The 144179-nt window shown below is 35.9% G+C and overlaps 6 protein-coding genes, 2 non-coding genes and 3 pseudogenes across 10 annotated transcripts; 6 read left to right on the top strand and 5 right to left on the bottom strand.

Moving 5' to 3' along the window:
- Nucleotides 1-24168: 24168 nt before the first annotated feature.
- LOC136234264 (fasciclin-like arabinogalactan protein 12) lies at nucleotides 24169-25056 on the bottom strand (annotated as a pseudogene).
- A 7002-nt stretch (nucleotides 25057-32058) lies between these two features.
- On the top strand, nucleotides 32059-32131 carry TRNAA-CGC (transfer RNA alanine (anticodon CGC)). Its single transcript has one exon. It is a non-coding gene; the product is annotated as a tRNA-Ala (tRNA).
- A 438-nt stretch (nucleotides 32132-32569) lies between these two features.
- On the bottom strand, nucleotides 32570-33405 carry LOC136232221 (protein BOBBER 1-like; annotated as a pseudogene).
- A 14764-nt stretch (nucleotides 33406-48169) lies between these two features.
- TRNAA-CGC (transfer RNA alanine (anticodon CGC)) lies at nucleotides 48170-48242 on the top strand. The gene has a single exon. It is a non-coding gene; the product is annotated as a tRNA-Ala (tRNA).
- Nucleotides 48243-48968: 726 nt separating this feature from the next.
- Nucleotides 48969-49793, bottom strand: LOC136233500 (protein BOBBER 1-like; annotated as a pseudogene).
- A 9916-nt stretch (nucleotides 49794-59709) lies between these two features.
- Nucleotides 59710-63837, bottom strand: LOC136233765 (protein BOBBER 1-like). The gene is made up of 3 exons (XM_066023457.1): nucleotides 63778-63837; nucleotides 63222-63338; nucleotides 59710-60539 (listed from the first exon to the last, which is right to left on the bottom strand). The coding sequence occupies exons 1-3, from the start codon at nucleotides 63835-63837 to the stop codon at nucleotides 59907-59909; spliced, it is 810 nt and encodes a 269-aa protein (XP_065879529.1). The 3' UTR covers nucleotides 59710-59906.
- A 2186-nt stretch (nucleotides 63838-66023) lies between these two features.
- On the top strand, nucleotides 66024-72134 carry LOC136232323 (beta-galactosidase 8-like). The gene is made up of 19 exons (XM_066021398.1): nucleotides 66024-66249; nucleotides 66998-67093; nucleotides 67345-67457; nucleotides 67543-67609; nucleotides 67742-67834; nucleotides 67937-68080; nucleotides 68259-68347; nucleotides 68446-68551; nucleotides 68616-68703; nucleotides 68787-68905; nucleotides 68991-69155; nucleotides 69231-69430; nucleotides 69528-69622; nucleotides 69886-69995; nucleotides 70227-70334; nucleotides 70824-70934; nucleotides 71133-71344; nucleotides 71422-71749; nucleotides 71902-72134. Exons 1-19 carry the CDS (start codon nucleotides 66070-66072, stop codon nucleotides 72010-72012), a joined length of 2535 nt encoding a protein of 844 aa, XP_065877470.1. The 5' UTR covers nucleotides 66024-66069; the 3' UTR covers nucleotides 72013-72134.
- A 61-nt stretch (nucleotides 72135-72195) lies between these two features.
- LOC136232324 (uncharacterized) lies at nucleotides 72196-76716 on the bottom strand. Its single transcript, XM_066021399.1, has 6 exons — nucleotides 76409-76716; nucleotides 75434-75613; nucleotides 75124-75205; nucleotides 74934-75041; nucleotides 73929-74087; nucleotides 72196-72608 (listed from the first exon to the last, which is right to left on the bottom strand). Exons 1-6 carry the CDS (start codon nucleotides 76658-76660, stop codon nucleotides 72412-72414), a joined length of 978 nt encoding a protein of 325 aa, XP_065877471.1. The 5' UTR covers nucleotides 76661-76716; the 3' UTR covers nucleotides 72196-72411.
- Nucleotides 76717-87561: 10845 nt separating this feature from the next.
- Nucleotides 87562-95675, top strand: LOC136232424 (endonuclease 4-like). 2 transcript variants are annotated; one of them, XM_066021581.1, is made up of 10 exons: nucleotides 87562-87770; nucleotides 87862-88036; nucleotides 89285-89395; nucleotides 89484-89539; nucleotides 90614-90697; nucleotides 92241-92333; nucleotides 92803-92870; nucleotides 93558-93631; nucleotides 95015-95079; nucleotides 95230-95675. In XM_066021581.1, the coding sequence occupies exons 1-9, from the start codon at nucleotides 87654-87656 to the stop codon at nucleotides 95047-95049; spliced, it is 813 nt and encodes a 270-aa protein (XP_065877653.1). In that variant the 5' UTR covers nucleotides 87562-87653; the 3' UTR covers nucleotides 95050-95079; nucleotides 95230-95675. The 2 variants fall into 2 exon arrangements, with proteins under 2 accessions (XP_065877653.1, XP_065877652.1); XM_066021580.1 differs by lacking the exon at nucleotides 95015-95079.
- On the top strand, nucleotides 95615-103603 carry LOC136232423 (endonuclease 1). Its single transcript, XM_066021579.1, has 9 exons — nucleotides 95615-95926; nucleotides 98136-98316; nucleotides 98589-98681; nucleotides 98874-98929; nucleotides 99985-100068; nucleotides 100823-100918; nucleotides 101390-101454; nucleotides 101887-101960; nucleotides 103318-103603. The coding sequence occupies exons 1-9, from the start codon at nucleotides 95615-95617 to the stop codon at nucleotides 103440-103442; spliced, it is 1086 nt and encodes a 361-aa protein (XP_065877651.1). The 3' UTR covers nucleotides 103443-103603.
- An 8151-nt stretch (nucleotides 103604-111754) lies between these two features.
- LOC136232509 (internal alternative NAD(P)H-ubiquinone oxidoreductase A2, mitochondrial-like) lies at nucleotides 111755-118703 on the top strand. 2 transcript variants are annotated; one of them, XM_066021709.1, is made up of 10 exons: nucleotides 111755-111773; nucleotides 111897-111960; nucleotides 113352-113932; nucleotides 114046-114259; nucleotides 114900-115060; nucleotides 115145-115210; nucleotides 115298-115461; nucleotides 116301-116415; nucleotides 116514-116693; nucleotides 118262-118703. In XM_066021709.1, exons 3-10 carry the CDS (start codon nucleotides 113387-113389, stop codon nucleotides 118415-118417), a joined length of 1602 nt encoding a protein of 533 aa, XP_065877781.1. In that variant the 5' UTR covers nucleotides 111755-111773; nucleotides 111897-111960; nucleotides 113352-113386; the 3' UTR covers nucleotides 118418-118703. The 2 variants fall into 2 exon arrangements, with proteins under 2 accessions (XP_065877781.1, XP_065877782.1); XM_066021710.1 differs by lacking the exon at nucleotides 111755-111773 and having other exon boundaries at nucleotides 111807-111960; nucleotides 113347-113932.
- The last annotated feature ends 25476 nt before the right edge of the window (nucleotides 118704-144179 follow it).

Genomic DNA, 144179 nt, shown 5'->3' with positions numbered 1-144179 from the left:
TATATAATATTTATGTATAATTGTTGCTTGATGTATACTTGTTATAGTGTATATAATAGACTCAGCCCATGTCAGTTTCACTTTTTCGTTCGTGTAGTAAGGATCGACCCACTGATATGCATCCGTTAAATTAAACGTTGCAGCAACCTTACACAAGTGTAGACATGTGTAGACGAAGCCAACCTCACGAGCTTTCATCCGCGGGAGGTCCGCCATGACTACTACGGTGCTGTTTGGACTCGAGGTCCACTAGAGAAAACGACTAGCTCGGCAGGGCCGGTGTCGGAGATAGAGTCGCCACCCGAATTTTAGGTCCGAGAATGTTACTGAGATTCCTTACGGGAAGCAAGTGGGTTCAGGAAGTTAGGTACGCTTGGGGAAGGTTAATATCTCCTCGAAAGGAAATATTAAGCACCCCCAAAATCGCCCGGTGAACCCACTGGCCTCCTACTTAGCATTTCTAAATACAATCAGGCTATTAATAACTCTTTTAAGCTTTTTAAATTCGTTTTGGATGTGATTTGTTTGGAAAAGATCACTTTTTTATGCCATATTGCAGATTTGTGTACAAAAGAAAATAAACAAAACATATTACAACCCCAAAAGCAATGATATAGGTACAAAATTAAATATAATTACATCCGGGCATTCCTGGGTCTTCAATCCGCACCAAAATAATATTCCTCCACGCTCATGTCAACCAAAATAAAAGATTAGAAGCAAATAACATAGTTGTACAATTAGTTATGGTGTAAAAATGGACAAAGGACTAAATTGAATAAACTTAAAAAGTTTATTTAAGGACCTAATTGAAAGAAAGTGGAAAACTTTAAATTAAGGACCAAAGTGAATGAAATATAAAGTTCCAAAATAGGGACTAGAAAGAATAAAAGGAAAAGTTCTAAATTATGAGCTAGAGTGAATAAAATGAAAAGTTATTAGGTTAGGAATCAAAATAAATAGAATATAAAGTTTTATTTATAATTATTGGTACCTAAACGATAGTGAGATGAAATTTATTTCGAGTTGATTCGTTTATCCCAAATCATTGTTACGAACGAAAAGAACCAATTAGATCAATAATATTAACTCGTAATATTATTAATATTAGATTCAAAAATAAAAGTATAAAAAGAGTATATTAATTGAAATAAACAAGAATGCTTAAAACAAATGATTTAACGGGTAAATCATTGCTTTATAGTTAAATCAAATCAATTTAGGGATCAAATATATACAGAAAATATATTTGACAGCTTATTGACAATAAAAATCAACAATGAAAAGTAAAATAAGAAAGGGGAAGAATAATCTATACTTCGGAGCACCAAATATTAAATAATAGACATGATTTGTCCCTCAGAAACATTTACTTAGGTTGTGAAATGATTAGAAAAATCACAAATATTGAAACACGGAATTAATAATGAGACGGCTAGGTTTTACTATCAGCCTAAAAGCTGCTGTTTATAGGCTTGAATTAGGATTCAGAGTTAACCTTAGAATTAACAAGATGAGGTAGGGGTTAAAAGGTATTTATCCAACCCTTTTAAAAAGGTTTCAGCGCAAAAGCAAAAGTGAAAGGAGGAGGGGACAGGGGCTGACGTCAGCCCTGATGCGCGCTGCCACGTGTCAGTGCGCGGACCAGTCGCACGCTGACACGTGGCATCGCTCCTCCAATCGCTTTTAAATGCGTTTTAAGTCCAAATATGCCTCTAACGATCTCTGATTTTGACGATTCTTGTTACGTTGGATTCGTTTTGACGAGACGGACATTTTAATATCCAACAACCTATGGTTAAAAATTACCCGAACTAAGATTGTTGTCCATCTTCATCCCGAGTTTCATTTGAAACTTCATCTGATCATAACTTATTCATTAGACCTCCGAATTGAGCCCGGAAAAGTGCGTTACGGCGCTCTCGGGGGGAACGGCCCACTAAGATATCCTAAAACTCATTTGAGCTCTCTGAAGGCTTTGGTTTTTGGATGGAAAAAGTTTGACTTTGACTTTCTAACGAGGGATTTTTCCGTGATCCATTTCTGATCATATTTCCAATCATCTTTAAAAGGTTTTCATCACAGGGCTACGACTCCAGTGTCTACAGTTCTCCCTACTTTATCATGCATTATGAGTTGTGTGCATTTTTAGAAAACTGAATTTAAAGTAGATGTTTTAGAAGAAAAACAGTTTTTGCCCCTACTTTGAAGATGTAGAAAGAAAATGCATGTAATGGAACAAAGTATGATAAAGTAAATACTCATCTGGAGTTGGAGGATGTTGTGATTGATTCATCGATCCGGTCTCTTAAACGACTGGGAACAAATGGGCATCTGATTTTTTATCTCTTCAGCGATCTCAGATTGTAGGTCTTTTCAACGACCCGTTGTTGTGGATCTCTTGAACGATCTCTGATTTGTAGGTCTCTTCAACGACCTGTTATGGTTGATCTCTTCACCGATCTTGCATTGTAGGTCTCTTAAACAACATGTGGTTGTTGATCTCTTCAGCGATCCTGGATTATAGGTCTCTTAAACGACCCGTTGTGGTTGTGGATCTCTTCAACGATCCTGGATTATTGGTCTCTTCAACGACCGGTTGCGGTTGATCTCTTCAACGATCTCAGATTGTAGGTCTCTTCAAGACCTGTGGTTGTGGATCTCTTCAACGATCCTGGATTATAGGTCTCTTAAACGACCCATTGTGGTTGTGGATCTCTTCAACGATCCTGGATTATTGGTCTCTTCAACGACCGGTTGTGGTTGATCTCTTCAACGATCTCAGATTGTAGGTCTCTTCAAGACCTGTGGTTGTGGATCTCTTTAACGATCCTGGATTATAGGTCTCTTAAACGACCTGTTGTGGTTGTGGATCTCTTCAACGATCCTGGGTTGTAGGTTTCTTCAACGACCTGTAGTTGCGGATGTCTTCAACGATCCTGGGTTGTAGGTGTCTTCAACGACCTGTAGTTGCGGATGTCTTCAACGATCCTGGGTTGTAGGTGTCTTCAATGACTTGTAGTTGCGGATGTCTTCAATGATCCTGGGTTGTAGGTGTCTTCAATGACCTATAGTTGCGGATATCTTCAACGATCCTGGGTTGTAGGTGTCTTCAACAACCTATAGTTGTGGATGTCTTCAATAATCCTGGGTTGTAGGTGTCTTCAACGACCTATAGTTGTGGATGTCTTCAACGATCCTAGATGGTAGGTGTCTTCAACGATCTATAGTTGTGGATGTCTTCAACGATCCTGGGTTGTAGGTGTCTTCAACGGCCTGTAGTTGCAGATGTCTTCAACGATCCTGGGTTGTAGGTGTCTTCAACGACCTGTAGTTGCGGATGTCTTCAACGATCCTAGATTGTAGGGGTCTTCAACGACCTATAGTTGCGGATGTCTTCAACGATCCTGGGTTGTAGGTGTCTTCAACGACCTATAGTTGCGGATGTCTTCAACAATCCTGGGTTGTAGGTGTCTTCAACGACCTGTCCCAAAAGTTGATCATTCTTGTCAAATAATCCACTTGTGAGCTACAAAACCCCACTCTCCCTTCAGGAGCCATCTGGCTTTGATGATAATTTTTTTGTGACCCGACAGAAGCCATCTGATCTGCAGGAGACAAAACCCCACTCTCCTTTCAGGAGCCATCTGGCCTTGTTGAATTGATGATAATTTTTCTGTGTCCCAACTCTTCCTTCGGAAGCCATCTGATCTGCAGAAGACAACACCCCACTCTCCCTTCGGGAGCCATCTGGCTTTGTTGAATTGATGATGATTTTTTCTGTGACCCAACTCTCCCTTCAGAAGCCATCTGATCTACAGAAGACAAAACCCCACTCTCCCTTCAGGAGCCATCTGGCCTTGTTGAATTGATTGGAATTCTTCTTGTGGGCTGACTCTTTCTTCAGGCCGCTACTGAGAAATTTTTTCTGTTTGTTGATAATTCTGTTGTGTTGCTTAGGACTAAATTTTCTCATTCAATGCCCTTGGATTCTCTTGCTTCAGAAGATGTTGTTTTGGTGATGATCCCTAGAGTTTCAGGTATTCCCTGCAATAAAGCAAGATGCCCTTTTTCTCATAGAGTTGACATCAAATCAAATGACGAATGTGTAGTGATGCGTACGTAGCCTAATGTATGCATGTATGAATGTGTGTGTCTGTGAATGAATGTGTGTGCTAGATGTGCATTTTACTCTGTGTTGATACATTGGTACATGTGTGAAGATTATGCATGAATTTCGATGAAATGATTTCATAGATTCTTGTTTCCAGACTCGAGAGGTGGGGCATTTTTAGGATCAATAAATGATGTTTTGACGATATGCCCTAGTTTGTGAGATCTTATACTGTCTGCAAATGATGACGATAGATAAGTCTGATATGAGCAGCTCTAGGGGCAAGGTTTTAGCTTGATGAAGATAGATAGGTCTGACATGAGAAGCTCCGGGGGCAAGGTTTCAGGTTTATGAGGCTCATATCTTTTTTCAGGACATGTTCATTTTTCCCTAATTTTTGCCTGAGTCGCCCTTTTCAGGTTTTCAACTCAGCGGGATCTCTCTGTTGTTCTATATCTCTCCTTTTGCCTGAACTGCCCCTAGGGGTTTTCAATTCAGCTTTTTAATATCCCACAACTTTTTCTCTATCTCTCCTTTTGCCTGGACCGCCTCTTTTGAGATTTTCAATCCAACATTATTTTTCCTTGTTTTCATCGATGCAAGGGAATTGGATCATTCGAAGTGCATGGACCCAAGAGTCGTTTCTTTTATGATCGAAAGTGAGTTGGTGCTCAACCTTTTGACCAATGGAAAAGCCTTATGAATTGGCTGACAAGTGATCAGATCATGTGGATGTACCCCTTGATGGAGATATCTTGGGTGCTAAACAGCGTTTGGGTGGATGCCTATGAAAAAACTTGAGGTGAGGCTTCATTTGCATTTATATTGTGGAACACCACCGTTGGGAGTGAACCGTTGACACTCACTATGCAGATTGGTCTGTGTATACAGATGAGGGGTGAAGAACCCGATATATTCCTCAGTTTGGACCGGAGTTCACTACTTTGGATGGTTGCAAGATGCTTTTGTCAAAGTCGGCTCTTGAGAGGACAACAGAGGAGCAGAGAGACCAAGCTTCAGGGAGCATAGAGATGGAGGAGTAGTCTTTTTTACTCAAATCTTATTCATTTGATTTTTTTTTTTTTTTTTGGAAATGGGGTTCATCCCCCCTTCCTTGATAGCATATTGAATGTTCTAGAGGAACTTGAGATATGCACTACACAATTGTCACCCAATGGCTAGCTAGATCTTCTAGATTGAGTCAAAGTATATTACCGTTAAGGATGACTTTTGTATATTTTTATACTTCCCACCAATCTTCCATTTTTTTTTGTTTCCAACAAACCCTCCATGAACAAAAAAAAATTTCAAACCATGTTGGTCTTGGATATGTCTACCTAATGAATTATTTTGTTGAAGTAAAAATTTATTTTAAAAAATGAAATTAAATAACATTTTTAAGACTACAAACTTCAATAATTTACCTTTAGTAGCGTTTAAAATGAACACTTTAGCTTTCTTTTTTCTAACAGAATACTCACGTTATCATTAGTTGTAAAATAAAGTAAAAATATATTAATATTTTTGGAAATTTTTATTTTATTTTTATTCTTTTGGTAAATTTATTTTTTTTATTTAAAACACTAAACTATATTTTATAGAATTTATCTTAATTTTCTCCCTGAGAATTTCCTAGTGATGCCTCATTTCTTCACCAAATTCATCAATCGATTTTCCTATTGATTGAGTTTTCTCCCTTTTCAAGTTACGGTTTTGTATTGGAAAAGAAAAAAGGAAGTATGTCTTTTTTTTCCTCCTTGCACCGTTTCGATATTTTAATTTTTCTTCTTTTCTTTTTTTGTTCAATAAATTTATTTTAATTGGATTTCCTATATTTATAAAAATAGCACGGACTAGTTCAGTCCGGTCTGTCTATTAATATTAATTAATAAATTTATATTTATTTTTAAGTATAAATTTAACTTTTTATTATTTAAAATTATACATATATATTTAGGTGACTTATATGAGATGAGCTTGAGATTTGATTTTTGAGTCCGAGTCTAGCCCAGTGAATCAGCGTAAATTAAAAGTGGACTGGACTGGAATTGGGCTAGCATTTTTAGACAAAAGCCTATTGAGGCCGGTTCCAGCCCAGCCATGAACAGGTCTAGGCATAATCAGTATTTTTTTGTAAAGTTTTATTTTTATTTTTTTATCAATGAAATGATGTAAACATTTTTATATAGATAATATATATATATATATTTAGAAAATAGTTTTGAAAAAAGTAAATTCATTCATTGTTAGCCATTTATGTTTAGTTCCTAAAATTTTGAAAAATCTCAAACCCTTGCAAGTTAGAACAGCACTCCCTCTCTTCTCTACCTTCCTAAATCTTCACCATTTTCCGATCAAATTCTGAGATTCATATTCGTGTTTCTTCTGTTTCCGAAATGGCCAATAATTTAGTAAAACACTTCTTTTCTCATATGCAAAAACGTTTTCTGCAATCATCTGCAGCACTTTCTTCCCCCTCTGCATTGCGCACCAACGGAGCTTCTTCTTCACATGTCGTTTACGTTCATATTCTGAAAGATGAAGCAAAATCTTATCTTCTTCCTTTGAATATCTCAAAAGCTCTGCACTCGCAAACAAATGCAAGGGTTCTCTGACAAAAAATAACTTTGTCCAAGTAAATTCATCAACTCTAGCCTTCTTCCTCATGTAAAAATAAGCATGAAGTGGCTGATGTTGGATGAAGAAGCTAATGCAAAGAGAGCCTTCTAAAACATGCAATTCCGTTACAACTCCCCTCATTGAACTGATTGGGCAAACAGGTCCAGGCACTAAGTAGAACCTCTCTTTTCTCATATCAAATGCTACAATCTCATTCAATTTTTTAAAAGATAACCAGTGCAAACTACCATCTGCAAAGTAACCCATACTGTAAGTGGGACAACCACCGAAATAACCTATATGCATTTTGTAATTGAGATAAGGGAAATCAGGACCTTTTCTCCAAATATTTGATTTCAAACTGTAACTCCAAACTTGAACTTCTTCCTCCGGTTGAAGTTTTCGTTCAATAATAATAATAAAAAAAGCCTTGTAGTCATCAATAGAGTCATCATAACCCAAACCCAATCCAAGTACTGTTCTAAATTTAAGATCAACTATTACTTTTAAAGGACAATCAAGGACCTCCTTATATTGGCGGATGGATGGATTCCACAAAGCAAATCCTAATTCACCCTTTCGAATTGAGAGAAGGAACAAACCATTGCAGTAACCATATACACGCCCCCATAAGGATGATACTCCTTTTTCGAGGAGTAGAATCTCTTTTTAGAAATCAACATTCACATCACAAACATAAAAATTCCACATATCAGTGAAAATTAGCTTGCTCATATTGAAATTTTGAGAAGATGTGGAGATATGTGAATTGATAAAATAACTGCACATAAAGATTTAGAAAGACATTTGAAACGTAAAATAGACTTCACAGGCAGCCGTAGCAACATTTCAACAATTAACTCTTGGGGGATTTTTGCCATTGCTGGTGATTTGTGAAAGACTTGAATCTGAATTAATGATAAAGTATGTTTAAATATAGGATTTAATTTGAAATATAAAAGAGGAGCAATAGACTAATTCAAAGTAGAGATATTTTATAAAATCAGTTTGATGAGACTTAACAAACCGTATTCCTATCCATTTGAACAGGAAGAAAGACGGGATATTTTTAGGAATTAACGCATTGATCATTGATTTTGTTATATATTCAATTCTTATTTAACTTTTCCATCGAGTTTGGATGACAAGCGTGTTAAAGGAAGGTATGGACATTTTTACTTCCATGTGGGCAAATATAAAAATAAGTTTCTTGAATAGGGGAGAGGGTAAAAAGTAAAAAAAAAATTACGGAAAGCGATTTCCAAGTAGTTTTTTTAGGCTGACAATCGAGCTTAGAAGAATCAGTTGGAAATAGATTTTGGTGTTAGTGGAGAAGATCGATTTGGTGATTATGATACTGGAAATCACGAAATTGGAGTGGAAAAGATGAGTTTCGAAGAACCTACTAGTCAATAAACTCTTATTTTTATTTGTTCGTGTCAACATGTCAAATTGTCCTAACGATATATGCAGTCCAAACTCGACCGAAAAGTTAAATAAAAGTTTGATCCATAACAGAATCAATGAACAAATGCTCAATATAGGAAAATAATTGATTGACTTGATCCTTAAAACAGGTAAAGTTTAGGACCTTAATTATGTTTTTTTTTTCAATAAACAAATAAAGAATGTTAGGCCTAATATTTAAAAGATCTTTAACTATCTGTCCAGTTGAGGCTTATTAAATATTTGTTTTTTAAAACTAAAATTGAATAAAAAAGTAGGTAGATTAAAATCGAGAAACTAAGAATAAATTTTTATTTTAAATTTTGGGAATGAATATATATAGTAGTAAAAAAGAAAAAAAAAAGATAAATTTGACCTTAATAAAATGTAGGTTTGGTCTAACCTATAAAATGGTGTGTTTTCAAGCAAGATGAATTTTAAGGGTATTTGTTTTAGCTTTTCGGATTAAGATTTAGCATTTCATTCCAAACCGCAAAAATTATAACGTTTGGTTATGTTTATACAACAACAACATTTAGCATTTTTTATGCAAACAATAGCTTTTTAGAGTTTTCCACGAAAAGCTTCATAGCTATTTGTACTTATTTGATATTGACAAAAGTATTTTTTTATTTTCACAAAATATATTTCTCATTGGGATAAGGTGCAAAAATACCTTTAACATCTGCCAGGAGCAATTTTACTCCTAACGTTTAAAACGATGCAATTTTACCTTAACGTTGGTAGCTTAGAGCAATTTTACTCATAATGTTGGTAAAGTGGGTCAATTTCAGATATTGTTATAAAATACAAATATTTTATTCTTTATATTTTGCACCAATTGCATATCAGTTCGTTTAAAAAAATTCTTATTTTATATGATTAATAATATAATTGAAGATTAATATTTATAAATTCGGTGAAATATCATAAAAAAAAAATTTGTTTATGATCGGTTACTAATAAAAAAAAAGGGCAGCCTGGTCGCATTACACGTCCCCGCTGAGCGAGGGTCCGGGGAGGGGTCCCACCACAAGGGTGTATTGGGGGCAAGCCTTCCCTTGCCAATTTAATTGGCAAGAGGCCGCTCCTAAGACTCAAACCCGTGACATCTGGTCACACGACAACAACGTTTTACCGTTGCGCCAAGGCTCGCCCTCTTATGATCGGTTACTAATGACTGATAAAAATGACTTGCATAGATGTAAATAACAAGATTTATGACCGAGAAGACAGTTTGATGAATTATTTCTTAAATTAACCCAACTTAACAACGTTAACGTAAAAATTGCTCTTTGTTACCAACGTTATGGGTAAAATTGAATCATTTTAGACGTTAGGGGTAAAATTGTCATTGGCGTATTTTTGCATTTATCCCTTTCTCTTTTAATTTTATTTCTATTTCTACAATATTATTACCAAAACAATAAGGGTTTATTTCGTTGAATAAATGGTTATTTTTCATTTTTATATAGTTATTTAAATCATTTTTATTAATTTTTATATTATAATTTTTATTTTTATACTTCGTTTGTTGATTAATTTAAAATATATCCATATTTAATATTTAGATAAATAATTTTATTAGCCCCTACATTTGTACCTAACACACATTTGAATTATTAAACAGTTTAATACTTTAACTAAAGGGTTAATTACAACCATGGCCACTGAACTATGCTCATTTTCACATTGTGGCCACTGAACTTTACATTTTGTTACACCAGTAGCTATTGTGACCGTTGACCATCATTTATAACCTTTACTATAATTTATGACTCTCTCTCTCTCTCTCTGTTGGGACTTGTCCACAAGTTTATAATAGTATTCTGAATTTTGCTTCTAATATACTACTGAGCACTTTTAACTATCTGTCCAGTTGAAGTTTATTAATGCATTCCTCTTTCAATAAAAACATGAAGGGTAATTAATTTATTAGTCTCTATATTTTGACAAAATACACTGTTTAGTCATTGTAGTTTAAAAAAAACACGGTAAGGTTCCTAACCTTTTTCTTAATGAACTGTTTAGTCCTTAACGTTTTGCTCGGTAAACTGTTTAGTCCCTGCCGTTATACTCTCATGAAGATTCTGTTAGTCAATTTGGATTTGAGTCAAATTAAACTCACTATTGAGAGTAAGAGGATTTTCACCTTCAATTCTAACAGGAAGAGTAAGCGAGAGAAATTTGAGTCGAATTCTACCTTCAATTCAAACAGGAAGATTGAGCATGAGTGATTCGATTATTGGTTAGAGATTCAATCCGTGAGCGCAAGTTGTGAGAGAAAGACGTAGAGGTGTGAATTGCTTTTTACTGATAAATAGTAAAGGGTAATTTAGTCATTTCTGAATTTATAAACGATAAAAATTCTAACAAACAGACAGAATGACTAAACAATTCACTGACAAAAAGGTTAGGGACCTTACCGTGTGTTTTTAAAAATACAGGGACTAAACAGTGTGTTTTGTCAAAATACATGGACTAATAAATTAATTATCCAAACATGAAATACACTAAACTAATTTTAAATATTTGTTTTTCGAAACTCAAATTGAATAAAAAAATAGCTTCATCAGCCATGAAACAGATGTTTGCTGACTTTGTGGCATCATCTTCTGATGAGGTTGACTCATCACTGTCACTCCACGTGGCCATCATTGCCTTTCTACTACTCTTTTTTTCTTTCTTCAGAGTAGGACAGCTTGATTTGATGTGCCCAGTTTGATGGCATTCGAAACAAGTAACAGGCTTGGAGCTGTCCTTCTTATGTCTGCTAACGCTAGACTCGGCTCTGTATTTATCACTTCTTTTGAATGACCTTTTGTTGTTCTTGTCGCTTTTCCTAAACAGCTTCTTCATCTTTCTGGTAAACATGGCCATCTCCTCATCATCTGATGAGTCAGCTTTCATGACAAGAGATTTTTGCTTCTTGTCCTCAGTTTTCTCTTTAGCCTCAAAGTTTTTCATGGAGATCTCATGGGTCAGCAGAGATCCAATGAGTTCATCATATTTGTATGTGGTCAGGTCCTGAGCTTCTTCCACAGCTGTCTTCTTAGCTTGCCAGCTCTTGGGGAGACTTCTCAAGATTTTCTTCACCTGTTCTTCTTCTGTGAAGTTCTTGCCGAGTCTCTTAAGCTCATTTATGATATTGGTGAACCTTCAGTTCATCTCAGAGATGTCTTCATTTTCGTTCATCTCAAACAGCTCGTATAGTCTCATGTGTTGATTCACCTTGGACTCATTGACCTTGCTGGTTCCTTCATAGGTCACTTCCAGCTTCTTCCAGATTTCCTGTGCTGACTCACAACCTGAAATTTTGTTGTACTCTGCAGCATCTAATGCACAGTGAAGCATATTGATAGCCGAAGCATTATTTTGTAATTTTTTAAGGTATGACGAAGAAGGTTATTAAAGGGAGAGCCGTAGCAGAATTTTTAGCCAATCAGCCTCTAACTGCGGAAGAAGAAGAGATAAACTATGACTTCCCCGATGAGCACTTGAACGCAGTAGAAGTTATACCGTGGAAAATGTTCTTCGATGGAGCAGTTAACTCGAATGGAGCCGGGGTACGACTGCTACTCATCTCACCGGAAGGAGAAAGGATCCCAATGGCGAAGAAGTTATCATTCCCTCTTACTAACAATATGGCCGAGTATGAAGCGTGCATCTACGGGTTAGAGTCGCTAGCAGTATTGGGAGCATCGTATGTCGAAATCTGGGGCGACTCAAAGCTGATCATCGAACAGGCACAAGGAAATTGGGAAGTAAGGGAGGAAAGGTTGCGCCCGTACCTGGACCAATTAGAAGGGTTGGCACAGAGATTCAACGAGTGTCGCTTTTATCACATCCTTCGAGCACAGAACCAAGCGGCGGATGCTTTGGCCACTCTAGTGTCAGTTTGGGATAATCCACGGAATCTGGCCACAAAGCCTTTGGTGCTAAAGAGGTCTCACAAACCGTGCTATGAAGACGTAATGTTGCTGGGAGTGGATGAAAAGCCTTGGTATTTCGACATCGTGAACTTCATGAAAAACGGGATGTATCCGGCGGGATCAGAACTTAGGGATCAGGCTGTGATCAGAAGGCTAGCTCAGCAATTTGTTATCCACAATGATCTGCTTTACAAAAGGACATATAGAGCCCGCTGAGTAATTTGTTGTTCAATGAGTTCTTATCAGAATGTTTCATAAGTACATAGGTTAATGTCAAACATGTTATCAGCATATCATTTAGTCAATAAATATTATACAAATGAAGATACATAATAACTCAGTACTTAATAGCATATATCATAACTCAGTATTGGAATAAGAAAAATAAGTATGATATATATTGAAAGAAGTCAGCAAGTACACAGTAGAATAAATAAACTAGACAAATAGATTACACTGATACTGCCTAAGTTATGCTAGCCTATCTATTTCTTCTTCTTGCCCTGTGACTGACTTTGCTCGTACTGACGTCGCTCATGCTGAGCTCTGGCAGCTTGCGCTTTCTCCCCCATTTTGTCAACTTCAGGGAGCTTGAACGCATCGGTTAAGACAGCACGAGAAAGTTCTTGGGAAAGCTCTTTTAGTTTGTCAGCACTTTCATTGACGCCATCAAAGATGGCAACTCCATCAGCTGATACTTCGACTGGTACGCGAAGATCAGCAGCACTGAGCATATTTACCCTAAAAGCTTGAGCTTTTGCTTGCCAGATGAGAGCTTCAGAGAGGCCAGCAAAGATTTGGTGGAAAGTTTTCAAGAGGGCTTAGTCATAATGATGACACTGGATATTATTATGACGGATGTGATTGAAGGATTGCTGTGCGAGAGACAACAACTCATTCTGCTTCAAGGCGTCAGTATCCATCTCTTGCTTGTTGAGATTAAGTAGCCTGATGGCCTCACCGATTTGCTCGACTGAGCACTGCCTATAGGACACCATTTGCTCATTTGTCTTAAGCTGCTCAGTATGAAGCTGAGCAAAAAGCATCTTGAGTTCTGAGGAAGTGGCGTAGTCAGTGTTTACAGCAGACAACTTCTGAACTTGCTGATGGAGAGAGTTCAGATATTGAATTGTTGACAGCTATATCTCTGCTAACTTGGCAAGTGTATCCTGCTTAGCTTGCTGGGCTTGGAATGATAAGACGACATTCAGCAGATCCTTGAGTCCTTTGACTTCGTTGAGAAGTAGAGTGACCTAGGAGAGCTGAGTTGTCTCAGGAATTGAAGATCCAGCAGCAGGCGAAGCGGAATGTTGAAGATCATGGATGAGTGCTTGCACTGAGTCAATGAGCTTTTTACCGGACTCAGTGGCATCCCGATGTACATCAGTATGACCAGAAGAAAGTGGAGTGAAAGGAGTACCCTGGTCAGTGACTGGATGAGTTGGCTCAATCTGCACTTGAGTTGAAGGAATTGTTGATTGATCAGCAGAGAGGTTGTTGAAGGAAGACATAACCCGAACACTATCTGTGCTGACAGTAGAAAGATGGGGAGTCAGCACCATGCTTGAGGAGACAGCATGGACAGTGGTTGGTTCAACGTGACTTGTTGAAGTGGTTGAAGTGGTATGGTCGGCATGTTCCTGTTGAGAAGAAACAGAGGCTTGTTTTTCCAACGGTGTTGTAGTAGAGGAAGTTGATGGCCGTTTGAAAAACTTTAGTTGAACAGTAGAAGGGTCCTTTGTTATCTTAGAGAGGACAAGTTCAGGAATAGATGGTGATTGCACAGGAAGTTCACTGACCATCACTTCACTGGCCTTAACCAGCTTTCGCCTTCTACATGGTGGAGTGGTATGATGAGCAGGTTCTTCTGAGTGAGTAGGAGTAGGTTCCTTTTCCTCAGTATGGGTCTGGTCAGCTTCATCAACTTGCTCAACTTGCTCAACTCCAGCAGCTAACTCAGTGTCAGTTTGCACATTTCCGCCAGCTAACCCAGTGTTAGCATCCTCAGCTTCAATTTCTCTAGCAGTTTCTTCTGAATCCTCAGCGTCATCCTGACCGTTGGTTTCTTCTTCTTCTTCCTCTTCCTCCTCAGAACTATCTCCGTCAAGTTCTTCCTCAACTTAGGAGATGAAGTGGTCATCTAACTAGACCTTAGTTTCCGTAGCATCAGTACCTTGGCATTGAGTGAAATGAGAATCATCCGGTACAATGAAGTCGGTCGGTATAACGTCCAGAGGTGCCAGTGTTGAAGTCTTTTGCTTCTTCCGAGGTAGTTCAGCAGCTTCCTCAGTTCCAGGCTCATCTTGCCTGGTTCTCTTTTCAGCTGACTTTCCAGCTGACCTCTGCCTCTTTGCAGGAGACTCAACATTTGATGACTCAGTAGATTTTCTCTTGCGAGAAGCTGGAGCCTTAGTTCTTCTCCCTTTCTTAGGCTCAGCAACAGTTTCCTCAGTTTGGCCAGCTTGGCCAGCAGCAGCAGCAGCTTTTCCTTTCTTCAAGGGTTGCCCAAATTTCAGTGCCCTCAGCGAGGCAGCTGTGATCTCAGTTCCTTTGAAGGATTCCTCGCCTTCGAGATCAATCTTGTGGTCAAGAAGAATTCGAGTTATGAGTGACCCAAGCCTCAGCGTACCCGTGCTGCGTAGGAACCTAGCAACTAAGAAGACCGACATGTTGATAGGGGTGTACGTCAGCATGTGCCATATAAAGCACTGTTCAAAGTTTGTTGCTGATGTAGTGCAGTTGATCTTTGGGTAAATAAAATAGCTCAGCAGGTAGTGAGCCATCTTCTGGTGCTGTCCCATTGAAGATGTTGAGATCTCTCCTGAGTGACCCTCAGGTTTGCAGAAGGTATGGACGTAGTTGGTTTTGTCCTGATCTCCTGACTTCCTCAGCCTTACTCCCTCAGTTTTGAGCTGGAGGAGATTTCCTATGTACAGAGGGTTGATGAAGATGGTTTTTCCTCTTACTTCAGTGCTTAGGTAGTCGGCAGAGTCACTAGCAACCTTGAGGTTGTGGTAAAACTCCCTTACCAGGTCAGGATATGTCTCATCTCTGACCAGAACAGCCCAGTCCATTCGTTTTTGGAGATCCATTCGGCAAATGGTTGTTCATGTTGTACGAAATGCTCAGAGACCCATCTGGAGGGCTCAACCTTCCATTCGCGGACATTTTCGAAGACCTTGGAGTAGGTCCTGATCTTAACAGCTTTCCCTTTTCCAGAAGTTTGGCCAGTTTTACCCTTGCTCGGTGTAGAGGGGTTTTGTGAAGGTTCATCGGAGCTGGACTTTTGGTGGCCGGCACCGGAGACGTTGAAAGATAACTTAGTCATTCTTCGAAGATGGAGGAATTAGAGGAATTTGAGAGAAAAGAAGTTATAAGTGATTTCTTTGCCTTAAGAATTGATTAAGCGTAAAGAGTAAAAGATGGGGAAATACCCATAATTTATAGACGAAATGAACGGTGTGGATCTTAATCGAATCCATGTGTCAGTTTTGCCTTGGGATCATGTACCGACAATGATCCTGGCATTTATGACACATTACGGCGAATACGTCATTCTAGGCTATACGCGTGCTTTGCATTTATGCTAACGGATTAATCACTCATTATTTAGAATGTCAAGCGTTTGATATTCTGAGTGGTCAGTGCATTATTTAAGGATGATTTTAAGTTCAAGTTCTAAACTAATTTACTCAGTGTGCAAGTTTACTCAGTATTGTATATTCAGTCAGTTTCAATGAGGTACTCAGCAAACAATAAATCATTCAGCATGTAATTCACCCAGCATTCATATTCATTTAGCATAGGAATTTAGTGAAGAGGATTAAACATACCAATTGCTTCTCTCAGTATGCTGAACTGCTCACGGGCCAGTGGCTTCATGAAGATATCTGCAAGCTGTTCGTCCGTTGGGACAAAGGTCAGCTTGATCTCACCCTTGAGTATATGGTCTCTAATGAAGTGATGTCTGATGCTGACATGCTTCATTCTGCTGTGTTGAATTGGGTTCTTGGAAAGATCAATTGCACTTTTGTTGTCACATTTGACTTCAATTGTCTTCGTTTGAACACCATAATCTTCAAGTTGTTGCTTGATCCATAGGACTTGAGCAACACAATGACCAGCAGCAATGTACTCAGCTTCAGTGGTGGACAAGGCTACTGACGCCTGCTTTTTGCTGAACCAGGATACAAGACAGCTTCCTAAGAAGTGGCATCCTCCAGAGGTGCTTTTTCGTTCCAGCTTATCTCGTCCATAGTCAGCGTCCATGTATCCGATGAGTGTAAAATCATGAGTATTTGGATACCACAAACCTGCGTTCACTGAGCTTTGCAAATATCTAAGGATTCTTTTTACAGCAATGTAATGAGATTCCTTAGGGTTAGATTGATATCTAGCACAGTAGCATACTGAAAACTGAATGTCCGGTCTGCTGGCTATTAAGTAAAGTAGAGAGCCTATCATACCTCGATATAACTTGCTGTCTACTGACTTACCATTCTCATCAGCGCAGAGGACAGTGTCAGTGCCCATAGGAGTGGATATTGGCTTGCAATTTTCCAAGTCATATTTCTTTAAGATCTCCTTGGCATATTTGGCTTGACTGATGAAGATGCCATTATTTCCTTGTTTAATTTGAAGACCAAGGAAGAAGTTGAGTTCTCTCATCATAGACATTTCAAACTCAGTCTGCATTTGTTTGCTAAACTCTTTGCACATTGATTCGTTAGTTGCACCAAATATTATATCATCAACATAAATTTGGGCCAGCAGGGTATCTTTACCCTTTTTCTTAATGAATAAGGTTTTATCAGCTTTGCCCCTGACGTAGTTTCTAGTCAGCAGGAAACTGGTCAGCCTCTCATACCAAGCACGTGGTGCTTGCTTGAGGCCGTACAGAGCCTTTTTGAGTTTGTAAACATGGTTTGGGAACTTAGGGTCCTCAAAACCTGGAGGTTGATTTACATAAACCTCCTCGTTTATAACTCCATTAAGAAATGCACTTTTGACATCCATTTGGAATAATTTAAAATTCATGTAAGATGCATATACACATAATATTCTAATTGCCTCTAGCCTTGCCACTGGGGCAAAGGTCTCACCGTAGTCTATACCTTCTTGCTGACTGTAGCCCTGAGCTACAAGCCTTGCTTTGTTCCTGACTACGTTTCCTTGTTCGTCCATCTTGTTCCTGAAAACCCATCTTGTTCCGATGGTCTTTTGACTCTTTGGATGAGGCACTAACTCCCATACATCATTTCTTCGAAATTGATCGAGCTCCTCTTGCATTGCGTTCATCCAGAATTCATCGTACTCAGCTTCAGCGAAATTCTTCGGTTCTTGTACTGAGACGAAAGCAACATTGCTGAGGTACTTCCTGAGTTGATTCCTCGTCATCAGGGTATTCCCAGCAGAATCAAGGATTGCACTTTCGGAGTGCCCTCTTGGAATCCTTATTTCTTTGGGTAGATTTATGTCTTGTGCTGTTCCTGTTTCAACAATCTCTGCAGAAGTAGATGGGTCAGTAAAAGTAATCTTAGGTTCACTCTTACTCTTGGTCAGCCTTTTCGTGAATGACTCAGTAGCTGGTTCTGGGTCAGCGATGGTTACTGAGTTTGGATCATCTTCGGTCAGCGGCTGATATCTACCTGCAGGGTCAGTTTCATCGAACTCTACATGTATTGACTCTTCTAAAACTTGAGTTCGCTTATTAAAAACTCTGTATGCTTTGCTGTTTGTTGAGTAGCCCAAAAAGATAGCCTCATCAGCTTTTGAATCAAACTTTGCTAAGCTATCTTTGGTATTTAAAATAAAACATCTACAGCCAAAGGCACGAAAGTATCTAATATTGGGCTTTCGTCCTTTTCAAAGTTCATAGGGGGTTTTCTTGAGTATAGGTCTAACTAGAGCCCTATTAAGAATGTAGCATGCTGTGTTAATAGCCTCTCCCCAAAAATACTTTGGAAGCCTATGCTCATCCAGCATTGTCCTGGCTATTTCAACCAGAGTTCTGTTCTTCCTTTCTACAACCCCATTTTGCTGAGGTGTTCTAGGAGCAGAAAAATTGTGGTCAATGCCGCTGGCTTCACAGAATTCAACAAACTTTTGGTTTTTGAACTCTCCACCGTTATCACTACGGATATGAGATAATTTTAGGTCTTTTTCATTTTCAATTTTTCTAACCAAATTTGAAAATATCTCAAAAGTCTCATCCTTGCTGGTCAGCAAGATGACCCACGTATACCGAGAGAAGTCATCTACAATGACCAAGGAAAATCTTCTTCCACCCAGACTCAGCGGCTGGACTGGACCAAAGAGATCCAAGTATAGCAACTCTAACGGACGTTTAGTTGAGACAATGTTTTTACTGTGAAAGGATTGTTTGGTTTGTTTTCCAGCTTGGCAAGCGTGGCATAATTGATCTTTTTGAAATTTAAGTTCAGGCAGTCCCTCAACCAATTGCTTTCTTGCTAGTTTGGCCAGGAGATCCATGCTTACATGACCAAGTCTCATGTGCCATAGCCAGGAATTTTCTTCCTTTGTTACTAAGCACACAGTTTTTGAAAACTTTTTCTCTAGGTCTAGCATAAAGACATTATCTATCCGAGGGGCAGTTAAAATTAACTCATTTGATTTACCCTCGTATATTTTACATCCAGTAGCATCAAATATAACTTTTCTCCCATTGTCACATAGCTGAGCTACGCTGAGTAAGTTATATTTGAGTCCGCTGACTAGGGAGACAGATTCAATAGTAGGATTACCTCCGATGGTTCCTGAGCCTACTATCTTACCCTTCTTGTTGTCTCCAAAACTTACGCTCCCTCCTCGTTTACGTTCAAACGTGATGAACTGAGTTTCATCACCCGTCATATGCCTTGAGCATGCGCTGTCAATATACCACATCTTTGACTTCTTGGCACATCTCAGGCTTACCTGCAATGTAACTAGTTACTTTTAGGTACCCAATTCTTTTTGGGTCCTGACTTGTTAGGTGCAACAGGTATAGCATCATACTTTATTTTATGGCGGCATACATGGACAGTATGGCCATTCTTTCCACAGAAGTCACAACTGACCTTCTGTTTAGGATTTTTTACTGACTTGTCAGCACCCCAGTGCTGAGCGTGCCAGCACACCTTAGTGGTGTGTCCTAACTTCCACAAAAGTCACACTGGACTTTTCGCTGGGGATTCCATCTCTGCCGAGTACCTTGGTACTGAGTTCTCAGAGGAATGTTATTTTTATTTGGAACCTTTAGTTGGTTCTGGATGGTTGTGACGTCCTTCCTCAGTTTCTTTGAAACTATCTGGACTTCAGAGACATACTCATGCATGATCTTCATGTTATCATGCAGAGTCGAATTGTCCTGAAGAAGGTATCTGAGGTCACTCAGTTTGACCTCTTCCACTTCGTCACAGCGCCTACTGAGTGCTCTAACTTTCTTATTACACTTCTTGACAAGTGTATAGAGATCACTCAGGGCATTAACCATATCGTTTATGAGCTGGGGAAGAGAAATTACCTCATTTGATTGTTCCTCATCATCTGATGCGACGGATGGGTCAGCATGCTCAGAGACGCATGGCTCAGCAAGTTCGTCAGCCATGAAGCATATCTTCGCTGACTCGGTGGCCTCAGTTTCTGTGGATGAAGACTCATCGCTGTCGCTCCAAGTAGCCACCATTGCTTTCTTCCCATTTTCTTGTCTTTCCTCAGCGTGGGGCAGTTTGACTTAATGTGGCCAGTTTGATGGCACTCAAAGCATGTAATGGGCTTTGAGCTGTCCTTTCTGTATTTGCTGTCACTTGAGTCAGCCTTATACTTATCAAACTTTCTGTAAGGTTTTTTAGAGTATTTGTCACTCTTCTTGAATAGCCTTTTCATCTTCCTTGTGAACATAGCCATCTCCTCATCATCAGTTGAACTCCCGTCAGTGGAGTCAGCTTTCATGACAAGTGACTTCTGCTTCTTGTCTTTAGATTTTTCCTTCACCTCAAAGTTTTTCATGGATATCTCATGGGTCAGCAATGAACCGATGAGTTCGTCATATTTGTAGGTGGTTAAATCCTGAGCTTCCTCAACTGCTGTCTTCTTTGCTTGCCAGTCCTTCGGAAGACTCCTGAGTATCTTTTTGACTTGTTCTTCCTCAGTGAAGATTTTCCCAAGTCTCTTGAGCTCATTTATGATGTTGGTGAACCTTGCGTTCATGTCTGAAATGCCCTCATCATTGTTCATCTCGAACAGCTCGTACAGTCTCATCTGCTGATTCACCTTGGATTCTTTCACTTTATTTGTTCCCTCGTAGGTGACTTCCAGCTTTTTCCAGATCTCTTGTGCCGACTCGCAACCTGAGATTTTGTTATATTCTGCAGCATCGAGCGCACAGTGAAGCATATTGATAGCCGAAGCATGGTTTTGAAGCTTTTTAAGATCATCCTCTGTCCATTTGGCCTCAGCTTTTATAACTGTTTGGCCAGCCACAACCTCGACAGGTACAAATGGGCCTTGGACTATAGATAGCCAAGCACTCATGTTTGTAGCCTGAATGAAGTTCTTCATCCTATTCTTCCAGAAGGTATAGTTTGACCCGAAGAATAGGGGAGGCCTTGTAATGGACAGCCCCTCAGGCAGTATTTGAGTTGTTTGGTTTCCAGGGAGAAACTGAGTGCTGTTTTCGCCCATGGTAGGGATCAGCTCAAGGTTGTTAGACCTTTTAAAGTGAGCTTTTAAGCTCTGATACCACTTGTTGGTCCCTTGTTTAGTTGCAAGTATAGTTCCAGGGGGGGTTAGGAACTATTTGAACTTTTTGCAATTTAGGCAGACTTCTTTTTTAAAAAAAAGTTTGAACAGCGGCGCTGAGTAAACAGTAAGGTACTGGCTTAGTCAACAGGTGACTAGGTCAGTTTCTTAGCTTGAGTCAGGAGATAGCACTTAGAGTCTATTCCTGAGCTCAGACGTTCAACGCGCACAACTCAACTTGACCTCTTTACTTGGTCAGTTTTGATTATTTAAAGCAAGCAATATAAATACGGAGTTAAGGTAAGAAATACTTCACTCAGCAGATTTATCCAGGTTCGGCTTCTTCTAAGCCTACGTCCTGTCCCCGGAACACGTTCCGAGATTTCAAATACTCTACTGAGCTTTTTAAAGGTAGAGCCTCAAACCTTTTACAATATCAGCAATTGAGTATGACAAGAGTACCTTCCTCTATACTTCTACTCAATCCTAATCTCTCCGCTGAGTACTTAAAACCGAGTACTCAGCCTCTCCTTTCTATCTCTAGAAATGATAAGTGTTTTGTCCTAATACAAAGATGTGCTAAGACACTTTAGACGATTTACAATCACTCTAGACTTTTACACAGATATGAGAAATGTAGTGTAAGAATTTTGCTTTGCTTCTTGCTTGCAGAACTTGTAGAGATTTGGTCAGCGTAATGGCTTGATCAAGTTCTGCATGTTGTGAAGCTTGTGATGGCACTATTTATAGAGATGTCTGGGCGTCGGTCATTTCGAATTTCGAAATAACCGTTGGAGGGAAACGCCTATGTGTCGTTGTCATCCTGACTTGCTCAGAGCTGTCGGCCAATCACAATCGTGTATCTTCTGTCCTCGGTCAGCTCAGCAAATGGTCTCTCCTTTTATGGTAAAGTCAACTGGACAGTATACTGTATCGTCTGAACTTTGCCAAAAGAGGAAACACTTTCTTTGGAAGTTTTCCTTTGCCAGCTGCTGTCTTGTACGCTTTGTCGAGATGACTCAGCAGCTTCATTGTGAAGTTGTTCCCGAAGGTCTTCTAGATCCTTCCGTTTGCTGAGTTGCGTTTTTGTTCAAAAATGGCAACGTCTTGACATATGCGGGCCGAGTGTACTGAGTTGTTTGACTTGGGCCTTGGCTTCCGTATTGGGCTTGGGCCTTTCGATTCTTATGTCTTATAGTATTTTAACTCAATATTGAACAAACACATTAGTAGAATTAAATCAAAGCATTTAAACTTAGTGTTTAGAATATGTATATATATTATACTTAACCAATTTTGTCAAATCAAAATTATGTGGAAAGGTGTTTCAACACGGTCTTCTAACGTCATTCATTGGTCAGCTTCCAGAAATGCAGGCCAATCCTGTCGTTTGATTTTGGCAGGCATCAGGCTTGCCAGTTTCGTCTTCTTCCGCCAGGTTCGTCTTCTAACGCCAGTTTTGTCTTCTTGCCAAATGCCAGTTGATCCATGCATCTCGAAAAGGTCTTTAGGCGGATTTTCGAGGTTCTGAATTGTTGCAAACCTGTGTCGGACTTTGTCTTTTAGTCAACGGATCATTGGTGCTGTCCTGACGACTACTCGGCTTGATTTGATCGGCTTTGCTTTCAATCTATTTCTTTATCTATGATGAGTTACATTCTACTCAATTACATTCTACTCAGCTTCTTCAGTCGGCTTCGCCTTCAAGCGTTATTCTGAAGAAGACTTTTCTTTTAACAGAGCTGAGTTACATTCTACTCAGCTTCTGCTGTGTGTCTTTGCTCCTGCTGATTTTTTTCTGTCTTTCTTTTTATTGAACACTTAGTTCCTGTTCTCCTTAGTAAGCTTACTCAACATTGAACAAACTCATTAGTACAATTAAATCAAAGCACTTAAATTTAATTATCTTAATCATGGGATTAACTTAAATAATTTTGTCAAATCAAAATCATGTAGAAAGGTGTTTCAACACAAACCTCTTACAATAGATTTATAGAGTACCTTCCTCTACAAACCTATATTCAGTACCAAGAGTAGTTATATAGTACCTTCCTCTATATCTACCTACACTTAGCATTATCTACCTCTGAATGCTACCTTCTCAGCAACTCAGAGTCTCCTCACAAATTAAGAATTGATAATTTTTTTCTATAAACAAAGAACACTCGTAAGATCTAGTTTAAACGTTTATACAAAGATTGGAATTGGTGTAAGATTTGCTTTGCTTTTTGCACAGAAACTTCAAATGAGAATTTGCTCAGCGGTTTGACTTTCTGAAGATCTGCATGGAATGAAGAAAATGAAGGGCCTATTTATAGTGACACCTGAGCCTTTGGTGATTTCGAATTTTGAAATAACCGTTGGAGGGAAATGGCTCTGTTGTCCCTTTCGCTCCTCAGTGTTCAGAGTCTTTGGCCAATAAGAATGCTGCCTTTTCTGCATTGATCAGTGCTCAGATGCTTTTGGTCAGTAAGCGCCAGACTGTTTCTCCATTTATGGCAAAGTCTCCTCGACAGCTTTCTGTTGCGTTTGGACTTTTCCTTAATTGGATTAACTTTGTCTACAAGTTGGATGAGTCAACTTCTCTTTGTCTTTTGTCCGTTCAACTCAGCAGCTTCATTGTGAAGCAATTAACAAGCCTTCTGGATCATTCTACTTGATGGGCTAAGTTGATCCATAAGCTTGGATTTGTTGCTTGGGCTTTAACTTGTCTTCATGGGCTTTGGGCCTTGGTCTTAATGTCTTTCAATACTTGTGAATTAAATACTCAACACTTAAACAAACACATTAGTAACAAATAAATCAAAGCATTTAAATTTAAGGAAAAAGTACAAAAATAAACCTTGTGGTTACACATGTTTTCGATTGCAGTCCTATGGTTTAAAAATTTACAAAATGGTAAATTAAGGTTTACTCTGTTAGCAAACACATGCCAAATTGACTAACGGTGTTAAAAGTCAAAGGAAAAAGAGTTAATTTGGTCCTTATATTTATTTATTTTATAAATTAACACCCTTTATTATCTAATTATCACAAACAAATCCTAAAATTAAAAATAAAAATAAAATACACATTCTTCTTCATCTCTCTCTAATTTCTTTTTTTTCTCTCTATTCTCTCTCTAAGAATACAAAATCGATAAGAAACAAAGAAAAGGAAAAAAAAACATAGTTAAATATACAAAAATATATTTATTAATGCAGAGTAACATATTGATGAAACAAAAAAAAACCTCAAACTCTAATTAATCCACAGGAAAAATGAAAATTATTCAATAAATCGCAATCAAAGGCCGATAAATACTCGAAAACCATATCACAACCGGAAAGCAGCTGCAATGATAGCAACTCCGGTGGTGATGACCACATGACTCTTCACTAAACTTACAACCGCGGCAGAAGTAGAAGCAGTGGTGGTAGAAACAACAGAAGTGTCCGTAGAAGGAGAACTCTTCGTTGTCGTGGGACTTTTCTCTGCTGCTAGTCCTTTTGCTGCTGCTTCTACTGCTACTTTTGTTGCCAGAGCTGGAGCTTTACCACTACTAAAAATGTCCGCAGGAAGCAAAACCTTATCAACCCGATAAATAGTAAGCTGATTATCGGTATAAACAGTGCCAGAAATGCTAGTATTAGTCAATCCATTACTAATGCTCACTGAAGTAGGAGAAGTAGTGAAATTCAGAGCAACTCGGCCGCCATTTCCTGCCTCTATTCCGACGGGATTAGTCACAGTTTGGAACTGTGAAGTCGACAGGAATGAAGGAATGACATGGAATTTCACCAGCTCCGACTTCTGTTCGTCGGTTAAAGAGTTAAGAGTGCCTCATTTGAGACCGGAGAAAGCACCAAACTGATTTGAGACCGGAGAAAGCACCATCTGTTGGTGCAAAGATAGTTAGCCATTGTTTGAGTTGTTAAGGACAACAAGGAAGTGGTTTTCCTCTTGTGTTGATCTCAGGAGGCGGATGTATATCGAAAAATGCCAGGATTTTTCGAGGATTTTATAGTGACGTCGATGGGCGGAGGAATGGAAGAGGCTACACTGGAGAGGCTGTGGTGTTGTTGATATCACCGGTGGAGCGGGAGGGGATGAAGCTGGCGGTCCTTGAGCAACTAGAGCAGAAGTAGGTGACTGGGCTGCAATGTTTGTGCAGTAGAGGAGGATGATTACAAGGGAAGTAGAGAAAAGACATTGTTGGTTCATCTTCATTTTTGTAGTACTAGTTAATGACGATGATGTGAACTTTTCAATTTAGGTGTAATGTGGAATTATAGTTATAAATTAGAGAGATTGAGAAGAAGGTGTATTTGATTTTTATTTTTAATTTTAAGGTTTGTTTGTGATAATTAGATAATAAGGGGTGTTTTATAAAATAAATAAATATAAGGACCAAATTAACTCTTTTTCCTTTGACTTTTAACACCGTTAGTAAATTTGGTATGTCTTTGCTAACGGAATGAACCTCAATGTACCATTTTGTAAATTTTTAAACCACGGGTCTGCAATCGAAAACAGGTGTAATCACAATGTTTATTTTTGTACTTTTTCCTAAATTTAATGTGTTGGAATATTTTATCAAATGGGATTTGATAATTTTATCAAATCAAAATCATTGTGGAAATGTGTTTCAACAAACTCCCCCATTTTGATGTTGGCAAAAATATTAAATTAGGAACTCAGCATAAAGCTCCCCCATAATTGTTGACCTTACTTTTACTTCTGAGTTCTCCCCCATAAGGGTTGGCCTACTGACTTAGCTTTGCTTTTAAACATTTCAAGGTTTAACTAAGCCAGGTTGAGTTCAAGGTCAGAAGCAGGTCAAGATTAAGAACATATTCATTTCACTCAGTTCTGATACTCATTGGAAATATTCTATTAAACATGAGTGCTCAAATATCAGAGTTGAAAGTGATATTGAGTTATCAAGGTTACTGGGTTAGAAATACTCAGTGGCTTATACTTGAATAAATTTTATGTTCTTAAGTTGAGTTATTTGTTCAGTATCTTTTAAGTGTTAGACATTATAAGCAAGTCAAGATTAGTCAGACATAGACAATGGAATTGAAAGACTTAATCAATTTAAACCATAATAGACAAAAATATATAGTCAACAAACGATGTAAGAAGGATACGTTCTTATATAAGTAACACAACAAGCAAGCAACACAGCAGAGATATACTTTAACACAAAGAAGTTTAGAAGATCTAAGACGTTAGACAAGTGTTATCGTTATAATTTATAGCATTTTTAGTATTTAATTACTAGTTATTTTGTACCATTTTAATAAATTTTAAATAATGGTTTTTGTATATTTTCTTCATTTTATGCATTTAAGCCACTTTGTGTGTTTTCTAGGCACTTTCGCAAGGTTTCCGGCACAAATAACCAAGTCGGGGTTTAAGGCGGCAACTCGCGAGTAAAAAGGACCAGAAAAAAAGAGTTTTAGTGACACCCAGCGTGCACTTCGTCGCTGATAGGTGCTGTAAGATAAAGTCCAATTGTTCACACTAGGACAAATTTGACATATTTTCGTATTTTCAACTTATCTCCCTCATACGAACTCGGATTGAGGCGATTAAAAATGCGTTGGAAAGCTAAAAGAAAGATGAACAAGTGACTAATAATAACTTCTCCAAATTTGAAGTGTATCAAGCTCAGAAAATTCCCAAAGTTGATGAACATGTTGAAGCCTATGATTCCTTTCCCACCTTTACACATTTCAACTCCTAAATTGTCAAAGTCTTCCACCATCCTCTCTTAAATGCAAAATTCAGAAGATTAGGGAGTGGAAGGCCATAAGGAGACTTGGTCTTTGAAATTATGTGTGTCATTTTACTATAAAAGGATACCTTGGGTGCCATTTGAAGACACACCAAGCTTAGCCTTAATTCTTCCATCTATAATGTTATTTTGCTGATTTTTCTCCTTACAAATCAGTTGTTTGTGTTGTTGTAATTGTTGTTATTGTTGTTAAAGTGTTGTTTATGCAAAAGTTCATCCAATAAAAGTAAGTTTCAAGTTACCGAAGAAGTTCGTTCGGCAATCGTCATTACGGTTTCTTCTAAACTTTAATCTCTTTTATTAATATGAACGCCATTGTCTATATTTCTAAGGTGTGTTTTAATCTAATAATGGGCTAAAACCCCCTTAACTAAGGCTAAAAGCGGATCTTAATCTTAATTATGTGGTAATTACGTTTAACCTATTTAAGTTATCTTTATCTTTTTTAAGAACTAACTTATGATTCTTAATGCTTGTAGGAGATGGGCCAACTCTCTACTTGAATATAATTAATCGTTTATATTGACCGTAATTAAATTGATTAATCGAAATTCATAAGTTGGACCTAATGACCATTTAGTGTGGCTTATTGGTTTTCCAAGGTTTTTCATGAATCTTATTACAAATCTTAGATTTATTACTTAAGCCGGACCAAGGGAAAGTAATAGATCAAAGGTTTGGGAATAAGAAAACTTAATGCTTCTTTGGATTAATTACTTGAGCCAGACCAAGGGAAAGTAATTAATCGAAAGTTTAGAACTAATTAATCGAGTGGTTTTTCTTGAATCTTAAGTAATTTCTTTAGCCGGACCTAGGGGTGCAATCGAGCCGAACCGAGCCGAACACTAGGTAGGCTCGGTATTGGCTCGTTAATATCTCGAGTCGAGCCCTCTCGAATCGAGCTTTGATGAGCTTTGACCGAGTTGAGCTTTGACCGAATCTGACCGAGCTTTGACCGAGCCAAGCTTTTATCGAGCTTCTAACGAGCTTTAACCAAATTCAACATACATGCATAGAATAAGTAGCGTAAAAAATAGAAAAGCCTTATAACATACTCCATATGAGTTCAAAATATTTATAAAGAAAAACAATCATGTTATTGTCAAGATTCCAAAACAGTATATGGTACTTATGATTGGAAAACACAAGCTCGGAGAAAAATTTCAAACAATGACATATATATTAAACTTTGTAATGTATTTTATTCCTTATCAAAACCTAATTGTCTCGCTAAAGACTCAAATATCTAAGCTTTTTTGTGTCATTTTTTGTATGGGTTAAATCTTATTTGATTTGTGAATTGTGATGAAAACTAATAATAACTAATGAAATATATATAGTAATTAAAAATAATCGAACCTGCTCGCGAGCTTTCGAGCCGAACCTGAGGAAGCTTGAACTCAGCTCGTTAGTGCTCGAGCCGATCCCGAACTCGAGTCGAGCCATATCGAGCCGAGCTTTGATCGAGCTTTCACCGAGCCGAGCTTGAATAGTTTGCGAACTACCAAGGCTCGCTTGCACCCCTAACCGGACCAAGGTAAAGTAGGTTAAAAAGGTTTAGGTTAAATCCTATTACAAATCTTAGATTTATTACTTGAGCCGGACCAATGGAAAGTAACAAATCGAAGGTTTGGAACTAAGAAAACTTAATGCTTCTCTTGATTAATTACTTGAGCCGGACCAAGGGAAAGTAATTAGTCGAGAGTTTAGAACCAATCTCGAGAAATAATAGTTAATAAGAAAAATCGCCATCTTAAGAAGGATAAAACAACTTAAAAGGGGTTAAGTGTTATTACCAACCAAAGAGGTTAAGTGAAGCTAGAAGCCTTAGTTTCTTTTATTATAATTAATCTCTCACTTAATTTGTGTAATTTTCATTTCATTTCTTGCTTAAGTCTTAGCTTGGTTGTCCAACAAACTCTACATTTCGGTTGTTTAAATAATAGATTGTAAGCAAAGAGATTAGTACTTATAATCACCATCCTCGTGGGAACGATACTCTACTTTCACTTTATTACTTGATATATGACTAAGGTACACTTGCCTTCACATGCACGTATACGTAAAACGCGCATCAACAAGCTAACTAAAGAGTCTATCTATTTTGTGTTGTATTGGACATGTTTTTTATTTCCGTGATTGCTGTGAAGTTCCTTGTTGCTGATGTTGTTGCGGTCTTTGGCCAGCGGAAGAGGAGTGAGTTTGTTGTTGAGTTCCTTGCTCAGTGGAACGACTCCTTTGTTCTTCCTTAGCCTTTTCATTGTGTTTCTCCCCCTTTTTGCCAGCATTAGAACTAGGTTGGGAAGAGGAAGGGTGAGACTGGCCAGCAGTAGCAGCACGAGAGTGTTTAGAGGAATACAATTGTAGCGCACTCATACTGTCTCTGAGACTGTTGAAAACAGACAATCTAGCTTCCATATTAGATACTGGCACATTACTAGTTGCACTCAAGTTACTGAGAAGGAATTAGAGTGCTTTTGCGTGCCAGGACAGAGTGTCAGTGAGCTTAGTATAGGATTGCTGATGAAGTCTCAACATCGCGCTGTCTTGAGTTTGGCGCTGCTGGGTTTGTTGTTTGACATGCCCATAGGTTTCCTTCGTGTTATGGAAGATGGCAGAGGTCTTCTTTTGTTCAGTCTCCATCACTGCACGATTTATGTTGAGAAGCCTAACAACCTCAGCAACCTGCTCGATTGTGCATTAAGACGACGAAGTGATCGAATGTTGAGCTTTGGAGATCTCAGTAGTCAGTTGCTGAAAGTGTGAGGTGATCTCAGCAGGAGTGATAGCAGTTGTGTTGACTGTTGAGATAGCCTTAATCTTTCCTTCGAGAGTGTCCATATGTTGGATCATCATTAATTGCAAGGCAGCCATTCGACCAGTGAAGACTTTGTAACGCTGCTGGGAGACAAGAGCAGTCAGAGCGTTGAGCAAGGTTTTGATACTGTTGATTTCGTTCAACAACTGCATTGTCTCACTAAGCTGGGTTGGCTCAGCGAAGGTGGTGGCAAAGTCAGTGGGTTGAGACTTGGCCATATCATTTACTAAGGCCAGGGCAGCTTGAACAAGCTTATGCCTACTCTCAGTGGCGTTGATTACTGATGGGGAATCATTGCCAGGAGTTGTCTCATCAGCTTGATCCTTGTCCTTCCCAAATGATTGATTTGGAGTTGAAGGGTTTTGGATAAGAGTTTGAGAGTCAGTGCGGGCTTGCTCAGTATTGGAAGTATCAGGAGCAGCAGCAGTGGACTCAGGAATTGCGTGCTCAAGATTGGAAGTTGAGGGAGCATTAGTTAAGTCAATCATTTGCTCAGTAGAGGAGGTGTTGGGAGCAGCGGTATTAGTAGGTATAAGCAATCCTCAGACTCAAAAAAAAATATTAATTAGTGATTCTAGATTATGGAGTGTGATGCTTTGACTCTGTTCAAACACGATCCATAACAGGAAGGAACCTAGGGTGTGTGCGGGCAAGCGATGGGTATCACACAAAGTAATTGCAGAATAGTTAATATTAGATTGAGCATTCATCCCTGATCAATGGGAGATGTATCTATGATCGCTTGTGGATAATTGACTGTAAATCCTTACAAGGTGATAGATTAAGAGTCGAAATGGAGATTTCACTTAATCTATCTATTCGGAGTCAACTCTACCTAAACAAGTAAAAATGAACGTCTCGTTATATGTGACTTGGCACTATCCATAGTTACAAGATTCGTTCAAGGATATAGCTGGTGAAGGATCAAATTATACTGGACCTAATGCGGAAAGGTCAACGACGGAATCAACCTATCTTCTTATGGCTCTAGGGGAATGTTTACGGTTCTGCTATTCACAGTCCGCACACTCATTCCGATATACAATAGGTTGAATGTAATTTTGGAAATTAATTCAATAAATGTATACGGCTAGTAGCAATAAGAATCTAATGGTCACACATGAGACTTGGAACCAAAAGAGGGCAAGATAATAATTATTGAATGGAGAGACAGAAATGGATAGGGGGCGAAATATACATATATGTATATTAATTTATTTAATTAATTAATTTAGATAATTATAATTGGATTATAATTATTGATTACATCCCTAACTGAAAAATATTATCCTATCTAAAATATACATATAGTATGTATATTAATTTTGTTTAATTAATTAATTTAGATAATTATAATTAGATTATAATTATGGTTAAATTAATTATAGGATAAAATTAGTTAGGTGATTTAATTTAATTATATCTCTAATTATTATCCTATCACAAATAAATAATATAAATGTTATTTATATTATATTTAGATATAATTATAGATAACTACTTTTTGTGAAAATATACATTAAACTTACATCAACCTCCCTTCAAAAAAAAATTATGCTAAACCACATAATAAGTTAGAAGTGTTTATTAAAATTCTAATTTTATTCATTCAAAATAATCTTATTTTAAGGGTCCTTTTATTTATTTCAATTTATAAAATAGTTTTTATTTAGGGTAATTAATCTATTAGTCCCTATATTTTGACAAAACACACTGTTTAGTCCCTGTATTTTTAAAAACACATGGTAAAGTCCCTAACCTTTTTTCTCAGTGAACTGTTTAGTCATTCTGTCTGTTTGTTAGATTTTTTATCGTTTATAAATTCGGAAAATGACTAAATTACCCTTTACTATTTACCTTCAAATTTCAGAAGAGGAAATCCAATTTAAAAGAAGAAGCTTTTTATATGGAGAACAAGAAAAAGAACAGACCTAATGCTAATGAATTTGAACGATTAAGAAGAAAATTAAGAAAAAGAACATTCAAAGTTGATTTCAGATGCAGTACAGTTTAAAGGAAGGGAAAATAACGGAAAAGAAGAATGCAAATCCAAATTGACTGACAAAATCTTCATGTGAGTTTAACGGCAGAAACTAAACAGTTCACCGAGAAAAACGTTAGGGACTAAACACTTCATCGAAAAAAGGTTAGGGACAAAATCGTGTGTTTTTGAAAATATAGGGACTAAACAGTGTGTTTTATCAAAATATAGGGACTAATAAATTAATTACCATTTTATTTAAATTAAGGAACAAGGGATTTTTTAGTAATATTAAATATTTTTGTCATTTACTTCTTGTAATATTATTTGATATCATTTGCTTCTAAAGTATTAATATTCATATATTATTTAGGTGATTTTGTTGTTAGTTTTTATTTTATTGTTAACATTTGAAAATTCTGTACAAATATATAATAATTATATAAATCAAAATAATATATGAATATTGATAATAACTAAAACAATAAAAATTGAAGCACTATTTTCTTTTTTGGTAAGGATTGAAAAACTATTTATAATTATAACTATATAAATTTCTATACTATTGTTTTAATTAAATGTTTATATTATTTTTTCAAATTAAATATTATAACATGATAATATGGGGGTGTAGCTCATATGGTAGAGCGCTCGTTTCGCATGCGAGAGGCACGGGGTTCGATTCCCCGCACCTCCAACTAATTTTCTCAAAAAAAAAATATTATAACGTGAATTTAAATATATGCTATTATATGAATTATTATTCTTTTTGAAAGAAAAAAAAAACTGAATTCATGATCATAAAAAATTAAGACCCTTCATTATCGTATCGATTTAATTTTTGGAGACAGATTAAGAGTCCGTAATTTCTTCAAACCCGTAACAGTAGACGTTGATTAGCTTCCAATGCCCGATAACCAAATTTAAAAGTATAATCGTGATTATCATATGCAAGCATAATTGCTAGACATCTTTAAAAAGTTTAGAAAACCAACCTATTAAGCATAAACAAAATCTTCAAATTGAATCTTATACTCTTTAAGTGCTACCGAAAACCAAACACATTCAATAATAAACTCAAGCATTGTTAAGTTCAGAATTAATCAACAATTAAAAGGTAAAAACTGAATTAAATAACCTAAAAATCTACATCATCTTCATATTGGGGAAATCATCCATGATTTTAGGATTCTGAGCCATGAATTTCTTGAGAAGGTCCTGTTTTTCAATCTCATGACTAGTAGGAAGTCCCATCTCCTTCTGTCTTTGATCAAACATCATCTTCTCCACAACCGATCTTGTTTCCCCTTCCAATTCCGATAGTCGGCTTGCTTCTGGTTTTGCTTTTTCTGTATCAATTTCAGGCCCGCCTTTCAATAAACTCTTCCACCAATTCTGCCGATCGAATTTCGTCATTAACACAGAAATTAGCTTTTGATCTTCCAAATTCCAAAAGCAATCATCCAATTTGATCGTCTCAAACAGCTCTCCTTCAATTATAGGTGCTTCACCTTTGATCCCAACTTTCAATGACTTCTTCTTTATTTCGCACACGATTTCCCTGGAATTGAAACGGTTAGGTCTTGCAGAGTTTGAGTCCAGGAATGATTCTCCATGTCTAGACCATTGCCTTCGTTTGGGTCTTGTTTCTCCGGCGATGACTTTGGGGACGGAAGCTTCTGGGTTTGGCCTACTTCTTCATAGTCGGATAGGATCGCCATGGTTGAAACGAGAGGATTAAATTGATGAAACTGATCTAGGGTTTTATGTAGAGAGCTTGAACAAGCTTATGCCTACTCTCAGCAGCGTTGATTACTGATGGGGAATCATTGCCAGGAGTTGTCTCAGCACCTTGATCCTTGTCCTTCCCAAATGATTGATTTGGAGTTGAAGGGTTTTGGATAGGAGTTTGAGAGTCAGTGCGGGCTTGCTCAGTATTGGAAGTATCAGGAGCAGCAGCAGTGGACTCAGGAATTGCGTGCTCAAGATTGGAAGTTGAGGGAGCATTAGTTAAGTCAATCATTTGCTCAGTAGAGGAGGTGTTGGGAGTAGCGGTATTAGTAGGTATAAGTAATCCTCAGACTCAAAAAAATATTAATTAGTGATTCTAGATTATGGAGTGTGATGCTTTGACTCTGTTCAAACACGATCCATAACAAGAAGGATCCTAGGGTGTGTGCGGGCAAGCGATGGGTATCACACAAAGTAATTGCAGAATAGTTAATATTAGATTGAACATTCATCACCCCTGATCAATGGAAGATGTATCTATGATCGTTTGTGGAGACTTGACTATAAATCCTTACAATGTGATAGATTAAAAGTCGAAATGGAGATTTCACTTAATCTATCTATTCGGAGTCAACTCTAACTAAACAAGTAAAAATGAACGTCTCGTTATATGTGACTTGACACTATCCATAGTTACAAGATTCGTTCAAGGATATAGCTGATGAAGGATCAAATTATACTGGACCTAATGCGGAAAGGTCAACGACGGAATCAACCTATCTTCTTATGGCTCTAGGGGAATGTTTACGGTTCTGCTATTCACAGTCCGCACACTCATTCCGATATACAATAGGTTGAATGTAATTTTGGAAATTAATTCAATAAATGTATACGGCTAGTAGCAATAAGAATCTAATGGTCACACATGAGACTTGGAACCAAAAGAGGGCAAGATAATAATTATTGAATGGAGAGACAGAAATGGATAGGGGGGCGAAATATATATGTATATTAATTTATTTAATTAATTAATTTAGATAATTATAATTGGGTTATAATTATGGTTAAATTAATTGTAGGATAAATAAGTTAGGAGATTTAATTTGATTACATCCCTAACTGAAAAATATTATCCTATCTAAAATATACATATAGTATGTATATTAATTTTGTTTAATTAATTAATTTAGATAATTATAATTAGATTATAATTATGGTTAAATTAATTATAGGATAAAATTAGTTAGGTGATTTAATTTAATTATATCCCTAATTATTATCCTATTATAAATAAATAATATAAATGCTATTTATATTATATTTAGATATAATTATAGATAATATTAATATTATCTACTATTTGTGAAAATATACATTAAACTTACATCAACCTCCCTTAAAAAAAATTATGCTAAACCACGTAATAAGTTAGAAGTGTGTATTAAATTTCTAATTTTATTCATTCAAAATAATCTTATTTTAAGGGTCCTTTTATTTATTTCAATTTATAAAATAGTTTTTATTTAGGGTAATTAATCTATTAGTCCCTGTATTTTGACAAAACACACTGTTTATGTCACACCCGACCCTAGACGACCTCAATCGGCATCAGACGTGAAATAGAAAGATCATAATATTTACAAAGGACCTCAATATATATTTACCAACTTCAATATATTACAATTGAAATACCAAAGTTCTAACCATAATTCTAACAATAAGCAGCCAACTTCCAAACCTCGCCTAATCGGTTGGTAACCTTCTCTATATCATGTACTTTCTCACCTAAAAACATTAAAAAATTTAAAAACGTGAGACAAAAATCTCAGTAAGAAACTATCAGCTATAAAAACCAACTTTACTTAACATAACTGTATATATACATTTATCAAAGGATTTAATCAAAACCTTATAGAATATACTCAAAACTTAAGTTCATAATATAGTCAAAGTAGTAAAATAAAACCATAAAAATATATAAGCTTGTATCCATTCTTGAGTTCAAAACCTTATAAAATATTGTAATCAAATAAGTGTTTTATCAAACCAACTCGTATTTAATCAAATGTAAAACCTTATATCAAAATCAAACATAACCGAAAACATAATCCAAATGAACTTAAAACATTATATCCATCCTCGAGTTTCTCCCCTTAAGTATCAATCCATAACCACATATATAGTCGACACGTCTCTTAACATTGCCTATCCCATATGGTCTTACCCAACACTTCGCTTCATACCCAATAGGTCTTCAGACTGTGTACACAGGTGATAGGGGTCAAAAACCCCTATCTTTGGGTACGGTTTTAGGACGGGTTTTAGCATTATTTAGTTAATAAGCGAGCATTTCTCGCATTTAAATGCTTTTGTGTGAGTTAATTAGGAATTGGAAACGTTTTATTTATTTTTCGTTGTTTAGGCTCGTTTTATGACCAATCTAGGCAATTATGGCCAAAATAACATGCATAGTATAATTCCATTATCTTTTGAAGCTAATTGGTCCGTCAAAAGTCGCACCAAACGAAGCGTTTGCTCAAAATAAGCGATTGACGGATCAATTTAGCTTTTGGACTAATGTTATCTGAGTTTCTGTACGTGCGCAGGTGTAAGTTCGGGCGAAAAAGGACATCGACGACATTCGGCAAGCATCGAGAACATGCCGGGCGAAAACGCTCGACGAGCGGGCATCCGTGGGCCATTTCTGCTCGCCGAGCAGGCCCCTGGAGGCCTGCTCGTCGAGCAGGCCGCCAGGCGCCTGCTCGGGCGAGCAGGAGCCTGCTCGCCGAGCAGCTCGCCCTGCTCGCCGAGCAGGCCTGCGGGAATTGGTCAAAAAGACCAATTCCGCCCCACGAAGCCACGATGGACCCCACGTCTTCCTACACCAATAAGGACACGAAAATAGGTCAAAAAGAGGGCCGAGCCACGCCTATAAATAGAGTTTTTCCAATGTAATTTAGATATCTTTCAATTTTGTAAATTATCTTAGCTTTCCCCTTGTAATTCCTCTCCATCTCCTCCATCTTCTTCGACTTCCATTGAAGCTCCTTCAAAGCTTTTTTTTCTCGAGAAATTATCAAGGTCCGTCCTTAAGATTAAGTCACCGGCTGCAGAGTAAACAGGTTCCCTGAAAGGGATTTTTGTATCTCCTTTTATCTTTCCTTGATTGTACTCTTTGATACAGTTGCCGAACTTGACTTATTGTATCTTGTGACATTTATCTTCGCCTTTAATAATAATTTAGCTCTTATTTTGTTCTATGATTATTTGTTTAATCTATGTCTTACGCTTTATTCAATTGGTTTAACTCATTCAAAAGCCCCAAAATCTAGTAGGCACATATTGCGAGCTGAATCTGACCTAGTCAGAGCCTAGGAGATTGACGACCTCTTAGTTGATTAAGCGCCAATTTACTGAGCCTTAGACCTAGTTTCGGCCTTAGGGAATCACGCGCTAGGAACTTCAGGAGGGTAAGTAGGGTTAATCGCCTTGAATACAAGTGACTCAGATTAGGTTTTTATTCAATAGACCTAATAATCTATCTTCATTATTATCATTCATACCATGTTCCTTCGGATAATTGCATTAGTGAAAGATCAATTAGGAGTAGTTTAACTTAATTAGGGGTAGAGTAACTTAATTAGGCATAGAATAACTTAGTTAGAATCAGATAATTTAGCTAGGATTAGTATAATTCAACCTAGGAGTAGATTAACTTAAGCAAAACAAACTCAAAACCCCCCTAAGCCTAGATAACACCTGAAACCGATAGCTCGATACTTGCAGAAATAAATCCTGTGGACGATAACCTGGACTTTCCAGAAATTTATTACTTGATAACGACGGGGTACACTTATCCCTTAGTGAGTTCTCATCTTTAACTTAGGTGAGGGCGCATCAAGTTTTTGGTACCGTTGTCGGGGATTTATTTCTTCTGCAATATCGAACCAAAGGTCGATTTGTTAGTTTAGGCATTCTTTGTGAATATATTCTTTGTTAATATCATTTATACTTGTTTATATATATACTTGTTTATATCATACTTGCTTATATTCGACCATAACTTATACTTGTATACATAAATACTTGTTGATATACTATTACTTAAATTCTGTAACATTACTTGTACTTATAAAATCGTTCTTCCAGCAACTATGGACAACAGAGCGTCAAATCCGTCCATGAACGATCTCAACACAAAAATGGATTTCCTTGTGGCTTCATACAGCCGTAATAACCAACCAAGGACACCATTTTGCGAGAGATGTGGCCAGAATCACCCCAGTAGGGTATGCCACATCAACTATTACATACCTAGAGGTGAGAATGTAAGTTTTGTGGGTAATCACCAAAGGTATAATTCTGAACCCTCAACTTACAACTATTATGATCAGGAGCATACACGATATCCACCGGCGCCCTACACGACACCCGTAGATACCTTTCCATATCCCCATTCTGACTCTGATTTTTATGGCAGGCAAACAGAGTGCTCAGAAGGAATAATGATCCTCTTAAGAGAGATATCCGTCCGCTGGCAGCCAACGAGGAGGCATGTAGGACCCTGAGTAACTAGCTTGCCGCAATCAGACAAGAAGAAAGGGAATGCCAAGAGGCGTTCCTCTTACAAGAAGAGGCAATTCAAGCCATCGCCCTAAGGAGCAGCAAGGAAGTGGACACACTCGTGGCACCTCCATCGCAAACGAATCTGTCACCTCAGGTAAGTAGGGAACCGGAAGTGGTAAGCAACCCCGGTCCCGCATCTGAAACTCCAGCTCCTGAAGTAGCTGTAGAAAAAGTAGTTAGGCCTTATACACCAAAACTGCCATTTCCTCAGAAACAGAAAAAGGCCAACCTTGATAAGAAATTTGCTCGGTTTTCGGAAATCCTTAGTAGATTAGAAATAAACATTCCATTAATGGAAGCACTAGAGGAAATGCCGAACTATGCAAAATTTCTTAAAGACATATTGTCAAAAAAGAAAAAGTTTGGGAAAAATGAGATAGTGGCTTTAACAGAGCAATGCTCAGCCATAATCACCCATAAATTACCCCCCAAGCTTAAAGATCAAGGGAGCTTTACCATCCCGTGTAGGATAGGCAACATGCACATAGATAGGGCATTATGCGATTTAGGAGCAAGTATTAATCTTATGCCTTTATCAATTTTCAGGAAATTGGGACTCGGAGAGCCTAAACTAACAAACATGACACTGCAGCTGGCGGATAGGTCGATCGCATGGCCTAGAGGCATAGTTGAAGATGTATTGGTGAAGGTGGACAAACTGATCTTCCCGGTCGATTTTGTGGTCCTCGACATGGAAGAAGATGACTCCATCCCCATTCTTCTTGGGAGACCGTTCTTTGCAACCGGTAGGACACTGATAGACGTCCATGGAGGTAAATTGGTCCTAAGGGTGCAGGACGAAGAGGTAACATTTAACGTTTATGAGTCTATGAAATTTCCTCAAGAACGCTCCAAAAGTTGTAACTTTGTAGATGCACTAATAGATGAATGTATTGAGGAAGTTGACCTTAACATAAGAAATGCCTCTTTAGAACTCGGTCTAGGTGGTGAGGAATGTGAAAACTCGAATGAACCATTTGAAGATCTCCCACCTGAAAAATGTTATTGGGTTAAGGGTAGAAAAGAGGACCTTGATCGTGAGATCAAACCTAAACCCAAAACCTCGTTAGAGGAACCTCTAAAATTGGAGCTTAAGCCCTTGCCCAACAATCTGAAATATGTTTTTCTTCAACCTCCCACAGATTTACCCGTTATTATTTCTTCTTTGTTGACAGTTGAACATGAAGAAAAATTGGTGGAGGTGCTGATGCAACATAAAGGGGCCTTTGGATGGTCAATCCACGACATCAAAGGCATCGACCCTAAAATCTGCACGCATAGAATTTTCCTTGAGGAAGAGATCAAGCCATCCACCCAACCTCAACGACGGCTCAACCCTAACATGAAAGAGGTGGTAAAAGCCGAGGTTATAAAACTCCTCGACGCAGGTATCATCTTTCCAATTTCTGATAGCCAATGGGTAAGCCCGGTTCAATGCGTGCCCAAAAAAGGGGGAACAACGGTAATGGAAAATGAAAAAGGGGAATTAATCCCAACTAGAAAGGTTACGGGTTGGCGTGTATGCATAGATTATAGGAAATTAAACGAGGCCACCCGTAAAGACCACTTTCCTTTACCAGTTATTGATCAAATGTTGGAACGGTTGGCAGGGCACAAATTTTTCTGTACTTTAGATGGGTTTTCCGGCTATATGCAAATTCCTGTGGACCCTTTGGATCAAGAGAAAACCACATTCACTTGCCCCTATGGGACTTTCGCATATAGGCGGATGCCTTTCGGATTATGTAATGCCCCTGCCACATTCCAACGTTGTATGATGGCTACGTTTTCTGACATGGTCGAGGAGTTCATAGAAATTTTCATGGATGATTTTAATGTTGTAGGACCTACTTTCGACCAATGTCTTGAAAACTTGGACCGAGTCTTAGAACGTTGTGAAGACAAGAACTTGGCACTTAATTGGGAAAAGTGCCAGTTCATGGTCCAAAATTGTATAGTATTAGGACACAAGGTGTCGGGAAAAGGGATCGAGGTCGATCCGGCAAAAATTGAGGTAATTGAAAAACTGCCACCTCCTACCAATGTAAAATTAGTTAGGAGCTTTTTAGGACATGCGGGGTTTTATAGACGGTTCATAAAAGACTTTTCAAAAATCACTAAACCCCTCACTCAATTATTACTAAAAGATGCTGATTTTAATTTCAATGAAGAATGTATGTCTGCATTCAAATTACTGAAAAAGAAATTAATCGAAGCACCTATTATGGTAAGCCCGGATTGGTCCCTTCCCTTTGAGTTAATGTGCGATGCCAGTGATCTGGCTGTAGGAGCTTGTCTTGGGCAGAGGGTGGATAAACTTTTTCGCCCAATCTTTTATGCTAGCAAAACCTTAAATGATGCACAGCAAAATTATTCAATAACTGAAAAGGAATTGCTAGCCGTAGTCTTTGCCTTTGACAAATTTAGATCTTATTTGGTGCTAAGGTAATTGTTTTTACTGACCATGCAGCTCTAAGATATTTGATGAGCAAGCAAGATGCAAAACCTAGGCTGATTCGGTGGATCTTACTACTCCAAGAATTTGACATCGAGATCAGAGACAAGAAAGGGGTGGAAAACGTAATAGCAGACCACCTATCCAGGTTAGAGTCAGATCAACAAGCTTTAGAACATGAGGCAATCAAGGAGGTATTCCCGGACGAAACATTGTATTCGGTACGATCTCTCCCCTGGTTTGCAGACATCGCAAACTACAAAGTCGGTAACATTCTTCCCCCTTATTTAGATGCAAGCAAAAAACGTAAGTTTATGTTTGAGAACAAACAATATTTTTGGGAAGAACCATATCTGTTTCGATTCTGTACTGATGGCATGATTAGGAGATGTATACCCGAAGAGGAGGTAGATTCGGTGATTAATATGTGTCATTCTAGGGAACTAGGAGGCCACTTCGGGCCAGATAGGACAGTGGAAAAAATCCTCCAAAGTGGGTTTTGGTGGCCACAAATGCATAAAGATGTTAATAGCTATATTAAATACTGTGATGCATGTCAGAGAGTGGGAAATATCTCTAGGAAAAATGAGATGCTTCAACAAGGTATACTCGTGTGTGAGCTATTCGATGTTTGGGGCATAGACTTCATGGGACCCTTCCCCATGTCACACAACAACCAATACATTCTTGTGGCGGTTGACTATGTTTCCAAATGGGTAGAAGCAGAAGCTCTACCCACAAATGATGCTCGAGTAGTGATGAGATTTCTGAGAAAGAATATTTTTACTAGATTCGGGACCCCCCGGACCATCATTAGTGATGGGGGATCCCATTTTTGCAATAGGCAATTTGACATGTTGCTCCAAAAGTATGGCGTAGCTCATAGGGTTGCAACACCCTACCACCCTCAAACGAGTGGCCAGGTAGAGGTGTCAAATAGAGAGTTGAAACGTATTCTTGAAAAAACAGTAGGGAATGCTAGAAAAGGCTGGAGCCTTAAGCTGGATGATGCTCTTTGGGCATATCGGACAACTTTCAAGACTCCAATAGGAATGTCCCCCTATCGTTTAGTTTTCGGAAAATCTTGTCACTTACCGGTTGAACTAGAGCATAAGGCTTATTGGGCGCTGAAATATTTGAATTTTGACCCAAAACTTTCAGGTGAACTACGGCTAACTCAGCTGCACAAGCTAGATGAGCTCCGGTACAATTCCTATGAAAATGCCAAGCTATACAAAGAACGAACCAAGAGGGTGCATGATAGGAAAGTACAAAAGAAAACCTTTGAAATAGGCGATCAAGTACTACTATACAACTCCCGATTGAGATTCTTTCCGGGCAAACTCAAAAGTAGATGGCACGGGCCATTCTCGGTCATCAACGCACATCCCTCCGGAATGGTTGAAATCAAAGGAAGGGATGGGGCCACCCAGAAGGTAAATGGGCACCGCCTAAAGCTTTATCTTGGCAAAGACGATTCGGACGTACAAGTTCTGCGCCTGCAGACAAGCACAGAATGGGAGGCCGATCAGTAAGTTGTCTTCTCCACCCTAACTCTTTACACTCGTACTTCATGATTTGTGATGCAATGTTGGAACTTATTGCATATTTTAGTGTGAGGAGGAGGGGTAGACAAACTTACAAAAATTGTATAAATTTTAAATTTTTGTTGCGTCGTGTCTAGTTTAGTTTAGCTTTTTTGGGTTTTGTTTATATTTTTGCATGCTTAGGACCTAAAACTGTGAACCTCCTTCGAATCTAAACTTCGTTATCTGTCTTTGAGGGCTGAGAACCGAATCTAAAATTGCATGACAACTAGTTTAGGCGTAGGACACAACTCTTGTATCTGTAAAAGCATGAGCTAAGGTTTGCATTTAGACCCTACTTTTGAAGAAATGCTAAAATCATTACTTAGGTAGATAACTTAAGAATTGAAGGCATGTGACATTAAACTTGAGTTTGGGGAAAACTAGTAAACACAAAATTGAAACCCAAAGAATTGTGAGTTGAATTTGAGTCTAAGAGCGAACATCAAAAAGCTCTTTTTCTTGACATTTTTGTGTGAATGCTTTGACTTGTGGAAGATTACATATTTTGCACCTAATACTGTGTTGAACCTACATGCAATGGTTTGAGATGATAAACGATGAATCATCCTCATTAGAATTAACCATTTTCTTTACCTTATTTTTTCTTTTTCATCCACTCTAGGAAGCCCCTTTGAGCCCATATTTTTGTAGTTTATAGATTTTTCTTTCGTTCTAACCTGTTTTTGCAAACCACAACTTGGTTTGCTACTTAACCCAAATTCTTTTGCAAAGCTCAAATAGAGCCTTTGCTTTCTTCTAGCGCTTTATCTTTGTTTATGGCATTACAGTAGCAAGCCAAAAAGTTAAGAAGTGAATGAGCATCACTATCCCAAAAAGAAAAAGAGAAAAACAGAAAAAGAAAAAGAAAAGAAAAGAGACGAACAAAAGGGAAGAACTTCATTCCCCAGTTCTTAAAAATCAAAAACGTCTCAAGAAAACATCCCAAAAAGAAAATAATAAGGGATGGATAAAAAGCTCAGTCACTTCATATTTGCTAAAGCCATTTAAACTTTGTTTTTATAGCGCTAGAACTATTAACCATTGTTGTACCTTTAACCCTCTAACCACATTACAACCCCGATTAGAGGCTGTTTTTGATATCATTGGAATCATATAGCATAGTAGAGGAACGCGGATGAACGTGCAAAACCAACGTAATCCTAAGCAAGAACATAAGCCGAGAGTAAACACTTTAGCCACCAAAATTGTGTGAAATGAGTGAACTACCTATGGTGAGGTGTTTTACTTAGCGATTCCCTCAAGCTCGTTTAATTGAACATGTGTCCTTTTGCTTAAAACTATGACCTATGATAATCGAAATGCGGCTTTTGGATATCGTGTCTCTACTTTGTATTTTCGAATGCATGTAATTACAGATGCTCGAAATTGTGTCAAGCACCTAGTCAAACCGGGAGGATTTCTAGCTTGCTTGTGATGGCGGGTTTAGTTTTTTTTAGTTTACTTGGGGATAAGTAAAGTTTTAAGTGCGAGGAGGTTTGATAGGAGTCAAAAACCCCTATCTTTGGGTACGGTTTTAGGACGGGTTTTAGCATTATTTAGTTAATAAGCGAGCATTTCTCGCATTTAAATGCTTTTGTGTGAGTTAATTAGGAATTGGAAACGTTTTATTTATTTTTCGTTGTTTAGGCTCGTTTTATGACCAATCTAGGCAATTATGGCCAAAATAGCATGCATAGTATAATTCCATTATCTTTTGAAGCTAATTGGTCCATCAATAGTCGCACCAAACGAAGCAACAACAACAACAACAACAAAGCCTTAGTCCCGAAATGATTCGGGGTCGGCTAACATGAACCATCATATAAAACCGTGAAAATCAAGTCGTGTCAGCGACACAGATTCGCTCCCTCCACTCCGTCCTATCCACTACCATATTTTCCTCAATTCCCAATAAACTCATATCACTCTCGATCACCCTCCTCCAAGTTTGCTTAGGTCTTCCCCTACCCCTCACCACTACATCCCTTTGCCACTCTTCGGTTCTCCTAACCGGCGCATCAAGCGCTCTACGTCTCACATGGCCAAACCACCTTAGTCGGTTTTCTCTCATTTTATTCTCAATAGATGTGACCCCTACTTTTGTCCTAATTATTTCATTACGCACCCGGTCCTTTCTCGTGTGACCACACATCCATCTCAACATACGCATCTCCGCCACCGACATCTTATGGATGTGGCAGTGTTTCACTGCCCAACACTCCGTACCATATAACAATGCTGGTCTAATTGTCGTCCGGTAGAATTTTCCCTTCAATCTATTAGGCATGCCGGGATCACAAAGGAAACCCGTAGCACTCTTCTACTTCGACCAACCAGCTTTAATCCTATGAGCAACATCTCCATCTACTTCTCCATCCGAAGCATTTGCTCAAAATAAGCGATTGACGGATCAATTTAGCTTTTGGACTAATGTTATCTGGAGTTTCTGTACGTGCGCAGGTGTAAGTTCGGGCGAAAAAGGACATCGACGACATTCGGCAAGCATCGAGAACATGCCGGGCAAAAACGCTCGACGAGCGGGCATCCGTGGGCCATTTCTGCTCGCTGAGTAGGCCATGCCTGCTCACCGAGCAGGCCCCTGGAGGCCTGCTCGCCGAGAAGGCCATGCCTGCTCGCCGAGTAGGCCGCCAGGCGCCTGCTCGAGCGAGCAGGAGCCTGCTCGTCGAGCAGGCCGCCAGGCGCCTGCTCGGCGAGCAGGGGGGATGCTCGCCGCGAGTAGCCCTGCTCGCCGAGCAGGTCGCCCTGCTCGGCGAGCAGGCCTGCGGGAATTGGTCAAAAAGACCAATTCCGCCCCCACGAAGCCACGATGGACCCCACGTCTTCCTACACCAATAAGGACACGAAAATAGGTCAAAAAGAGGGCCGAGCCACGCCTATAAATAGAGTTTTTCCAATGTAATTTAGATATCTTTCAATTTTGTAAATTATCTTAGCTTTCCCCTTGTAATTCCTCTCCATCTCGTCCATCTTCTTCGACTTCCATTGAAGCTCCTTCAAAGCTTTTTTTTCTCGAGGAATTATCAAGGTCCGTCCTTAAGATTAAGTCACCGGCTGCAGAGTAAACAGGTTCCCTGAAAGGGATTTTTGTATCTCCTTTTATCTTTCCTTGATTGTACTCTTTGATACAGTTGCCGAACTTGACTTATTGTATCTTGTGACATTTATCTTCGCCTTTAATAATAATTTAGCTCTTATTTTGTTCTATGATTATTTGTTTAATCTCTGTCTTACGCTTTATTCAATTGGTTTAACTTATTCAAAAGCCCCAAAATCTAGTAGGCACATATTGCGAGCTGAATCTGACCTAGTCAGAGCCTAGGAGATTGACGACCTCTTAGTTGATTAAGCGCCAATTTACTGAGCCTTAGACCTAGTTTCGGCCTTAGGGAATCACGCGCTAGGAACTTGAGGAGGGTAAGTAGGGTTAATCACCTTGAATACAAGTGACTCAGATTAGGTTTTTATTCAATAGACCTAATAATCTATCTTCATTATTATCGTTCATACCATATTCCTTCGGATAATTGCATTAGTGAAAGATAACTTAGTTAGAATCAGAGTAGTTTAACTTAATTAGGGGTAGAGTAACTTAATTAGGCATAGAATAACTTAGTTAGAATCAGATAATTTAGCTAGGATTAGTATAATTCAACCTAGGAGTAGATTAACTTAAGCAAAACAAACTCAAAACCCCCCTAAGCCTAGATAACACCTGAAACCGATAGCTCGATACTTGTAGAAATAAATCCTGTGGACGATAACCTGGACTTTCCAGAAATTTATTACTTGATAACGACGGGGTACACTTATCCCTTAGTGAGTTCTCATCTTTAACTTAGGTGAGGGCGCATCAACAGGCCATGTCCCTCACTGAACATGGTCTTCAAATATAAAACCACCGATCCGGATAACTCTCGATGGATATAAAATCATAAAATCATAACGTATTCAAATTTCCTTTCACAATCAAATTCCAAACTATTTCATAACCATAAATCATTTGGCTTCAATTAGCCCTTTTGTATCATAAAAATCATATTTGGACTTCAATCCAAAATAATAACAACAATAACCGCAACAGATTTCTCAATCAAAAAACAATTCGTAAGAAATCATCAAATTCATTTTGTTCAATATAGATATATATTGAAACCAAAAACATATATGTATATATATATATCAACCAAATTAAGCCTTAAATCAACATAATCAAGTAAAAGCTGAAAATCACGTAGAAGCATAATCAATAGCTTCATTTGAACCGTAATTTCACAATAAAAAGCAAAATCGTGAAAAACCCCAATTCTACAAAATACTTGTATAAACCCTAAGATATCAATTTCTGAAAATTCTTTGATATAAATATATCAATATACATAAAACTCAAAATATGGTTGATAGTTACTTACATTGGCTACTAATTAAAGACCACAAACCCGTTCAATTCGCCTCTAAACTATGTCTAAGACATTTATCTCCAAACACTGCCGAAACTCAAAAACTCTTCGGTTAGGACTTAGATCTATGCATAAGGATGCTATGATTCTAATTTCGAGTAATTCGGACGGTCGAATCTCCGTAAAGTGGAGAAACGGCCGAAGAACGATAAAAATAACGAAAAATGAAAGAAGCAGAAAAGAAAAAAGAAATAAAAAGAAAATATGAAACTAATCTCCCACCTCTTCCGTATATACATATCCAAAGCTGGTGAATATCCAGTTTGATCCTCCATCTTTATGTAATCTTTTAAAAGTTATCCTAACTTTTAATTTACACATAAAACCTTCAAATTAACTCCAAATTTTTCTATAGCATCAAATTAAAAATCATACACCTAATAATTATAATATATAGTACTATCAAGGTATAAATTCTAAAAATTTAGACCCGGACGTGACAGTTTAGTCCCTGTATTTTCAAAAACACATGGTAAGGTCCCTAACCTTTTTCTCAGTGAACTGTTTAGTCATTCTGTCTGTTTGTTAGATTTTTTATCGTTTATAAATTCGGAAATAACTAAATTACCCTTTACTATTTACCTTCAAATTTCAGAAGAGGAAATCCAATTTAGAAGAAGAAGCTTTTTATATGGAGAACAAGAAAAAGAACAGACCTAATGCTTACGAATTTGAACGATTAAGAAGAAAATTAAGAAAAAGAACATTCAAAGTTGATTTCAGATGCAGTACAGTTTAAAGGAAGGGAAAATAACGGAAAAGAAGAACGCAAATCCAAATTGACTGACAAAATCTTCATGTGAGTTTAACGGCAGAGACTAAACAGTTCACCGAGAAAAACGTTAGGGACTAAACACTTCATCGAGAAAAAGGTTAGGGACTTTATCGTGTGTTTTTACAAATATATGGACTAAACAGTGTGTTTTGTCTAAATATAGGGACTAATAAATTAATTACCCTTTTATTTAAATTAAGGAACAAGGGCTTTTTTAGTCATATTAAATATTTTTGTCATTTACTTCTTGTAATATTATTTGATATCATTTGCTTCTAAAGTATTAATATTCATATATTATTTAGGTGATTTTGTTGTTACTTTTTACGAAAAAAAATACCCGTGGTTTGTCCAATTTACAAACAGAGGCATGTGGTTTAAAAATTTACAAATGAAGGTCTGTGGTATGTTTTATTTACAAAACAAAATATTACAATTACACAGTTAAGTTCTAATTACAACTAAAAACATTTTTATCTTAAAAAAATTATTCTTACATATCAGCAAAACACAACCTCTGAAAAAAAACAACTTCCTAAATCGAAACGATAAATAATATGGTGGAATTTTACGTTTTTTACTAATCTGACAGTTTATGAACTAAATTGATATTTAAGTTCATTTACACAGTTGCAATTTGATTTTGGGATCTGTGTTATGTCAATATATAAATGTAGTTGAAAAAAAAATCAAAAAAATGCTTTTATTGTCGTCAATTACTTAAAGTTTAATTTTAAATACTTTGTTTTGTAAAAAAAAGCATACCACATACCTCTATTTACAAACTTTTAAACCACAGACCTCTATTTACAAATAAGGCAAACCACGAGCATTTTTTTCATACTTTACCCTAGTTTTTATTTTATTGTTAACATTTGAAAATTCTGTACAAATATATAATAATTATATAAATCAAAATAATATATGAATATTGATAATAACTAAAACAATAAAAATTGAAGCACTATTTTCTTTTTTGGTAAGGATTGAAAAACTATTTATAATTATAACTATCTATACTATTTTTTTAATTAAATGTTTATATTATTTTTTTAAATTAAATATTATAATATGATAATATGGGGGTGTAGCTCATATGGTAGAGCGCTCGCTTCGCATGCGAGAGGCACGGGGTTCGATTCTCCGCACCTCCAACTATTTTTCTCAAAAAAAACATTATAACGTGAATTACAAAACGGTAATAATGATTTCTTTATGCAATTATTAGAAGCCAGACATTTTTAAAAAGTTTAGAAAACCAACCTATTAAGCATAAACAAAAGGGTAAAGTTCAAATAAAACCTGTGGTTTACTTTTTATCAAAACGAGGATTGAGGTTTTTAACTTTAACAAAATAAGGACTTTTTCGATTGATACTATTAAAATCACCTTTGACGACTTCAAAAATGACATATTTTAAGAACTACTAATATTCTAAGCAACTTTAATTCTTCAACTTTTTTATTTTGAGATTGTTTAGATGATGTTTGATAAAGAGAGAGAAAGTTAGTGTTTAGAGAGAGAAAGTTACAAAAAAAATAATTTTCGAAAATCGAAAATGTATTTCCATAGAAAATATGGCATTGAACAACTTTAATTCTTGAAAATTTTCATTTTAAGGTCGTTAAGGATGGTTTTAATAGCATTAATCCAAGTTTGAAACCTCAATCCTTGTTTTGATAAAAAGTAAACCACAGTCCTTTATCTGAAAATTAGTGAAACCACATGGGTTTTATTTGAACTTTACCCTAAACAAAATCTTCAAATTGAATCTAAGTGCTACCGAAAACCAAACACATTCAATGATGAACTCAGGCATTGTTAAGTTCAGAATTAATCAACAATTAAAAGGTAAAAACTGAATTAAATAACCTAAAAATCTACATCATCTTCATATTGGGGAAATCATCCATGATTTTAGGATTCTGAGCCATGAATTTCTTGAGAAGGTCCTGTTTTTCAATCTCATGACTAGTAGGAAGTCCCATCTCCTTCTGTCTTTGATCAAACATCATCTTCTCCACAACCGATCTTGTTTCCCCTTCCAATTCCGATAGTCGGCTTGCTTCTGGTTTTGCTTTTTCTGTATCAATTTCAGGCCCGCCTTTCAATAAACTCTTCCACCAATTCTGCCGATCGAATTTCGTCATTAACACAGAAATTAGCTTTTGATCTTCCAAATTCCAAAAGCAATCATCCAATTTGATCGTCTCAAACAGCTCTCCTTCAATTATAGGTGCTTCACCTTTGATCCCAACTTTCAATGACTTCTTCTTTATTTCGCACACGATTTCCCTGGAATTGAAACGGTTAGGTCTTGCAGAGTTTGAGTCCAGGAATGATTCTCCATGTCTAGACCATTGCCTTCGTTTGGGTCTTGTTTCTCCGGCGATGACTTTGGGGACGGAAGCTTCTGGGTTTGGCCTACTTCTTCATAGTCGGATAGGATCGCCATGGTTGAAACGAGAGGATTAAATTGATGAAACTGATCTAGGGTTTTATGTAGAGAGCTTGAACAAGCTTATGCCTACTCTCAGCAGCGTTGATTACTGATGGGGAATCATTGCCAGGAGTTGTCTCAGCACCTTGATCCTTGTCCTTCCCAAATGATTGATTTGGAGTTGAAGGGTTTTGGATAGGAGTTTGAGAGTCAGTGCGGGCTTGCTCAGTATTGGAAGTATCAGGAGCAGCAGCAGTGGACTCAGGAATTGCGTGCTCAAGATTGGAAGTTGAGGGAGCATTAGTTAAGTCAATCATTTGCTCAGTAGAGGAGGTGTTGGGAGTAGCGGTATTAGTAGGTATAAGTAATCCTCAGACTCAAAAAAATATTAATTAGTGATTCTAGATTATGAAGTGTGATGCTTTGACTCTGTTCAAACACGATCCATAACAAGAAGGATCCTAGGGTGTGTGCGGGCAAGCGATGGGTATCACACAAAGTAATTGCAGAATAGTTAATATTAGATTGAACATTCATCACCCCTGATCAATGGAAGATGTATCTATGATCGTTTGTGGAGACTTGACTATAAATCCTTACAATGTGATAGATTAAAAGTCGAAATGGAGATTTCACTTAATCTATCTATTCGGAGTCAACTCTAACTAAACAAGTAAAAATGAACGTCTCGTTATATGTGACCTGGCACTATCCATAGTTACAAGATTCGTTCAAGGATATAGCTGATGAAGGATCAAATTATACTGGACCTAATGCGGAAAGGTCAACGACGGAATCAACCTATCTTCTTATGGCTCTAGGGGAATGTTTACGGTTCTGCTATTCACAGTCCGCACACTCATTCCGATATACAATAGGTTGAATGTAATTTTGGAAATTAATTCAATAAATGTATACGGCTAGTAGCAATAAGAATCTAATGGTCACACATGAGACTTGGAACCAAAAGAGGGCAAGATAATAATTATTGAATGGAGAGACAGAAATGGATAGGGGGGCGAAATATATATGTATATTAATTTATTTAATTAATTAATTTAGATAATTATAATTGGGTTATAATTATGGTTAAATTAATTGTAGGATAAATAAGTTAGGAGATTTAATTTGATTACATCCCTAACTGAAAAATATTATCCTATCATATAGTATGTATATTAATTTTGTTTAATTAATTAATTTAGATAATTATAATTAGATTATAATTATGGTTAAATTAATTATAGGATAAAATTAGTTAGGTGATTTAATTTAATTATATCCCTAATTATTATCCTATCACAAATAAATAATATAAATGCTATTTATATTATATTTAGATATAATTATAGATAATATTAATATTATCTACTATTTGTGAAAATATACATTAAACTTACATCAACCTCCCTTAAAAAAAATTATGCTAAACCACATAATAAGTTAGAAGTGTGTATTAAATTTCTAATTTTATTCATTCAAAATAATCTTATTTTAAGGGTCCTTTTATTTATTTCAATTTATAAAATAGTTTTTATTTAGGGTAATTAATCTATTAGTCCCTGTATTTTAACAAAACACACTGTTTATAAATGCTATCAAAGAGTACCTTTTTATAAATTATCCTTAATTAATTGTACTTGAATCTGTACTTGGACAATTGTGGTTATTTTGCTTCATGCGTGGCTGGCGTGTCCTTCTGCCACCTCATCTAAAATGTTGCGCTGATGGCTCGCTTTATAGAAAGTGTTTGACGTCTTAATATGAGAAGCTTTAATTACTCCGTCTTTTCGTTTTCTCAACGTCTCTTCATTTTCTCACTACACTTATTTCCTTTACATAAGCTTCACCTAATTTCTCTGTGTCTTTTTTACCATATTTCAACTGTTGATGATCTATAGGCTTTTTTTCATTCCAAGGTGTTTCAATCTTTCTTTCTTTTCGTTACAACGTCTTCTTCTTTGTTTTTGTTTCACTGAAGTGGTTGATATCTTGTTTAAGTAAGTTTTTCTTTCTCTTTGTTATTTTCATCTTGTTTATCCATATTTATTACGTAATGGGTTTTAAGAGTTCGTCGGCTGGAAAGGGTAAGGAATCCTAAACTAGTAAGGGAAAAAGCCTTCGGGGCGAAGAAGGGTGATGTTGCTGGGGAATCCAAGAAGCCCATAATCTCAATCTTCATAATCATGAGCAACCTTCTACCTTAGACGAGCTTTCGCTGACTAAACTGGTAACTCGTTATCCCGAATTTGCCCACTTAGGGGTTAGGGTTCCAACTCCTGATCAGGTGATAAGAAACGTCCTTGAAGGATGCTTTAATTTTTATGAGATTTTTTTTTTTGAAACGGGGTTCATCTCCCCTTCCCTGATAGCATATTGAATGTTCTAGAGGAACTTGAGATATGCGCTACGCAATTGTCACCCAATGGATAGCTAGATCTTCTAGGTTTAGTCAAAGTATATTACCGTTACGGATGACTCTGGACATCGAGATTTAACAGCATGAAACTATAAAATTTCAACAACAACACAAAACCGTACCAACAATACACAGCGTGACTCGCGAGCTTAATTTTATTGGTACTTCTAGTCCGCCTAGTAACGGATCCAAGATTCACTCATAAGAGTGCTCCAATGCTTATGGTATTTAATTGGTACTTTTTAGTGCAAAATAGAAGAAATAGAGAGTTTTCAAATTTACACGATACCAAAATCAACCTCTCTAATGGTTAAATAATGTTTTTTCAATGGAAAAAAAAGCAAAATGGTCCTTTAGACATGCTCTTATACTAAAAATAACCATGTTTATATATAACAAGAATTTATAACGGTGTTCACTATATGCAACTGAGTCAATTACTATGAATTGATAAATTATGTTTCTAAGAAATAATAGTCACAATAAGCTAAATTTTAAAGCTCAAATTCAATACTTACCACAGCACTAGAAAACAATAAATTAACATAGGTTGCAGCACATCAGTTATTAGTATTTTCAAAACTGTAAAAAGGAACAGTTGATGCTCTATAGTTGAAAATCGAATTACAACAATTTTTTTACATCATCCACCATAAACAAGATTTGTTTTCTAATAAATTCCATTATTTATTTAATATTCATCCGTTAATGGGAAATGGATACGAAATGTAAATACGCTAATGAAGAAACATGCAACATAGACTAATTCTTAAAATATAAATTTGAAAAATAATTCTTATAATTTCCCAAAATAGCAACCATTTCAATCATATCATCTGATCCACTGCCACCAGACTTTCAAGACAACGAATTGGAGTTTGCCAATCAGGATCAGTGTCTATTTTACCCTTTCCAATTTTTTTATTTTTAATATCATACCAAAACACGTGTCTTTTCTGTCCATATCCTCTAAGATGAAGCAAAATCTTATTTTCTTCCTTTGAATATCCTAGAAGCTTTGCATTTACAAACCAATACCGTGTAACAGAAAATAACTCTGTCCAATTAAATTCACCAACTTCATCCTTCTTCCTCATGTAAAAATAAGCATTAAGCGGCTGATATTGGATGGAGAAGCTAATACAAAGAGAGCCTTCTAAAACATGCAATTCTGTTACAACTCCTCTCGTTGAGCTGATTGGGCAAACAGGTCCAGACACTAAGTAGAACCTCTCTTCTCTCACATCAAATGTCACAATCTCATTCAATCCTTCAAAAGATAACCAGTGCAAACTACCATCTGCAAAGTAACCCGTACTATAAGTGGGACAACCACCACAACAACCCACATGCATTTTGTAATTGAGGTAAGGGAAATCCGGACCTTTTTTTCAAATATTTGATTTCAAACTGTAACTCCAAACTTGAACTTCTTTTTTAGGTTGAAGTTTTCGCTCAATATGTATAATAAAAAAAGCCTTGTAGTCGTCAATAGAGTCATCATAACCCAAACCAAATCCAAGTATTGTTGTAAATTTAAGATCAGCTATTACTTTGAAAGGACAATCAGGAATCACCTTATATTGGCGGATGGATGGATTCCACAAAGCAAATCCTAATTCACACCTTTGAATTAAGAGAAGCAACAAACCGTTGCAGTTACCATATACACGCCCCCACGTGGATGATACTCCTTTTTGGAGGAGTAGAATCTCTTTTTGGAAATCTACATTCACATCACAAACATAAAAATTGTCTATGTCAGAGAATATAAGTTTGCTCATATTGAAGTTTTGAGAAGACCTGGAGAGGTGTGAATTGATAAAATAAGGGGCATCGACAACTGCACCTAAAGATTTAGAAAGACATTTGAAACGCAAAATAGATTTCACAGGCAGCCGTAGCAACATTTCAACAATTAACTCTTGGGGGATTTTTGCCATTACTGTGATTTGTGAAAGACTTGAATCTGAATCAATGATAAAGTATGTTTAAATATAGGATTTAATTTGAAATATAAAAGAGGAGCAATAGACTAATTCAAAGTAGAGATATTTTATAAAATCAGTTTGCTGAGACTTAACAAACCGTATTCCTATCCATTTGAACAGGAAAGAAGACTGAATATTTAAAAAGTTATATTCAAAAGGTTATTTAGAAAGATATTCAAATAAACAAGTCAAAAAGTATAATTAAGCTCTCAATTTTGTCGGCTTTAAGAATCATGTCTCTAATCAATTATTTTTCCACATCGAGCCACTCATTATTGATTTTGTTATGGATTCAAAGCTTATTTAATTTTTCCATCGAGTTTAAACGATAAGCATCGTTAAGGGATTCAACCTGATAGTGTGGACATTTTTACTTCCATACGGGCAAATATAAAAATAAGTTTCTTGACTATGGGAAAGGGTAAAAAGTAAAAAGAAATTACAGAAAGCGATTTCGAGTAGGTTTTTTTACACTGACAATCGAGGTTAGAATAATCTATTGGAAATAGATTTTGATGTTAGGAGAGAATATCTATTTGGTGATTCTGTTGCTGGAAATCACGAAATTGGAGTCGAAATGATCGAGTTCGAAAGAACCTACTATAATTTCTTTTTACTTTTAATTTTTTTTTATCTCTCTTAGTCAATAAATCCTTATGTTTATTTGTTCGTGTCAACATGCCGAATTATCTTAACGATATATACAGTCCAAACTCGACGGAAAAGTTAAATAAGAGTCTTATCCATAACAGAATCAATGATTAATAATTGGTTATTGATTTTATCCTTAAAAAAAAAAAGCAAAAATTAGGACTTATTAAAAGACCTTTTCTAAACTTTTCATTATTATATGTAGGACTACATGGAACTAATTAAATATTTGCTTTTCAAAACTAAAACTGAATAAAAAAAAAATACATAGGTTAAAATCGAGAAACTCAGAATGAATTTTTATTTTAAATTTTGGGAATGACTTTATAAATATATATAACAGTAAAAAGGAAAAAATTAAGGGATAAATTTGACCTTAACATTTTTTATAAAAGGTAGATTTGGTCCAACCTTTATAGTGTAAATTTAATTTTAAAATTTTCAAGCAAGATCAATTTTAGGGATACTTGTTTTTAGCTTTTCGGATGAACGTTTAGCGTTTCACTCCAAACCGCAAAATACATTAACGTTTAAATTAAATTTCTAAATTAAATTTTAAAACTCAAACAACTTAATTTCTAAATTAAATTTTAAAATTTTAAAACTTAAAATAAAAAAAATGAAAAAAATAGCATTGAACTAATAAAAAAAATTTAAATATATCTCATTACGTATTAGGCTTATCTAAAATTCAAAATTTCAATATTTTGGATCTATTAGTTATTCCCTAAATCCAAATTTCTAATTTTTTTGGCTTGTTTATTTTGGCCTATTAAGCCTTTCTAAATCCAAATTTCTAAATTTTTTGGTCTGGTAGGTCATCTGAAATCAATTTTTAAATTTTTTTTACATGTTCAACCCTTCCTAAATCCAATTTTTATTTACATTTTAGGACTATTAAACGAAATCTAGATTAATTTTGAAAATTTGTACTTTGATACTTAAAATTGGTCCTTGAACATTCAAATTATAACACGCATATATACAAAAAAAAAAAAGTTCGATTTAGCAAAAAAAAAAAATTCTCGAACGCACGTTTAAAATTGACCCCAACCGAGTAATCATGTATTCGTCACTGATTGAGTGTCTATCTTCAAGAGATGACTATGGGAAAAAAATCAGATGTCCCCTATTTCCTGTCTCCTTCCCTATACCCCATTTATTTTGTGACATGTGTCCATTTCCTAATCAGTTTTAACGAGCTTAAAGTTTGCTAACCTTAACTGACTCTATCAAGCACAACTCTAGTTAACTTCTGTATTCTTTTGAAAGTTATACGATTATCTCATGTTGGATTAAATCTAATCGCAGTATCTCTTTTCGATCTTTGTTTCTCTATCGCTGAATTCACGTAATTCTCTTCAATCTCAAATATTAAGTTTCATGATTTTTTTCATATTGGGTTGGATAAAATTGGATCGTCGTTTCTCTGTTCTTTGCAGGCCGTGCATCAGCAAATGTTGTGAAGATTATCAATGGAAAGTTCAGTCAAATAAGAATTTAAGCACTATATCTTACTCGATTCATTTAGTTGCGATGCTCTCTAGCCAAGCCCTAAACATAGGCATTTTTACTACAATTTGCAGGAGGAAAGAAAAACTCTTGACAGGGAGTTGGCCCGTGCAAAGGTTACAGCAAACAGAGTGGCCACAGTGGTAGCAAAGGAATGGAAGGATGAAAATATTCTTGCAATTTATTTGATATTGGAATGATGGTTTAATGTCTTTAAAATGATAAAAGAAATGTGAGTTTTGATATTTGCAGTCATAATCTGTGGTTTTAGTTTACTGGTTATGGAATTTTGTGATCTGGCTCAATGTTTCAGGGGTCCCTGTTTAAGTTTGCCCTATGGAGTAAATTCAAAAAAATAACATTCTACAGTATTGCCATCATAAACAAGTATTATTACTTTTCATGTTAACATAGAACTTGATATCTGCAAAATTATTACATTGTCATCACTTTGGAATTGAACAGCAAAAATTTAATTTGCAATTAGAGAAAGTAAAAGATGCATAACCTAATTTAGTAATTAAAAAATAAAATCAAGGAACAAATAGGAGAAGTAACACAAAAGGATGTAATTAGACCCAAATACCATCATTATTGCAGAAACTATCCTATTGACTAATCAATTTTATGTTGATAGTAATTACATAATTATTGCAGAAACTATCCTCTTTATACTATAAGTACCATTCTCTCACACAAACACAAGAGAGAAAAGAAAAAATGGTATGCATAGTGTTGAGTTTGACGTTGGTGATATCAAGTGGGTATGCAACAAGGAATATGTTGATCAATGCCAAACTAATATCCAAACCAATTGTTGTTGTTATATTTCTATCATCACTCATAACTGTTGGCCTATTATGCTTTCTTCTCGACCAAAAATTACAGCGTTAGCAATAAGCTTGTTTCAATAGAAAGGTGTTTTATCTGATATTTCCTTCTCTCTTCTGCTTCATTAAAATGATCAGTAGCATATCTTAGATAATTCTGATTACCAGTAGCAAAGTAAAGCCAAGTTCTTTCCCATACAAGTTCCTCTTTACCGCCAGATGAGTTATAAAACCTTGTCGCTTGTCCTCCACAAATATGTTCCTTGTTTGACTATTTGGTTCTTAGTTGCAACTTGAAACAACATTTCTGCAGATTCTATTAGTTTTGTTGAGTAATCAATCTCTTCGTGGAATACTATTGAAGCTACTGTGATTTCTGCTGCTAGATCAGAAGCTATTGCATCACAGGTGAAACTGGCCTTGAATAGCTCATGTCTTCAGGTCTTTGTCAGCAACTTATATAAATCAGCAAGATGAATACTACAATATAAATCATGGCCGATATCATTTCATTCCTTAAGAAAAACACTGATCGTTAGAGCCATGTCATGCTTGCTCTCATTGTTGAACTATCCTCCGATCTACCTTTGGCAAACCAGTCTCCAGCCGCGATTGTCGCGCACATAAAGTAACTCTTCAATGTAACAAAAAAAAACTGCAATGTTAATCTCCAAATCGAACCAAAGGATCAAAATTCTTAAAATTTGAAATGGTACATCACAAATCAGGACATATGCAAAATCAAACCGAAATTCACACAAATTATTTCTCATTTTCGGCTTCATGCTTCCCAAAACCATCGAATTTTTAATTATATCATAATAATCATGTAGGTAAAATCTGTCAATTGGCACGTTAAAGATACAACCATGCTTCTGTTTCATCAATTTTTTCAGAATCTGCCCACATTGCATCAGAATCTAAAGAAGAAAACTAATGATTAAGACACTATGTTAAACAGATATTTCAAAACATGAGTCTTTAGGTATTTGTTTAAAAAATACTTTGGTTTTAAGACTCTGTCAACCAATGTTGATAAATAAATATCCCCGCACTGAACAATGACAGTAACAAACAAATAAATGCTCACAAGATAACTTTATAAACTTTGATTTGCTGTTTTAAGTTTCAAAGCGTACTAACAATTAAATTGGTGTGGAATCAAATATGTTATGGGAGTAATAAACTCTTAGTTTTTGAAAATCAAATATGTTACGAAGTACCAATTGAAAGATGAAACAAAGATATCTGCTACAAGAAGAAGCAAAATCCATGGAAGAAGAAGCAGAGAGGATTGAGAGTGGAGAACTTCAAAGGGACAGATAATTGAAATTTACTCTCAGCCAAGTTAGGGGAAAAAATCTGATGCTGTTTGAAATTGTAGTAGATAATTGACCTAGAACGGAATCGGAGGAGAAAGAAGATTATCAGAAAAAGGAATAAGTATTCCTGAATAAAACACGCTCATCGTGAACTTTGGTTAACCATAGTCTTAATTCACAGGGTTAACTAAAGTTAACAGTGTTTAAGATGTTAATGGTAATTAGAATTAAAATTATACATGTCAAAAAACAAAAGGGAGACAGATAAGGAGACGGACATGCTGAGACAGCAGATTTTTTTCCCTAATTTAGAGAGATGGTTTTATCTAAAATCAAATAAATAAAAATTTAATCCGCCAGACATCTTTAAAAATTTCAGAAAACTAACATTAAGCATAAACAAAATCTTCAAATTGAATCTTATGCTCTAAGGTTCAGAATTAATAAAAAAAATTAAAAGGTAAAAACTGAATTAAATAATCTGAAAATCTACATGATCTTGATATTGGAGAAATCATCCATGATGTTAGGATTCTGGGCCATGAATTTGTTGAGAAGGTCATGTTTTTCAATTAAATAATATAACATGATAATATGGGGCGGTAGCTCATATGGTAGAGCGCTCGCTTCACATGCGAGAGGCACTGGGTTCGTTCCCCGCACCTCTATGAATTTAAATATATGAATTATTATTCTTTTTGAAAGAAAAAAAACTGAATTGATCATAAGGAATTAAGACCCTTTCAAACAGAAGCTCTAAACCAGTTGATAACTCCAAGCCGATCACCCTCATGAATCCAAGAAATCCTTCTCATAAAAAATGCAAGAAATCCTTCTCATAAAAAATGCAAAAAATGAAAAATGAAAAAAAATCCTGATAGGTGGAAAATCCGCAAGCCATGAAACTTCCATTGGAGCTGTGAAGTACAACCCCCATGCCGACTTTAGAACCTAAATGAGGACCGGACAACAACCTCAAACGGGACCAATTTGTTTCTCTATATCAGCTCATTCATGTGCTTCTACAGATTGACCATAACACAATAGCAATCTTACAAACCAAAGCATTAGGTAGACAATAGCACAAAGGAACGATGATGTTACTAAGATATTCATAATGAAAAACATCAATGTTTACCCCGCATTGAGCCCAGCAAGCTGAAACATAAGTATACTAAACAAACAAATGATAACCATACTCAACTTCACTTGGGCAAAAAAGGTAGATGATGGTTATGTACATATGTCACATAGCCAAACAATGACAAGTGGGGATATAATTTGAACACGGCTTCCATGATAATATTTTAATTTTTGGAGACAGATTAAGAGTCCACAATTTCTTCAAACCCGTAACAGTAGACGTTGATTAGCTTCCAATGCCCGATAAGCTAATGCCCGATAACCAGATTTAAAAGTATAATCGCAATTATTATATGCAAGCATAATTGCGAGATATCTTTAAAAAGTTTAGAAAACCAACCTATTAAACCAACCTATTAAGGATAAACAAAATCTTCAAATTGAATCTAAGTGCTACCGAAAACCAAACACATTCAATAATGAACTCAAGCATTGTTAAGTTCAGAATTAATCAACAATTAAAAGGTAAAAATTGAATTAAATGATCTTAATCTTAAATAATCTAAAAATCTACATCATCTTCATACTGGGGAAATCATTCATCATGTTAGGATTTTGAGCCATGAATTTGTTGAGAAGGTGCTGTTTTTCAATCTCATGACTAGTAGGAAGTCCCATCTCCTTCTGTCTTTGATCAAACATCATCTTCTCCACAACCGATCTTGTTTCCCCTTCCAATTCCGATAGTCGGCTTGCTTCTGGTTCTGCTTTTTCTATATCAATTTCAGGCCCTCCTTTCAACAAACTCTTCCACCAATTTTGCCGATCGAATTTCGTCATTAACACAGAAATTAGCTTTTGATCTTCCAAATTCCAAAAGCAATCATCCAATTTGATCGTCTCAAACAGCTCTCCTTCAATTATAGGTGCTTCACCTTTGAGCCCAACTTTTAATGACTTCTTCTTTATCTCGCACACGATTTCCCTCGATTTCGTGCCGGGAGGAACTGGAATTGAAACAGTTAGGTCTTGCAGAGTTTGAGTCCAGGAATGATTATCCATGTCTAGACCATTGCCTTCGTTTGGGTCTTGTTTCTCCGGCGACGACTTTGGGGACGGAAGCTTCTGGGTTTGGCCTACTTCTTCATAGTCGGAAAGGATTGCCACGGCTGAAATCGAGAGGATTAAATTGATGAAACTGATCTAGGGTTTTATGCAGAGAGGTTTTTGTGATGTTTGAGTATTTATAGGCTTTTTTAGAATCCCAAAATAAAAATCCAATCTTGATTGAGACCCAAAATCTGGAACAACGGATTTTCCATTAAAATACATCAGCTTATGAATTTCGTCCTAAAAGAAATTGTCAACTGCTAAATATCGCACTCAAATTCCTTATCACCGTCTCTTTTGGACTTTTTTGCCATTTTTGATCAAAAACTGAAAATTTTCTCTCCAAAATCATAAATCCGAACAACAATAATTGAAATTATGAAATTAATTGATGTGTGACAATCCGAATCCCGAAAATGGATGATTACGAGTCGGGAACATTAAGATTTACATCAAGAACTCATGAAAATAATGCATATTTTTTATGACGATTTTACATTTTTCGTCATAAAAAATAGAAGAATTTTTCATTTTTCGTCACAAAAAATTAAATGATTTAGTATTTATCGTCACTAAAAATTTTACGATTTTGCATATTTCAAAGTTTGGCCTAAACGGATGGTGGGAACGGATGGATCGAACAGTATGTCGCATCCGTTTAGGCTAAATTTTGAATTTTCTCTCAAAATTTCTTTTTTCCAATTTCGAAATTTTTTTTATGCCAATGGCAAAATTGTCAATGGAGACGGTGATAAGGAATTTGGAAGCGGTAAATAGCAATACCCAAAAAAAATTGACTTTCAAATTATAAAATATTAATTTAGCTCATTGTAATTGCTACCGCCTGAGTTTATTTAAAATGATTTCTTACCCCTGAATTTACTTACAATAATTTATTGACTCTGATAATTGGATATCTGATCTTCGTCTATGTGCCCAAATCGTCTTAACGACTCGTCGTCGTATTAACCTCTAAAATAGAAACAGGTCAGGTGGGCCGAAGGCCGGTAAACCCACTCTCTTGTCTAAGTCGGTTTATGATTTAAACTGAATTAAAGAGTATGGACTAGTTGTGAGATAGTAGTTAATGTATCGTATATTGTGTCAATACCTATTTATATATAGGTTTTTAGATTAAGCACTTCATCTGGTTACGAATCCTTACGAGTCTGGGATATATGTGTCCCTCAAAGAATCTAAGCCCTAGGAGGAATCATTTGTCATAAATATTAATGGGTAAATAATTTATTAGTCCTCACCTTTTTATGTAATATACTGTTTAGTCTCTCTATTTTGAAAAATACATTATAAGGTCATAAATATTAATGGGTAAATAATTTATTAGTCCTCACCTTTTTACATAATATACCGTTTAGTCTCTCTATTTTGAAAAACACATTATAATGTCTTTATCTTTTGTGAATTTTAACCATTTGATCTTTTTGTCCATTTTGTTTAACAAATCTTAGGTTTCAGGATAGCCATAGTACGATACAAAATGACTATGTTACTATGTTATTTTCTGTCTGTCTATTATACCAAATATAACGGTTAAAAATCTAAAAAATATATATTAAAGGACCAAAAAGTTAATATTGATAAAAAAAAATAGAGACCTTATAATATGTTTTTCGTGATAAGAGATTAAACAGTGTGTTACGTTAAAAGAGGTGGACTAATAAATTATCTACCCATAATAATACATATTGTTAATTCATGAACACTAATTATACATTATATGTTTTTGAAATTTTATTTTATATGTTTGTATATACTTATTACAATATAGAGATTTTTTTGAAAATAATTTAAAATAAAATATTATATATATATTAAATTGACTGATATTTGACCGTTCATCACTTAAAATTCTTATGAAACTAGCAATGGGAAGATTTCATTTTGGAGTATAGGTATCTATCTGAAGAAAAAAAATGTAAAACCATGAGATATTTATTTAAAATTAATTTTTTTTATTTTTCAAAATCATTATTTTTGGAGTTTTCTTTAAACATTAACTTTCTATTTTCTAAAAAATAACACTTAAATAACCTCAAACCTTAAAATTTAAAGAATTAAAGTTGTTTAAAACATAATTTAATTCTTGAAAAGTTCATTTTGGAGATCGTTAGAGCATCTCCAATGCAAGGTACTTGGAATGATGGTTGATGATATGGAGGGGGACAATTACAAAACTATCACCTTTTAAGGGGTTAGTTTTCATTTCTAACACACTTTCAAAATCTCACCAAAACTAACACATTTCACTAACTAACTTCCAACCTTACCCTCATCTCTAACCTTTTTATAACGTTGTCTTCCCCCCATTTTTCCCTTTTCGTCCCGCTCTCTCTCTCTCTCTCTCTCTCTCTGTCTCTCTCTCTCTCTCTCTCTCTCTCTCTAAAGAACGGGATCAATTTACAGGCAAGGTGTAGGGATGCCTGGAAAAAACTTATTCCTAAATCTATATGGCTTATTTATCCCACTGAACCTTTCCAAAAATGCTTCCATGTCTCCAAACCGTAACCCACTTAGGAGTCCAAACTCCCAATCCCCAAATCTTAACTCAACACCTCTAACTTTGAAGCAAAGCTCTCTGGGTTTGAGGTCTTCACGTATGATCTCCCTTGTTAAAACGGTATGGCAGAGGACTCCTGCAAATACTGTATTGGTCATTTCCAAGTACTGGCCGAAGCAACTCTTCCTAAATAGATTTAGTTGGTCTGATGTTAACAACCCCTTTATCTGTTCTGCTGCTTGTAGGTTACACCTAACCGTGATGACGCTTTCCGTTCCAAATGCTTTTTTGTATTTATATGCAGATTTCTTCTTGGCTTTCTTCTTCGAAGGAGAGCCATGCTCATCTCTCTTCCTCTTGTCTACACGATCATGCTGAAAAATGTTGTAGACATATCATCAGGGAACATACAGTCAAGCTAATTATAACGTTGAGCTAGAATGAGCTAGCGTATGCTAGAATAAGAGAGTTATCAGTAATAGTTCGTCGAGATGAATGTTCTATCGGCAATATAACGTCGATATGAATGTTCTATCGGCAATATAACGTCGACATGACTGTTCTATCGGCAAAATGATCGACGATATGGATGTTCTATCGGCCATTAGGCTGTCTATGACTATGTACTATCTACAATTAGGTTGCCGATGAACATACACATCGACGAATGACTTCCTAACACCAGACGAACCCATGTTCCCTAACACCAGAAGCAGTAAACGAAACGAAACGAAACGAAATGTTCCTTCTCAAACACAACAAATGTACATGCAATAGAAGAGAGAAACGCAAATGTAAAGTCAAGTTATTTACCCTCTTTTTCGTTCTTCCTTCTGAGTTCGATTCGTTGTCTGAGCTTTGTATTCTCGCCATGTCAACTCCAAGTAACAGAGATTCACCGGATGAAATGTACAGAATCGCCGGATGAATCGTCGGAAAGTTAGAGAGAGGAATAGAGGGGTGTTAGGTTAGAGTGATGGAAGTTCGAATGTTGAAGAGCGGGAGCGGAGTGTTAGAGATGAGGGTAAGGTTGGAAGTTAGTTAGTGAAATGTGTTAGTTTTGGTGAGATTTTGAAAGTGTGTTAGAAATGAAAACTAACCCCTTAAAAGGTGCTAGTTTTGTAATTGTCCCTATGGAGGGTGCTTGAGAGAGTGCCCTATATTGGAGTAACAAATGTTACTTAAATGATTATGATAATATTGATAATTTTTGGCATCTTTTTGGTGCCCTTACTTTTTTTAAATTATAAACAAATGATTTAGTTGCCTACTATTGGTAGAATTTTATGGCAATATTTATTATTAAAATAAATTACATTATTTAAAATAATAATTTGCAGGATCATAATGATAATTTTTAGAGTTGCTTTTTTTTGGTAAGAATTTTTAGAGTTGCTTAGCATTAGAGATTTTTTTTTTAAAAAGTTATAAAAAATGAAGTGGATGAAAAAGAAAATAAAATAATATATTTTGAGATGATGTGTTAAGATTTGATAACTTTGAAAAGTGTTTGTATTGGAGATGCTTTTATTGGCCAAATTTAGCAAAGTTAGCTCAAAATAGCTAATGATTCCAACATGGTTTGTTTTTGTAACAAAAAAAACTATAAATACCGATTTATAAAAACATGAACCACATGAGTTTTATTTGAAAATTACTCTTTTATCTTAGGCTTTAGTTTAAATCTTATATGTAAGATAGATATAATTTTATTGATGCGAAAGGAATAAAGTGCAAAATTGATAGTTAGAAGCGATTTTACTCTTAACAGGAGTTCCAAAACTAGTTAGAAACGATTTTACTCTTAGCAATTAAATACCGCAATTGTACCTCTAATATTGACAATAAAGAACAATTTTATCTCTAACATTGACCGGTTAGTTCAATTTGAAAATGCTTAATACATCATTTGCCTCATAAACTTGTCCAAAAGGCTTAATTGGCATATGAACTTTCAAAGTATCCCGATAGCTCCTTCAACTTGCATAAAATGTTCAGTTAACTCCCTGAACTTGCACAAAATGTAATCAATTGATCACTCGATTCCATAAAAGTAAGTTAAATGTGGAAAATGAATTGCAAGCGTCTTAAAAAAAGTAAAACGACCAAGATCGGAGTATGCGGTTATAATATTAGAGAATAAAAGTTTTATAGTTTAGCAAGTAATAACTTCATTTTTAATCTATTTTTGAATTATGTAATAAAATTCTAAGATGCGCAGAATACATCGTTCGCATTTAACTTACTTTTTTGTAACCGAGTGATCAATTGATTATATTTTACGCAAGTTTATGTGACTAACTAAACATTTTATACAAATTGAGATGACTATCGTGACATTTTGAAAGTTCAGGGGTCAATCAAACTTTTTGGACAGGGACAAATGATGTATTAAGTGAAAAATAATTGATTCAGTAATGAATCTTGTCATCTTTACTATACATATACGTCGTTTTATCGCTCATCAGTAATATATATATTAAAAAATCATATCTTATTTTTTAGGAGTTGGACAAAAAAAATTAAAATATTTTGTGAAATAAAAAAATATATTAATATGTGATTCTATTACGAAATTATAAAAAATGCACAAACTTTGTTAAGAATCAACTCATATGTATGTAATGTAAGTGATTCATAATATCCAAACAAAATTTCTATATTTTTTAATTTACGAAATTTCCATATTCTTCTTAACATTTTAGATTGTTGGAAATAAAATTCTACTCCCTGTAAAAGTTGGGTTATTTTTGCATCTATCTATCTATGTTCAACCTTCCACCAGCATTCAATATTCTCAATTTTGTTTCCATGGAATATCTTCTATAGCTAAATATCACAATCAGACAGAAACCGCCAAAGCAAGGATTTTTAAAATTTAAGGCCCTTAACTTCATAGCCGTCTCATTGGTTGATCATTCCCACACCAGACAACATACAGGTACAAGTTCATCCTCTTCCATATTCCAACTTTCAATTCAAACAAACAAAACTGAACAAACCCTAGAATTTCAATTGTGTTTCCTTGATAATGTCTTTCTTATATTTTCTCCCTTTTAAGGACCAGAGCTGTTTCCTTCCATTTTCCATAGTTTTAGGATATCAATGGGAGGAAGCCAGAACTCTGTAGCATCAGTTTTATTAGTTGTTTCGATTTTTATGTGTTACTGTTTTGAAAGGGGATGGTGTTCTACGGTGAGCTATGATCACAGAGCTCTCGTTATTGATGGAAAGAGGCGTGTTTTGCAATCCGGTTCTATACATTATCCTCGAGCCACTCCTGAGGTTGGGTTTCTGTCATAATTGTCTACTCAAACTAAATTGAATATGAAATTGTAGAGTTCTTTTTCAGTTTTGTTGGTTTAGGGCTGTAAATGAGCCGGTGGTCGGCTCGATAAAAGCTCGGCTCAAATCGGTAACATGATTTACTTGCTCGGTTCGTAAATGACACCAAAACTCAGCTCGAAAGCTGGCGAGTTGGTTCGATTTACAATATTTATTAACAAATTTTAGTTTTGTACAGAACTATATAGGTTTGTGTTAGTTCACAAATATCTAAATTTAATATTATTTCATTTGATTTCGTTCACAAACATAATACATGAGTAATTGACTAACTATTTGTAAGCATCTTGTTTATTTATTCACGAACTTTGACTGTGAGTTTGTTTATGTACACAATTAAAGAGTTATTTGCGAGCAAACTTTATATTCTTGGTGAAACCGGTATCGATGGGGACTAATTATATGACAAATAATTTATGGTTAGATAATTTTCTTAATTAACGAAGTTCAAAGAGGATTTTAGGCTCCGAACACGCTCGAAGCTCGGCTCGAGCTTGTTTATTTTCCAATGAGCTGAGCTGAGCTTGAGCAAGCCAAAGCTCGGCTCGGGCTCGAGCTCGAGCTCGAGCTCGTTAATTTTATAGCAAGTTGAGGTTAAGCAGGCCAAAGCTCGATTACAGCCCTATGTTGGTTATAAAATACTGCATCATATGAGTAGCTGAAATGGCTATTGGAGTTGAAATTTCAGGTGTGGCCGGACATTATTAGGAAATCGAAAGAAGGGGGATTGGACGTGATTGAGACTTACGTGTTTTGGAACTATCATGAACCTACAAGAGGGAAGGTAAATGTGTGATCTTTCAAAGGATGTTCAAGGTTTTTTCTTATGATAACATGAGTAATATTGTGATCATATTAACCCCGGATTATGTTCTTCCTTTCTTGTGATTAAAATGTGTTGGGAAAAATGTTAATGAGATTCTCTTTGCCTTATCTGAGATTGCAGTTGATGAATTTCAATTGAATGAACATGTTGTTACATGGTTCTTTAATCATTTAGTAATGTTATCTCCCCTTATGATGCTATTCTCTTAGTACTATTTCGAAGGAAGGTTCGACCTGGTGAGGTTCGTGAAAACGGTACACGAAGCTGGTCTTATGGTTCATTTAAGGATTGGACCATATGTCTGTGCAGAATGGAATTATGGGTTTGTGCTGATTGCTATTTCTGTTTCATTTGATATGACAAGCTGTTCTTTTTATTGCAATTTTTCACCTTCATAATCTATGCAGGGGATTCCCAATATGGTTACATTTCATTCCAGGGATTCAGTTTCGAACAACAAATAAAGTCTTCAAGGTAACTTATGATCCAGAAGGCGAATGTTCGACTTCTTTAGCATTTAAAAGCTCCATCTATATAGTTTTAATTGATCAAATATTCAATCCTTTTCCCGAAAAATGTGTTCAATACGAGTCATGGTCATTGCAGGAGGAAATGGCGCGTTTTCTTGCGAAAATTGTAAATTTAATGAAGGAAGAGAATCTGTTTGCATCACAAGGAGGGCCAATCATTCTTGCTCAGGTGATACATACATTGTGTATAAACATATATACCTGTATTATACATACTGTTATCTACTCGAACAGTCTTTTTTATTCCATGTTTCGTATGTTCTGTAAAAAGGTTGAGAATGAATACGGGAATGTCGAATGGGCTTACGGAGTTGCAGGAGAATTATACATCAAATGGGCTGCAGAAACTGCTGTTAGTCTAAATACAAGTGTACCTTGGGTGATGTGTGCACAAGAAGATGCTCCTGATCCAATTGTATGTATTGTCTTCTATGATCTGACTCGTTTCTTTCCGTACTTGCACGTGTAATCGTTTCGAAGGCTAGTTTTCACCTCTCTACCTCAAATTGAGATAGTTGATGATACATTTTTGTAGTCCTATAATTTGAAAGGTGTTACTATACTAGTGTTCTATAACAATAGCTTACTTGCAGTTAAACACATGCAATGGATTCTACTGTGATCAGTTTACCCCGAATTCTCCTTCCAAACCGAAAATGTGGACAGAGAATTACAGTGGATGGTAATTATTTGTAGTTTTCGTAGCCTGATGATTTCCCCTGAATATATTAAGTATTATTAAGAGAAAGTAATATTGAGGTATCCTACATGATGTTGAAGGTTTCTTTCATTTGGCTATGCAATTCCATATCGACCCGTTGAGGACTTGGCTTTCGCTGTTGCACGCTTCTTTGAAACCGGTGGTACTTTCCACAATTACTATATGGTGAGTTCATGTGATTAAAACATCATGATACAGTTCTGGAAATTTCACTGATATTTTCTTGCAGTATTTTGGTGGAACCAACTTTGGAAGAACTGCAGGAGGACCTTTGGTTGCAACAAGTTATGATTATGATGCCCCAATTGATGAATATGGTAATTTTTCCATATTTTGCATTCTCGAATTTATACTTCAGTTATATGATGATTGTTCATTTCACGAGAAACGTTCGATGCAGGCTTCATCAGACAACCGAAGTGGGGTCACCTACGGGACTTGCACAAGGCAATAAAGCAGTGTGAAGAATACCTGATTAGCTCTGATCCAACACACCAACAGCTCGGAAAAAACTTGGAGGTATTATAGTTGCAGAACAGCTCGGAAATTAATTCCATTTCATGTCTTGCTGGTTATAAACTGATCTTCCGTTTTCTTTTGCTAGGCACATATCTATTATAAGTCTGCGGACGATTGTGCTGCCTTTCTAGCTAATTTTGACTCCAAATCAGATGCAAATGTTACATTCAATGGGAATTCATACTTCCTTCCTGCTTGGTCTGTGAGCATACTTCCGGATTGCAAGAATGTTATCTTCAACACAGCAAAGGTATGTAGCTGCAAATTCAATATCTTTCTAGCACAAGTTTTTTTTATTATTATTAAACCATGCTTCGTGTTGAAGGTTGTTTCGCAGAGAAATCTTGGGGATGTTTCGCTTTCTCATTCGAGCTCTGTTAATGAGATCTCATTGGAGCATACAGTATGGAGTTGGTATGAAGAAGAAGTGGGCATTTGGGGTAACAATTCTTTTACAGAGCCAGGTTTATTAGAACAGATCAATACGACAAAAGACGTTAGTGATTTTCTCTGGTACTCGACTAGGTAATTCATCCGGTGTTCATGAACTTTCTTCTTAAACTGATTTCATCTTTGTTTTTACTTCTTGACTCTGCAATACTTTGCTTCTCGATACGGGCAGTATTTATGTAAATGCTGATGAAAAGAAAGATGTCGTTTTGAATATCAAGAGTTTGGGGCATGCTGCACAAGTTTATGTAAATAAACACCTTATAGGTAAGTATATAATTTGTTATTAGAATTTATTCTAGAGGTGGCAATTTCGTGTTTCGTGTCAAAATCGTGTTATGTCATATATATGTTCCATGGGGTTTATATGTTATAAATGCTAGAAAAATGATTTTCATGTCAATCGTGTCGTGTCAGTCAGTTTGTCTTTGTAAATCGTGTTTTCGTGTCAGAAATTGTCACCCCTGATTTATTCCCACCTGTGCTAGGAATAAAAGGTTGATGCATTTTGGAATTTGGATACCTTGCAGGATTTGGATATGGAAATCATGATGATCCAAGCTTTTCACTTGCTGAGAAGATAAGTCTAAATGAAGGAAATAACACCTTGGATATATTAAGTATGATGATTGGTGTACAGGTAAAAATTTAGGGGTACCAAAATGGATTGTCGTCATGTCACAATCTTGTTATGTGATTTGTATGTTCCACGTGATTATATATAATATAAAATGCAACAACAATGATAATTGTATCAAACGGGTTGTTTCTGTAAATGGTGTTGTTATGTCAGAAATCGACAGCTCTAATGAGTTAATTCTCTCTTGGATGTCTGGTTTGCTAATACTTCTATTTTATACACCTATTTCAGAATTATGGACCATGGTTTGATGTTCAAGGAGCAGGACTTTTTTCTGTTGTGCTAATTGGCTCAAGTAAAGGCAAGGATAGTCTTTCTTCTGGAAAATGGACATATGAGGTTTGAATTTGCTTATGTATGTGATTTGGTGGGTAAAATACGTAAATGGCTCCTAAACTATTGCGCCACTAATATTGTAGTCCCTAAACTTTATCCCATGAAATAAAAATCCTTTAACTTTACATTATCTAATTTAAAATCCAAATCAAAGAAAATTAGCAAAACGATGACCTAAACCAGTTTGACTACATCATTGATTTTCTTCCTTTTTTAATCAATATCACCACAAATTATGGTCAAATACCTATTTTTAGGTCATCATTTGCGTTAAAAACGGATTTTCTTTAGATGTAGACTTCAATTCAATATTAAATAATGTAAAGTTCAATGATTCTTATGTCACAAAATGAAATTTAGGGGTCATAACATTAATATCACTATAGTTCAAGGGTCATAGATGTATTTTACCCGTGCTTTGACTGTGAAGTTCTCTACTTGAGCACCATATGCTTTGAGCATGACATTATTCCTCCATTTTGGTTGTTTTAGGTGGGACTTGAAGGAGAAAATCTTGGACTGGATAAGGTCAGTCTAGCAAATAGTTCATTGTGGATGCATGGGACTTCCCTGCCTGTAAATAAGAGTTTGATTTGGTACAAGGTAAGTTGATTTAAAGCCAATCATTGTATCAATTTGTTTCTTCGATGGATTTAAATTGCTCCCGACTTGCTTCGTCTTCGTGGATTTGACCTGAAATGAAAAGAAAAAACCCAGCTACAATGTTCTTGGACTGTTTTCTGATGCATTGTCATTCGAATGTTCGATCGTGGTGTTTAATATCGAAAAATCTTTTGTCAGGGTTATTTCATTGCGCCTGAAGGAACAGGGCCCTTACCCTTAAATCTCACAAGCATGGGGAAGGGTCAGGCTTGGGTCAATGGACAGAGTATAGGGCGATATTGGTCTGCATATCTCTCACCATCAAAGGGTTGTACTGAAAATTGTGATTACAGAGGAACTTACAATTCATTTAAATGTCTTAAAAAATGCGGGCAGCCTGCTCAAACACTGTAAGAGAGCATAATTTGATCCTTCTGGCTAATTCTTTTGGTACTAATTTGATATTAACAAGAGATATCGTTGCTAGGTATCATATTCCGCGCAGTTGGGTTCATTCTGGTGAAAACCTGCTAGTCCTACATGAAGAGCTCGGAGGTGACCCTTCAAGGATTTCAGTGATGACACGAACTGGCCTAGAAATATGTTCAGTTGTGTCGGAGGATGATCCACCGCCGGTGGATTCATGGAAATCGAACTTAGAGTTCAAGTCTCTCGTCCCTGAAGTTCGACTAAGCTGTGAACAAGGATGGCACATAACATCAATCAAATTTGCTAGTTTTGGAACTCCTGCTGGAAGTTGTGGCACATTCAGTCTAGGAAATTGCCATGCTGATAAGCTATCCCTTGTTCAAGAGGTAAGAAAAAACAACCTAGTGGAGACTTAGGTCATATTGATCAAACCACCGTAATTCGTATGTCTTTGTTTATTTTTCTTGCTTCTGCTATTGCTTAAATTCGTCTTTCACTGTTCTATTCCCAACATTCACATGTTCGAATGGTATCACAGGCTTGCATAGGTCGGGAAGAGTGTTCAATCTCTGTATCAGCAGCCAACCTTGGTGATCCTTGTGCGGGAGTTCCGAAAAGGTTTGCCGTTGAAGCTCTCTGCAGCTACTAATGACTGCTTGAAATCCCAACTGACATGTCGAAACAGACTCCATCAAAAAGAACTGAAATAATCAACAAAATGTTTGAAGAATTGTTGATGCTTGTCTTAAAGAACTAGAGTAACTCTGTTGTTTGGCCAATTTGTGAATCTGGACATCAAAATTTAACAGCACGAAACTAAAGAATTTCAACAGCAACACAAAACCGTACCACTTTTATACGACTTAAAATTATCCAAAGAGAATTTCTATAACAGCTTAATAAAGAGCAAGTTAATGAACAACACACAGCATGACTCATGAACTTGATTTTATTTTGTAAATATGAGCATAACAGCAGCTGAAAAAAGCCGTAAACTATCCCGAAAACAACACGATTAGTCTCGTAATCAACTAAAACATTCATTGTATCAAGGAATAAGAAGGATCTTGCCGATATGTTGGCTGCTTTCCAAGAGCCGGTGAGCCTCTGCTGCCTCAGATAATGGAAGATGTTTGTAAACCACAGGCTTCACCTTTCCGGCAACAATTGCAGGCCAAACATTCTTCTCAACCTCATTTACAATCTCTGTTTTGTTCTCTGTGCTTCTGCCTCTCAGACCAGCCGCTGCATATATAATATTCAATGACAAAGTTGCCATTTTAATGCTTTATGTAACTCTACACACAGTCAGCTATATAAAAATTTCATATTTAGTCATTTTTTTAGGATGAATACATCAAGGCACCCTGAACTTGACTCGATAAACCGATTGGCCCTCCAAACTCTAAGGATGTATCTTTAACCCCCTAAACTTGCTTAATTTGACATGATAAACCCCCCTCTTTCTATTATTTTAACCAAGTTTAGGGGTCAAAACTGTTGTTAGAATCTTACGATTCACGATTCAATTCAGCTCTATTTCAAGCCAAATCTATAGGGCGAATCTAAATTGTAACAGAATCTTACGATTCACGATTCGAATCATACGATTCGATTCAGCTCTATTTCAAGTAGGACCTTCATCACTATTCATCAAAAACTTCAACAACACTAGCTACTAAATCCATTATCCTCTAGTCCGATTGTTATTTTTCAAGTTATCAACTCAAATTGGTTTCATTCCATCATTATCAAGTTGACAACAAGACAAAAAAAAAAGTCAGAAGCTCAACCTCTCCATCTCTACTAAGTTATTAAATAGAATCCGATTTGTGAATTGGAGTTTTGTTAGGATTGCATTTGCATTAGATTTGAATTGTAAAATACTTAGATTGATAATATCTCTTTTTTGAAAAATTGCATTTCTAGACTAATATTTGATAATATTTTGAGTTCAACATGGTTAATATTTTTTTTTTATAATATTATGAATTTGAACTGAATCTTACGATTCCATTCGATTCATGAGTCACAATTCTCAAAATGTGGATTTCGATTCACGAGTCGGATCTCGATTTGACAACTATGGTCAATTCGTCACTTTAAGCAAGTTTAGAGGGTGTCATTTTAAGTAAGTCCAAGGGGTCAACACAACACTTTAAGTTCAGTGTTCTAATGAGACATCTCCAAAATTCAGGAGACAAATTGATCTCGAAGATGTCTTTCCATTTTTTTAGGTCGTGTACTATCTTCCACAAAGGATAATGGCAAATCATAAGAGCCTTCAATAATTTTAATTTAGCAACAAAAATTAATTCAAATTTCCATATTAAACCTTCAGATAATTCATTGGCTTGGCATATCAGGAGCTCCTTGAACTTGGTCTAAATAACCGATTGGCCCCCTGAACTTATAAAATGTCTCGTTAGCCACCTGAATTTGTCCCCTAGCGTAATAATCTTGTATTCGCCACTGATAAGGGGCGTCATGTATGATAAAGCGCACCTATTGATTGGATAAAATATATCCATAGCCAATAAAAATATATAAGAAATTTGATAATACCTTGAACTGTGAGGCGTTTTGCCAATAAAGTAGTCAGGTTTATCTCAGTAACAGCTCCACCCATGAAGCCAATGATAAAAAGCCTCCCACCAACACTTAAACTGTCCAAATTTTTCTGAAAATAGGAAGCTCCCATACAATCCAAAATAACATCAACACCTGCCATTGAAATTGAAACTAATTCATTTGACTTTGAGAAAAGAATAAAAAAGACCTAATACATAAATAGTCCCTTCAAGTCCGCCTAGTAATGCATCCAGGATTCACTCATAGGGGTGCTCCAATGCTTACGGGTGCTTAATTGGTATTTTTTGAGTGCCTTACTAAAGCTCCATACACAAGTCCCTCCTTCACGCATTAAGGACCTGGCAATTTCCGTGTTCGTGTCGTGTCAGGTTTCGGGTTCGTGTCAAAACCTGTAACACGAACACGACACGAAAACTTTTCGTGTAACACGACCTGCTCTTGACACGGTAAACACGACACGACACGAACTTTTTACACAACAAATTAAATTGACACGACTTGATCTGCTAACACGACCTAACATGCTAACACGACACGACCTGCTTTCTTTTATACTCTTTATATTTATACTCTAATAAAAAAAAAGGGCGGCCCGGTCGCATTACGCGTCCCGTGACCTCTGGTCACACGACAACAACGTTTTACCGTTGCGCCAAGGCTCGCCCTCAATATTTATACTCTAATAAATAAGAAAAATCATGTCTATTTTTAACCTAGTTCATTATATTTTTTAATATTTTAATTTCTTTAATTAAATTTCGGGTCAGTTTCGTGTTTTCGGGTTGACACGAAAATGACACGAAAATTAACGTGTCATTTCGTGTCGTGTCATAAAACCCTAAACACTAACACTAAAAAAGCATGTCGTGTTCGTGTTGTGTCATCGGGTCGTGTGTCGCTTTGCCAGGTCATTGTCTTGCTCTAGCTAATACTTGATGAAGCAAATTATCAAATCTGTAATTCAGAAGAAGACTATACCTTTCCCACCAGTTTCTTCTTTCACTCGTGCAACAAAGTCCTCTGTTTTGTAGTTGATGCACACATCAGCTCCAAGTTCCTTACAAGCAGCTAACTTTTCCTGGCTCCCTGGTAAGCATAACAAAATTATATGGACATTTTACTATGTTTTCGCATCGAATCAATGGACCCATTGAAAGTGCAACACAACCTGCTGTGACAAAAACTCTAACTCCTTGTTGTTTAGCTATCTGAATTGCAAATGTACCGATCCCACTTGAACCCCCATGAACCTGGAATTTCAAATCGGTGTTAGTTGAAACAATTCACCACCAAATGAAGACTCGATGTGGAAACATATAAACCTATCGTTTTTCACCTTCTAAGAAAGTCATACAAGAACCTATAGATTGGAATAAGCCAGGCACAAGCTTTGGATATAGATAGATGCATAAGATTGATAAACATATTATACAATGCCAGTAGCACACATCAAAAGGTAGATTTAGCCTAGGAGTTACCAGAAATGTTTCCCCTGAGGACAACTGACTCATCATAAAAACAGTGGACCAAACAGTACATGCCACTTCAGGGAAAGCGGCAGCATCCTTGAGGGAAATCCCAGGCGGGACAGGAAGAACTTGTCCTGCTGGAACAGCCACTTTCTCTGCATAACCTCCTCCACTGAGCAGAGCACACACCTGCACACCACAAGCACTTATATTTGATGAGTTTATAATAAGAGTATGTTAAGGTAGTTATAGAATCCTATTTAATCTACTTTTCCTAATTAGAATAAGAATTGAAAACTTCTTCTTAAGTGAATCATGCTAGGAAAATGATCATAATTTTTAGATCTATACAAGCAATAGTTGTTTATTTATTTATTAGACATGAGCATTTTGGAGCTTGTGCTCTTAGTATATCCATATGTGCGTTTTTTGGTATAATCGGGTCACATGAGATTTGAGAGTTAGGAACTTGGCTAATCGATGAGATTTTCTTACTGCTGTACCAACTTGGCCATTACTAATGAATTATGTGTTCCTCCTCGCTCATGAATGTAAGCAAAAATAGTTGAATCACATGAATATACATTGTTCTTGTGATTGCATATCTAATTACTTGTTCAGCATATCAATCAAGCTCATTATAATCAACAACCAACCCAATTCCTAATAAGTGATATCAGAGCCTCAGATAGGTACTATAAAGTGGTATCAGAATCAAGATTGATTATGTTGGTAGACCAAAGGTTTTGTTGACAGATATGATGGTTTCGTTTATGAGGTTTGATATTGATAAATATATGTTGTTCTTGTGATTTTTTAATTGTTTGTTCAGCATATCAAGCTTATTATAATCAACAACATATCGAATTCCTACAAAGTAGTATAAAGCCTTAGTTAGGTCCTAACATAGTATTATCTATAAAGCCTTAGTTAGGTCCTAACATAGCTCAAGAATTGGGGCTTATTGGGAAAAGTTGGAATTACCTGATCGCCCACTTTCCAGCGGGAAACGAGTTTTCCTACGGCTTCGATGGTGCCGGAACATTCAAGACCCGGGTAAGGACTAGCGCCCTTAGGAGGTGGATGCTTGCCTATCCGTTGAAGGGTATCGGCGCGGTTGATTGCGGTGGCTTCGACTTTGATCAAAACCTCATCGTCTTTGATTTGTGGATCTTCTACTTCTTGTAATTGCAGCACCTCTGGCCCGCCTGGTTCAGTGATCACTACTGCTTTCATTCTCTTTCTTCTACAGATAGGAAATGGAGAACAAGAGTCATCGTAAGCTTAAGCTTAAGCTGGAGCGATTAGACAGTCAACTCAAGTAACGGACGGATATGAGAACGACATGTCGTTTATGTGGACTATTCATTTTGCACTGTTTTTTTTTTTCGTAGAGAAAAATGTTCCTAATTTCGTTAGATGAAAAAAAAAAAATATATATATATATATATAAGTAAAATATAAGGAATAAAAACCTCTAATGATTATAGACTAAAGTAAATATAACATTCATAAAGAGATGAAAATGACTACAAAGAACATACAAAACTCAAATCTGTAGAAAGACATCTGCAATCCAAACTTCATGCTTTAAATCATTCCCAACATTCGGATGTGAGTCTTTTTTTATTGCAACTATGCAGATTTATTGATGTGCATCATTTCTGCTTTTGCTAAATCCGAAAAAAAAACATAAATGAAAAAATAATAAAAAGCAGATACAATCAAGTGGATAAAGAGTTCCGATGAAATATATGAAACATATCGTTTATCTATATGGAAATTATAATTTATTTATGTGACACATGTCATTTTCGTATCGGTGAATGCTGCCACGTCTGATAACAATCCAAATTATTCTTGAATAAGGAATAAGGGAAAATAAATAGAAATAATGGCAAACCATTATTCTTTCTAAAAGAGATATTTATGCATGATCAAAGAATACGAAAAGGCGCCTTTATTACCATCCATGAATGAGAATAAATACAATTAAATGGCAATTAATAGCCATTAAAGGGGAATAAAGACTTGACTATTCGAATACCTCAACTTTGAGGGTTTCAATGCTAAATGCTGGGATTAATGGAGAATTGATAGCAATTAAAGATAAGTAATGACCTGACTCTTCACCTGCTTCCCCATTAATGTTGAAGGTTACAAAAACCTATATAAATACCCCAGCTTCCTAGGATCAAAGGTACACTTACTGATTCTCTACTTTTATGCTTACAGTTTATTCTCAGAAATATTACTGACTTTGGCATCGGAGTGTCCCCGGCCGATCCCAACGGCGCCTCACAGGGAAGTGCTCCGATCAAGGATTTTTCCACAAGTTATCAACGTCATTAACAGATTCTAACACCGTTAACTTTTTATCCAATATGGATTAGATTTTATCTATTTGGATAGGTTATGGACCAAATGTGGCCAAATAATAAATCAGGGGTTAAATGCATAAATTTTAGATAAGTTAGAAACCAAAAAATGTTTTAAGCCTTAATTTTATTTATGCTATTATAATTAAATAGCATAGATTATATTTGTATTTGAATCCATTCACTCCATCATAATTATCATCCTAATAATTGTAAATCTTTCTTCACAATTATTGTAAATCTTTTTTCACAATAATTAGACTGGAAAATTTATTTGTGAAAATCTTTATTTATGCTATTATAATTAAATAGCATAGATTATATTTATATTAAATAATTAAAGTTCAAATAATGTGGAAAAGTTACTTATTAAACATTTTAATTGCAATTGGTTTGGCTGATATGGCAGCTAGCTTTGTTTTTGTTTTTCATCTTTTTGTATGCATAAATACATTGTAAGATTTTTAGTTTGTTAACAAAAAAATAATTGCTTTTGTTACTAAAATAGAAGTTAAATTATTAAAAAAAAAAATTAGAACTGCAATTCTAACCGAATAATACATAAATGATTTTGGCTACTATTAGCGATATTTTAGAAATATACTAATTTTCAACCTTGAACACGTGTGGATTTAGTGTGCGAACGTGCCAGGGAAGTTAAATCTCAAATAATAATTAATGTTTGTGGAGAAGTAGATGAATTAATGCGTCTAAACTTGAATTCTAGAAATAAAACGAGTGTTGAAGGTTTTAAGGATTGAAAAAATCCTTTTGGGGTCTTAATGATTGATTTTTTACAATATTATTTTATTACAAATGTAGGAAGGAAAGCACGAAATTACACGATAATAACATTAATTCCGTATAAAATTGAGTGTATTAAACGTAAATTGCAAAAATTGGAATTAAATAAAATAACAAACTTGTCGTTGAGGCACCAATCCAAGATGTCGAATGTCGTCGATTGACTACTCAAACGAACTAGTAGAATGTTAATTTTGATGAATATGAGGAGGTGTAAATTAATGTTGAATGAGAAGCGCAAATGAATTAATTAAATTACTGATAACTTTCAGCGAAGCAGTTACTGAAAAACTGTGGTTTGGGGGTTAGAAACGAATGAAAACAAGAGCTATTGAACAATGTTTTTAACGAAACTAAGGATTGAACTTGAAGAATGTATGATAAGGATGACAATGAAAAAATATTTGCTCAAAAAAATAGACTAGGGGTGGTCATAATTTTTTTTAAAGTAGCCCAACGATGGAGTTTTTGATAAAAACTAATTTCATATAAAACTTCGAATTAATCAATCTTAATGTTGAATCAATTTGTTAAATTGAGATGATTAATAAATTGAAAATGATGTATGAAAATAGTATGGGAATCGAAAATGGCCAAAGATGAAGGTTTGGGGTGTTTTGGTTTGAAGCTCAAAAGCTTTAAGGTAACGAAGAAGACGATTGTTGGGCTTGGCCCATTTATAATTTATGAAATTGGCCCATGCATATGTCTTTAAGTTTTTTAAGTGAAAAACATCTCACATTGCTTTCAAAGCACTTGGTGGAGATGTTTATAAGGAAGGTCCTCACATGTTTGGGGTGTGCCCCAAGGGGTACCCACTTTTGTGAAAGGGTGAGGACCTATCTCTTTGGTTGACCACCACACGCGCGCGCGCCGTCCGACCGAACCGGGTTGGGTTGGGTTGGAATGATTAATTTTTTATTAAAAAAAAATTATTATTTATTATTATTTTTAATTTCGGAAATAATTTTTTATTTAATTATTTACAACGTCTACTTTGCTCTGAACTAGTCTTCGTCAACCCAGTCTTCCTGATTTTCCTCCTTCACCTTCTCCATGAAATCAGAGCTCTCAACAGCTCTTTTTTCTTGTATAAATAGGTGATGAGAGACTGCCTTCAAACACAATTTACTTTCATTCATTCTTTATTTTTTCGAAAACTGAGCAAGTTAAACAGAGAGTGTATACAGAACGATTTTCGTACGGTGCAATATGAAAATCGTATTTAAGAGGGTTGTTTTATCCTGGAGGCGACCGGAGTTCATACTGTTTGCTAAATTCCGGCAGTTCCACGAACGTCTTAAAGTAAGCGACATTGTCCGTGACTCTGCCCATTTAATTTTGTTCGGTCTGTTCCTATTTTCTGAGTTCGAGCATCAACAATTTTAAGACGTTTCAATTACTGTTGATGGCTACCGAACAATCAAATGGGATTGCTGAGATTAACAAACCATTCCGGTTTGAAGGAGCTCATTTCCGAAGATGGAGACAGAAGATGATGTTCTACCTCACAACAAAGAAGGTAGCTTCTGTTCTGACTTCGGAAAAATCAATTGTTCCTGAAGATGGTGACGAGGCAGATATTCGTGCTGCTGTTCGTGCTGCTGAGAAATGGACAGAAAATGATTTTCTGTGCAAAAATTATATACTCAATGGACTGACTGACGATCTGTATGATTACTACACTGCTGAAGAAAAAACAGCAAAAGAAATTTGGGAAGCTCTGCAGAGGAAGTATGACACTGAGGAGGCCGGATCGAAAAAATACGCTGTAAGTCGCTACCTCAAATTCCAGATGACTGATGACAAGTCAGTGGAAATTCAATCTCATGAATTACAGAAGATAGCACATGAAATTATTTCAGAAGGTATGCCTTTAAACGATCAATTTCAAGTTGCTGTCATTATTGACAAATTGCCTCCTTCGTGGAAAGATTTTAAAAATATTTTGAGGCACAAAACAAAAGAATTTTTGATGGAAAGTTTGATTACTCGCCTCCGAATTGAGGAGGAAGCTCAAAAACAAGATTTAAAAGAGGAAGTGCTTATTGTTTCTAATAGCACTAAAAGGTCCACTGCGGTTCTGAAATCCACTCAAAAGAATTTTAAGAATCAGAACCGCAAACCAATCCAAAACCGCAACACCCGAGTTAATTTGAATTGGAACCTTCAAAGGAACCAAAATAGGCCACAGCAACAACCACCTAGAAATGATGCTGCTTTCCTATGCTTTAATTGTGGGAAACCAGGTCATATGGAACGTAAGTGCATGAACAGGCCAAACACTACTCCTAGTGTTAACCTGACTGAAGAGCAACATAACTTTGTTGCTATGATTTCTGAGATCAACCTCATAGGTGGATCAGATGGGTGGTGGGTATACACTGGTGCTTCTCGCCATGTTTGCTATGATAGAAGTATGTTCAAAACATACAGTGCTGTGACCGAAGATAAGAAAGTGTTATTGGGTGATTCCCATACCACTATTGTTGCTGGAATTGGTAGTGTGGAATTGAACTTCACATCTGGAAAAACCTTAAATTTGAAGGATGTGATGCATACTCCAGAAATGAGAAAAAATTTGGTTTCGGGCTATCTTCTCAACAAGGCTGGTTTTACTCAGACTATAGGAGCAGATTATTTACTTTGACTAAGTACAATGTATTTGTAGGAAAATGTTATGCTACTGAAGGCATGTTTAAGTTGAATGTTGAGATTAATAAAGTGAATGCTTCTGTTTACTCCTTGTGTATTTTTAATGTTTGGCATGCTCGTTTTTGTCATGTTAATAAGCGAATCATTAAAAATATGAGCAACTTAGGGTTAATTCCAAAATTGAATTTGAATGAATTTCTTAAATGTGATTATTGTAGTCAGGCAAAAATCACAAAAACACCTCATAAATCTGTTGTTAGGGATTCTGAACCTCTAGATTTAATTCATTCAGATATATGTGAATTAGATGGAAAGTTGACTAGAAATGACAAACAGTACTTTATAACCTTTATTGATGATTGTTCTGACTTTACTTGTGTTTATCTTATGAAAAATAAAAGTGAAGCGATTGACATGTTTAAGATGTTCATATTTGAAATAGAAAATCAATACAATAAGAAAGTCAAGAGACTTCGTAGCGATAGAGGCACGGAATATGGTTCTAGCCTGTTTATTGATTTTTATAAAACACATGGTATTATACATGAAACCACAGCACCTTATTCACCAGAAATGAACGGAAAGGCTGAAAGGAAAAATAGGACACTTACCGAATCTGTAGTAGCTATTATGCTTAGTTCAGGTGCCGCCTCACATTGGTGGGGAGAAATCCTTTTGACTGTTTGCTATGTGCTAAATAGGGTCCCTAAATCAAAGAGTAAAATCTCCCCTTATGAGATCTTGAAAAATAAAACACCTAGTCTATCATATTTTAGAACTTGGGGTTGTTTGGCTTATGTTAGGATTCCTGACCCTAAGAGTCAAACTTGCTAATATGGCTTATGAATGTGTGTTTATTGGATATGCTGTGAATAGTAAAGCATATAGGTTTTATGATTTGAATGCGAAAGTCATATTGGAGTCGAACGATGCTGACTTTTATGAAGATAGATTTCCTTTTAAATTGAGAAATATTGGGGGTGCATCATCTAATAGCATACATGCTACTAGACCTATAGTGCAAAAAGAGATTGAGGAATATGAACCTAGGAGAAGTAAGAGATCTAGAGTATCTAAAGACTTTGGTTCTGACTTTTATGCTTTCACAGTAGAAGAGGATCCACTTACCATACAAGAAGCCTTAACATCATTAGATGCTGACTTATGGCAAGAAGCCATTAATGATGAAATGGACTCACTTGAGTCAAACCAAACTTGGCACTTAGTAGACTTACCACCAGGTTGTAAACCAATAGGTTGCAAATGGATCCTTAAGAAGAAACTGAAACCTGATGGTTCAGTAGATAAGTTTAAGGCTCGCCTTGTAGCTAAAGGCTTTAGACAAAGAGAAAATGTTGATTTCTTTGATACTTATTCACCTGTCACTAGGATTACGTCTATACGTGTTTTGATTGCTATTGCTTCTGTGCACAATCTAGTGGTGCACCAAATGGATGTTAAAACTGCATTTTTGAATGGTGAACTAGAAGAAAAGGTTTATATGGATCAACCTGAGGGCTTTGTAGTCTTTGGTCAAGCCCATAAGGTATGTAAGTTAGATAAGTCTTTATATGGGCTAAAACAAGCACCTAAGCAATGGCATGCGAAATTTGACAACTTGATTATTTCAAATGGCTATAAGGTGAATGAAAGTGATAAGTGTATCTACTATAAATATGAAAATGGTATTTGCACCATTATATGTCTATATGTTGATGACTTGCTTATTTTTGGATCTAATATTCATGTTGTAAATGTTGTTAAGTCAATGTTGTGTGAAAACCTTGACATGAAAGATCTAGGAGAAGCGAACGTCATTCTTGGCATAAAGATAACTAGGTCTGAAACTGGAATTTCTCTAGATCAATCTCACTATGTTGAGAAGATTCTAAAGAAATACAACTACTTTGATTGTAAACCTGCATGTACACCTTATGACCCTAGTATAAAACTTTTTAAGAACACTGGAGACAGTGTAAGACAATTAGAGTATGCTAGTATAATTGGCAGTCATCGTTACGCCACTGATTGTACTAGACCCGACATCGCGTATGTCGTAGGACTGCTATGCAGATTTACTAGTAGACCTAGTGTGGAGCATTGGAATGATATAGAAATGGTCATGAGATACCTTAAAAGAACCATGAAACTTGGATTACATTATCAAAGGTTTCCAGCAGTCCTTGAAGGATATAGTGATGCTGACTGGAATACCTTATCAGATGATTCCAAGGCTACTAGTGGCTATATTTTCAATATAGCTGGTGGTGCTGTTTCATGGAAGTCTAAGAAACAGACTATTCTAGCTCAATCAACCATGGAATCAGAGCTGATTGCACTAGCTGTGGCTAGTGAAGAAGCAGGTTGGTTGAGAAGTCTGTTAGCTGAGATTCCCCTATGGGAAAAACCGATTCCAGCTGTATTGATCCACTGCGATAGTACCGCGGCTATTGCTAAGATTCAGAATCGTTACTACAACGATAAGAAACGACAGATACGTCGTAAGCACAGCACTGTGATAGAGCTACTCACTAAAGGAGCTGTTAGAGTGGATCACATACGCTCAGAAGAGAATTTAGCCGATCCTTTGACGAAAGGATTAGCTAGAGAGAAAGTCCATAATACGGCAAAGAGTATGGGACTTATGCCCCTACAGTGATGAGTTACACACAATGGTAACCCAACCTATAGACTGGAGATCCCAAGAACTAGATTCAAAGGGTAATAACAAGTTGTGTTGTAATATGAGTCAGATCATGCAATTAGAAGCATGAATATCCTAAAGCAATTTGAGGTTGAGATAATAGAAACTCTTAATGAAGTCTATACTCCATTTGGAGTGAAGTACATAGCTACAGGAGTACTTTTGATAGACTCACCTATATGAATGTGGAAGTGAGGCCACTTCCTATGAGTTTAGGGCAAAACTCTAGAGCATTCATTAAACCGGGATAGACGTGCAAGGCCATAAAGGCACGGGCTACTAGAACTACACTCTGAAAAGGTTATGGCGTGATATACGTCAGAGATAGAGTTCAAGACTACGAGTCACTCTAGTAAAATCTGAACTATACTCACTACGCAAAGGTTCAAATCGAAAGATACCTCTGCTTATGTCTGACCTTATGTAATTGCTCAGTAAAACGATTTCAAAAATTCTAGTGGGGGATTGTTGGGCTTGACCCATTTATAATTTATGAAATTGGCCCATGCATATGTCTTTAAGTTTTTTAAGTGAAAAACATCCCACATTGCTTTCAAAGCACTTGGTGGAGATGTTTATAAGGAAGGTCCTCACATGCTTGGGGTGTGCCCCAAGGGGTACCCACTTTTGTGAAAGGGTGAGGACCTATCTCTTTGGTTGACCACCACAAGCGCGCGCCGTCCGTCCAACCGAATCGAACCGAACCGGGTTGGGTTGGGTTGGGTTGGTGTAAAATGATTAATTTTTAATTTCGGAAATAATTTTTTATTTAATTATTTACATTTTGATGCAGTCTTTGTGAACGTTATTCACAACGTCTACTTTGCTCTGAACGTGTCTTCACCAATCCAGTCTTCCTGATTTTCCTCTTTCATCTTCTCCATGAAATCAGAGCTCTCAACAGCTCTTTTTTCTTGTATAAATAGGTGATGAGAGACTGCCTTCAAACACAATTTACTTTCATTCATTCTTTATTTTTTCGAAAACTGAGCAAGTTAAACAGAGAGTGTATACAGAACAATTTTCATACGGTGCAATACGAAAATCGTATTTAAGAGGGTTGTTTTATCCTGGAGGCGACCGGAGTTCATACTGTTTGCTAAATTCCGGCAGTTCCGCGAACGTCTTAAAGTAAGCGACATTGTTCGCGACTCTGCCCATTTAATTTTGTTCGGTCTGTTCCTATTTTCTGAGTTCGAGCATCAACAACGACAATGACATACTGAAAAATGCTCGGTTTTAAGCAAATTCAGAGCTTGGGTACTACAATTAAGAGCTTGGAGATGAAGATTGAATGTTCAAAACGAAAATTAATGGCTTGTATGGAGGAATTCGAAAATCAATTTTAGAATTTGAATTTTGATAGGAACCGAGAATCAGAGCTTGGATGTTCAAATTTGGAAATTGGAAATTATAGCTGAATGAGAATTGAAATCTGAACAAACGAAACTAAAAACTGGAAAGAGAGTTTTTTGAGATTGATTTATTGCGCTTGTTTGTTGATTTTTTTGGTTCTGTTGATTGTCTTTAAACTGAAGAAAACAACTCATGGTTATATATTTTTTGAGCATCTACTACCCAATTAGCTCTTAAATTTACTCAATCCCGCTCTTGCCACTTCAATTGGCAGATTGAAAGTATGTAAATCTGTCTAGAAAATAGAAACCACGTTCCTCTTTTTTACATTTGTGCTTCTGCAACAAAATTCAAAAATTCATATCACTCTTGTTATAAATTCGTTTGATGTCCATGAATAGTGCATCGATCCCTTGCATGATCTAGTTTCAGAATTCCTTACTCCGTTTCAAACTTCTATTATTTGTAATCTCATAAAATTCATTAAAAATTTGACATTTCTTTAAAAATAACAATTCTTTTTCCCTCTTTACATTTTCTTTTCCCTTTTATTTCTTTTTCTATTTTAATATTTTTATTTTATCAACTATGTAATATAATTATAACCTATTTTATTCAATTACATATAAAAAGGAAACTAAAAATTAGCCCTAACTTTTATGCTAGCAATGAGCAAAATTCACAACTTTTCTTTCACATTTTGAAGTTGAAGAGCTATAAGAGAAAAACTATCATTTTTGTAGAGAGAGAGAGGCTTCTCCATCTCTCTACACTTTCTTCTTCTCCACCTTTCCACCACCGTCACCGTCTCGCTTCCTTCTTTTTGTTCAGGTTCCCTTAGAGGAGGAAGAAGGAAGCTTGTCTTCCTTCTTCCTCCTCCGATTTATGTTTTAGTCTTTGTTTTTTTAGCTTTAGTTTTATCTTTTCTTCTTAGTTTGAAGTCTATATACTTTCTCGAATCTCTTTTCCATCAAATCTACACATGTTAGCTATACTTTTATCGTATATTCTTTTTTCGGTCTTAGAAAGAGCGGAAAAGTTACATCTTGTCCGCAGATCTATAGATCTGCGTGGTTGCAAAAAAAGAAAGGACTCAGATCCGAATACCCGGAAGAGGCTAGATGATGAAGAATGGATTACAGCTGTTTTTCAATGGGATTCGACTTCCGAGGAGTATATGATTTCTATTTTGTTGTATTTGTACCCTTTATGGTTTTTTGTTGCTCTTTGTAGTCTTTTTCTTGCTCTTTGTAGTCTATTTTCTTCCCTTTGTGGTTCTTATACTGGCTATAGCCTGTATAGGTGTGAAGTTTTATTGTGATGTATTTGTATTTTGTGATTCTATGGAATGAAATATGACATTTTTATGGAAAAAAGAAGAAGTTGAAGAGCCATAAAGAAAATAAGAAAAAAAAAAGTTAAAGGGGCATGGGCGTAAATTACCCATCATTAGCTACACCAAGAGGGTGTTTGTTTCCTATTTTTTAAACTGATTTTTGCTGTTTTGGTTGAAAAAGCAGATATAAGCCGTTTGGTTAAATATTCAAAACAGCTACTGATTGCTGTTGAATAAGGAATTAGCTGTTTTTTGAATCAGCAGCAAAACACTACTTTTTTTTTTATAATGCATCTACCGTTCACTTTTTTTCCTTAAATACCCTTTCAAAATTAAGCTAAACATGTTCTGTCCATCATAAGCATTATTGTTCTATTTCATTTTTTTTATTGTACTGGATTTGAGCACTCTAATAAGATGTTTTGGCTACCCAATTTTGGGTTGTGAATGATTAAAGTTTCTGAAAAAAAAAACGTAATAAGGGTAGATTCATTATTCAATTGGTGAGTATTTATGAATAAAATATAATCGTGTTTTAAAAAAAATGAATAAAATATAAACGTAATTTAAATTATTTATTTATTAATTTTAGAATTACTTATTGATTTGAAATAGGTTAATATTCGTCATTTTATATACTAACAGCAACGGTTGATTATAATTTTACCAAACACTAATAATCAAACACAGCAAATAACAAAACAACAAACAACAACAGTAAACAGCAACACTAACAGCAAACAGCAACGGCTAAACCAAACAGGCCCTACGTTTACCATGCTCAGATACCTTTACTGACAACAGAGTCTCCACGTGGCGAAGTTGCATTGGTTGGATAGTCGAAATCAGAAATTTTTAAATTAAAGGTAGGTAATTTGATTGCAACAGCAATTGCCCGGAAAAAAAATATCTCCAGTCGCCTTGAATATTTAGTTTTCCTTCCTTTCAATTCCTCAGAAATTTGATGATAATTGGAATTTCACTGATTACGCAGAGATGGATAACAACACTGGCCAGTTATGGGCAGTGATAATCATATTTCTTCTCCATTTGGTTACTGGAATTCAGGGTTGGGGAAAGGAAGGCCACTATGCAATTTGCAGAATTGCAGAGGTGAAGTGAAAGGATTTGATTTCTTCTTCTAATTAAGTAGCTGTTGTTCTCTTTCCATGTTTAATTGATGAGAATTTTTTTGATTCTTTAGGGGTATTTGACTGAAGATGCGTTAGCTGCAATTAGGGAATTGCTTCCAGATTCTGCTGAAGGTGAACTTGCTGAAGTTTGTTCCTGGGCTGATCATGTGCGATTTCACTATCATTGGAGTAGTGCTTTGCACTATGTTGATACTCCTGATTTCTTGTGTAACTACAACTATTGTAGTAAGTTTGCTTGCCTCTCTCTCTCTTCTTCCTTGGTTCCAATTTATAATTAGTTTTGTTTGTGTTCAATTCTAGGTTACACGGAAAATTTGATTTTATAGTGTTTAATGTTTGGGGAAATGTTTAGGAAACAGAAACTTGTAGGAAACATATCGGGTCACATTTGATTAGTTTGGTTTGTGTTGATTTATGTTGCACGGGAGCTTTGATTTTGCAGTGTTTCATGTTTCGGAAACCTTTCCGAAAAGGGAAACTCTAGGAAACTTGTATGAATCATTTCGGATCACATTTGATTAGTTTGGTCTGTGTTGATTTATGTTGCACGGGAGCTTTGATTTTGTAGTGTTTCATGTTTCGGGAAACGTTTCCGAAATGAAACTCTTGGATAATTGTAGGAAACATTTCGGATCACATTTGATTAGTTTGGTTTGTGTTTATTTATGTTCACGAAAACTTTGATTTTAAAGGGTTTCATGTTTCGGAAAATCATTTTCGAAAACGGAAGCTTGTACGAAACATTATTTGGGGTCACGTTTCTGTAATTTAAAAAGAAATGGAAACTCATTTCCTAGGATATGACGTGGTTTGAGAAGTAGATCAATATTACTCACCTTGTTCAGTAAATCTCTAATGTTTCATCTTCTACAAGCTTTCAAAATGAAAAAAAAATCTCTTTTTTCTTTCTATTATGTGCTTCGTTCGTAAATTTTTAATGTATATATTGAAAAATTGATCATACATCTTTACAATTTATTTATTTTTATAGATATACCCTTTTATTTTTACTATTTATCTATGTTGCACGAACACTTCTAGTTAATTGCATTTCGTGTCTGTGTCCATTTTCGTTTCTAAGCTATTTTATGAAGGTTATGTTTTAGAAATAACGTTTCCCGTGTCTGTTTCCTTGTCCATGCCTGTTTCCGTGCAGCATAGCTATTTACACATTTCCCCAGGTTTCTGTTTCCTATATTTCTTTATAAATATTGTTTCTCGGAATCTGTTTCAGTTTTCATGTAGCATAGTCCACACAGAGTCGGAGATGGGGAGGGCATTGCTCATCTCCGACACTTCCCAACTTCGAGGACAAAGGGTTCCCCATCTCCGCCCTGTAGGGAACTTTTACGGGGATTAACTGTCTCTGTCAAGGTGGATCCCAGTGGGGCAGGGGAATCCTTGCCCCGTTGACAACCCTAGTTTCAATTTATGGTTTAGTTTGGTTTGTGATGATCTTTGTCTTTCAAATAGGGGATTGCCATGATTCTAGTGGACGTAAGGACAGATGTGTAACTGGTGCTATTTTCAACTACACAAACCAACTTACTTCAGTCTATCAGAATTCAAATCCAGTGTTCAATTGTAAGCTTCATTTAATGTTGACATAAGTGTTACAATTTAATGTAGCTCCTCCTTCAACTGTGTAATATGAGGACTCTGTTGATTGCAGACAATTTAACTGAGGCACTTATGTTCTTAGCCCATTTTATTGGAGATGTTCATCAGGTATGCTCTCTGTAGAAACCTCACAGCTTTAAAGCAACTATTAGGATGCAAATATTGAAACAGAGAAATCGAATAGACATATATTTTTGTGATTTCAAATCATTACTTCTATTTTTATGGCTTGTCATTCCACTACTTTAAAATGAAAAAAAGAGAGCAGCCTTTGCAAGAAAGAATTTTTTTTTTTTTTCCAAGGCCTTATGTTCAGTACATAAACACCATGCCTGTTTTTATATCTGGCCTTCAACTTGGTTCGTAGGCCAATTTGTCTCAAAATAAACTTTGGATATCAAGTTTGTCGCACCCTGGCTTAAATGGGTATCTACAAAGTTGATAAGAAAGGCCGAAGAATAGCTTTTATTATTATCTCTAACTCACCCTTGCACGTGAACGCTCTTTAGGCTTGAAGCGTGTACAACGCGGCCCATCTACATGCGTTCAAATTCCATTAACAATGGGAGTTGCTCTAAGGGGTTCCAATACCATGTTAATGAACCATTTGATCCAAAAACTTAAGCTGCCAAGGTAAGATCCAAGAATAGATTTTATTATTATATCCGACATTGGCGCAACGGTAAACGTTGTTGTCGTGTGACCAAGAGGTCACGGGTTCGAGTCTTAGGAGCGGCCTCTTGCCAAATAAATTGGCAGGGGAAGGCTTGCCCCCAGTACACCCTTGTGGTGGGACCCCTCCCCGGACCCTAGCTCAGCGGGGACGCGTAGTGCGACCGGGCCGCCTTTTTTTTTATCCGACATTGGTCAAATTATTCCCAAATAACACCTATTAGTATAAGAAATTGACAACTGTAAAGAAAACCACATAAATCATTCATATGCTGACACGTATCACTTTAGGACTAATTTGGCCAAAATTGCTAAGTTGTCTAAATTGATATTGAAAGTTTATTTGCCCATAATTGATCCTGGAAATTAAATTGACCCATTATCTTGCAAATCATCCACTACATTGTGCATGTTTTATTCTTAATAATGTTGATATGTTGTCTGCTTTGCCACAACACAACACAAGTCAATGTTCAATCTCATTATTTCTTAACTTCTTTTATATTACAGCCCCTGCATGTTGGTTTCACTGGAGATTTGGCTGGAAATTTAATTCAAGTCCGTTGGTATCGTAGGAAAACAAATTTACATCATGTAAGCAAAGCTAATCATACTCTATTGAGCTATGTTGCACGGGAATGCCGCTTCAGTAGGGTTTCTGTTTCCCATTTCTGTTTCTGTTTGAAGGCTATGTTTTAGAAATAAATAACGTTTCCCGGTAGTGTTTCTGCTTCCGCTTTCTGTGCCTATCTCCGTTTCCCGTTTTTTTTCTGTTTAAAGGCTACCTTTTAGAAATAACGATCTCGGTTCCTGTTTCCACTTTTCGTTTCAGTGTTTGTGCAACGTAGCTATTGAGGAGAGAGAATGCTTCTCTTTATAGCAAAACATAGTGAATTTTAAAAATTGGACATCTGCACATACTGCAACTGGTAATTATGTTATTGGTCCATTCAACTTGGATTCTAACTATACAAGATGTTAATGAAATTGAAGTTGTAATCTAATGTAAAAGATTCAAGGAAATCATTCTCTTGAGATACTTAGCAATGCTTTCTATTGTGTACTATATGCATCTTGTTAATCAACTGTTTGAGTCAAAAGTTTAAGCTGATAGATAAAGCCTAATAATAGTTTTTGTTATTATTTTTTATATACCCCAACATGAGAATGCCTCTTGGGATTGAAGCGTGGACAACATATGCTCATCTTATCATATGTTGTTGAAATTCCATTAACAAATGGAGTTGCCACGATTTGAACCCTCGACCACTTGGTCTAAGAGGCGTTGATAGCATATCAAGAACTAATTGATCTTAAACTTGGGCCTAATTCACTCGTGTCAGAGATAATAATAATAATAATAATAATAAAAGTTATTCTTGGGGTTTAACTATTAGTTCTGGTTCCATGACATGGTATCAGAGCTATGGTTCAATGCCCCCTCCCCTCTCCCCCTCTCCTAATATTGGCTCCACGCTCCAAATGAATTGAGCGTGAGGGGAGTGTTAAAATATGTGTGAAGCAATTCTCATCCTTTGAGGTACCTGTTGGAGTGAGTTAGGCTTTTGGTTACATGTTATCACAGCCTCTATGGAGGGTTCTAATCCTGACACCCTCATTTATTGATGGAATATCAACACATGGTAGGATAGGTCTGTGTTGTACAGCCTAGAAGGATACTTGACACACCCCCATCTGAAGTGTGAACATGAATGCCCTTTGGGCTTGAAGTATGTACAACACTGACTCATCTTACAATGTGTTGAAATTCCATTAACAACTAGAGTTACTAGGATTTGAAACCTCGATCACTTGGTCTAAGAGGCTCTGATACCATATCAGAAACACACACCCCTCATGACTAGGGCTGGACATTTGAAGTATGAAATTTGTAGGACTAGAATGCTCTGATGCCATCTTAAATTTATTCTTAATTTCCCATCAAGATACACCTTTAAAAGGGAGGGTCGTCTCACACGTATACAGGACTCATTACCTTTCGCTAGCTAACTTGGGATGCTTAACACATCTAAAACAACAAATATATTTGATTTTGATTCACATAATTGCATATCATCTGTTCATATATACTAAGATCGGTTTACCATCAATATCAATACTATTTTTCTGTATTCAGGTATGGGATGACATGATTATTGATTCAGCCCTGAAGACATTCTACAGTTCAGATATTGCAATCATGATACAATCAATTCAGAATAACATGACGGTATGCTTTTCCTTCTACCTAGTAATCTGGTTAGTTTGAGGATAAAAAATAAGCTGCGATTGTTAATAGCTTGTTCTGCTGCGACGAAACACACTTTTTTCCACGAATTCATTTTGTTATTGCTTTTCTATGCATCTTTTAGGCCTAATACAGCTATAGCTCCCAAACTTGTCCATAAAAGCAGATTGGCCCCAGAACTTTAAAAACGATCTATAAGTTACTTAAAATGACATGAGTTCATTGTGGCAGAGCAAGAGATATGTAGACAAGTTGAAACGTGTATCACTTTAAGCAAGTTTAGATGGCCAATAGGTCATTGTAAGCAAGTATAGGAACTAATAGATCATTTTAAGCAAGTTACGGAGTCAATTGGGTTTTACGGCCCCCTTAAAGGGGCTACGTATGTATTAGGCCTTTTCTTTTTATAATCTGTGTGCTTGCTTTTGACTTTGTCTCATTTCATTTTCAGGAAGGTTGGTCCAATCAGCTTCCAGTTTGGGAATATTGTCAAAGCAACCGAACAGTTTGCCCAAACATGTAAGTTTATGCCCCTACTTATGCTAATCCTTAAATCTACAAACTGTTTCATGTATAATTGGAGTAAAATACACTAACCCTCATTGAAGTTTGAGCTCTGTTTCACAAAAATAAATGAATTTCATTCTCTTTTAATGAAGTCACTAAATTTCATATTTACTTTCAGTAAAGTCATTCCGGTTAATTTGTATATAAAAACTCGTTGTAATATTGATATGATACATAAGACAGTTGACTATATACCAACTAAGAGTTATATTGGACATATCTGATTTTTATGTTTGGTGTGGCAAAAACGTGGCAACCACATGTGTGCCACGTGGCATATCCTAAACACGGTTTTTAAAAATACATCATTATCAAATGCTGCACTTAATTGGTATCTAATCAACCAGTCTTTTGTGCCACGTGAACATCCCAACGATTATTTATACACAAATTGGTTGGAATGAACTTATTAAAATCAAACGTGAAATTCAGTGATTTTATGAAAAGAAAATGCAGTTTTGTGAGTTTTGTGAAGCATAAACTCCAAATTTCAGTGACGGTCGGTGCAATTTGACCCATATAATTGATATTTATAAAAAAGACAAAGAAGGAATTGAATTATTGAATTCAATTAATTTGCTGTTGTTAGGGTTAAAAGAAAAGTAGTTCTTATAATATATTCATTAACATTTTGTGTAGATATGCTTCTGAAAGCGTTAGTTTAGCATGCAAGTATGCCTACAAGAATGCTACGCCTGGAAGCACTCTTACTGGTATGTTCTAATTACTTGGAAGGTTTATGCATTCTGTTATGCAAAAAAAAAAAGGGTAAATTACATCCATGGCTCCTAAATTATAACATTGTTAATATTATAGTCCCTTTACTTCATTTCGTAACATAAAGTCCAAATCAACAAAAATTCGTTAAAAAATTATCAAAATAATGACCTGGACAAGTTTGAATACGTAATTGATTCATTTGCTATCCATTTCACCATAGATTATAGTTAAATGCCTATTTTACCTTTATATAGAGACAACATAAATAAAATAAAATAAAATGTAAAGAAGGAATTATATGAGGGTAAATTAGGTATTTGAACATAACCAATGTGACATGGATAAAAAAAGATTTAATAATGTAGTCAAATTTGTCTAACTCATCCTATTATTTTTAACAGATTTTTATTGATTTGTACTTCAATGTAAAATTTATGAAATTTTATGTTAAAAGATGAAGTTTAGGGACCATAATATTAACAACGCTATATTTCAAGGACCATGGATGTATTTTAATCTAAAAATGGATGAGTAGGAACCATAATTGTTTCTTGAGCTACAAGCCATATGTTATTATTAATTAGTTATTTAGCATTTTTAATCATGACACGAATATTTAAAATTATTATTATATCCTTTTGATATTTCTTATACCCCACCTGAGCGAGGGTTCGGGAAGGGGTCCCACCACAAGGGTGCACTGGGGGCAAGCCTTCCCTTGCCAATTTATTTGGCAAGATGCCGCTCCTAAGACTCGAACCCGTGACCTCTTGGTCACACGATAACAACGTTTACCGTTGCGCCAAGGCTCGCCCTCCTTAATAGAGATAATAAAATTGCAAGTGACCTACAAATACGACTTAAATCTCTCATGATTTTATATGGTATCCCTTGTAGAGATAGTAAATGTAGTAGTGGCCTATGAACAAGTTACACTAACCCAACTTGAATGGTTTTTTCTAGGCTTAATACATCTGTAGCCCCCTGTTAGCCCTCTGAACTTGTTTAAATTGACCTATTAGCTCCTAAACTTGTTTGCATTGATCTATTTGCCCCTTGAACTTGCTTAAAGTCATATAATTTCAATTTGTCCAAAATCAATCATGTTCCGCCATGTGGATTAAGGGAGTTAATAATGTCGTTTTAAGCAAATTCAGGGGTTAACGAGACACTTTGTAAGTTCAGGGGCAATCAACTTATTGGGCTAAGTTCAAGGGGGCTCCTAGTATATCAAGCCTTTTTTAAATAGATTTTGGGTCAATCTTTTGGATTAAAATGGCATAAATAGTTAAAAGTATTACTTTATCACCCTTGTACTTTTAAATGTCATCATTAACAAAGGTAGTAAGATTACACGTGACTTGTAAACACAACAGGAACCCAATTGGAGACACATTTTTTTCTGGGATGAGTTAGGGTTGGCTCATTCGACAATTATCCGGTAATTAACACGACCCGCATACATGAATTGCCACCCCTACTGATTGGTGCTGAGACTTGCTGCTTTGGCAAGGATCAAGTGCACAAATTTCATTGCTCAAAGCAAATTCCGTTCCTTATCATTTTCTACTTCTTCTTTTTTGTGTTGCAGATGATTATTTTCTTTCTCGGTTGCCGGTGGTGGAGAAGAGGCTGGCTCAAGGTGGAATCCGGTTAGCCGCTACCCTAAACCGCATTTTTTCTTCTCAAACTAAAATTGCTCAGGCGAGAAGATGAAAAGGATAAGCTAGAGACACACAACACAAGCATCTTATCTTTAATGGCATGACTTTCCCATTCTCATCACCACATGTTCCTATTCCTACGTCCCCAATTAACATATTTTATGGTTAACTGTTGACTTTTTTCCCCAAATTGTTGCTTGTTGGGATGCCATTATCTACCCGAATATAATACACCCAATTTTTTGGCTCTTGCTTGCGTAAAGATGTCATCTTTAAGGGCACTCAAAACTGGGAGTTCAATACTTGTACTCAATGATAACCTTGTATATATGTAAAACTGAAGCATTGTTAAAGTTGTATATATATATATATATAATAAATAATCTGGTTTTTGTGGGTTCATTTCGTTTTGGAATTGTGCTTTTTTTTGTTGTGATATTTGAGAAGGAAAATCTAACTCAGGTAAGAGAGAAGGAAGAAGAAGAAAAGATGAACGAGAGAGGGAACGATTTGAGGTTGTGTTCTTTTGCTTTTGTATTGATGATGGGCTTGGCTACCATTTTTGCGCCTGGAGCTCTAGGATGGAGCAAGGAGGGTCACGTAATGACGTGTCGGATTGCACAGGTAATGTGATTTAGTGTCCGTCTGGGGGTTTTCTTAGCTCATTTTTGTTATGTTACTCCAAACGGTAGATATTAAGCTTTTGGTTATAATTGAGAAACGTCTGTTATAGATAAAGGGTGGCCCAGTGCACGACACGTCCTCGTTAAGAGAGGGTCCGGAGAAGGGTCCCACCACAAGGGTGTATTGGGGGCAAGCCTTCCCCTGTCAATAGGACCGTAATCAAGCCGAGCTTTGGCCTGTTCAAGCTCAGCTCGTTATAAAATTAATGAGCCCGAGCCCAAGCTGAGCTTGCTATAAAATTAACGAGCCGAGCCGAGCTTTGGCTTGCTCAACGAGCTTGAGACGAGCTTCGAGCTTATTTCGAGCCCAAAATAATATGTTTGTGAACGTACTCATCTAATAGCAAATGAAATAATATGTTTACGAACCGAGCCAGTAAATCGTGTTCACAAGCGGCTCGTTTACAAATCGAGCCGAGCTTTTATCGAACCGATCACCGAGCCGTTCATGAGCGGCTCGGCTCATTTACAGCTCTACCTGTTAATTTTTTTGGACAAGAGGCCGCTTCTAAGAGTCGAACCCGTGACCTCTCGGTCACAAGCAACAACGTTTATCGTTGCACCAAGTCTCGTCATCAGAAACGTCTGTTATAGATATTTAGAAAAAAATCAGGTAATATCTAATAGCTACCGGCCAACAATAAACAACAAAAGATGAACCCAACAGACTTTTAATTCATCTTCAGGGTCAGATGATATGACGGAAATTATTCATCTTGAGGGTCAGATAATATCACGGAAATTATTCAGAATTTGACTAAAAGCAAGAAGCTTGAATTCTTTGCTTTAACTTGGGTCGTGCTCGGATTGGGCCCAACGGGCTTACGTATAAAATTATTAAACTCAAACTTAGTTTAACCTGATATTAATTTAGGTAGGTTCGGGCTTTGGCTTGAATTTCAATTCCTAAACCTAGGCCGCGTAAGTCTACCTAAAAATTTTAAAAATAAAAATTACTTTTTGTACCAAAACAAATTATTTTATTATATAATGTTAACTTCAAATTTATATATTTTTCTTTTATAAATTATAGGCCTAACCCCCTTCCAAGCCCCTTAATGTTGTAACTTTTTTTCATTTAGCCACCTAAACTTAGAATGTTCCCATTTAGCCACTTAAACTCAACAAATGACACACATTTAGCCTTTATAAGCCTACATGGCACTTACGTGTCACTTGTTGCCTTCCCAGCCCCTTAAACTTGTAACTTTTTTTCATTTATCCACTATAACGGTAAAATTTCACCACTTAAAGTATCACGAAAACCCTCAAATCCGGGAACATTGTTTTATAGATGTCCAAATTATGGGGTTAGTTGTTTAATAACTTAATTAGTTATGATAAATTAATAACTGCATTTGACAAATTGCTAATTTTTTTAAATTTTGAATTGGAAAAAGAGACCAAAAGAGTTACAATATTTGAGTTTAAGTGGCTAAATGGGAAGACCTAAAGTTAAAGTGGTTAAATAAAAAAAAGTTACAAGTTTAAGGGGTTGGGAAGGGGTTAGGCCTTGAGTTTAAGTGGCTAAATGGGAAGGCATAAAGTTTAGGTGGCTAAATGAAAAAAGTTACAACTTAAAGGGGCTGGAAAGGGGTTAGGCCTAAATTATAATACATAATATAAATATATTTATTTAAAAATTAATACGCAGTCCAGGATGGGCTGGCCTGTCTTTTTGTTTTTTTTATAATTCCTAAGCCCGTCTAGCAATGTGCGAGCTTAGATGGGCCTTGTCAGACTGAGCCACTGTCATTTTTCTTGTCTAAGTCTGGTCTAATAAATGTTTGTTAGCAAGTACCCGATCTGGTGAAAAGGCTTACTTCTACATTGGTCGAGTATAAATATTTACGTTGCACGGATATGAACACGGAACAGACAACATTTCTACAATAAAACCTTCATAAACTAGCCTTCAGAGAAAATTGGACACAGACACGTACATTGGTCTAGTATAAATATCTATGTTGCACGGATATGAACACGGATCGGACAACATTTCTACCATAAAACCTTCATAAAATAGCCTTCAAACAAAACTAGACACAGATACGGATACTCTTGAAAGCAAAGCGTAGAATCCTTCTAATTAATAGTTAACAACAACAAATAAAGTTACCAAAATCACTTACTATTTGATTATTTATCAGAACCTTTTAGGACCAGAGGCATTACATGCTGTAGAACATTTGCTACCTGACAACGTCAACGGAGACTTATCCGCGTTGTGCGTATGGCCCGACCAAATCCGGCACTGGTATAAATACCGGTGGACGAGTCCTCTACACTTCATTGACACACCTGATAATGCCTGCTCATTTAATCATGAAAGTAAGTCTTTTAAACCTGGTATAATTACAATAGGAAAAAGTACAAAAATAAACCTCGTGGTTACACCTGTTTTCGATCAACATTCATGTGGTTTAAAAGTTTTCGATCAACATCAACTGTTTTAAACTACACGGGTGTTGATCGAAAACAGGTGCCACAAGGTTTATTTTTGTACTTTTCCCATTACAATATTAGCTACTAAAATTTCTTCTTTAATCAAGTTTCTTAATAGAAGTTTAATTATAGAATTAATTAATTAATTATTATATCAGGGGACTGTGTTAAAGATATGTGTGTTGCTGGTGCTATTCAGAATTTCACATCTCAGCTTTTGCACTACAAAGAAGGCAGCACAGACCGCAGATGTAAGGAATCGATCAATCCTACCATTTTGTGTTTCGTGTCAAAATTGTGTTATCTTATATATATGTTCCATATGGTTTTATATGTTACAAATGCTAGAAAAATGATTTTCGTGTCGTGTCAGAAATTGCCACTCTAGTTTTAAGACGGTCTTAATTGGTTTTATATATATGATCATATGGTTGTATGTGCAGATAATTTAACAGAAGCCTTGCTGTTCTTGTCTCACTTCATGGGAGATATTCATCAGGTATATACTTATGTTCATGTAACCAAATTCGATTTTCCGTTGAAAGGCCTAATACATAGACAGACAGTGGCGGAACCAGAACAAAATACTCGGTGTCAAGAAGAAAATATGTTAAAGATTGTAAAAGAAAATTTGAGACTAAGAATTAGTACGAATAATTCCGTCCACAATCTGTCGGTGTAGGAAATCTGTTACATATTCTTCGGGTGTTGCTATTTACTGCTCCCATTTGGACAATTTTGCGCTTTTCACAATTTTTTTTCAAAACTGAATTTTTTTTTTAGAGAATCCGCCTGTTTTATGTCTAGGCAGAACGGAATTTCTATCCACCTAGGCATAAAAATTTATGAAAAAGCGTCAAATTTTTTGGACGAAAAATGCAAAACCGTCACAAAAAAAATGCATTCTTTTCATGATTTCTTTGATAAAAAAAACGTAAATTTTAATGTTTCCAACTCGTAATCATCCATTTCCGGGATTCTCATGTTGTCACACGTCAATTATTTTCATAATTTCAATTATTGTTGTTTGGGATTTTGATTTTAGACACAGAATTTTCAGTTTTTAATGAAAAAATGTCCAAATGGAGACGGTAACTAGTAAAAGGGTGGTATTTAGCAATCCACTATTCTAAAATAGATTGAAATTACAATACCTTTAGCGACGAACTTTCATCGTAACTCTTTTTTATTTTCTCTTAGTCGGATGGTGAACAGACCCTCCGTGACCCGTCTCTTTGTCTTGTACATAGTCCCTTCAACTTCACCATAAAAGCCTTAAAAACAACAGATTAATTTCTTAAACTTATTTAAATTATCTATTGGCTCCTTAAACTTCTTTAAATTACCTATTGATTTATTGAACTTCCTTAAAGTGATATACACTTCAATTTCTTCAAATTTCTGCTTGCTCTGTCAGGTAAGATGTAAGGGGTTCGATCATGTTATGTTAAGGAATTTCAAAGGGCTAACCGGTCGTTTTCAAAGTTGGAAATGTCATTATGCTTTTCTCGACAAATTTGGAAATTAATTGTGTTTTGTTGTTAATATTTTCAGCCAATGCATGTTGGATTCACTAGCGATGAAGGAGGAAACACCATTGATTTACGCTGGTTTAGGCATAAATCTAATCTTCATCATGTAAGAATCTCTCTCTCTCTCTCTCTCTCTCTATATATATATATATATATATCCATCCAGTGGTGAATACAAAATTACTCGGTTGGGGGCCAAGTTTACACCTGGGTTCTCAAAAAAAATATTTTTTTTTGCTAAATCGAACTTGCTCAAATTTTTTGTTGTATATTATAATTTGAATGGTCAAGAACCAAATTTTAAGTATTATGTATAATTTCTCAGAATTAAGCTAGATTTCGTTTAAGAGTCTATGTAAAAAAAATTGGATTTAGGTAGAGCCAAACAGGTAAAAAAATTTAAAATTTTGATTTGAGAGGGCCTACCTGGCCAAAAAAATTAATAATTTGGATTTAAGAAAGGCAAAAAAAAAATAGAAATTTGGATTTAGGGAGGCCTAACAGGGCAATAAAATAGAAATTTGGATTTAGGAAGGCCTAACGGGTGAAAAAAATTAGAAATTTGGATTTAGAGAGACCTAACAGGCCCGAAAAAAATAAGAAATTTGGATTTAGAGAGACCCCAAAAATTAGAAATCTGGATTTAGAAAATATCTGTAGTCCCAAAGTATTGAAATTTTGGATTTTGAACAAATCCAACACTTAATGGGTAATTCAACCCCCAGATTTTTTTTTTTTTTTTTTGTGACAGGGGCCGAAATTTTGGTTCCGGCAGCCGGCCCCCAGGCCCCCTGTATCCATCATTAACATATATAAACAAAGATATAATGAGAAAATGATGAGCTGTTTATAAATTGCAGGTATGGGATAGAGAGATCATTCTTACAGCTCTGAAAGACTTCTACGAAAATGATATTGACCTTCTTCAACAAACCATTGAAGGCAACTTCACTGATGTAAGATCATACCATTAACTGATGTAACAAAAAAAAAAAAAAAAAAAATCATATTTGGTTTCAATAAATTCATTCCGATCAATTTGTGACATAAGCATTAAAGACAATCGATTATATGCCAACTAAGCGTCACATTATGTAAGAATGTGATTTTTTTAAGACTTTTATGGTTTAGAATGTGCTATATGACATACACGTGGCTTCCGCCTTTCTGTCTGTCTGTCTGTCACATCAGCCATAAAAATCTAACATGTGGCTTAGTTGATATATAGTAACCTGGCTTTTGAAATCAAATATGAAGTGATGATTTTGTTGAAAGAAAATGAAGTTAGACGATTTTTATAAAACAGACCTCAAATTTCAATAACCGTCACTACATTTTACCCGATTCTAGCCTTTGATTAATTTGCAAGAACTCTGAAGTCAAATAATGTATGCCTTATGAGTGGTTGTTATGTTGATCATACACAGGGAATATGGTTTGATGATGTAGCTTCATGGAAAGATTGTGATGATTTGCTTTCATGCCCAAACAAGTAGGTTCCACTTCACTACGTACTACTAATATTACGACCTCTAAACTTCATTTTTTAATATAAAAATCTTCAAATAATTTTAAATCAGGAAAATATACGTTTAATAAATAATAAAGATGATGCGGGCAAGTTTGGTGATATAATTGTTTTTTTATCTATATCACCAAAAATTATGGTCAAATACCGATTTTAGTCTCATCCTTTCTCAAATTTTTAATAGACTTTTGTTGATTTGGATTTTAATATTGCAGAATGTACTGTTTAAGGATTTTTTTTTTACTAAGAAATGAAATTTAAAGATCGTAATGTTAATAATGTTATAGTTCAGGAGCTGTGAATGTAATTTACCCAGCTAGTTTATGCCCTGTTTGGTTTGATTCAGATTTGGCAGAAATTTGAGCTGGATTTCTTGTGTTTTATGTTATGGTGTAGGTATGCTGCAGAGAGCATAAACCTAGCTTGTAAATGGGGTTACAAAGGAGTGAAGGATGGTCAAACTCTTTCAGGTTTGTATTACCATTGTGATTTTCTGGTATATTTATTATGGCCAACGGTCCCTAAAGTTTGACGTCTATTTCACAAAGATCAATCAATTTTACATTTGATTTCAATAAAGTCATTTCCACGTCAAAAAGAAAAGGGTAATTAATTTATTAGTCCCTATATTTTGACAAAACACACTGTTTAGTCCTGTATTTTTTAAAACACACGGTAAGGTCCTTAACATTTTTCTCGATGAACTGTTTAGTCTCCTAACGTTTTTTCTCGGTGAACTGTTTAGTCTCTGTCGTTAGACTCTTATGAAGATTCTGTTAGTCAATTTGGATTAATAGAAACATCTTCCGTCATCACTGAAACAGTTGACAATAAACATGAGTTGAGAATACGGAGGAAATTAAACTCACCATTGAGAGTAAGAGGATTTCCACCTTCAATTCTAAGAGGAAGAGTAAGCGAGAGAGATTTGAGTCGATTTCTACCTTTAATTCAAACAGAAAGAGTGAGCATGAGTGATTCGATTATGGATTAAGAATTCAATCCTTTCTCCATTTTTTGTGAGCGCGAGTTGTGAGAGAAAGACATAGAGGTGTGAATTGTTTTTGACTGATAAATAGTAAAGGGTAATTTAGTCATTTCTGAATTCATAAACGATAAAAAAATCTAATAAACAGACGGAAGAACTAAACAGTTCACTGAGAAAAAGGTTAGGGACCTTACCATGTATTTTTTAAAATACAAGGACTAAACAGTGTGTTTTATCAAAATATAGGGACTAATAAATTAATTATCCAAAAGAAAACAATTGATATATCTAATTAACTTTTACTGCTTACACCGTGAAATCAAGTCGTGTCAGCGACATAAATTCTCTTCCTCCACTTCGTCCTATCCACTACCATATTTTCCTCAATCTCCAATAAACTTATATCACTCTCAGTCACCATTTTCCAAGTTTGCTTAGGTCTTCCTCTACCCCTCACCATTGCATCCCTTTACCACTCTTTAGTCCTCCTAACCGGCGCATCAAGCACTCTTCCTCTTACATGGTCAAGCCACCTTAGTCAGTTTTCCCTCATTTTATTCTCAATAGGTGTAACCTCATACTTTTATCCTAATTATTTCATTACTCACCCGATCCATTCTCGTATGACCATACATCCATCTCAACATACGCATTTCTGCCGCCGACATCTTATGAACGTGACAGTGTTTCACTGCTCAACACTCCGTACCATATAACAATGCAGATCTAGCCGTGCGGTAGAATCAAATCATAAATAATTTAAAAATTATAATTACGTCTATGAATCAAATCATATTGTCGAATCAGAAATTCATATTTTTATGTTGTGGTATATGCAGATGATTACTTCAATTCAAGGATGCCAATTGTGATGAAACGGATAGCCCAAGGTGGAATTAGATTGGGCATGTTCTTGAATAAGATATTTGGAGATTCTGAACAAGGGATTGCATCTCCAACATGACCTTACCTACACGATTAAGGAAACTTAATTACCCCATTAACCAACTTTTTCAATTCACTAATTAATAAGTGTATTTCTTTTATGTTGGATGTTTTTCACTTATTATTTGTAAATGAAATTATCTTAATTTGGGAAATTTTTTATAAACTTTCAATTTGGAATACCATTTCTCAATGACTTAATAATTACAAGATAATTTTGAATCAATTCCTAAATTTAACTAAATTTGTTAAAAAAACCACAAGGTTATTCAATAAATTAATTTGTACTTATGTTAATAAGGAAATCTAATTTAGTTTAAAGAGAAATAGTCAATTTTAACTGTAACTTTAACTGTTTTGTTAGAATCCAATTTAACTCTTTGATCTTTACAAAAAGTTATGGAGCTTTTAGTTTATTTTGTAAGAATTACATGAGTCAGAATTGAAACAAAAGAGAGTTATAACTATATTAGAAATTTGGCATGAGTCAAATAGTCCTATCATGACGACGGATATGGATGAATAAATGGCTTATTTGATTACTTAGGAGCTTATAAGCTCCCTTATAAACTCTAACCTAAGAGCAGCTCATGTATAAACTCTAATATAAGAGCATCTCTAATAGATTTTTAATTCATTTTATTAAAATAATATAAACAATTGACTTTTAGTGATTTAAGGAGTGACTTATACATATCATCTCCAATACTACTCCTCATATTCACTTATTATTTATTAATTTATTTATTAAAATTATTAAATGTTGTTATATTTATTAATTGTGAGAGGAGAGAGTATTCAATAATAAATTATTAATAAAAAAATGAAATAAGGAGAGGACTAGGAGTGGAGAGACGATCATCAATAATAAGGAAGATTCGGAAGGTCTTAGTGATTTGAGAAGTCACTAAAAAACGATTGGAGTTGATTTTAACCCTCTCTCCTTAAATTTTAACCTAAGAGGTTGTTAGAAATGCTTTAAGAATTATGAAAACTTAACTAAAAGAGTCTCTTGCCTCAAATTTTACCTAAGAGGTGGTTAGAGACGCTTCTAAGACTTATGAAAACTTAATTAAGAAAGAGACAGGAGGGTGTGTCTCTCTCCCCCTCCCTCTCTCTCTCACAAGCCGTCGTTGCCCCCTCTCCCTCTCCCTCAATTCCTCGTTCTTAGTTCGTTATTGAACCACATCTTTCTATGTTTTGGATTTGATGGAGTAATCTCTCCAGTACACACTTCCATATGGCAAAAAGGAGTTTATAATGTACACACTTCCATATCCACCAAATGCCAAAAAGCAAATTTCTTAAACACCAACATTTGGTTTTTGGTTAATTTTACCTTTACTTTTTTCATCACATCCCAACCATCCCTTATTGTTATTGGTACTTTTGTACTTAAACTAAAAGAATACTTGAATTTGATGTCTTTCATACTATCATCAACTGCTACTCTCTTCCTCTTGTTGGCCCCTTATAATATTACAAGTATAGTTCCAAGGGGAGGGGGAAGTTAGGAACTATTTAAACTTTTTAAATTTGGGGCAGACTTCTTTTCTTAAGAGAAAAGGTTTTTAACAGCGACGCTGAGTAAACAGCAAGATACTGGTTTAGTCAACTGGTGACTAGGTTAGTTTCTTAACTTGAGTCAGGATATAGCACTTAGAGTCTATTCCTAAGCTCAGATGTTCGATGCGCACAAATCAGCTTGACCTCTTTACTTGGTCAGTTTTTGGTTATTTAAGCAAGCAATATATATAAGGAGTTTAAGGTAAGAAATACGTTACTCAGCAGATTTATCCAGGTTCGGCTTCTAAGCCTACGTCCTGTCCTCGGAACACGTTCCGAGCTTTCGAATCCTCTACTGAGTTCTTTAAAGGTAGAGCCTCAAACCTTTTACAATCTTAGCAACTGAGTATAACAAGAGTACCTTCCTCTATACCTCTACTCAATCCTAATCTCTTGCTGAGTACTATAACCGAGTACTCAGCCTCTCATTTCTAATCTCTAGAAATGATAAGTGTTTGCCTAAACAATGATTGCTAAGACACTTTAGATGATTGAATAATCACTCTAGACTTTTACACAAAAGATATGAAATTTAGTATAAGATTGCTTTGCTTTTTGCTTGCAGAACTTGCGTAGAAATTTGGTCAGCGTAATGGCTTGATCAAGTTCTGTGTTGAATGAAGCTTCTGATGACACTATTTATAGAGACATCTTGAGGCATCGGTCATTTCGAATTTCAAAGTAACCATTGGAGGGAAACGGCTTCCTATCGTTGTCATCCTGACTTGCTCAGAGCTCTCGGCCAATCAGATTTGAGTATCTTCTGTCCTCAGTCAGCTTTTGGTCAGCTCGACAAAATGTCTCTCCTTTTATGGTAAAGTCAACTGAACAGCATATTGTGTCGTCTGAACTTTACCTAAAGTGGAAACACTTTGTCTGGAAGTTTTCCTTAGCCAGCTGTTGTCTTGTACGCTTTGTCGAATCAACTCAGCAGCTTCATTCCGAAGTTGTTCCCTGAAGGTCTTCTAGATCCTTCTTCCGCTGAGTTGCGTTTTGTCCATAACGACAACGTTTTGACATACGCGGGCTGAGTTGTCTTGAACCGTTTGACTTGGGCTTTGACTCTTGTATTGGGCTTGTGCCTTTTAATCCTTTTGTCTTATAAGCAATTTAACTCAACATTGAACAAACACATTAGTAGAATAAATCAAGGCATTTAAACTTAGTGTGTTTAGAATATGTTTTTAATTATACTTAAACAATTTTGTTAAATCAAAATTATGTGGAAAGGTGTTTCAACACCTCTTCTTTGAATCCTTTTTAGAATCATCAACTTTAAAAAAAAATGAGCTAATTTTAGGAAAACAATTAAAGAAAATCACTTCGCCTATGTATGAGATATTTCACAAAACGAAATAAATCATGTGCATTTTCCTTCGCAGTTGAGTGAAACTGCGAAGCCGGAGTAAATCTGCGACTCCACAGTTTACTCAATAGCTTTACAGTTTCACTCAACCGAGAAGGGAAAAACTACTAAGCGCTCAGTTAAAGCAATCCGCAATGATTTTGCTTTGTAGCTTGCGACAACCGCGAGCAAACTCACAATCGCAAAGTAATTTTCTGGCAAAACAATACTGCACACTCTAATATAGGGTCATTTCTAAGTTATATTGTGCAAAATATGCTTAAGAAATAACGAAAACAATAAATAAACCCTAAACAAAATCGCAAAACGAGAAAACGAACCAACAAAACCTTATCCCTATAAATAAATCGCATAAAACAGTTAGATACTTACAATCTTTCTGATTTTTGCCATTGAAATCGTCAAGAAACACTTTGAAACCGCCAAGAAACACTTCGAATCCGCGCATCCTTTAACACTTTGATTTCGTAGAAAGAAAGAGAGAAGAAAGATGAAGAAATGACTAAGTTTGTTATATATATGAATGATATTTTGAGAAAGTCCTTATTAAAATAATCTAGATATGTAACAGGTGGTGTAATGAATCTAAATATATAAATGGCCTCCGAATTAGGTCAGTTTTATAATTTACCCTTAACTTTAGTGAATTACTATATCCAGCCTCAATTTCCCACCCTCAGTCCCGGGAAAAGACTAAAATATACTTCTATCAAATTTCAACATTCACAAATCCTCTCAAACACCCTAAACTCTCTTAGATCCAATTCGGACTAATTTATCAACAAAAACATGGATCGGGGGAGGGGCGGCAAAGGAAAAAAGACTAATGATACGTAATTTTGCTTGATTTTGTTGATTTTTGTACGTTTTTTGAATCAATTTTGAATTGTTTGGAATTTCGGAATCGCGAGGTGGGACATGCGGCCATCACACCGTCACCTCTGGTGCAGCGTATGAACATCACGTCGCACCAGAAGTGACGGTGTGATAGCGTCACGTCTCACCACAAGCGACAACGTGATGTTCATACGCCGTCACCTGTTGTGAGGCGTGATAGCCTCACGTCCTCACCTATGTGAGGATGTCATGACCTCACGCTTGTGTGGCAAAAAATTCTTAATTTATTTATGTATTTTTTAAAGTTAATTTAAATTTTTTTGTTATTTTTATTTTATTAATTTGATTCTTATTTTTTATTTTTGTTAATTTTTATGTTTTAAATTTTTATTTTGTTAATTTTAATTTTAATTAAAATTTTATTTTTTCTATTTTATTTTGTTTAATTTAGTTTAATTAAATTTTTATTTTGTTAATTTTAGTTAGGATTTAGCAGGCTCCACCAGTTAGGACTGATCTGGAGCAGATTATGGAGGCATGGAACCGGGTGAATTGACTTGTTATAATTTTTTAATATTTAAAATTCTTTAGAACTTATTGTTTTTAACACATTTTAATATATATTTGATATTTCATGTATGTTATTTAATTATAATGTTAATAACTATAAGTCAAATTAAAATATTTAGAATAATTATAATTGTTTAGAATAATAATAATTAAAATGTGAAATTGGAAAAAAAATTCACACTTGGGCATGCGAACATCACGTTTACAAGTATTACGAGTTTAATTGAATAACAGATCTATTTTTTTCCTTCCCGACATGCGGACGCGTGGCTATCATGCCCCACAGTGCGGTGGGGCGTGTGGCTATCACGCCTCACCGTGTGGTCGGACGTGATAGCCACACGTCTCACCGTATGGTCGAGCGTGTGGCTATTACATCCGGTCACATGGTGAGGCGTGTGATTATCACACCTGGCCGCACAGTGAGGCATGATAGCCACACGCCCGCGTGTCAGAAGGAAAAAAAACCTTTTAACACCCAAAACTCCTGAAAAGGCATTTTTGTCCTTTTCAGAGTTAGCGGTTTTTTCTTTAAAAAAAGATAATTAATTTATTAGTCTCTTACTTTTTACCTAACACACTGGTTAGTCATTCTATTTTGAAAACACATTATAAGGTTACTAACTTTTGCCAATATTAACCCTTTTGTCTAGTTTTTTAGACGTGTAATTATTATATTTTAGCATAAACAGGTATATATAAAATAATAGAGTAAGTAACATAGTCAACTTGTATTGTACCGTGATTGTCCTAAAAGCTAAGATATGTTCAGTTAAAAATCTAAAAAAATAGATAAAATGACCACAAAGTTAATATTGGCAAAAGATAAGGATCTTAAAATATGTTTTTCAAAATATAGGGACTAAACAGTGTGTTAGATAAAAATTAGAGGACTAATAAATTATTTACCCTTAAAAGATAGCGGTTTTAAATCAATCTGTTGTTTTAAAACCGTTCTTCACTAAATACAACTATTGGAGATTTTGAATAGTCAAACATCACATAAAAGTGATTTAATGGCCTGTTTGTTTTATTTACTGTTTGTTGTTTGTAAAAACTGTAGGGATTCCTTACTTTTGTAAAATGCTATTTTTCAGATGTAAAAAACAAACAGAAAGTTCCTAAAAAAAACACATAAAACTCTCATTTTTTAATTGTAAAAAAAAAAGGACATGAAAATGAACAATCAAACCTCCCAAAATATCTAATTTTATCCTAAACTTGCATTTGCCAAAACTGTATGGCTTAATAGGCACTCAACCCCCTAAAATTGTAACTTTTTTTCACCTGGCCCCCTCAACTTAGGGGACAACCTCTCAACCCCTCAACTCTTCAAAAACATCATATACGACCCCTTACATTCTATGTTCGGTCAAAATACTGACCAGTGTAGAAAACGCGCTTGACTGTTGACCACACCAATGCCACGTGTCATTTTTTATTAAATTTTTCCATTGAGACCCTGCTCGGCGAGCAAGTCCATTTGTGCTCGGTGAGCAGCTACCAGAGATGGATTTCGATCAGAATTCTTATGCCAGAATGAAAAATTTTAATAAAAAGATGACACGTGAGATTGGTGTGGTCAACAGTCAGACGCGTTTTCTACATGGGTTAATATTTTGACCGAGCATAGGAATGTAAGAAGCAGTATGTGATGTTTTTGGAGAGTTGAGGGATTGAGAGGTTGTCCTCTAAATTAAGAGGGTCAAGTGAAAAAAAAGTTACTCCTACAAGTTTAGGAGACTGGGTGCATATTAAGCCAATCTGTAATTTGTGAAAACTAAAACAAAACGTAAAGCAATGCATCATTTAATTTTCATTTCTTAAAGCATAAATTTAATTTGGCAGTTGCAACTGAATTTCTCATATATGAAATAGTAACACGTGCCGAATTTTGACCAAACTTTCCAAATTAGACTCTCACTCTCAAAGTCTCAAGTCTGAAGTGGGTCCAGGCGGCGGAATATCGACGGCACAAAAATCAAATCAATAATGGACGGCTGCTATATCATTTTGGAGCCAACTACATCAGCCATTGGCGTAATGACACGTCATGTGTGGACATTTCTTGTTCAATACGAAAAACGCCATCTCGAAATGCTGTGTTGTGTTGTGTGTTGAACGTGGAAAAGAATGACGAAAGCTGTCCCGTTCTCCTTCCAGTTTCTTCGGAGTTTGTGGGTCCCACATGACCTTTTCCTGACCGTAGATTTTGTTTACCATTTTCCAAGAATTGCGGGGTTTTGCGTTGATACTTCTAGACGTATTTGATTTTTTTTGTTAAGCACTTATTTTTTAGTGGCTAAATACACGAGAGCTCCGTGAATTGTATTAAGAAATTAATCTAATAAAACGATTTTTTAAGATAAAACAATTGAAAACTACAAAAATCTTCACTAAAATACACTATTTTAAAAACCGAATTGGATTGGTTGGTTTGATTACGAACTGACCATGTGGTTAGTCTCTTCATGTTAATTTTGAACTGACCGGATTGAATTTTGATAGGCACATATTTGCTTTTAACAGATTCAAATTTTAATACCGACGGCACGGCAGACGGTGCGTCGGACATCGCCGGAGCTGATGTGATTTTTAGAAATTCTCGTGGGTTTGTTATTGGCTGTTATGCTATTAACTTTTCTAGTTCCTATGTACATACTGACGAGCTGTCTGTCATTATTTTCGAAGTAGAATCTGCCTGGGAATGGGGTGGCACAATCTTTGGATTGCATCGGACTCTGCATATGCGGTGGATATGCTAAACGGAAAGATTTCTATGGTCCCCTGAAAAATTAAATAGGACTGGCTTCAGTGTTTTTCTAGGATCTCGAATATGAATTGCAGAATCACTCATATTAATCGAGAGGGCAATCACGCGGCGGATCAGCTTGCTCATTTTGGCAAAACAACTTCGGCTATTATATGGTGGCATTCAACTCCTCTCTTTTTTGTCAATCGTCTGTTTTTGACGACCTTTGTAATGTTGCTCATGTTCGATTTCCTTAATTTCTCTGTTTTGAACTTTTTTTATCTTTCCTTTTCTCCCTTTATAATTTTTCTTTTTTTATTAATAATATTTCGGGTTGATTTAGTGTGTTAGGGGTGCCAACCTAGTTGGGATGTCTAGCCACTTAATCGCGTTCCAATCTTTCATGCAAAAAACCTTATATACCAAACTAATTACCATATTATATTTATTATCAATAATATAATATATATTACGAATTAATGGTTAAATATTACAGTATTTGATATTAGGGTTAGGTTATGCTTACTTTGTAAAGCTAAAATCGCACGAATATTAAATTGTCTATTAATTTGATTTTATTCTTAAATATTGTATTAAATTAATTTGATTAAAAGAAAAACTTTTTATTATTTGCATATTAAATTAATTTTTATACTTAAGCTCTTACCAAAAAAAAAAAATTTATACTTAAGCAGTGAGAATTTGATTATATATATATATTATTTATGATGTAATCCATTTCAAACAATTTGACTCAACCGGTTGAATCTATTAATTTTGACTCACGCAATTGTTAATTCGATTTGATTTACAATCCGGTTTTTAAAATATTGCTAAAATCATCAATCTAGAAAATCAGTACACAAAAAAGAATTGAAAAAATAGGGACTATTATCAACCTCGTAGAATCGAACACATCTGATCATCAGAAAAACCCTGCCAGCTGGCATTAGGGTTTTAGACATCACATGGTCAAACTTCAACCAAATTTTCAGTAACACCCACAACTACCCCTTTCTCATTCCGCAACAAAACCGCACCTGACAGGGATACAACCGTCCTTACACGTAAAAACGACATAGTTTCAAAAACGAAACTTTCCCCAGACACACCTTGCGAGTTTCCTTTCTTCCTTCCTTTCTTTCTCTTCCAAGTGCCAACTTTTACCCACAAAAAAAAAAAAAAGAATATACGCACCGGCAACATTTATACTTCTTCTTCTTCTGTAATTTAATTTAATTTAATTTAATATTTTAGAGGTTTCTCCTCTCACTTTCTTGCCTCCCAAGTCTTATGCTATTTATAGCATTTTATTTCTTTTAGTTTTTAGTATCTCCATTTCTTAATTTTCAATCCATTTTTTAATTTGTTGTTCTTAGCAGATCCAAAGATCTTGGAGAAACTTTCCTCCCTACATTCAAGCTTCAATTCAAACCCACAATTAAAGTAATCTTCTTTCTTCACTCTGTTCTTCACTTTTTGTTCTAAATGCTCTGTTCTTCTCTACATTTTAGGTAACTGTAATGATCTGTAAGTAAATGATCTTCAAATTGTACCTTTTTTGTTTTCTTAATAGAGGGTTCTAGTAGTTTCTCCCGTCTTAATTCTTCAAGCTTTGTTTACTGTATATATGTGATGATGCGATCTTTGTAATTAAAAATTCCATCTTTTTGCTTTTCAAAATGGTACCCTAGAGAATATTCTGATAGTGATGTAAGGTTGTAGTTTTTTTCTAATTATACATTGGAAATTGGTCTGTGTAGTGTAGAATCAATCGTGTTTATTATTACAAGTGCTATTGTATGTTAAAAATTGCTGATCTTAGGTCATGAATTTTCAGTTTACACAGAAATTCAGTTAGTCTAATGGTTTTTGCCTTTAGCTCTAAATAGGCTATAGATTTTAGGACTGTTCTTGAGAGAATAGTAATAACACTTGGAAATTGTGATATGATCTTGCTGAATCTTGGTATCCAAATGCTAAAAATTGTAGAATATTCTTCCCGGAGTATTACACCCGACAAATCAACTAATGCGGCTAGTACATATTTTGTCTTAATGCCAATCATCTCTCATGAAGTAGTATGCAATGCTATTTTAATTGTTTGGTGTATTACTCTGGAAGTATACTAAAATTTCTAGAAAAAACAGATGTTAAAGTTGAAGAATCAAATATCAGATCCTTCTTTTAGTCCATCTAACTGAAATCATCATGCCCCTGTACTTCGTCAAACAATCTGATTGATGCTCTAAACTGTGGACATGTCTCATTAGCAAGAGTTTCTACAATGCTCTCTGAGTAATGGATCCAACCATTTAAAAGTGGGATGTAATCACTACATGGGGGGATGATTATCAATTGATTAGTTGAGAAGTATTGTAAAATTTCTCCTCATTAGCTCACTGAACTTACTTAAAGTGAAACGCATTTCAACTTATTCAAATCACTACTTTGCTCTACCACGCAGAACTTAAGAGGTTAATCGTGTCACTCTACGATGTATTTAGCCTTTTGGTTATTTGGTTATAGTTAGAATTATGTATTTGCATATGTTGAAAAAAGTGACATTTTATTGTGGTTTAGCTTATGCTAAAACTTAATTATAAGTTACTCTTTGTGACTACCATCAACTGATGAGAATAGCTAAGTTTGGCTTTTGTTCTTTTGTTAATTACCCTTAGAAAGGATCGTCTTCACGCCTGACGATTCTTTCACATGCCATTTGGACTTTACCCATATAATGAATTGGAAGCTCTCAATTTAGCTTCCTATATATAGCCCTGCTCTGAATTCTCCCTTTCACACACATTGCTAACTTCCCCTCACTTCTAGTGCAGGTTCAATAGGCCAAACCTTATAACTTTACACATAAATGGCATTTGCAAGGCTAGCCAGAACTAGCTTGAGAAGAAAAGGAAGCACGTTTAATGGTGCATCATCAAATTCAGTATGCTCTTTTACTTCTGCTAAAAATGCAGCAGCAGGCAACAAATTTTCATACCTTTCCAGCATCAGAAGTGTAGATCTATGGAGCAGAGGAATCACTTCAACCCCAAACCACCAATTTCCTAATGCACAACGGGTTGTTCATGAGTCCGAAATTGAGCATGATGAACCAAGATATCCGGGTTTAGAAGCAACCAAAAAAGGGGAAAAACCAAGAGTAGTTGTGCTTGGTACTGGATGGGCGGCATGCCGGTTCATGAAAGGACTTGATACAAAAACCTATGATATTGTTTGCATATCACCAAGAAATCACATGGTTTTCACTCCTTTGCTTGCTTCAACTTGTGTTGGAACCCTCGAATTTCGAACTGTTGCTGAGCCAGTTAGTAGGATACAATCTGCATTAGCAGCAGATCCTAACTCATATTTTTATCTGGCTTCTTGCTTTGGCATTGACACAGACAAACATGAAGTGAGTCTTCTTAATTCATCCACAAAATCAATTTTTTGCCTTGTCTAATTAAGTTTAAGTCTAAAATTTAAAGCAATTAAGTGTTGTTTATTCTTCTCTGATGTCAATTTCAGGTGTATTGTGAGACAGTTGACAATGGAGGATTGGTTAAAGAGCCTTACCGGTTTAAAGTTGCCTATGACAAGCTTCTTATTGCTGCTGGAGCTGAGCCTCTAACTTTTGGTATCAAGGGTGTTAAGGAGCATGCATTTTTTCTGAGAGAAGTGAATCATGCTCAGGAAATCAGGAAGAAACTCCTCCTAAATCTCATGCTTTCTCAAAATCCAGGTGAGTTCTTATAGACAAAGTTCAAGTCTTGGAAAGAATGGATCTTCCTACATTGATCCAAGGACATTTTCAGCTCAGTCATTAGGAAAGAAATTAAAAAGTTCCTTCATTTTGGAATTAGTGGCGGAGCCAGAATAAAATCTGCGTGCGCAGTGGACGAAAATACTTTAAAAATTAGGGATAAGGTACCAAAATAGGTCTATGGTTTTTGGAAAAGTATCAATTTAGGCACCATGTAGCACTAATATAGGCTCAACGTTTAAAAAATGTACCAATGTAGGCCTTGATAATGCAACGAGGCACGCCATTGATATTACTTTGTTAAGTTTTGACAATTGTATGTGGAGGGAGAAATCAGAACTTAACACAGTAATAATTGGAATGACATGTTCAATCCGTTTTCGAGGTCTAAATTGATACCCTTTTTTAAATGTTAAGCCTATATTGGTGCTATTTTGTAGGTGGAGCCTAAATTGATACTTCCCTAAAAACAATAGACCTATGTTGTACCTTATCCCTAAAAATTACAGAATTTTATTGTATCTATTATTTGTTTTGCCAAGCAGCATACTCCACCTGTAAATTTTGGAGTAGTTTAAGGCATAGTAACAATGTAGTTATTCTAATAATTTCATGGCAGGCATATCCGAAGAAGAAAAGAAGCGGCTTTTACACTGTGTCGTCATTGGAGGTGGTCCAACAGGAGTGGAATTCAGTGGTGAATTGAGTGATTTTATAATGAGTGATGTCCAAGAGAGATATGTTCATGTTAAAGATTACATCAAGGTTACTCTAATAGAGGTAAAAATATGAATCCTTCATTCATATATGAACAAGCCAAAGATTGGTGTCTTATAATAAGCTAACCATGTTCTTCTTGAACAGGCAAATGAGATTTTATCATCCTTTGATGTGAGTCTACGTCAATACGCAACAAATCACTTGACTAAGGTAATTTAATTGAATGTTCTTCTAATTCTAATTTGTAAGTCCTATTAATAAGTTTGTGTTTAAGTAACATTTGAAGTTATGTATCAGTCTGGGGTTCGATTTACACGAGGTGTAGTGAAAGAGGTTCATTCTAAGAAACTAGTTTTAAGTGATGGGACTGAAGTTCCATATGGTCTCTTGGTGTGGTCTACTGGTGTTGGTCCTTCTCAATTTGTGAAGTCACTGAATCTCTCCAAATCCCCTGGTGGAAGGTATCAAAAAGCAGCAATTTTTTCTTTCATTTCTGTTTCCCCAATTGCGGTTTCGCGTTTTGACATTTTGAGAACTGTGACATTTTTTTCCACGAAAAGATCCTTGTAGTTTTCTATGCTGCTACAACAACAACAAAGCCTTAGTCCCGAAATGATTTTGGGTCGGCTAACATGAACCATCGTACAAAACAGTGAAATCAAGTCGTGTTAAGGATATAAATTCTCTCTCTCCACTCCGTCCTATCTACTACCATATTTTCCTCAATCCCCAATAAACTCATATCACTCTTCGTTACCCTCTTCCAATTTTTTGTTTAGATCTTCCCCTATCCCTCATCATTGCATCCCTTTGCCACTCTTCAGTCCTCCTAACCAACACATCAAGCACTCTTCGTCTATGCTATAAGAAAAAAAAGGAATTTCTTTACTGACTTGCTGGAGGTTTTATCCGCTTATAAAACACATTGTTTGTTCTTAATCAGTAGAATTCTTTAGTGTATTGACGACTTGAAGTGGTCTAGATTATCTGTAGAAATAACGATGAATGAAATACCTACCCATAGAAAAGTGATTGGATATGTCAGATATTAATATGGAGTGGACCTTTAACTATCAAGTCGAGCTTTTAGTTCAATTGGTTCCATGACATGAGCCAGTGTGATCAATTGGTTCCATGACAGGATAAAAATGTGGTGCGGTATTACCAAAAATTCCTTTTCTTTCCTAACATTGAACCACATATGTCACAATTCTCAAAATGTCAAAATGCTAAACTAGAGGATTTTCTTTTTCAAGCTTTCCCATTTTTCAATGTGTTACCAATATTCTGAATGACACAGGATTGGAGTTGATGAATGGCTCCGAGTTCCATCTGTGGAAGATGTGTTTGCCCTTGGAGATTGTGCTGGTTTTCTTGAAAATACAGGGAAGCCAGTTCTTCCAGCTCTAGCTCAGGTCAAATTCAGCAACTTTTTTATTTTTTTATTTTTTTCCCTTTCTAACATAAATCATGAATGAAGTTGTAGCTAATAAATTTACATCTTCTTAAACAGGTAGCAGAAAGGCAAGGGAAATACCTAGTTGAGGTGTTTAACAAAATTGGCAAGGAAAATGCAGGCAAGGCTTTTAGTGCAAAAGATGTCCCTCTTGGCGATCCTTTTGTGTACAAGCATCTAGGTAGCATGGCAACTGTAGGACGTTTTAAGGCATTGGTTGATTTGCGCCAATCAAAGGTAACTTAATGAATTTAAAGTAATCTTGATCCCTTAAATTTAGTGGTACACTGTCTAAATCTTCTATTAAGTTGTCATGTAGCAATAGGGATCATCTCACATGAAGTAAGTTTATAAAGTTAATGAAACATCTTAAAGTTTTTTTTTGACCAAATTTAGAGCCACTTGATGTATTAAGCAAGTAATAAAGCTTAATACATCAGGACCCTCCTAAGCTTGTCTGGAAAAGCGACTGCGTTTTAAATTACAAAATATTTTGTTAGCCACTAAACGCATTTAAAGCTATCTATTTATCATCTGAATTTATTTAAAATGACCTATTATTCTATGAACTTGTCCGCATAAACCTATGTTTCTTAAGCTTGTTTAATGTGATAAACATTTCAAAATCCAAATATTCTATTGTTCCCCATATGGACGAGGTTAATCATATTTTCCACGCAGACTTACGAGATTAATCATATTTCTTTAAACAAGTTTGGAAGTCTAACATGATCACGGGCGGAACTAGGGGGTTGGGGTAGGTTCGAGCCCTGACAGGCCGCCGGAGAATTGAGAATTTTTTTTTTAGTAATGATGTCTGATAATATTTTGGAGAGAATTATATGAACCCTTGCCTTTTATGTTCACCTTTGCTGGGATTTTTTTAGCAAGAGGAAAAAGATGGACAGCTTTCCTTATTTGGATTAAGAATTAATAAAACGACGTCGTTTCAGAATGATAAAAATTAGTTACAAGATCTAATTTTTAAACCCCACTTGCATGTTGGTCTTTTCAAATGTTGGTCTTTTCAAAACGATAAAAATTTATGTGAACTTAAAAATATTAAGGAGCTTGCTATTAAAATAGTTGCGACGAATAGACAATTGATTTATCCGTTAGTTTATCGACTTATTGAGCTATTTTTGGTATTACCTGTCGCGACGGCTAATGTTAAGTGAGTATTTTCAGCAATGAACATTATCAAGACTGGTTTGCATAACAAGATAGGAGATAAATATTTGAATGACAGTACAGTGGTATACATTGAGAATGATATGTTTGTAAGCATAGAAAATGAACCTATTATGCAACGTTATCAAAAATTGTACAAACGTAGGATTCAGTTGTCGGCCCTTAGCACCACTAGTACGAAATAGGTATATAATAATATTTACTTAATTTTGAATTTTTTTTGACGTTTTGAATTTTTTTTTTTTTTGCTGATATGTTTGAACTCCGGATCATTTGGGGTTTTTTTTGCTGATATGTTTGAACCCCGGATCATTTGGGGTTTTGGTTCCGCTACTGAACATAACCTATTGATCACCTGTATTTGTTTACATTGACTCCATGATTTGCCTGCAAGAATCTGTTGTTCTTTGAAATCTTAAGATGATAATCTTTAAAATCCCTTAAGCGATAAACATTTTAATATGTCCAAACTTTCCAAAATCTTGCTTAATTATAGTTGTTTAAGTGTGATATGTTATTTATACATTGGACACGATTATCTATGATATAGATAGATGATCACCGCTGGTATTTATATTACTAACCTTTTGATCTTATCTTATTATGTCTTGAAGGATGCAAAAGGGATATCACTTGCTGGATTCACCAGCTGGTTAATCTGGCGTTCTGCCTATCTTACACGCGTGGTGAGTTGGAGAAACAGGTTCTATGTGGCGGTGAACTGGGCAACCACTTTAGTTTTTGGCAGAGATAACTCCAGAATTGGATAGACTCAAAACAAACATCATCATCATCCACTTTTTTCATTCTTTACATTCATTTCAACTAGATTCCACACTATACTCTCCTTGATTTTTTACACAAGATTCAATTCAAGGTTTATGATTCTCCCAAAATAACACATGGATAGATAGTGCAAGATTAGAAAGCTATAAACTTCTTACTTGTAGATGCCATTAAATGTCTGTTTTGATCATCAAAAGCTATGAATTACAATGATTTGATGTAAATGAAAGGTGAATTTCATGAATAGATTAACTTAATCCCTGTTTAGTTCTTTCTTTTCTATGATTCTGATCAAGTTTCTAACCCTAGAACAATAGAGAATTTCAAATTAAGAGCATGAACAAGAAAGCAAGATTTAGAAACAGAAATCCATTTATATATGTGCAAAACTAGCTCTTTGTACAATAGAAGTCCTCAAAATCAAAACAAACAACTCTGAAATTCAAGAACCATTAAAAATTGGGTCTTTTTTCTCGAAATTTAAGAAAATTGAGAAGCTCCAGCTCGGCGATTGGTATGGGAGAAAATGGAAGCAAAAGAGTGAGCCAAATTTAGCACTATAGCCACTTTCACTTGCCCTCTCTTTGGGATCGGACGCCTACAAAACCTCCTTGATGCCTTCCTTGAATTCATCACAGCAGTTGATCTTCCACCGGACATCTTTCTTTCTTTGAATCTTGAGATGATTGAGAAGCAAAGGAAGTTCAGTGGAAAAGCTTCTGCTGTTTTGATTTGGGGTGTGTTCAAACATCTCTTTCTATTTGGGTTTATATAATAAGATTTTTATGTTATTGCCCTGGGATTTTACTTTAATTACGAAATATGCCACTGTATTTTTTAGTGAGTTGACAATGTTGACCCTGGACATGCCAGCACTGGCATTTTGTTTTTGCCCTTGTTTTGGGCCTACAAGTCAATCACTATGAGAATCCTACTTTGCCCATAGTCTAGTCTTTCCTGTTTTCACAACTTGACCCCACCATAATAATATGAATCCTTCCCCAGTAAAACAAATTTTCAAAATATTTATTAGTTTTGCATTTCTTTATATATATATATATATATATATATATATATATAAAATAAAATGTCCATTTATTCCATTAAATTACAAAGTACCTGTTTGGTAAAGAGCGTTTTGGGATAAAAATAGCGATTTTGACCAATTTTAGAGGTTTGACTACTGAAACCGCTGATTGGAGTGTTTGGTGGAGAGAGGTTTGGGAGAGAGTTTTGCGATGAAAACGCTAATTTAGAAAAAGCTCTTAAAATGAGCTTTTTCAATTAGCGTTTTGGAATATTAAAATTAATGGACTTTTTTAACCCTAATAGATAGACTCCCTCTTCTCCTGCGCCAAAATTAATGCCCTTATTCGTCTTTTTGCACAAACTGCTATTATCAATCAGCTAATTTTTACCAAACAGGTCTACACAAACAGCTAGTCAAATCAGCTAATTCCCAAACGGGGCCAAATACATCAGAATAATTAGGAGAAATAAAACATTACAGGTAGTACAAAATCTACAAAGAAAAGAAAATAAACTATAAAGAGCAATAAAAAGACTACAAATAACAATAAAAACTATAACAAATACAAATACAATAAAAATAGAAGTTATATACTTTAAGTAAGTCGAATTCTATTGAAAAACAACTGTAGTCCATTCTTCATCGGTTAAACTCTTCTTAACACTCGGATCTGAGTCCTTTCTTTTTGTCAACCATGTAATCTATAAATTTACGGATAAGATAAACCTTTTGCTACCGTAATATTTAAAAGTAAATTTACAAATCCGAGTCATTTCTTTTTTGCTCTTGCTATCGTAAATTAAAAGTAAATTTTCTCAATTATAAAATTGGATTTTTTTTTTTCATTACTTTCAATTTCAATAACTCTTTTAATTATATTATTCACAATTATTCCCATCTTTTTTTCCAACCTCATCTCCATTTCCATCACCATCTATCTATAAAGAGTGATCAATGGATTACAATTTATAAATAATCATCTCACTCTTACTTCACTCTATTTTTCTTTCATCTACTTACTCTCAATAATGTCATTAACTTAAAACATCGGAGAAGAAGCACTGGATTGTGGCACTTCTTTGACAGTTTGGTGATCTATCTACCAAATTTACGTCACAGATTGAGAGATGTCACTATGAATTCACAAAACAAAAAAATGTAATTTTTTTTCATGTATAAGTTTACATATTTACAATTGAAAAATACTTTATTTTTTAAGTTTGTGGATCATGTCATGGAACTGATTGAACTAAAAGCTCGAACTGATAGTTAAAGCCCAATCATATATCTTATATTAATATCTGACAGATCAGTCTAGTTAGATTTCAAGATTTGAAGTCAAATTAGTATGGTAGTGATTGAATAAACAATTGAAGTAGTCATATACAATAATAGAACAACAAAAAGTATAAATGAAGGAAGAAAAGGGTACTATACATTAGTACTTTTTATGGTTGAGAAATATGAACACAAAATAATAAAAAAATTGCAAAATTGGTGTTTTGTTCAATGAATGTGAAATAGACACTATTCTCAGTATATCAGACAACAACCTTATTTAATAATCTTAATTATTACTACCGATTAAAGACTCTTTTTTATGTTTGGTAAAAAGATCACATGGGCTATTTGCTCTTATTATTTAGTAATATCGTAATCGTGTGAATTTTGACCATTACCTAGCTGGCTGCTCACCTTTTCTTTTCACAAGAATCAATTCCATCGCAATCATGGGCCCAAGGTTCATGTTTCATGTGTAGATCGAGAAACCTCTATAAATTAATAATGTTGGGATCATGAAATTTTATTAATTTAGAAAGTTATTAATTAATTGATAAATTAATAATTATTAATTTAGAAAGTTATTAATTAATTGATAAATTAATAATTATTAATTTATAGAGTGATTTGATTTTTTTTAAAATAAAATTTAAATTACTAATTTAAATAACGTTTTTATCTAAAATCAATGAACAAATAAAATTAAATGTGCATTATATAAGTTAATTGAACTTGAAAGTTCATTGTATTTATGTTAAAAATATTCAATATAATAAATTACTATAAAAAATTTATATGGAGTATTGTTTCAAATCATACCAAAAATATGCTTCTCATAAATCTGTCACAACGAATTTAGAGGAAGCAACCACTGAAGACATTCATGAACTTGAGGGAATGATTGGTCAGCTTGGTTACCGTAATCCAATGGATTTCAATCAAATATTGGATTATCAAGGTGAAAACAATGAATGCTCACAAGTCCGAAGTTTAGAAGAAATTGTGTCGAACGTTATGCAAAATTCAATTGAGGATGAAGCTGAAGATAATTCGGTACCTTTGAAATCAGTTACAAGAGAGGAAACAATTACAACATCATCCACTCTTTACAATTTTTTGTTACAATTTGACAAAGATACACCGGAACTTTTGAATGCACTGAGAATAGTTAGAGATGAAATTCAACTAGATTTAAATTTCAAGAAAAAACAAAATATTGTAGATTCATATTTTACTAAATTATCCTAAGTACGTATATCTATATATATTTCGCATATATATTTGAGAAATTATTAATTTATAGAGGTAATAATGCAATGTATTTATAAAGGGTTGTTCCAAAAAATTATTATCTTATTAATTTATTAAAATTGATCATTTTTTGAACTGGCCCAAATCGGGACCAGAAGAAATTATTATTTTAAAGAGTTTATTAATTTATCGAGTATTAATTTATAGATGTTTTACTGTACTATTCATATTTCGTATATAGAGATTAAATTCGTTCTTTACTCAATAACCTTACGATTAAATTTGCAACTTATAAACTATTATTGTTAATATACATATAAAATTTTTGAGGTCATCTCTCATATTATAGATACTCATTTTTATCCAGAAGTTTTTAAATAAATCTTATTCGATGTCCAAATGAGTTGTACACATTTCATTTTAAGTTCAGAACAACATATTAAGTAAAGGCATATTTTTCAAACGAATTTACGAATTCCAATATAAAACCCAAAGATTATATGCAGAATGTAAATAATTTGGATTAAAAAAGTGAGAATTTGGCTTTAATGGGAAATTTCAATCAAAAACCATGTTTTTATTTAAAAATAAAGTAAGTTTCTGTAGATCTGAATTTATTATTTATTAATTAATTTAAACCTTTATTCGATTGATTAATAGATCTTGTTTTATAGTCTTCTATATCACTTTTATAGAACTCACAATACATTACATTGTTCTGCGAGTCTGCGACCCGAATATTGGAACTACAGAACATACTCAATGTGTTGTTTATTTTTCTTGACACATTACAGGACCTCCTTCATGTGAGCATTGAGCAATGCAAAGTCATGCTCTGGTCGCTCTCGTGGTCTCTTGTCTCCATCCCTATGAAGTTTTTGTTTATGATGATTTTTTTTTTACCCAAGTGATCCTTCAATAGTTGATTGAGCATATGTGTCCCATTTGATAAAATCTCTGACCTGTGGCATAAGATCTAGCAACGTATTGGGTCATCATGTGCTAAGATCTTTAGATAGTTCTTTTCTCTCGATTGCAGTCTTATATAGAATCTTTCAACCCATTCCCGAAGGCTTTCCGTTCGGCTCCTAGACCAAGTAGTTAAGGCCTTACATTGTCTTGCTCTTTGGTATGGAGGTGATTAAGTGCTCAGAGAATTTTTCGTTTGATTGAAGCTTCAAATGGATCCATATGGAATTCATTCGTACTAGTAGGCAACCATGTCCTTCGTAGTTGTTGGAAAAAGGAGGCATAACGACATTAGTGGTCGTTGTAGCCTTTACCGATCTTCTGAAATTATTCACATGCACATTAGTATCTCCAACTCCATTTTACTTTTTTAGAGAGGGATATTTAAAATACTGAGGTATCATCTCGTTGAGAACACGTAGGCAAAGTGAGGAGTTGGTGTCCGTTACCTCTAGGATTCGAGTATCGATCCCAGCATATGCCATGACATTTTTCAACTCCTTTCAAATGAGGTTAAACATTTCTTCCTTGTCGATAGGTGATTTTTCATCCTCGTCACCTCTAGGGGGGAATTTATATGAGATGACTGTCGATCTCGAGGAGGTCTAAGTTCAGTAATTTTTTCCTACCACAAACGTCGATCACGAAGCTTGGGTGCGACATAACTTCTCCATAGATTTCTTTTGTTTTATGGAAATTCAAACTCGAATGAATGTTTCTAAAGTCGTCACCTATTTAGAGGAGGTATAGGCTCGACAAATTGCTTTTGGAGCCTTCGTCGTTTTGTGGCAGAAATGGGATTGATGGAGTGTTTCCAAAGCGGTCATTTTGACGAAAAGGAGATACTTTCCAATTTCCCTCACTAAAAGGTAAAAAGAGGATGATTTGGATCCTACGCAAACTTCGCTCCTATTCCCTAGGTTTTGCCCTTCAGTTTGCTTGCGTAAAGGTATAAGAGATCTCCTTCAAACAGAAAGAGCTATAGACGAAGTGATGTCTCGTTGAACGTGCAACTAGGACTTGTGCTTGATAGTCTATTCAACTTCTTTGATATGAGCTTTGACGTGTGCCATCTCTATGACGCGCCTTTCTCGAATCACGTTCTTTGCTTCCTAAACATTTTCCGCATTGTAGATGACCTGCTTGGTGATCCCGTTCATGAAATTCTTATGCTCTAGGACTAGTGAAGCTAGAAATTCATCCATTCGCTTATGTAAAACATGCGTGATTTGAAGGAAACCGAAAGGATTACCCAATGTTAAAAAAAACAAGGCCGCCTAGACGCTCAAAATCGAGAACATATCCCGATTTTCTCGGATTAGTCCATCTAGGCTTTTTTGGCTCCCGAGCTCCGCTTAGGCCTCCTAGACGCCGTCTAGACCTCCTAAGCGACGTTATTGTTTTTTTTTTTTTTGCTTTATTATAATTCACTTTTGAATTGTTTCAATGATATAGTTATTGAAATGTTGATGTTTGCACATTTTTAGAAATATATGGAATAAATATACATATATTAAATAATTTTATATTATTATTTTTAGATAGTATAATACACATTTTAATTGAATTTATATAACAATTTGTTGATTAACAAATAAAAAATTCAAAAATATAAATCTGATCAAGCCCTAATTAATCCTCGAGAGCCTTGTTCGGTCAACTAACGACTAGCTTCTTTTACAACCATTGACATCTTGGAGTGCTTGGGATCTAGAGAAGAGTTCTCGTTCAAAGGGGGGGAGATCAATGAATGGTAGAGTTAAAGTGGATGGAGTCATACTATTATTCAAATTAGTCATGGATGTTGTATAAGTTCTACACTCACCACACTAATTTGAAAATGATCTTAGAGTAAGCTTCTGAATGATTCGTAAACCAATAAATCGCTTGAGATAAGACCAACAAAAAAAGTGATTAAAGGAGAAGTCATGCCAATAACTCGTCAAGTGGCTTTCCCCGACTCGAATTCATGCCAATAACTCGTCAAGTGGCTTTCCCCGACTCGAATTCATGCCAAATGAATTTGATTTCTTGTCAAATTACGTTTATAGTCAAAATCAACATTTGGAAACGACACAAAATTTATTGTTGCGAAAGTTCATTATTGCAACAACTTTTTCTGTTGTTGCCAAAAAGCAATTTTCTTGTAGTGAACTTTGTAATTGATAGAAATATATTCCAAAACCCCAAATTATCTTCTTCAATAATGAATTATAAACTCAACAATACATATGATCATTTGGTGATCAAAATCTCTGTGTTTTCATTATAGCAGCTTAAAGTTAAACCCAGTTCATAAAGTTGGAAAAAGATTCATTCTTTTCATGAATTATATTGAACTAAGAGAGAATTCAAAACTAAAAGCATAAAGGAGAGTTAATGATATAAAATTAACACATAGAAACCAAAACATTTATGTGCAAAACTACCTACAAACTGCTCTTTCTTTATACACAATAGATCCATGTCCTCAAAATCAAAACAAATTGCACGGACACTTTTAGTTAGTAGCGTTTCTGCTTTTCGTGTCCGTGTCCGTGTCCGTAAACACAGAGACAAACTAAGAAAACTGAGAAACAATAGCAGAATGAGAAGCTCCAGATCGCCGACTGGTATGAGAGAAAATGGAAGCAAAAGAGTGAGCTAAATTGAGCACTATAGCCACTTTCACTTGCCCTCTTTTTGGGATCGGACGGCTAGAAAACCTCCTTGAATTCATAACAGCCGTTGATCTTCCACCTGACATCTTTCTTTTTCTTTCTTTGAATCTTGAGATCACTTTCTTTCTTTCTTGATCACTCTGAATATGTGAAGCAAAGCAAGTTTTGTTTAGATTTTTGTTGTGTTCAAACATCTGTTCCTCTTTGGGTTTATATACTGAGATCTTTTCATTATTGCCCACAGAGTTCACTTTAATTACAAAACATGCCACTGTATTGTTTAGTGAGTTGACAATCTTGACCCTGGACATGCCAGCTCTGGCATTTTGTTTCTGTTCTTGTTGGCCCTACAACTCAATTTCTATGAGAATCCTTGCCCCCCCTTTTTCTTCTTTTTTTTTTTTCATAATGTATGATCACTCCTACATAAAGCTTAATTTTTTTTCTTTTTTTTATCTAGCCCGTATCTTTTCAACGATTTTTTATATACCGGTTTCATGAATAAGGATGGCAACGGGTAGGGTACACGCGGATAATATCATTCCCAAACCCTTACCCTTTTATTTTTTAATTACCCGTACCCGTCTCATTACCCTAACGGGTATACTTTTTGCATCCCATACCCTTCCCATTTAATTCTCGGGTACCCAAGGGTACCCTTACCCGTTAAGAATCAATAAATAAAAAAAATATGACAAATTTAACAAACTATAAATTTAATAAATCATCAATCTAAAATTTGAATAAATTGAATCTTAATTAACAAGAATAAAGTAGCTTAGTGGTACCACTCAATTGTTGAAAAATAAATGGTTGGAGTTTAAATTTCACGTCTTACATCTAAAAAACAATGATATTTATTAATATAAAAAAAAAGTATGACGGGTACCGGGTACCCTAAGGGGTATTCCCATACCCGTCCCATTACCCTAACGGGTAATGGTTTTGATCCCATACCCGTCCCATATCCTTTTATACAGGGTACGGGTAGTCCCATTAGGGTCGAATAGTGCCGGGTACCCGCGGGTACACTACCCGTTGCCATCCCTAGTCATGAAACTGATACGGATTGAAAGCGAGAAATGAAGGTTTTAATCGTAAACCAACAAAGATGTTCTTCTCAAGCTTAACTTGAAGGAGTGAATCCCGATAACAAGGTATAAACCTTAATTCTCAAAGAGAAATGATATTTGATTGATAAAAGTTGTTCCATTCTTACAAAATGAGGGTATAAATACATCCCCTAATGACCGACGCTACCCCTATTAGGGTTACAAAAAGGCATAAGACAAAGGGCAAAATGGATAGTCTGTTCAGACAAGGAGTACGTCGGCGCAGGTACGGACTGTCAGGCTGTCTGTTGGTCGACTTCCTGAGGAAGTAATCTTGGCGATCCGCCCATGCTCATATGTGGATACGCCTTCTGGCGTACTCCTAGATCCGCCTTGCTCGCATGCCTTGGAGTCCGGCACTGATTCGTTTTTGTTGAGCTCTAAAGGACCATCCGATTTCCATGGGCTAAGGTCACGGATGTTGAACGCTGGTGAGACTTTGCCAAGCCAGTTTGGCAATGCTATATGATAGGCATTGGCGTTGATCTTTTTGGTGATTTTATATGGCCCATACCTCCTAGGCCGAAGTTTGCTGCTTGCGGTGTTGGCGAGCCTCTCCTTGCCCAAATATACCATGACCTCATCTCCAACTTCAAACTGTAGGTCCCTGCGGTGCTCATCCGTCTTAGCCTTTAACTTCTGATTTCTATCCTCAAGAGTCTCCCTTACCTCTTGGTGCATCTGCATATAGTCCTGGGCCAGCTGGTTGGCAGTCACATTTCCCTTTGGAAGGTATGCTATATCAAGGGCATGGTTTGGGGTCTTTGTGTATACTACCTCAAATGGTGTTCTCCCGGTTCCCGAATGTACAGAGTCGTTGTAGGCGAACTCAGCTTGGGCTAGAACCACATCCCACATCCGGGGCTTATCCTTGCACTTGTTACGCAGTAAGTTTCCCAGAGTTCTATTGACCGCTTCTGTCTGTCCGTCTGTCTGAGGGTGGGCAGTGGTACTAAATTTCAGAGAAGTATCAAAAAGAGCCCACAAGGTCCGCCAGAAGTGACTCAGAAACTTTGTGTCACGATCTGAGACAATACTCTTTGGTACGCCATGTAGTCTGACGACCTCCTTGAAGAACAGTTTAGCAGTTGCCGATGCATCATTGGTTTTTCGGCATGGTATGAAGTGTGCCATTTTTGAGAATCGGTCAACAACCACAAAGATGGAATCCATGCCCCTCTGAGTTCTGGGTAACCCTAGGACAAAATCCATGGACAGATCCTCCCATATAGTTTCAGGTACAGGTAGTGGTGGTTGCAAACCAGCATTAGTGGGGTGTCCCTTGGCGGTCTGGCAGATATAGCATCGTTCTACTAGGTACGCCACATCTCTCCTCATCTTGGGCCAGAAATAACAGGAACTTACTGCTTCATAGGTCTTGTTTCGCCCAAAATGTCCCCCTAGAGATCCACCATGCAGATCGCGGATAACTTTTTCGCAGATGGAAGTGCAAGGTAAACAAAGTTGGTTACCCCTCATTAGATACTCATCCTTGATGTGATACGCTCCATCTCCATGCTGGGTTTTACATTTCTCCCAAATGCTACCGAAATCGGGATCCGCCAGGTACTCTCCTCTGATATGTTCGAAGCAGTCGGTTTCCAGATTGACGGTTTTTATTAGTGCAACCCTCCGACTCAAGGCGTCCGCCACTACGTTTTGTTTTCCCGCCTTATGGATAAGCTTATAGGGGAACTTATCTATGAAGGCGGACCATCGGGCATGCATGGAGCTTCGAAGTTGCTTCTGACTTCCTAGATACTTGAGGGCCTGATGGTCAGTGTAGAGAATGAATTCTTTCCCCACTAAGTAATGCTCCCATACTTTCAATGCCCTCACTATGGCATAAAATTCTTGATCATACGTTGCCCACTTTTGCCGTGCGTCACATAGCTTCTCACTGAAGTACGCAATAGGCCTTTTCTCTTGCATCAAACACCACCAATCCCAATTCCACTGGCATCACACTCAACTTCAAACAGTTTATCAAAATCAGGATACGCCAGCACTGGCGCTGTACTCAGTTTTTCCTTGATCAAGGCGAAGCTCTCTTCTTGGGCGTCCGCCCACTCGAACCCCTTTCCTTTCTTCAAACATTCTGTCAATGGGGCCACTATGGAACTGAAGTTCTTAATGAATCTTCGATAAAATGTTGCTAGCCCATGAAAACTCCTGATGTCCCCCACATTCCTCGGAGTCGGCCATTCTCGGATGGCTCTCACCTTCTCTCCATCCACTTGGACACCATCGCCACTAACCACGAATCCAAGGAAAACCAAACTTTCCATGACAAAGTCACACTTTTTGGTGTTGGAAAATAGCTGGTGTTTCCTTAACAGATCAAATACTGTCTGCAAATGCTTCTCATGATCCGCCAAGGTCTGGCTATGAATCAAAATATCATCAAAATACACAACTACGAACTTCCCAATCACCGGGTGAAGCACCTGATTCATTAGCCTCATAAAAGTACTAGGGGCATTGGTCATCCCAAATGGCATCACTAACCACTCATACAATCCATCCCTAGTCTTGAAAGCAGTCTTCCATTCATCCCCAGCTCGAATACGTATCTGGTGATAACCGCTCCTGAGATCAATCTTGGAGAAGACTTTAGATCCGCCAAGCTGGTCCAACATATCATCCAACCTTGGAATGGGGAATTTGTACTTGATGGTGATCTTGTTGATGGCCCTACTATCAACACACATCCGCCAAGACCCATCCTTCTTCGGCGTAAGTAAAGCTGGAACGGCGCAAGGACTCATACTCTCCCTAACGTATCCCATCTCGATGAGTTCCTCCACTTTCTGTCTCATGATTTCGTTCTCCTTCGGACTCATTCGATAGTGTGGGAGGCTTGGTAAGCTAGCCCCAGGCACCAGATCGATATGATGTTGGATGTCCCTCAAAGGTGGTAACCCACTGGGTAGGTCTTCCGGGAATAGATCTTGATACTCGCCAAGTAGGCAGGTCACTTCACTCAGCATTTCCCTTTCGTCCCTTTGGGCGGATTCGTGATTCGCCTTAACCATTACCACGTATACCATTTGGCTTTCTTCACATTCGCTGACAAACGATTTGTGTGTAGGACAGACTACCAAGGTAGACTTCTCGTCGGCCTTTAGCTCTCTCACCATTGGTGTAAGGACAAACTTCACCCCATTCTTCACAAATCTGTAAGTGTTCTCTCTTCCGGCGTGGGTGGCGTTGTTATCAAACTGCCAGGGTCGGCCCAACAATAGGTGGCATGCGTCCATATCGACCACATCACAACAGACTTCATCATGATAGTTACCAATCTCAATCGGTACCTTGCATCTCTGGGTCACCCTCAACTCGCCAACGTTCTTGATCCATCCCACCCTGTAGGGATCAGGGTGCGCCTCTACCAACAACCCGAACTTCTGAACGGCGCTGCTACTCACAATGTTCTCTTGACTACCACTATCAATGATTACGTTGCATCGCCCTTTGTTCACAAGGCAACGAGTCCGGAATAGTTGATGCCTCTGATCGCCCTCTAGTCGGCTGGAGACTAATAAGCGTCTAACCACATGAATGGCGTATCTCCCTTCATCCGCCTCATCATCATCCTCTCCCAAGGGTTCACAATATACTTCATCCCCTTCTTCATAGTCTTCTTCACATCTTTCCACCATGTTAGCACTCTTCCTCCTAGGACACTCGTTGGATCTATGGCCTGGTTCATTGCACCTGAAACATTTAAAAGGCGCGGGCCTCGCATATGGATTGTTGCTCTTAGGTGGTGTAGGTACCTCCTTGTATGGCCTAGTATCTCCAACAGATCCTCTTCCCACATTGTTAACCCTGACTCCACTGGCACTCGCCACTTGCTTGCCTTTGTCATAAGACTTCACGTTATCCCTTTCGCCAGGCGTATACTCGGTAGCGGCGGATCTCCGGGTTCGCCCGCTTAGTTGAGATTCAGCCTTCAAGGCCAAATTCCTGGCATCTTGCACTCGAACCACCATCTGTATGCCAATACGATCCTGGATGTTGTATCTCAACCCTTCTAGGTACCTAGAGGTCTTTTGGCTTTCAGTTTCAGACAAGTTGGCCCTAGCCGATAGCCTTAAGAATTCTGAGGTATACTCATGGACACTTCGGGCACCTTGAGAGCATCCTCTGTAGGAGCTGTAGATATACTGCTCATAGTCCGGTGGTAAGAACCTCTCATCATCCCTGTCAAAGTTTCCTAGATCTGGTTCTACCCTAGCCATACCCACACGTCTGTTATCATTCGGGCCAACACCCCTCATATTTCTAAAGGCACCATTATCCCCAATATCCTCAAAATCATCACTATCGTTATCAGCGTTATGCACAAGGACAAAGTCAGGCCTTCTTACCTCAGGATCCCTAGGACCCATTTGTGGACGTGGTTGTTCAAGGGCTCCTTCCTTTCTCTGAGTTGATCCTCCTGCTGCGGATTGGATCAAGGACCGAACCTCCAGTTTGAAGTTTTCCAGGGAGGTGGTTAACTCCAGGAACTTTTGATCGGTCTATCTCTGCTGCTCATGGCTGGCCTGAATCTGTTCCGCGAGGTGCTCCCTTAGCTCCTCATACCTCCGGTCACTGGTTTCCATGGAATCTTGCGGTTGTCGGGGTTGAACCATTGCCAAAAGAAGTTTCGGGTCAGGAAACGATTGGCTCTGATACCAACTGATACGGATTGAAAGCGAGAAATGAAGGTTTTAGTCGTAAACCAACAAAGATGTTCTTCTCAAGCTTAACTTGAAGGAGTGAATCCCGATAATAAGGTATAAACCTTAATTCTCAAAGAGAAATAATATTTGATTGATAAAAGTTGTTCCATTCTTACAAAATGAGGGTATAAATACATCCCCTAATGACCGACGCTACCCCTATTAGGGTTACAAAAAGGCATAAGACAAAGGGCAAAATGGATAGTCTGCTCAGACAAGGAGTACGTCGGCGCAGGTACGGACAGTCAGGCTGTCTGTTGGTCGACTTCCTGAGGAAGTAATCTTGGCGATCCGCCCATGCTCATATGTGGATACGCCTTCTGGCGTACTCCTAGATCCGCCTTGCTCGCATGCCTTGGGGATCCGCCCTTCCAGGTGCATCCTCTGTGAGCTTGATTCTTGAAGACCCGCTAGAGTCCGCGCGATCAGTGTGGCCAGTTCGGATGTCCGCATCAGAAACTAATTGAACTAAAAAATTAAATTGATAAACTTAATCATAGATTTTATATTAATCTCTCTGATACTTTCAATTGGTTCCGTGATATAGTACGCGGGCTAGGGATATTTCTTTTTTGGGATAGAAAGTAGGCTAAAGGAAGGGTTCTAATACATCTTCCCTGCGTCAAAGCCTTCTTGTCTACCGATACTAAACGATCGCAATTTCTTTAATTTGTAGAATTAAAAACACATGATAAAATAAAAAATCCAATAGATATTTAAAATGTTTAGAGATTAATATAAAATCTATAATTAAATCTTACCCATAACTTCAACTTTTAGTCAAGGCCAAATTATAAGTTAGATTTTCAAAATCTGAAGTGAAAATACTGATTGAATAAACAGTTGAATTGGTCATATACAAGAACAAAAAGTATAAAAGAAAGAAAGAAAAGGGTACTATAAAGTAGTACAATTTACATTACTTTTATGGTTGAGTAATGTGAACATAAAATAAAAGAAATTGTTAATTTGGTGTTTTGTTCATTGAATGTGAACTAGACACTATTGTCAGTTTATCAACAACAACCTTATTTAAAATTCTAACCATGATAATAAATTAATCTTAATTGGTCTAATACACAAATAACCCCTGAACTTGTCCAAACATTGTCTGTCCCTTCCAACTTTCAATTGTAACAACTTACCCTTTAAACTTGTCCAATTATAAAACAAACCTCAAATTGCTGACATGGAGTGCAATTGAAGAAACATGTGAAATACAAAATCTGCAACGCTCGTGGAGTATGATAATCAGATCTTTGGCGTGATACGAATCTGAGAAATTTTTTTACGGTTGCTTCAAATACAGGGTAACAAAATTCCTAATTTGGGGTTATGTTTTACAATTGGACAAGTTTAAGGAGTAAGTTGTTACAATTGAAAGTTGAGAGGGGAAGTTGCAACATTTGGACAAGTTCAGGGGTTATTTGTGTATTAGGCCATCTTAATTTATTACCCATTAAAGATATTTTCTTTTTTATGTTTGGTAAAAAGATCACGTTGCAAAATTTGCTCCTATTCATTTAATATCATAATCATGTGAATTTTGAGCATTGGCTGGCTGGTTGCTCAACTTTTTCTTCACAAGAATCAATTCGTTGCGACAAAGTTTTTGAAATGGCTCAGAGTTTTCGGTTATAGGCATTTCTCATGTGGCATCCTGACATACCAATTCTACTGAGAGATTCACTTTATTTCATCCCCACTTTTTTATTAATTTTCGGGCTCTTATAGACTTATCAAGAAAGTGACAATAGCTCTCAAATCAGTATAGTAGGTCCTAAGACGACACCTAAATAGTACATGTGTATTTTTATTTATAATCGTTCTGTAACTGACATTCAAACTCAACTAGTAAGCGTCCGCATTGTCTATGTGTCACAATATTTCGTCCATGACAGACTCCCTCACTCAATTCATACAATGTCCTCGTGCATGACTTTTCGATTGCCCGGATAAGTGCGTTGTTCCCTGTCTTACTCGTGCTCGTCTCTTTGGAGCGCCCACCTGTGGAAATCCATCTTTTGGCTCATCAATGTGGCTATTGGAGCGCTTGACGAATTTTTCCGAATCCCTACCTACTCCAGCTCGTCTCAATCTCTTTTAGACCACCCACTTGCACAATCCATATCTGCGGAATAATTTTCTGTCGCTATAAACGGAGCACTCTACGCAGTTATAACATTTGAAAGTTGGACCAATTTTTTTGTCAGTATCAACAGAATGGAGTAGGTATTCTTATTGATAGGGAGTATATTGATGATGTAGTAGCGGTGTCTAGGAAGAGCGCTAGAATTATGAGTGTTAAGCTAGTGATAGGGGATGAGGTTGTGAATGTCATTAGTGCATATACGCCACAAATAGGATTAGATGTTTCTATCAGACAAGCTTTTTTGGAGGACCTAGAGGAAGTGGTGCAACAGGTTCCTAGGGATGAAAAAATGGTACTGGGGGGTGATCTCAATGGACACGTGGGTTCTAGGCGAGATGGGTTTGAGAGTGTTCATGGAGGGTATGGTTTTGGAGATAAGAATGAAGCAGGAAATGATATTTTGGAATTCGCATCAGCCTATGACTTAAGTATCATGAACACATGGTTTATGAAGAGAACATCCCACTTAGTGACTTATCAGAGTGGCGGTAATGCGAGCCAAATTGACTTCTTCTTAGTAAGGAGTGCTTGGAGAACGAGTTATATTGATTGTAAGGTGATCCCTGGTGAGAGTACGACAACCCAACATAGAGTAGTGGTGCTTGATTTTCGAAGTAGGAGATGTATGAGAAAACGAACACCACAAGTGGAGACTGGGATTAAGTGGTGGAAACTGCAAGGGGAGAATCAACAAAAATTTGTGGATGAGATGGCCAAAAAAGATATTTGGACTTGTAATATGGATTAGATATAGATTCGATATGGACTAAGATGGAGCATAGTATAAGGGAAGTAGCGAAGAAAGTTCTAGGAGAATCTAAAGGTCGCATGCCACCGGGTAAGGACACATCTTGGTGGACAGAAGAAGTACGACAAGCAGTAAAGAGTAAGCGAGAATCCTATAAAATATTGGGGAAATGTAGGAGTGACGAGAACTATGAAAAATACAAAGAGGCTAAAAGGGAAGTAAAGAAGGTCATATGAGATGCTAGAGCAAAGGTGAATTGAGATCTGTATACAAGATTGGATACGAAAGAAGGGGAAAGAGACGTATATAGAATTGCTCGGATGAGAGATAAGAAGACGCGAGATCTCGGAAAAGTTAAATGTGTGAAGGATGTGGACCAGAAAGTCCTAGTTGGAGATAAGGATATCAAGGAACGATGGAGGTCCTATTTTGATGACTTATTTAATGGAGATCGCAGACAAGATGTTGGAGATATAAGTATCCATCACGATATGATAAATCATGAATGCCTGCGGAGAATTCAAAAGGGTGAAGTCAAAATGGCATTAAGTAAGATGAAGTTGAAGAAAGCAGTAGGACCGGATGGCATCCCTATTGAGATTTGGAGATGTTTGGGAGAAAGAGGAATCGAATGGTTGACAACGTTCTTTAACAAAATTTGGAGAAACAATAAGATGTCATCAGAATGGAGGAAAAGTATCTTAATCCCTTTGTATAAGAACAAAGGCGATGTCCAAGATTGTGCCAACTATCGGGGAATCAAATGAATGAGTCACACTATGAAACTTTGGGAGCGAGTGATCGAACAAAGGCTAAGGAGGACGGTGAAGATCTCGGAAAACCAGTTTGGCTTTATGCCGGGAAGATCAACTATGGAAGCCATCCACCTAATGAGACAATTAATGGAGCACTATCGAAATAAGAAGAAAGACTTGCATATGGTTTTCATTGACTTGGAGAAAGCATATGATAAGGTACCAAGGGAAGTACTTTGGTGGGCCTTGATAAGGAAAGGCATTTTGCGGAAATATATTGACATCATAAAGGACATGTATGAGGGAGCATACACGAGTGTACGTACTAGTGTTGGGAAGACGGAAGAGTTCTCTATTACGATTGGAGTGCATCAAGGTTCCGCACTAAGCCCATTTCTTTTTGCCATCGTTATGGATGAACTAACAAGTTCACTCCAAGATGGTATACCATGGTGCATGCTGTTTGCAGATGATATTGTGTTGGTTGATGAAACGAAAGAAGGAGTAGAGAGGAAGTTGGAACTATGGAGACAAACTCTAGAATCTAGAGGCTTTAAGTTGAGCCGAAGTAAGACAGAATATTTGGAGTGTAAGTTTAGCGGCCATAGGAGTAGGGAGGATGGGACAATCACCCTAGATGAGAGAGTTGTTCAGGCATCGGATTGCTTCCGGTATTTAGGATCTATTATCCAAACGGATGGAGAAGTAGATGGAGATGTTGCTCATAGGATTAAAGCTGGTTGGTCGAAGTGGAAGAGTGCTACGGGTTTCCTTTGTGACCCCGGCATGCCTAATAGATTGAAGGGAAAATTCTACCGGACGGCAATTAGAACAGCATTGTTATATGGTACGGAGTGTTGGGCAGTGAAACACTGCCACATCCATAAGATGTCGGTGGCGGAGATGCGTATGTTGAGATGGATGTGTGGTCATACGAGAAAGGATCGGGTGAGTAATGAAATAATTAGGACAAAAGTAGGGGTCACATCTATTGAGAATAAAATGAGAGAAAACCGACTAAGGTGGTTTGGCCATGTGAGATGTAGAGCGCTTGATGCGTCGGTTAGGAGAACCGAAGAGTGGCAAAGGGATGTAGTGGTGAGGGGTAGGGGAAGACCTAAGCAAACTTAGAGGAGGGTGATCGAGAGTGATATGAGTTTACTGGGAATTGGGAAAAATATGGTAGTGGATAGGAAGGAGTGGAGGGAGCGAATTTGTGTCGCTGACACGACTTGATTTCACGGTTATATATGATGGTTCATGTTAGCCGACCCCGAATCATTTCGGGACTAAGGCTTTGTTGTTGTTGTTGTTGTATCAACGGAATACTCTACACAATCATAAATCTCGTTGTTTCTACTTCACCCTTACATTATAGGGTAAATTTCAAACAAAATCCTATGGTTTCACTAATTTTCAGATAAATGACTGTGATTTACTTTTTGTCAAAACGAGGATTGAGATTTCGCACTTTTAATAAAACAAAGACTTTTTGGATTAATGTTTGTTGGGGGCTAATTAAAAATTTCTATTTTAGCATAGGTTATAGTTTTTACTCTATAGTTTTTATTTTAATTAAATTCATCTCTCAACAAAATAAAAATGTGACAAAAAAAATAGAAAATAATATCACAAGATTATTATAAAAAACAGAAATAAAAAGAAAAGAAAAAATAATAAATAATAAAAATCAGGGGCAAATTTGCACCATTTTTCAGCAACCCGTCTAGCAACTTCGACAATGAAAACGGACCCCGAAACAGCAAGATATCAAGAAGTTATATTTGTTTTCAGAAAGTTCGGGATGTAAGCTTTCCGGAATGTCAAAAACGGAGCAAAACGAAGCCGGTAGAATTTTTCAAAGGGTAGTGGTGCTGAAAAACGGGTTTGAACATTTCCAACACATCCAGGACATATTCAACCCATTATCTCCATTCTTCCAACTTCCCATTCACCCACTTTCTTTCTTCAACTAATGGGAAGGTAGTGAGATCATGTTTGAGAAAAATAAGAGTCACTAACATGGGATTTGTTGCTCAAAATCCTATAAATAGAGCTCAAATCCTTCATTTCAATTCCCAATCAACAATCAATCAAACACAATCAAACACACAGACAACTCCAATTTTTCTCTCAAATTCTCTGCCAAAATCGGCCACTTTATCAACTTTTAGGTTCTTAGAAATCATCTTTAGCATCCAATTAGTCTAAACAAAGCCTCAATTTCCAGAATTCGTTCTTCAAGCTCTAGTTCTTCAAAAAAGCTTCCAATTTTCAGAAACTTCAGATCCGAAATTCTCTTAGTTTAGTTAATCAATTCTCAAATCGTTTTTTGCAATCTCTTAGTTAAGTCAGAAAGATCATTACCCAATCCTCGGTTTAAGCTCTTTTAGTCTAAATCAAATTTCGCCATTTTTATGTTCTTCAAAGCTTCAAGCATTTTTCGTGAAACCAAGATCACCGAAACCCCATTTTCGAGTCATTCTTAGTTTACACACCTATTCCAAATCATATTTGGTAACTTTTTATTGATCTCAATCAATTAAAAAGACCCAGAAACAAGCTTTTGAGTTTTTCGTCATTGAAAAATTCATCAAACAACCTTTCTGGTGAGCCGTTTTCCAAGTCTTATTTAGAGTCCGTTAGCCAATCATTTTAGCCCAAATTAATTCCAATCTCTTTATTGACATAAATTCTTGAATTCCCAATTTTTATTTCGTAAAAAACGACATCCCATAGCCTTCTAAATCACCCTTAAAGTGCCCTCCACGAAACAGAATCAAGCTTTTGGTTTTTTCAACCATCAAACAATTATTCTGTCAGACTCATTTTCAATAATTTATTCCGACTCCGTTACTCATTATTTTTTTGAATTTCCAGTTCTAAACTTTTCCTTTGCACACTAACTTTAAATACTGGCCTTCGTTTCGCTCAAATCCGACCTCTACAGCTCCCGAAATTGAGCTCGAAAGTCTTACAAAAGCATCAATTTAGTCTCATTTTGCTGTTGACTTGGTGGTAAATTTCTGCTCAAGTCCCTGAACTCTCCGAATTACTTCAAATTCGCCCAGCACTACCCGGACAACTCAACAGCCCCCGAGCCGATTTTCTGGAGGTCCAATCCTCAATTTCACGCATCCCAACGACATCAAAAAGATCGGTTAATTTTATTTCATCTCGTACATATTTGTTTTTGTGACTTATTTGCGTTTCTAGCTTTAAAGTTATTATTTCTTTTTAAGTTGTAATTTTCATGCTTTATTATTATTTGTAATACAAAAAACATTGAAAAATATTTACAAAATCAATAAAAATATAAAAGAAAATTTAAAAATTTACATCTTTGTGTTATTTTATTGCCTTTATTTTTAGTATTTATCTTAAAAATTGTTTTTCCGACCGACCTGTCAAGTAACGTCGGGGCCCAAGACCGTTGTTTTTATTTTCAGTCCTTGTAACGGTCGTCAATCGCTTTTCGTTTAGAATTCAAGTAATTTAGGCGCACTATATTTATTTATTTTATTCAATTACCAGTTTATCCTTTGAGAATTAGCTTCTCTGGCACGCCCACATTATTTTTACCATTTTTAATCCCGCAAACGCGTATCAAGGTTGAAAATTGGGATATTTCGAAAATATCGCCAACAATGTTATTAAATCCATTTTTAATGATCTGAAAATGAAAATTTTCAAGAATTAAACTTGTTCAATGTCATATTTCCTATGGAACTACATTTTCGATTTTCGAAAATCATATTTTTTAGAAATTTTTCTCTCTAAACATTAACTTTCTCTCTCTTTACCAAACATTGTCTAAATAATCTTAAAATAAAAAAGTTGAAGAATTAAAGTTGCTTAGAATATTAGTAATTTTTAAAATATATCATTTTTGAAGTCGTCAATGGTGATTTTAATAGTATTAATCCAAAAAGTCATTATTTTGCTAAAGTTGAAAACCTCAGTTCTTACTTTGAAAAAAAGTAAATCAGTCCTTTATCTGAAAATTAGTGAAACCACGGAGATTTTATTTGAAATTTACCCTACATTATATTATTACTCATCGGTAATATATGAAAGACAGGTAAGCGCACGTGAAATTTTGTTTTAAGAAAAAGTTCAAGAAAATTATTCGGTGTTCTACACTAAATCAATGACACGTGTACACATGTTATATATTTTTTAATTTCTTTCAGACGTGGGTACACAAGTAACATCCTAGAATTTTTAGAATATATGTTACAAATTATTTTACGTTTTTAAAAGATGGATATTTTGGTAACTTCCATTCAAAAAACTATTTACAACAGTTAGGAGTTTTAAGGTTATTTAACCTTGGAATGGAGTTTTTCAGAAAGAAAGAATTTCATATTTTCGCGATCTCTCAATCTCTGTGTTTTATTAGAAAAAAACGGTTCTTCTCATTTTCTTTTCTTTTCTTTCTTTTTGTTTTTTTTATCACCCTACGTAGAAATCCGGCTCCACATGTCATAATGTTTCAAGTAAGATCAATTTCATTTCAAGATTGTTTTTACTTTTGGTTTAGAACTCAGGAGCATATAGGTTAGGTTTTGATATTTTATAATTTGATCTTCAAATTTTTGTTTTGATGATGTACAGATGCATTTTAATCAATTATTTATGTTTCTAGAAAGATTTTATACCACCAATTTCTTTTTGGTTTTATTTTAATCAAATTTGGTGACCATTGGAGTTGAAATATGACTTAACTCGTTTTTCTTTTTCTTATCCGCCGTAATTGTTGGAGGATTTCATAATCATTCATGTTTTAGACGTAAGATTTGCATACGAACTCTAATTAGAGTCCTTCAAATTGAAAAATAAACTTAAGACATAGCTTTACAAAATGTTATTTTTAAAACGATTTCGAATCCGAACTCTAAGAGCTTTGGAATTGTATCATAATCAGATACATCTATTGAAACTTTGTATTTCGTTTTCACCATTTTTCTCTGTTTTAATTCTATACTGGTCCCATCAATCTGAAATTTATTTTAAAATTTTCAAAACTTTAAATAGAACTTCGTAGATGTTTTAAGGATTTTGAAGGTGTGTTTAACATGCAGAAGCATCTTTACCTCGACATATATATTGATTAATCATAGAATGCATTTTATAGTTATAACAGAGCAAGTGATGAGTGAAAAATAATTCGAACATTCTGATTAGCTATTTGGGAGTGAGATATTCATAATTACTTATATTTATGTATACATAATTTTATAGATATCATTGTTCTTCATGAACCAGTTGAAATGAATTTATGTGTGTGCATTACAGAATGTTTGATTGATGTATATGTGATGGTTAGATAATTGATATGATGTTACATGACCAAAGTAGAATTATTTGATGTGGGGTGTAAATCTTATTTGTGTTAAGGAATGAGATGATTCTGAGTCGTGTATACGAGTTGTAAGTGGTGCATTATGACGAGAATATGATTAATTGTGAATCAACTGTAAATAGCTAGTTTGTATGGATATGTACAATGATATAGAGATTTGTTAGTGTTGTGATCAAGGGCACACGTCTTAAAAGAGGAGACAATAAGGTGTTATTTAATTTTAGATTGACCTTATATTGTGTCTTGCAAGAGTAGACGATAATGATAAATTTATCTGTATAATACGGTGTTATTTAATTAACAATGGATATTGTATAAGTTTCATGCTCACCACACTAATTTGATGTAAAGTGATCTTAGAAGCTTCTAGATGAGTCGATAACCAATAAATCGCTTGAGAAGACAAAAAAAAAAGTGAGCAAATGAGGGATCATGTATCGATGATCCCACTTTGAAGTCTAAGAGCATCTTTGATGGCGGTTACAAACGTTAGGTGCCACCTAGGCAGAAATGACACCTAAAAATTACATCCCACTAGCAAGCATGAAATAAGCCCAAAGCCCGAGAGGCCGAAACCACCTCGACCACCAGCTCCACCCTTAAGTAGCAGTTAGTTTCGCCATTGTAGCCTTGAAATATTGGTTTATATTAGTTTTATGTAGTACTATATCAATGTTTTAGAGTATTGAATTGGTTCAAGATGTATCTTTTGAAATAAATGGTTATCAGTTCAAATCCCACCATCTTATTTTTATTTTACGAGTTTTTACTTATTTAATCTTTCTTATTAAAAAAATCAATTCCTACTTTTGATACTCAAATAACTTAATTTCTAAATTAAATTTTAATTTATAAAAATTATAAAAAATTTATAACTAAAAGTAATAAAATTGTAAAAATATTGTATTTTTTTAGAAATTAGCGTTAAACAGTGGTGGAACTAGGACCCCGGATGACTCGGGGTTCAAACATATCAGTAAAAAAAATTCAAAACGTACAAAAAAATCGAAATTAACTGTGTGGTTAGTGGTAAATTTTCAAAATCCAACCTGTTAAGGCTGGGCAAAAATTTTTTTAACCTCCAACGCATTAAAACTGTAAAAATGTTATCTTTTTTTTAGAAACTAGCATTGAACTAATAGAAAATTAAACATGTTTACTTTTTTTTTTAATGGTAAAGATATAATAAAAATGAATATTAAATATGTTTACTTTTTTTAAGGCTTAATACATCATTTGCCCCCTAAACTTGTCCAAAATAGTTGATTGGCCCCCTAAACTTTCAAAGTGTCTCGATAGCCCTCTGAACTTGCATAAAATGTTTAGTTAGCCCCCTGAACTTGTGTAAAATATAATCATTTGATCATTCGGTTGTAAAAAAGTAAGTCAAATACGGAAAATATGTTACACATGCCTTAAAATGTTATTACATACTTCACAAAATAGATTAAAACATGTTAAAAAATAATTTCTTACCTATTCAACTACAAAACATTTTCTTCTCTAATATTATAATCACATACCCCGATCTTGGTTGTTTTACTTTTGTAAGATACGTGCAACATATCTTCCGTATTTAACTTACTTTTTTACAACCGAGTGATTAATTGATTATATTTTATGCAAGTTCAGGGGGCTAACTGAACATTTTATGCAAGTTCAAGGGGCTATCGAGACACTTTGAAAGTTCAGGGGGGCAATCAACTATTTTGGATAAGTTCAGGGGCAAATGATGTATTAAGCCTTTTTTTAATGGTAAAGACATATTAAAAATGAATTTAAAAGTGTTATCAAAATAAAAATAAACATTCCATTTAAGTTAATTAATAATGGTAATATGTTTTTATAATTATTGAAAAATAAATTTAAAATAAATAAAAACTTTTTAAAAGAAAATGAGATTGAAGGGAGTTGAACATATGACGTCTCAAATAAAAACAAGCATTTTTAACCACCTCATCTACCTTTAAACATTAAAATAATACTCTCTCCATTCCACTATATAAGTCATTCTAGGGTATTTCACACAAATTAAGAAATATATTGATTAACTAAATAAAATTCTCTCTCATGTCACTATTGGGTAATAAGTATTTTAATATTAAAAAACACATTTATCAATACAAAAAAAATTAATATTTGGACTAAGAAACTAAACTAAAAGTTCTTAGAATCCTAGAATGACTTATATTTAGGAAAAAATCTAATTTGCTAGAATGACTTATATAATGGAATGGTGGGAGTACTACATATAGAGTCAATATAATTCTCTCTAAAATTTTACCAGACACCATTACTAAATTTTTTTTTCTCAATTTTTCGGCCTTCTGTCGGGGCTCGAGCCCCCCAACCCCTTTGGTTCCACCCCTAACATTAAACTTATAGAAAATTAAATAAACCTATTATTAAGGACTTTTAATTTTTTAACCAATAAACCAAAACGATGAAGTTTTAATGATAATTGCATTTTTTTGTGGGTTACTAAACCTAGTGATGCGGTTTCTGCGAAACCTCACTAAGGGATAAGTGTACCCCGTCGTTATCAAGTAATAAATTTCTGGTTTAAGTCCAGGTTATCATCCACAGGATTTATTTCTGCAAGTACCGAGCTACTCGATCTCGGATGTTATCTAGGCTTAGGGGGTTTTGAGTTTGTTTGTTTATATTAATCTACTCCTAGGTTGAATTATACTAATCCTAGCTAAGTTATCTAATTCTAGCTAAGTTATTCTACGCCTAACTAAATTACTCTACCCCTAAGTGATCTTTTACCGATGTAATTAACTGAAGGAACGTGAAGGGATACGATGATAATGAAAACAGGATGTTTAAGCAATTGAATTGAAACCTAAGTCACTTGTGTCCGAGGCGATTAACCCGACCTATCCTCCTAAAGTTCCTAGTTCGTGATTCCCTTGTAAGGCCGAAACTAGCTCTAAGGCTCAGCAATTTGGGTTTAATCTTCTATAGGGTCGTCAATCCTATAGACACTGACTAGGTCAGATTCAGCTCGCAATATGTGCCAACTTGATTTTGGGATTATCGAATGAGTTAAACCAATCAGACAAAGCGTAAGACAAAGATTAAAACATCAAAACAATTGAATAAACAAGAAGTATAATATATATCAAAGATGGAAACATTGTCACGAAGTTACAATAAACCTAGAATTTATAGCATGTATCAGAGGCTAGACAGAATGTAAAAGAAGAAAAATCCCTTTCAGGGAACCTGTCTACCAATGCAGGCGTCTTTCTAGGATTTAAGGATGAAGCTTGAGCAATCCTCGGTGAACGGAGCTTCGAAGGTATCTTCAATGGAGGTTTGAAGGATATGGAGGAGGTGGAGAGGATTTCTCAAGGTGAAAGCTAAGAAAATTACAAAAGCAAAAGATATCGAATTACAATGAAGAAAATCCTATTTATAGACGAGTCTCAGGCCTCGTTTTGACCTATTTTCGTGTCCTTGTTGGTGTAGGAAGACGTGGGACCGAACGTGGCTTCGTGGGGGCGGAATTGGTCTTTTTGACCAATTCCCGCAGGGCTGCTCGCCGAGCAGGGCAGGCTACTCGGCGAGCAGGGCTGCTCGCGACGAGCAGCCCCCTGCTCGCCGAGCAGGCCTCTAGGGGCCTGCTCGGCGAGTAGAAATGGCCCTGCTCGCCGAGCGTTTTCGCCCGGAGCATGCTCGATTCGT

Source organism: Euphorbia lathyris, chromosome 6, assembly GCF_963576675.1.
Source record: "Euphorbia lathyris chromosome 6, ddEupLath1.1, whole genome shotgun sequence".
NCBI lineage: Eukaryota > Viridiplantae > Streptophyta > Magnoliopsida > Malpighiales > Euphorbiaceae > Euphorbia > Euphorbia lathyris.
Note: the sequence above shows the minus strand (reverse complement) of the source record. Positions and strands in the feature narration are given on the sequence as shown.

Bases quoted from the DNA above. Each gene is read 5' to 3' on its own strand.
- LOC136232324 (XM_066021399.1), bottom strand. From the start codon at position 76,660: ATGAAAGCAGTAGTGATCACTGAACCAGGCGGGCCAGAGGTGCTGCAA. The intron at 75,206-75,433 runs GTAACTCCTAGG...TTGAAATTCCAG, and splicing joins CCTCAGGGGAAACATTTCTG to GTTCATGGGGGTTCAAGTGG. The intron at 72,609-73,928 runs GTATTATCAAAT...TTATATATGCAG, and splicing joins AAAACGCCTCACAGTTCAAG to CGGCTGGTCTGAGAGGCAGA.
- LOC136232424 (XM_066021580.1), top strand. From the start codon at position 87,654: ATGGATAACAACACTGGCCAGTTATGGGCAGTGATAATCATATTTCTT. The intron at 92,871-93,557 runs GTAAGTTTATGC...CATTTTGTGTAG, and splicing joins CGAACAGTTTGCCCAAACAT to ATATGCTTCTGAAAGCGTTA. The intron at 93,632-95,229 runs GTATGTTCTAAT...TTTGTGTTGCAG, and splicing joins GCCTGGAAGCACTCTTACTG to ATGATTATTTTCTTTCTCGG.
- LOC136232509 (XM_066021709.1), top strand. From the start codon at position 113,387: ATGGCATTTGCAAGGCTAGCCAGAACTAGCTTGAGAAGAAAAGGAAGC. The intron at 114,260-114,899 runs GTGAGTTCTTAT...ATTTCATGGCAG, and splicing joins CATGCTTTCTCAAAATCCAG to GCATATCCGAAGAAGAAAAG. The intron at 116,416-116,513 runs GTCAAATTCAGC...CTTCTTAAACAG, and splicing joins TTCTTCCAGCTCTAGCTCAG to GTAGCAGAAAGGCAAGGGAA.
- LOC136233765 (XM_066023457.1), bottom strand. From the start codon at position 63,837: ATGGCGAGAATACAAAGCTCAGACAACGAATCGAACTCAGAAGGAAGA. The intron at 63,339-63,777 runs GTAAATAACTTG...AACATTTTTCAG, and splicing joins AAGGAAGAACGAAAAAGAGG to CATGATCGTGTAGACAAGAG. The intron at 60,540-63,221 runs GTTAGGTGTAAC...ATAAAACCCTAG, and splicing joins GAACGGAAAGCGTCATCACG to ATCAGTTTCATCAATTTAAT.
- LOC136232323 (XM_066021398.1), top strand. From the start codon at position 66,070: ATGGGAGGAAGCCAGAACTCTGTAGCATCAGTTTTATTAGTTGTTTCG. The intron at 67,458-67,542 runs GTTTGTGCTGAT...TAATCTATGCAG, and splicing joins TGTGCAGAATGGAATTATGG to GGGATTCCCAATATGGTTAC. The intron at 68,348-68,445 runs GTAATTATTTGT...ATGATGTTGAAG, and splicing joins ACAGAGAATTACAGTGGATG to GTTTCTTTCATTTGGCTATG.
- LOC136232423 (XM_066021579.1), top strand. From the start codon at position 95,615: ATGATAACCTTGTATATATGTAAAACTGAAGCATTGTTAAAGTTGTAT. The intron at 98,682-98,873 runs GTAAGGAATCGA...TTGTATGTGCAG, and splicing joins AGGCAGCACAGACCGCAGAT to ATAATTTAACAGAAGCCTTG. The intron at 101,961-103,317 runs GTTTGTATTACC...TGGTATATGCAG, and splicing joins GGATGGTCAAACTCTTTCAG to ATGATTACTTCAATTCAAGG.